Below are 144,179 nucleotides of genomic sequence, written 5' to 3' on the forward strand. Positions count from 1 at the left end.
AGGAGCGTTTTTCGTCCGCACCTATCCTTGCACTGCCAGATCCCTCTCTGCCCTTCGTTGTAGAGGTGGATGCATCCAATGTGGGGGTTGGTGCATTTCTTTCCCAGCGTATCTCCGATGGGAAGTTGCACCCTTGTGCATTTTACTCTCATCGCCTATCTCCCACTGAGGCCCGATATGATGTTGGGGACAGAGAGCTACTGGCTGTCAAGATGGCATTAGAGGAGTGGAGACATTGGCTGGAAGGGGCCCAAGATCCGTTTTTAGTCTGGACCGACCATAAGAATCTGGAGTATTTGAAGCAGGCTAAGAGATTAAATCCCCGCCAGGCCCGGTGGGCACTTTTTTTTTCCCGGTTTAACTTCACCATCTCATTTCGACCAGGCACCAAGAACCAGAAACCAGATGCCCTATCTAGACAGTTTGAGGCCCTCGGCGCTGAGGATGTCAAGTGTCCCGTTATCCCCAGCTCCAGGATTGTGGCCCCTATCCGCTGGGGCATTGAGACCGAGGTCAGGAGGGCTCTCCAGCAGGATCCAGGACCTGGAACGGGTCCATCGGATCGTCTTTTTGATCACCAGAAGGTGAGGTCCAAAGTATTACAGTGGGGGCACTCTTCATGCCGGGCAGTACATCCTGGCAATCAAAGGACTCTGGAGTCTTTGAAGAGACGTTTCTGGTGGCCGGAGATGGAGAAGGATGTCAAGGCATTTGTGGCAGCATGCACCGTCTGTGTTCGTAGTAAGACACAGCATCAACGTCCTCAAGGTCTCCTCTACCCCCTCCCTGTTCCTGGTCGTCCTTGGTCACACCTGTCAGTGGACTTCATTACTGGCCTCCCCTCCTCTGAAGGTAAGCTATTTTAGTAGTGGTAGACAGGTTTTCTAAGTCCTGTCGCTTTATTGCCTTGCCAAAGTTACCCTCTGCTCTTCAAACTGCTAAACTAATGTTTGAACATGTTTTCCGAGTCTATGGGCTTCCCCAGGACATTGTGTCTGACAGGGGTCCTCAGTTCTCCTCCCGGGTGTGGCGAGCCTTCTGTAAACTCATTGGAGCCACGGCCAGCCTCACATCTGGGTTCCTGGGTTGGACTTTTGCCTTTTCTGTTGGATTTTTTGCTCTTTTTGGATTTTGCCCTCGTTTTGGAATTTGTGATCTTCTGTGTTTTTTAGCCCAAAGACTTTGTTGTAATAAACAACCTTTCAGTTAAACTCTCTCTGCACTTGAGTCTATACCCTTCTCTTTTGTTAACTGGGTTCAGAGTAGAACTGTGGATTCGCAGATCCGGGCTCGATCCCCAATTCTGACATCATCTACGCCACGTTTTCTGGAACGCCGCCATTTGCACGACCGATCTCGCCAAGTTTATACTTGGCGAGATCGGTATATACTATAGTTTATTTACTATAGTAAACTATAGAATTTTCTGTAGTATACTATAGTTTACTGTAGTAAAACTACTATAGTAAGGTTAAAAAAAACTACAATATTTACTATAGTGTGGTGGTTAACATAATTCACCCACGGAACTATGGGTGGGGGGGCGTGTTTAGCACGGACCCTTTTGGCAGACGGAACGACCGTCCAGTTCAGTCCGGTTTGACTTTCCGAATGTACGTTTTATTGTGTTGTGTTCATTAAAACTTAGTGCTGGATACTCCGCCTCCGACTCCCAGCACTACACTGGTGACCCCGACGTAGGTCTCGCTGAAGCTTCAGGGACCAAAACGAACATGGCGAATAATGCTTTTATTAAGTTGCCGGAGTTCTGGGAGTTTTCACCGATGGCGTGGTTCGCGCAGACGGAGGCGCAGTTCGCCATCCGTGACATCACGGACGACACCACACGCTACCACGTCGTGTCGGCGCTGGGGAGATCCACTGCGACCCGGGCGGCGAATTTCATAGTGAATCCCCCGGACCACGGCAAGTACAGGGACCTCAAAGCCTTCCTCTTGAAGACTTTTGGGCTGTCGCAGTCAGAGCGGGCCCAACGGTTGTTGGCTATTCGGGGCCTCGGGGGCGAATTTCATAGCGAATCCCCCGGACCACGGCAAGTACAGGGACCTCAAAGCCTTCCTCTTGAAGACTTTTGGTCTGTCGCAGTCAGAGCGGGCCCAACGGTTGTTGGCTATTCGGGGCCTCGGGGACAGCAAACCCTCTGAGCATATGGAGATGATGCTCAACCTGCTGGGTGCGGAAGGACCTAACTTCCTCTTCATGGAGCTATTCCTCCAACACATGCCACTGAGGTCCGGACGGCGCTCGCGGGCACGAGGATTACTGAGCCATGCGCGTTGGCAGAGGAAGCCGACCGTTTTTTCCTGGCCGCTCAGACTTTTGCACCCGAAGTGCTAGCCCCAACACGCAGTGCCTACCCACCGGAGAGTGTCAGGCTAACCAACAGAGCCCCAGTGGCCGCCGATGGCCGTGCCAGCAATGGTATGTGCTATTTTAACGCGCGTTTCGGCGCTAAGGTAGGGGCCGGCCCCCGTGTAACTTCAAACCGACGGGAAACGCCAAGGCTTGCGCTCATTAGTGGCCGTGAGTGCAGGCACGTCAACCCGGCTATTGTTCATCAGGGACACTCTCTCCGGCCACGAGTTTCTTTGCGACACCGGCGCTCAGAATCATCATCATCATCACATTTCCCTCTTGGCGCATTTAATGGCCTTGGGGCGCTCATGCTAGCACTCTGTCTAGCACTCGCTGAAGTTCGCTTTTATTCATCATCGTCCTCCTAATCTGTTGGGCGTCTATCCCCAGAGTCCTTTCTGTCTTATTCCAAACTGTCTTGGACGCTCTGCGATCGAAGAGCACCTGTTTTTGCAATGCCGAGTTATCCATGCGGCAGACAAGGCCCATATCCTTCACTTGTTGGGTGAAACAGAAGTCACGTATTGGACGCGTCTTGGTAATTTGACGCAATCTTTCGTTCGATAACTTGAAGCTCCAGTCCAGAGATGTTTCATCGTGATTTTGGGGGTCTGTTTCTGCTGATCGTCGACTGTGACTAGGTGCATTCTTCCTCTCAAATCCCCCTATCACCATCTTCCTGAGGAAACCATGCCAGATGACTTCAACTTTTTTCAGTTCACCTTTCAAAAGATGCCATGCTTGTATACTATACAAAAGACGCGATCGTACGCACATTGTTAGAAATCGTATCCGAGTGTCCAGTTGTATTCGCTTGTCCATGAGGATGTGTTTGAGTTCATTCCATTTCTCGAAGGCGGAGCTCATTCTTGCGTGAAGGAAGGAACTGGTGTTATCTGAATTTGTGATAGTATATCCGAGGTATTTAAATTTCCTGACATTCTTGATCTTCTTATCTCCCACAGACACTATGCTTTCCTTTTCCATCAAAGCTACATCAGCATTAAACACCATTGTCTCGGTCTTGTCATAGGACATCTGTAGCCCAAAGCGCTTGAACGTTTTATCATAGATGGTCAATATCTGCTGGAGTTCATCAACAGAATTTTCGTTTTCGTTCCATCTATACACGGGTGTACGCCTGCAGCACGGGGCGCCAAAGTACCTATTCCCCACGCAATGTTATATCGTACTTCATTGATTACCGCTACGCAGCGCTTTTTTTTTTTATACTGCTCGTGGCGGAGCTGGCGGAGCGCACGTCGGAGCTTCCGGAGCGCGCGTCAGAGCTTCCGGAGCGCGCTCCCCCTTGCTCCCCCTCAAATTAAGCACTGAACATAACTAAATCAATTTTCAACCGTTTATCTTCATGCAAACCATTTAACAAATCTACACACTTGTATCTTCAATAATATCTAAACAGAATTTCGATATCATTTAAAATGTCTTCAGAATCACAGTTTTAGTGTCATACTGCTTCGTTTTCAGCTGTTTTCATTGAGGACGTCAGCCCATTCTGATACACCTACTTCTAGACATCGTAACTCATTCCTTTTTCAACCGTTTACCATCGTTCAAACCATTAAACAAATCTAAACACTTGTATCTTCAATACTATCTAAACAGAATTTTGATAGCATTTATACTTTTTTCAGAATCACAGTTTTAGTTTCAAACCGGCGTCGTTTTCAGTTGCTTATAATAATTTAGGTCACCATAGCAACGCCGGTAAACAAACCCCGCCGAATAGTCGAATCTCTGGACTGAAAAGGCAGATCTGAGGTGCGTTCAGAATCGCAAACATAGGCGAACGTTCGCGAACGATTTTAAACATTTTCCGTTAAACGAACATAAGCAAGCAAACGTTTACGAACATAGGCAAACTGTCTGAAGAGGTAGTTCTCCACAAACACTTCGGCTACGTGACATTCGTTGCCATGGCATTAAAATAAACTATATTGAAATCATTTACTCCTTTCCTACACAGAAAGCAATAGATAAAACGTTTCATATAGCCTATCTACACCCTTACTTCAACTGTTGTCTTTTGCATCCTAAAATGCGATTTGAACGTTATATCGCAGTAAGTGGGTACAACTTCGGTGACGTGGCCCTCTATTCTTGAATTGTCCGTACTAATTGTCGACCACTTGAAAACCCTCTTCTGTAAACTCTTCCATTAACATGTAGGCTGCCGCTAATACCATGGCCTTCGTATCCATTTTTTTCGTTTACAGTTTGTTTAGAACGGTGTTCAAAAATCGTTCAAATTTAATTGTTTAATGTCAACGCGTTCGTTGAGAACGTTCGCCTATGTTCGCTGAACTTGAACGCACCTCTGATTCGACTCAGAAAATTCAGAGTCGGGGACCCTGAATGAATCTGTAAACTGGCAGTTTACACAGATTAAAATGTTCAAATGTATTTAAAAAAGGTTAAGCTAAAACATGCTTAGATAAAGTTGTTAAATTGTGGTGTTTAAAAACGCAAAAAGATGTAATGTTTCAGAAATATGTTTAAAAAATATGTTAAAAAAATTGTTTCAAATGTTTCAAAAATAAGTTCCAAATGTTTTAAAATTATGATCGGAGATGTTTGAAATGTGTAAAATAATTAAAATAGCTTTCAAAACACAGGTATTTAGAAAAAAAAATTGGGGGGGGGGGGCTCAGCTGAATTTTTTCCTCTGAGGGGGGGCTCACTCTCTCACACTTTGAAAACCCCTGTTATACTCTATATGGAAGCCTGTTTCCGGGATAGTTGTTTGTACTTATTTCCGTGCAGCTCTTACCACAAAGTCCATAAAGATGTTAAATAATGGCGGGGACTCAAGGGCCCCTTGGCGACATCCAACGACAGTTTCAAAGAAATCCTTTCCACCTTTAATACATGCCTTTGTGCCTGTGTAGAGGGCTCGGAGTATAGCTGTTAGTTTAGGACATCTTAAACGGATGTCAAGCAGGGCTGGACTGGCCATCGGGCGTACCGGGCAATGCCCGGTGGGCCGGCAGGCATTTTGGGCCGGGCCGGGTCCATAAAAAAAATAAATAATAATAAATAAATAAATAAATTTAAAAAAAAAAATTATTCTATTTTTTTTTTTTAAATGGACCCGTCCCGGCCAAGTCACACAGCCGAGGCCGAGGGCCGAGGTCCCCCATGGCACATAGGTGCGTGCAGGCCAGGCAGGCTGCCAACTTCACCTGAAAGTTTAAAAAAAAAACTTTGTCCCTGGCGGTCTCAGGCAATTACTCATTATGATTAGTTCTATGCTGGGCCTGGCCCAATCACATACACAGCAGAGGGCCGAGGTCCCGCCCTTGGGTCTCGGCTGTCAATCAGTCACGTCGCGTCACTTATTGACACTGACAGAAAAATGGAGAAAAAACGGAAAGGAGGCGCGGAGAAAGTCCGAGATAAAAAGAGAAAAGCCCTAGAGGCAAACTCTGCAACATGTGCTAAAATATCGGACATGTTTGCCGCGACAGCTGGCCCGGCTTCATTAGCACCTGCTTCGGTGGAAATTGCGACGGCGGAGGCTGAGGAGGATGACGGTGATGATGTGGACGGAGAGGTGACTGAATGGAGGCCGAGGCCAAGTGCAGAGATGGGTGGCGCTGGAGCTCAGCCTCAGACGAAGTGGCGGCGGTAAGAAGTTGAAATTTAAGTTTGTGTTGATAAAGAAATATTTGTTAAGCTAGATTCCTAAACTTTAACACAGTATGTAGTTTCCTAACAGTTAGCTCCTGCGTTATAACATCATGTTTTACAGAGTAATCTAGACTGAGCCCGGTCAAAGTGGCTATTTTAGCTAACACAACAGTTAGCCCACTAAACATTTGCTAGCTTTTCTTTGGGGAGTGAAATAGCTCTGTTGACTGTGTATTGAAAGAGCATCACTTTGCTATTGCTATTTGAACAACATTAATGTGAGGAAGCTGTCAGTGTTTAATTGCTTTATTAATTTATTAGGCTTTAGGCTATATGGGTAAACAGCTTTTTTGGGACATGAAAACATAGATAAAACTTGTTTGTGAGCAAGCTTAATAAACTAAATTTAGATAAACATGGATTCCCTGGAGAAAACATGTGTTCTAATATTTATTTTGTGTGTGTGTGTGTGTGTGTGTGTGTGTGTGTGTGTGTGTGTGTGTGTGTGTGTGTGTGTGTGTGTGTGTGTGTGTGTGTGTGTGCTATGAGTAGACTTTGTGTCCTACTTAGTGTTATTTTAGCTTGCTTGCTATTATGTTATAGTTTGCAGGTGTTATAGCTTACAGTTATTATTTATTATCATGTAATAGTGAAATATTGCTATGCCTTAAAGGGGCAATGTGTAACATTTTAAGTAATTTATTAGCTAAAATCAATATCCTCATTCATAAATATGTCCTCATTGGTGTAAAATCACCTCTGCCAATAATCTGAATTATCCTCCTGAGCGGAGAATTACAAATATTAATGTTACATTTTGTCCATTGAGCGGGCAAGTCGTAGGGAGGAATCCATGTTTTTGGAATGTCATCAGGTGCATTGTTTAGAATTTAGAATTGTTCTTGTCCTTGAAGGCCACTGTAGCTTCTGTTATTAGTCAAAGGGGTGGGGTTACCCAGGGAGCGTTGCATTCTAGAACTTTCTAGATGATGTCATGTTACACAGTGTCCCTTTAATGAATGATTATTCATTAGTAGGTAACCAGAGAAATAACACTAGTGAAATTAATGCTCCTGTCTCTCTCTCTTTCTCTATGTTTAGTCAAGTCAGACTGTTGGAGTAGGAGCGGAGGAGTCACAGGAAGATCAGACAGTTGTAGACTATTTTAGCCGCCCTCATTCCACAAAAAGGCAGGAATTCTTTAAGTTTCACCCACAGCAGAATGCCACAAACCCTGTCATCCAGAGGCTCTTCACAAGAACGGACGACATGGCATGGAAATGGCTGACTTATAGTGATCAACATAATGCTTTATTTTGTTTTCTTTGCCTTGCTTTTAGCAAGCCCAATGACCCAAGTTCTTTCATTGGAGGCATGACAGACTGGAGGCATGTGCACCAAAGAATAGAGGAGCATGAGAGAGGCATGGCACATAGACAGTGTGCTGAGGCATATGTATTAAACTGCTCCAGAGCAAGTGTTGATCACCTCCTTGAGGAAAGACAGCTGAAAGGACACCGTGAGCAGGTTAAGAAGAGACGTCAGGTGTTGGAACGTGTGGTGGAGGTTGTGAAAGTCTTAGGGAAGAGAGGCTTAAGCTACAGGCAGGAGCACAATGAAGCTGCGTACACCTTGGACATCAACAGTCTCGACCATGGCAATTTCCTAGAACTCATTATATTGTTGGGGAAATATGATGTGTGTTTAAAGGAGCACCTCAGCAGTGTAATTGAGAAAAGCAAGCAGATCCATGCTTCAGGCACACAAGGCAGAGGCTCTCTCATTACCCTCCTGTCCAAAACAACTGTGGATGCAGTAATCGATGCTATCAAGCATTTAATTCAAGAGAGCATCTCAGCAGACATCAAAAAAGCCGGAATGTATTCTGTGCAGCTCGACACAACACAAGATGTTACAGGGAGAGAGCAGTGTTCTGTGATTTTGAGGTTTGTGACGGATGCAGTCCATGAAAGGCTGGTTGCAGTCGTACAATGCAGCACAACTACAGGACAGTCGTTCGTGACGCTGTTAACAGAAGTCCTTGAGAGTCTGCAATTGGACATAGGCCTGTGCATTGGAAACGCCACAGATGGAGCCTCTAATATGCAGGGTCAATACAGAGGTTTCTCTGCATTAATGGCATCCAAAAACCCCACCCATCAGCATGTGTGGTGCTATGCACATGTCTTGAACCTTGTATTGTCCGATACCACCCATAGCGTCATTGAAAGTGGATCACTATTTGGCCTGCTGAACGACATTGCCGTATTCATCAGGGACTCATACACAAGAGTGAGTGTGTGGGAGACCGAGAGCCAGGACAAGAGGCACAAACGCATCTCAACAATTGGAGAGACGAGATGGTGGGCTAAACATCATGCCCTGAGGAAAGTTTTTGGAAACTTTGGCAGACCTGATGGCGGCCTTTTTGTTGAAGTGGTGTCCACACTTTCTGCCATAATGAAGCTGAAGTCACTTGCATCAAATGCAAGAAACAAAGCCAGAGGATACAGAGACGGCTTACTTCGTTACGAAACTGTGCTCACAGCTCAGTTATTCCTCCGGGTATTTGAGTTCACCTCACCACTGTCAAAATACCTACAGACCGGAGGAATGGACATCCTCTCTGCACATAGGATGGTCACCACAACACACGATTCACTTACAAAGATAGCAAGAGATTTCCCGGCTGTCAAAGATGCAGCTGACTGTTTTGTCCATTGGGCAAATGAAAAGCTAGAGGAGCAGGATGATCTAGATTTGGAAGTGGAGGCAGCACTACCTCAGAAAAGGCTGAAGAAGAAGAAAGTCTTGCCAGGAGAGATGGCCCAGGATGAAAGCCTCAGTGATTCAGAAAAGGCCTATGAGGTCAATGTTCACCACCAGATCCTGGATACAGCTGTTGAGGCCATGCACAACAGATTCCTCACTCATGGCACTCTGTATTCAGATTTATCCCTCCTACATCCCAAAAACTTCCCCCTCATCCAGACCAGTGGCGGTGCTCTCCATGAATCTGCACTTCAAGAACACAGCAAGTGTCTAGTTGTGTATGACAGCAGGGCAACTGTTACAGATCTACAGATTGAACTCAGAAACTTGGCACAGCAATGGGACAGGCTGGTACAATCACAATTGGATAACTACGCAACTAAAGCAGTTGAAGAGGAATCAGATGGCCAAGAAGAGATGGAAATAATAAGCAAAACCTGTGTGTCTTGCAAAGAGTGCCCCCTGTGCTGCTACAAAATCCTTCTCAGGTTTAACATGCTGACTCACGCATATCCGCTACTTGGGTTGGCATACAAGTTTCTGCTAACCCTGTCAATAACTCAGGTAGCCTGTGAGCGGTCATTTTCAACCCTTCGCTACATCAAAAACCGACTGAGGAGTTGCCTGTCTGCCAGCAAACTGGAAGCCTTCATGTTGATGGCCATTGAAAAGGATGTCCTTGTGTCCCTTGAAACTGACACAGTGATTGACAGAGTTGCAGAGAAGAGCGAATCAATGAAGAAACTGCTTTTATAAGGTGAGATTTATGATAAATAAATACATTTGTGTTAAATTAGTGGATTTAATAAAAAATGTTGACAGAAAATAATGTTGTTATTGCTTTGCTCTCTCCTCTCTCAGGGTGCCCTTGCTGTTTTCAGTTGCTCAAGTTCCTGCTCATCCAATTTCATTGCCTTGCTACATATTTGTTCTTGTGGACTATTGGAGGACCATTCAACATTTTCTCAACCTGTATGTATATCAGACTGTTGTCTAGCTCTATTTATTTTTTTAGTCATCAGTCCTGTCCTGCTATAATGCAATTGGTTTGTATCACTCACTTTTTGTGTCTGTCAAACTCTTTTTTCTTAAGGCTGCCCTGTCCCCCAGGGATGTTCCAGGGATGTGCATTTCATTGGTGTGGACTTCACAGGCATTCTTCAAATTTGTAAGTTTACAATACTGTTGTTTTGTGTTCTTGCTGGCATCCACCTGGATGGTCATAAAGCCTACTACTTTTACAGAGTGACTGTAATGAATGCAACTATCCATTATTGTATTACTTTAAAGACACCAATACTATCAATGTAATTTTTTTTGAAACATTCAAATTTTCACTGTTCCCTTGACCCACGTGGCCTCTCTTTCTCTCCCCTTAGGTAATTTTTGGAGTGAAGGATTGCCTTCCCATGATGTGGAGTTCACGTGTGTTCTTTTTGTTTCATTGTGAGTTTACTAAATAGCTCTTATTTTAATTATAGAATAGACAGTATCAGATGAATCTATCATATCTGACTGCTCCTTTCTGTCTCCCTCAGAGCACCAAGGTCCATGCAGCCTTTTGTCTCAGCATATGTAAGTACAAAATTAGCTATTATCTCTCTGTTCACCTAAAGATTATTTAAACTATACCTTAACTGATCCCTGCTCTTTCTTTCCTTTGTCTGCCTCTCTCTCTCTCTCTCTCTCTCTCTCTCTCTCTCTCTCTCTCTCTCTCTCTCTCTCTCTCTCTCTCTCTCTCTCTCTCTCTCTCTCTCTCTCTCTCTCTCTCTCTCTCTCTCTCTCTCTCTCTCTCTCTCTCTCTCTCTCTCATACTTTAGGGTGCCACTTTTACTTACTGTGTTATAATTTGGTGTGTTCTAGTTAGTGTAAATAAGATAATACATATATTGTGTATACTTCCTGTTGTTGTTGTTGTTCTCTGTTCTAGCATTTTCTGCTGACTGTGAGACGGTTCAAACTGTACATATTATAAGCATTAGTCATTTCAGAGGAGATTTGACCTAGCTGCAAAACCTCCATTGTGCCCAAATACAAATGCAGAACCCTCTCTTCTTCAAAGTCCTGTAATCTGCCTTGTTTTTTTGAGTGTAAACGTTTTGTAAGCGTCTAATCACGAGGATCTAATAGTTTTTTTAATCTCCACTCCTGTTTTTACATGTGGCCATTGAAAGAACAAAAGGTTATTTTGGGCTATTATGTAAAAGATTAAAATTATGATCGTACCTAATTGTTTAATTTCTATTTTTATAAACAATGTACACGTTTGTATAAACAGTATTTTCATTAAACACTGAAAAGACATCTCTAGCAATGTTTCTTTGACAACCACTTTCACCTCAAGATGGGTATTGTGGCATTGTAGCCATCTCTCCAAAGATGAAAGTCTCTGTAAGTATAGTGAAAGAGTGTATGCATTTTTCAACATGGTTACTCTTATCCATGTAGGCTACTGCGCTTTATTTTAATTGTTGAAACAGCACAATATGCGCATATATCCTCTGGTATGTTGTGTGCCTCCGCATATCGTATAAATAATCATGGTGGGCTGCCATGGCCAAAAATGCCAGGGCCGATTTCTTGTCCCAGTCCAGCCCTGATGTCAAGGCAGCGAAATAAAGCATCTCGCGGAATCCAGTCGTACGCAGCTTTGAGGTCTATAAACGCCATAAACACGGGAGCTTTTGATTTCTTTGAGAGTTCAAGAATACGTCGTAGAATAAATATGGCGTCAGAGGTTGATCTGTTGGCCCGAAATCCATATTGCGTTGGTAGAAGGATTTTCTCGTATGTCTCCCTGATCCTATTAATGACGACACCAGATATCACCTTTGATAGAGTCGCAGTTATGCTTAATCCTCTGTAGTTTTCGGGTAACGATCTCAGCCCTCTCTTGTATAAACAAGTTATGTATGCTTCCAACCATTTCTTAGGGACCATTAAACACGACCAAATCTTACGCAGTAGAAGTGTGATGTACTTAAATAATGATTCTGATGTTGTGTATTTCAGTTGTTCAGAGTGTATATTGTCGGTCCCTTGGCACCAGCCATTCTTCAATTTTGCTATATTAGCCTTGATTTCTGAGCAGTCTGGCTGGCTGTCGTTGATGACAGGAAGGCCATCTGGTGGTAGCAGATGAGGATAACCATCAGGCTGTTCTAGTTCCGGCTGTGGGTTGTAAGAGCGGGCTCCAAAGTGTTCAGAGAAGTGTCCCTCCAATTTTTTGGTCGGTATCATCGGTCTTTTCACTCGTGATAGTGATGTATATCTTTTCATTAGCCTAAACTCCTCCTCTGTGTCACGCTGTTCACTAGCATAATTAAGTTGATTAGCCTTGGATGTAAAATAGTCATTTTTCAGCTTGGTGCGAGCTTTCCTGACATCGTAAGACAATGCCTTCTCCTTCACTGGATCTTTCTCTTTATGGTATTGCTTCAACAGATCCTGGTACTCTTTATTCGCCCATGGTTTTATCAGCTAATTTCTTGCCCTCATTGGAATGGTTTCTGTTGACGCCTGTTGTATTACACTTGTTAGCAGTTCTTCAGCTTCGTCAGCCGTCTGAGGACTTTGATTAGGCAGTAGCATAGAGTCAAGTGCGCCACTATACAAGTCCTGTATGGATGGATCATCTCTCAATCGACGCAGATCAGGATGTTTTTTATCCGGCTGTGTTTTGCGAGAGGTCTTGTTTAATGTTTTCCTCGTACGGAACAATGCGTCCATTACTACAATGCAATGATCTGACTCAAATGGCAGACTTTGCATGGGGTATGATCTGCAGTTAGTAGTTGCATGCTTCACATACCATTCATTAGCAATGATGTAGTCCAGCCCGCGTTTATAACCAAGATTTGAATGAAAGGACCATCTGTGCTCGTCAGTTCTTGTCGTGAACATGGTATTCAGGATAGATAGCGAGTTCTCTTCTGCTATTTCAATGAGCTTGGTTCCATTGAAGCTCGTTGGATTCTCATCATGATTAGGACCAATGCTTTTCCAGTTCTCGGGTTCACAGTCATAGCCAATAGTTGCATTAAAGTCTCCAGCAACAATAATCTTAAAGGAAGGATGGGTTTTCTTCATATCTTGTATTGCTTTGTTAAGCCTGCGATAGAAGTTTTCCTTTGTACTGGTGGCATGCTCTTCAGTGGGACAATAGCAACTATAGATTGCAAGTTTTATTCCATGGACTTTTACTCTTCAGGGCTCCAGACTAACATTTTGCATTGGTTGCACTGGTGCGCCTAACTTATTTTTTTTTAGGTGCACCAGCAGAAAATTTAGGTGCACCCAAATTTTTCATTGCGTCGCCTTTAACGCCAAAAGGATTTTTTAACAACAATAAGGTATACAGAAATACTTTATTTTAAGCCCAATTATATAGCTATATATACAAAAAAAACTCACATAGCCTATGCATATTTTCGCCTTTGCTAATTATGCATTATGTCAGCACTTTGAAGTGAGCTATAGACTGGATTTCACATAAGTTCAGGCACTGACTGATATGAACATACTAACTGTTGTACAGACTACTTGTGCACAAGGAACCATGTGATTTTACTGTATAGAATTTGAGAAAATGTATTTTGAAAAACTCACATATGCATATTTTGGCCTTTGCAAATTGCATTATGTCAGCACTTTGAAGTGAGCTATAGACCGAATTTTGAGAAAATGTCATTTAAAAAACTCACATATGCATATTCTGCTGGCCAATGGAGTCGAACGTCCGCACTGGCGGCCAACTTGCCACAGTCAGCTGCTGTTGGTAGTGGTACATGTACATGTACTTTTTAAATAACCATAACTTGCTACATTTTCAAACGGTTTGTTTTGTTATAAACGTCAGAGATGTAGTTACGGCACTGCATACTTGATACTGATGAACAATTATGTTAGATTCTAAAAAAATTGAATAATGTTCTAAAATAGGTACAATATTATAACCACGTTAATAACGTTTGTAAGAAACCAAACCGTTGGTAAACCGGTTGAAAATGTAGCAAGTTATTGTTATTTAAAAAGTACATGTACCACTACCAACACAATGTTATGGGTGAGCAGCTGACTGGCAGGATGGCCGTAAGTGCGGACGTTCTAGACGCTGCCGTAAGACATTTCTGTATATCTACACACGTAGGTGAAGGGTTTTATTTTGAAAACGTTGCGAGATACCACCCAAAGGCTGTTTAGAGTAAAGGCGCACGAAGATTCTGTGTGATAGACAGCTGGCTTAACCGCGGATTAACGAATGGCGGCTCACTTGACTGCAGTTTACCAACGTCCGCAGCTGTCTTCTTCTTTAATGTATCTCCTATTGCACCAATAAATTGGGCACATGCCGTATCATTGCTGTAGGTCGGGTTGACGTTTAATCCATTTTTCTTCATTCAAATAATCTCTGATTTAAATGTCGTGAACGGCATTTCCTCCTTTGCAATGTTGTATGCAACATTACATTTTATGATAATTTCGGATTCCTCCGAGGACCTGATTACTACTGCCTGCCTCTGAAATGCAGCTGGGAGAGGGGCCACTTTATCCACACATTTGTCCCGGCATATTGTGTGCTTTCTGGACATTTTTTAACGTTTCGATACGAAACGACTTTGCCTCGCCTACTATTACCTGCCATATTCTGACCGCACTCCCGACAGTAAATGCAGTGCATTGCATTCCGTCCTTTGTCGTATCTCAGCCAGGGAAATTGTGTCAACCAGTCATGTCTGAAAGAGTACATTTTGGGCTTTTTAATTTGAGTCTCGGGGCCGGGCTCAATCTCAGACTCGGTTGTCTCCTCTGGTTCCGAATCTATAATGCTATTGCCGAAGGACCGGGGCCAGTTGGCATCTTCCCAGGGACCGTCGCCGGTGTCTTGGCTGGATTTCTTAATAAAAAAGCTTTCAATGTTTCTACCTCTCCTCATTTTCACTCGTTTTGTCGTGTTTATTTTCTTTTCTGTTTCATTTAGGCAACTCTGGCGCTCAGCCTGCTCAGGTCGATCGCATTTCTTCAACTCCCACTTAGAGCAGTGAAAAAGAAGACAGCCAATCAGAGGCAAAGAAACGCCCCCAGCTCTGTCTCTTATTGGTGACAACCATGGGTGACAACAAATCAGGCGTCCATAGAGAGATGCTGCGCTTCCGCAAAAAAAAAAAAATTCACCCGAGCAGCGTCACGTGCACCAGTGCGACCTAGAATTTTTTTTAGTCGCACTATTAAATATTTTGGTCGCATGTGCGACCAAATTGGTCGCACTCTGGAGCCCTGCTCTTACTATCGTGAGTCTTCCTACGATGAAATGCTGGATGTCTAGCAACATGACATGTGGCGCTAGGACGACAGCAACACCAGCTTGTGCAGTCTTCATGCCATTATACACAAGGTTCCATCCTTTTAATATGTCGTCATCAAAACTTATTTCACCCTCTCCTCTCTGTCGTACTTCCTGCATACAAGTTATGTTATGACCTAACCGTTTGCAGTGTGTGACACAATCAGCCAATTTGCTTTCGCACCTGCACGTTCTAACATTGATCGTACCGAGACGAAATTTGTGATACTTCTGTTCCATATTGTAACTATAAATACGATATAAATATTAAATACTACAATGATAAAGCTATCTAAATTGTCATTCCAGAGTCAATCTATTCATATATACATATACATGTATCTAACGAGGTATGGAAGTTAGACTGGCAGTTAGAGTTGTCATAAAGCAAACTTTTATGCCTTTTATGAGATCTTCTATAACCACATAGAAAGAGGCTACTTCACTTCTGTGGCGCCATTGCTCCGTTGGCTCGCCTAACCGCAAGGTAGGCTACCCAGGGTGCACCTGTCCTAATGACGGAGGTGGAGCTGGCTTGAGTGTGAGAGGCGATTTAGACCAATAAGGGCTTACAAATGCCTTATGAGCCTAGCAGTTAGACTGAGAGTTGCGCATCAACTCTCAGTCTAGTTGCGCATCAACTCTCAGTCTAGTTGCGCATCAACACACCATACACCCCTACAGAGTAGCGTCCTGCCGGCTACGGTGGAGGACACCGCCCCTGGCGTCCACGGTCCAAAGTTGAGGTCCGCTTTTTCAGTCGCCAGTTGACCCCTAGGTAGCGCAAATACAGCGTGTTCGACAGGGAACTCCTTCGACTCTGGCTGGCGATCCGCCATTTCCGGTTCCTCCTGGAAGGACGAGAGTTCGCGGCTTTCGTGGACCACAAGCCTCTGACATTTTGCATGTCCAAGGTGGCGGAGCCGTGGTCTGCCCGCCAGCAGCGTCAGCTTGCGTACATCTTTGAGTACACCACGGACATCTGAGACATTGCTGGCAAGTCCAACGTGGTCGCAGACTGCCTCTCGAGAACAGTCATCGGGGCCGTCCAACTGGGCCTGGATTACGTCCGCATGAGCGTGGACTAGGCCTCCGACCATGGGGTCCAGGCCCTGAGGGATTCGGACACGGGATTTCGCCTGGAGGAGGTTGCAGTTGGCAGCTCGGACGTGAGGCTATGGTGCGACGTCTCCACAGGCCAGCCTCGACCGCCGGCCCGTTTTTGAGGCGTTGCATGGCCTTTCCCATCCCGGCAGGAAGCCGTCGGGAAATTAGTTTCCCAGAGGTTTGTGTGGCAGGGGCTTAGAAAGGACGTTAGTACTTGGGTCAGCTCATTCGTTGACTGTCAACGGTCCAAGGTGCACTGCCATATTAAGGCCCCCCTTGGAGAGTTTACAGTTCCCGAAAGGAGGCTCGACCACGTCAACGTTGACCTGGTGGGACCGCTTCCCTCCTCTCACGGGTTCACCTACCTCTTCACCATGGTCGACAGGACGACCCACTGGCCTGAAGCTGTTCCCCTCTCCTCGACGTCGGCTTCTGACGTGGCACGCGCGTTCATCGACACATGGGTCGCGCGCTTTGGGACTCCTTCAGACCTCTCCTCGGACCGGGGCTCGCAGTTCACCTCAGAGCTCTGGAAAGCGGTGGCTGAGGGGTTGGGGGTCAAGCTGCACCGCACTACCCCCTATCATCCCCAGGCAAACGGCTTGTGCGAACGTTTCCACCGTTCCATGAAGGCAGCCCTACGGGCCAGCTTGAAGGACGGCGACTGGGTAGATAGGCTGCCATGGGTAATGCTCGGCCTCAGGTGCGCCCCTAAGGAGGACCTGCAGTCCTCTTCGGCGGAGCTGGTCTACGGGCAGGCCCTACGAGTGCCAGGCGATTTTATTCCTGACGCCTCGGTTCCCTGGTCGGCGGTCAGACAACGTTCCTCCCTGCTGGAAACCGCTAAGGTTTTCGCGCCTGTTCCCACGTCGCAGCACGGCACTGCCACTTTCCGCATGCCCCCCGATCTGCACACGGTGGACTATGTTTTCATTCGCCACGACGCCCACCGTGGTCCCCTACGCCCTCCTTACGATGGCCCGTTCAGGGTTTTGAGCCACGGAGACAAGTGCCTGGTGGTTGACGTCGGGGGTAGGCCTGAGACCGTTTCCTGGGATAGGGTTAAGCCGGCTGACGTGGACATTTCCAGACCGGTGGAGGTAGCGCATCCCCCACGCTGGGGACGTCCGCCTGCGCCACGCCCCGCGCTGGCTGTTGAGACTCCAGCGACCTCGTTGACCCCGGGACCTCCGAGGTGCTGGACGGTGCCGACGTGCCTGCTGCTTCCCCTGCCTCGGCCCCTGTCATCCGCTCGAGACGGGGTCGGGTCGTCGCCCCTTCCCGTCACAAGGACTTTGACTATGGGTGAATTTTGGGGGGGCTTGTGTGGTGGTTAACATAATTCACCCACGGAACTATGGTTGGGGGGCGTGTTTAGCACAGACTCTTTTGGCAGACGGAACGACCGTTCAGTTCAGTCCGGTTTGACTTTCCGAATGTACGTTTTATTGTGTTGTGTTCATTCAAACTTAGTGCTGGATACTCCGCCTCCGACTCCCGTCTCACGGCACTACAATAATATATATAGGGTATACTATAGTTTATTTACTATAGTAAACTATAGAATTTTTTCATGTGGGATGGCCGCCCGCACCGCTCATCTGAATGTTAGAGAGAGACAGAGATATTATCGATTTTAGGCTCCGATCCTTATTTGTTATCCTTAGTTTTTTTTTTGTCCATTAGTATGCTTGCCTCAAATCAATCTTCATGACATATATATTTATTTAGTCCACAACCCCTCCCCATACAGTGGAGATATCTTGAAAGCGTTCAAGAGCACTGATGCCTACCAATATGCTGTGGCTGGATGGGTGAAGGACGCTAAAGTGAGGCACTTTGCCACCAATAATGTTTATCTGATAAGGGCAAAGTTAAGTACTATATATTTGTGACTTCTTGTGAACAGTTTGTGGTGGGTTAATATCATTGATCGTTCATTGTCTGACATCAGACATCATTGAAATCAGTCATCAAATCATAGACGATAATTTTGCCGGAGACGCTTAGGACGAGTTTTCTTCAAAATTCATTTTGTACCCACAACAAAACCCGATTTGAATTATTATGGATTATTTTGGACAATGAATGAGGTATTAATACCAATACCCTTTGGCTGGGACGATGTCAACATTGGGTATATGGAGCAGAACATAGTGAGTCATATGTCAATGTTTTTTGTATGCATTTTATTCATTAGTAAGCTACATGGATATGCCATCTTTCAGAACCTTTCATTACCTGCACTAAAGAGAATAAAAGAGTGCATCCTCATTGTTTGATTGTGGTCGTAGGTGTTGTTGTTGGTGCTGAGTTACCACTGAAATCAGTGGGTCAGTGGGTGGGATCGGTCGTCAAGGTGGCGGGGCAAAGCTACAGTGACGTCACGTGAACCTTATGAATACAACTTTGATAAGTCTAAACGTATAGGCAATCTGGTCTCACAGGAAACAGGAATTTCCAGGATGCCACGAATTTTGTGCCAATGCAAGTTAATGACACTCAGTTAATGACACACATATATACATATACATATATATATATATATATATACATATATACATACATATACATATATGTATACATATATATATAAATATATATATACATATATATATACATATATATATATATATATTAGAGCTGTCAAGCGATTAAAATATTTAATCGTGATTAATCGCGATTAATCGCATTAATGTCATAGTAAACTCTAATTAATCGCGATTAATCGCAAATTCTTTTTCTATGCTAAATATCCCTTGATTTTTTTGTCCCATAATTCTTCTCATTTTAATGCTCTTATCAACATGGTGAAGTGCATCGGCTTGCCTTGTGCAAATGATTTTTTATTGATAACAACATTGGCATATACACTGATCAAAACAGGACTAGGGATGTCCGATATTGGCTTTTTTGCCGATATCCGATATGCGATATTGTCCAACTCTAAATTTTCGATTCCGATATCAGCCGATACCGATGTCGATATTTGGGTTATTTATTTTTCCTCAAACCTAATTTAGGTAACATTACATATCTCCTCCTGTTGTGGAATTAACACAACATGCTTAATGTTATTGTGATGCCCCACTGGATGCATTCTTGAATGCAACAAGGCTTTCCAAATGTTAACATTGTCTGTGCAAAATAAGAAAAATACTTCAACTTAATTTAAGGGAAAAGTGCCATGTTTATTTTTATTTGTTTAATGGTCTCAGACAACAGTTTGGATTACACTCTCCCTGAGATAATCTTGACAATGCCCACAACAAATAGGGCAAACTTGACTTCACAAATGATAAAACATTGTAACTGAACAACTATGTGCAACATAGCAGTATGTTTCTTTCACTAAAACTCAATAACCTTAATTGAATAAATGCACAAATATGAGTCAATTACAATGTGCACTGTACTGCACAATTTTGAAAACATTTATTTGAGCTATAAATAAAAAAATAAAAAAAATAAAAAAATCGGTTTTAAGGCAAAAAAAATCCGATACCGATATTGACCGATATTGCATTTTTATGCTAATATCGGGCCGATAATATCGGTGGGCCGATAATATCGGACATCTCTAAACAGGACGATACAAAAATAGAGCCTATAGTGCAATTAAACGACTGCTTTGAACAAATGTCATTTGAACATAGCAGTCAGGCTACTGCTTCTTTGTTTTGAGCCAAAGAAAAAAAAAAAAAAATTTTTTTATTTTTTTTATTTATAAAGTAATTGCGTTAATCGCGCGATAAAAAATTAACGCCGTTAAATTTGGTTTGCGTTAACGCCGTTAATAACGCGTTTAACTGACAGCTCTAATATATATATATATATACATATACATACATATATATACATATACATATATATACATATACATATACATATACATATATATATATCTACACATATACATACATACATATATATACGGAGACCACCAGACCTCCTTGAAGCAACGAGATAAATAAATACATAAGATCTGCTGCAAAACTTGGAGTATCCATAATACAAAGCCCTTTTTTGCATTTGTGAACCATCACTATGGTAGTGCTAAGAAGGTTATACGAGCACTTCAGACCAATCTTACCAACGAACGACGTAGGCCTACCACGTAAGAGATTCGTAGCAAAGAACGTTTCGGGAAACATGCGAGATGTTAAGGTAGAACAGTGTGTGTGTGTGTGTGTGTGTGTGTGTGTGTGTGTGTGTGTGTGTGTGTGTGTGTGTGTGTGTGTGTGTGTGTGAACCCCATGTGCTTTCCTCCACTCGGCTTTTGGCCCTTCCAGATAATGAGATTGATGTCTGCTGCAGCTACCGGGGAGGAGCTAGAGAGGGACAGGTACAGAGAGAGACAGATATAAGGGGGGACACGTAGAGGGAGACAAAACAAAGGGGACACACAGCAGGAGCGCATAACAATAAGTTTGATTTATTTGTTAAGCTGTCAAAGGGAAAAGCCAAAACTCCCCCCATGATGGGAATAGTAGTTAAGTCAGTTAGTATAGTAGCAGTGTTCATGTGTTTTAGTAGCCTACTGCTTTATAAAGATTAAAAAACGCTTAACTTACTATCCACTGGGTGGCAGTATTGGCTTGTGCATTTAAAGACAACTCACCTTGCTGCTTTCGTGTTATTGGGAATTCCATCGCTCAACGTTACCTGTGAAAAAATAACTTTTCACTTAGTCTTTTTGAAGCCGCCTTAAAGTTAGGAGTCTAACTTATGGAGTCTTAACTTTATGTATTGATGGAAATACCTAGGTCTATAGACCTCAGTGTTTTGTAGGCTTTTCCAATGGCAGCATGTGTGATATGATCAATTATTGTTGGGATATCATTTGGATGTCATTTGAACAGATATAACGTCAATAAGTAAATTTGATCAATGGCAGCTGTTCCTAACATTGAGATTCAAAGCCACGAGAGCCATATATTGTATGGTTGTTAGCAGAAAAAGTTTGATCCCATTGAAAACAGTGAAGTATAATTATAGACGGGCTGATACCATCGATTGGTTTGATCACACACACTTAGTGAGCTGTCCTTGGGAACACAGGGCCAGCTGCATAAAGGAACCACAGAGTGAAAAACAAAAACGATTAGACACTAAATGCATCAGTGTGAGAACCATGTCTCTATCTGATGCTTTATCACTTGGCTGCATCTAAAACTGTTCGCTTCATACACTTCATTTTTTTTGTTCTAGACAGGTACAACAAATGAGTACAAGTATATGCACCCATTCTGAGCCGTTACCATTTGATATTTAACACAATACTTCACATCCCACTCCACAGCAGATATTCAGCTTTTTACTCCCAGTTCATTTAAGCATACCCCTGAAATCACTCAATAGGTTTGACTTTTGAGCAGGGGTCTCAAACTCAACCTACCTGGGGGCCGCTGGAGGTAGAGTCTGGGTCAGGCTGGGCTGCATCAATTATTCAACAGAAAAAAGGAGCACAACTGACCCAATCTAAGTTAATGATTGGGCTATCATTAGATCATGTTGGCTATGGTATCGCTGACAACACGGGACATTTCATAGCGGTTGGTGGAAACTGGGACATTTTAGCGTCCTTTGGCTTTTGGCGGGACTCAGGACACGCAACTCAAAATTGGGACTGTCCCGGCAAAACCGGGACATCTGGTCACCCTATCACAAGCGATAAAAAAGCGTGGCAAGCCACTCAGCAAAAAGGTGCATGCCGCACTAACACTAAACTTTGGTGCAATGTAGGGGGCCACAAAATATCATCCCGCGGGCCTCAATTGGCCCCCGGGCCGCGAGTTTGAGAGCCCTGCTTTAGAGGGTTTGTCGTGTTAGCTATCGGTTTTTCCAACTTTAGCCCCATCTTTCTATTACGACTACGATGAGCTCATGAGGGTTGAAAGGTCATGAGTATATACACCTGCTTTTGATACTTCAGGTTCTGTGTCAGGTACAGAACAAACGCTTCGACATTCACCACCACCACGGCTGTCCCTGCAGGGTTGCTGTTGGACTTTCAAAAGAAATAGCACACTTTTGCCTTCCCTGTGTGCGAGCAAGGTCATGTGCAGACACCAAACCGAAGGCCATGGACACCTCCTGGAGATTATAACACAGTAATGTTATTGTGTTCACATTTTCCCCAAACACTGATTACGGCTCATTCTAGCAGTAACAATCCCAGCCGAGGAGAGAGCGAGAGAGAGAGCGAGAGCGAGATTCACACAAATCTCAGAAGATACTGTTGCTTTCTCTGATGAAGGTAAAGCTTTTGGTAGGGCACTGAGAAGAGGCTGAGCTTAACTTGAGTCCCTTTGCTGCTATTCAAAAATTAGACAAACATCTTTGTTTAAAGGGTAAGTCAGGTACTTTGCTTGTTTAAACCTCCGGTCGAGCCTCGATATCCAGCGACAGAGGAAAGGAACCACCCCTGGATAGGGTCTTGGTCAACATTCTCCGTCCGTCCGTTGCCCCGGAGCTGTCGTTTTAAGGGTGGGGGTGGGAGGTAGCGTGGGGCTGCAGCCATGTTGCGTAGGCTGGTCTGGTTGATGATGGTCCTGGGGGCCGGCGGCATGGCTAGGGCCTGTCCGGACGCAGACATGCCCAGGGAGCTGGTCCTGGCTCTGTTCAAGGACTGGGTGCTGGGGCGGATGGGGCTGGAGGCCCCGCCAGTGGCCCCTGCGTTACCCCCGGGCTGGAAGGGACCCAGGCGGCGGCCCCGGAGGTCTAGCAGCGCGGCGGTGGCTGAGGAAGACCACAAGCAGGACCTGGATGTCTCCCAGGTCATTGTGTTCCCCAGCTCCGGTAAGACAACAGTAAAGTTTTTTCCACAAATCCAGCCTGAGTGGGTTGTTAGAAGGTCTCAATAGATAGCACGCATAGGCCTGTGATTTAACATTTATTTATTTCTCCTTGGAATCATGATGCTTTCAAGCCTCTTGTCTCAAAGGAAAACGTAATCTAGCTAATACTCCTACTTCTAAAGCATTTTCTGTTGTACGTGTGTTGTTCGTTGCAAATGTACAAATACCATAGAAAGAGTAAATGTTGATTTTGCTAAGGACATGGTTACCCGTGGCTACATTTGATTTCAAAACATTGGGACAAAAGGCAGCGCTTTAACACATCAATTGTTAATTAAGACGTTTGTTTGGTTGTCAATTAAATAGATCTTATTTAAAAGACGACTAAAACACCCTTCTCCATTGCATATGATTCATTTGGCAGACTCGCCGTGCGGCAGAACTGAGGTGAGGGATGCTGAAACGGCCACCTTCCACTCGTATCATTTTCAACCGTCCGTCAACCCCCAGGAGCTCTTGATCACTTCGGCTCACTTCTGGTTCTATGCCGGACCGGAGTCCAACTCCTCCAGCCCGCTCTACATCCTGAACTCAGGGCAACTTCCGGACCACTTGGCCGCCGTTGCTCTGGCATTGACCAGCTCGGACGGCTGGGCCACGTATGATCTGGACGATCACCACCGGCCAGCCAAGGTTTACTCTGGGCCGCTTACGCTGCAGGTGCGCAGTACCAACCGCCTACCCCTCATCGAAGACCCGGATAAAACTCCTTTCCTTCATCTCCGTGCTCGCCGGCGGGTTTCCGGTCGTTGGCCACGCCACGCGATCCCGTGGTCCCAGTCCGCCGCGGACCTGTTGCAGCGGCCCTCTCAGCAGCAGCCGGAGAGTCGAGACTGTTGGCGGGACGCAGTGGAAATCAGCTTTGATGAACTGGGCTGGGGAAACTGGATCGTCCACCCCAAGGTAGTGACTTTCAGCTATTGCCGCGGTAACTGCTCCGCCCCCGACCGTGGCACCGCCCTGCTGGGGATCAAGCAGTGCTGCGCCCCAGTCCCGGAGTCCATGAGGTCCTTGAGGATCACGACCACTTCGGACGGCGGGTACTCGTTCATGTACGAGACTCTGCCCAACATCATACCTGAAGAGTGCAGCTGTTTCTAAACAGACTAGGCAGAAAACTATAAAATGAAATAGGCCGTGCAAAAGTAGACTACTATTGGGAAATCAGTGTTGGCTAATGCTTCATCCCCTCCCAGCTGAAACTTTATAGCTCACTTATTACACACTTGAAAACTGTTCTTGTCGCTCGGCCTTCCCACATTTCTGCAATGATGCTTTGCTACAATGTGCTTGTATGTTTATGTATGCAAAATTAAAACACTGAAACTGAATATTTTGTCTAAGCAACCTTGGGGGCAGGGAAGGCTGACCTTCGGACCACATACCACTTCAGTCCTTTTACTTCGTCAAGCTGTCCATTTTAATCAAATACATGTCTGACAACTGCACTTCATGGCCTTCATCATGCCCATCTACCTATGCATATCTTGCCAAAAGGTATTGGTCTGTCATTTGGTTGTTCTGTTAACCTTGCCCTCTTAAAAGCAACACCAACAATAGATATTAGTCAATGCCACCCATGAGAAGGTCTGTCAAGTCAGACATTAAGGAAACCTCAACTTTGATTGCTCAAAGTGTTGCAAATAATGTTTGTGTTTGGGACAACACACTTTCAAACACAAATTAAATGCATTCAAATGCATTTATTAACTGGCTGTTAGAAAATTACAAAAAAAAAACATTACAAAGCCAAACCATATTAAAAGGGAATGTTGTACCATGTGTAAAGTATTCTTTAGTCAAAAAAATAAAAAAATAAACTGTTGACAACTTTACAATACACAAACCAGCTCAAGTTCATCACATTCCAGACAACTAAAAGTCTTATTCCCAGCAGGCCTCGACAGCAAGACTCCATCAGGTGGACAACCAGATAAGCTACAACGTTGGGGTTTTAAAATGCCCATCAACATGAAGTCAGATGGAATCTGCACATAGGCTGTTATGGGGGTAAAGACTGCAAGACAAACGGGTTAAACCATCAGGAACCATTTGTATAACACATATACACACACACACATTTGACTTAAACCTGCGAAAGCCAGCATTGAATCAGAAAACGTTAAAGTGCCACAATTTCTTCTCAGAAAAGTAGGTAATTACCAAAAGCAAAACGAAAAATAAGACTTAAAGCTCAACAGTCAAAGGCCAACATTTGCAATAGTATGGTCTTGTCAACTCGAACAAAACACCGTCCAGTCATTGTAGAAATAGTTTCAAGCTTTTCCCAGGTTAACATCTTAAATTTGAGTTTCTGCGTAATACAAGGAGTGGCTTCACGAATCCACACACGCATATTGGGTTGAAATGTAAAGTGGTGACAGAATATAACTCATCAACTGTCAACCACACAAAATCCCCACCCACCCACACATTTGAAAGGGAGGAGAACAAAAGAGCAGAACCTTGAACCCCTTTCAAAAAACAAAACTTAACGAACAAGGCAGGGGACCCCCATAGCGGTGCCAGCGGTACAGAAGACGACCCTGGCTTCAACATGCAAGCAGAGACCGTGCTCTCACCACAACACTCCTGAGACAACAACGGTTTCTTTGGATTGTATTTGTTGTTTGGGCCTTTAATACGGAAACACACATTTCCCTCTCCCTCTCACACATTTCCCTCTCACACACATAAACACCTCTCCCTCACTCACACTTTGGTTTTCCCGGCTTGTTCGACATTTCTCCCCTCTATGGATGAGTCCTTCCGTTCGGGGCCCGTGGGAAGCCGGCTCAGGCATGGACTCCTGGAAAAAAACAGATCATCCATTAGGACGGCAGGTATTGTGCGATTATGCGATTAATTTGATCCAGCAACATAATTATTGTAATAACCTGTGTTCACAGTGTGCAACCCTTTCAATAGGGAATGAGGTAGGTATATCCCCTTACCGGCCACCATAGCTTCTTTAAGGTAATTGGAGGGGGGGGGGGGGCCGTTGGTCGTGATTTGCAAACAGCCTTTAAATGCTACTCACTGCACCAATGATCATCAACAACTCAAGATGTAAATATCCCCAAGCGCTACCTTTCTCTCCACCCTCGGCGCGCCTCTCCTCGGCGCGCCTCTCCTCGGCGAGGTTGTGCCGGTTCTGCACAGCCGCTGTGGGGTCCGGTCCCCCGCTGCCCCCCTGGCCCACCAGGTCCAGCTGCTGCTGGGCCTGTCTTATGTGCCGCCGCAGCCGCTCCAGCTCCTGGCCACCACCGCCACCCTCCACCCCGGGACTCTCCCGCCCAGAGTCCGCCAGCGGCAGGAGCCCAGTCCCGGCCTCCTCCTTGGGCCGGTCATGCTTCACCGTGGCGTGGTAGCCTGGGGGCGCCGAGGCTCCTCCTCCTCCTCCTCCTCCTCCTCCTCCTCCTCCTCCTCCTCCTCCTCCTCCTCCTCCTCCGGCTGGCCTGGTTCGGGAGACCAGGGTGGCCCTGCGGCGGAAGGTGTCGCGGAGGCCGCCAACGCCGAGGTGCACCATCTCCAGGAGCGTGAGGAGCAGGCAGAGAAAGGACACCACGTACATAATCAGCAGGAAGATGGTCTTCTCGGTGGGCCGTGACACATAGCAGTCAACCGTGTGGGGGCAGGGCAGACGCGTGCACACGTAGTCCGGCGCAACGCGGAAGCCGTACAGGAGGAACTGGCCGTAGAGGAAGGCCATCTCGAAGGCGGCGCGGGTCAGCAGCTGGCAGGCATAGACCTTCATCAGGCCGTCCGCCTGGATCTGACGCCGGCCGTCGTGCTTCTTCTCCGGGCCTGCAGGAGGAGAGACAGGAGGAGGGGCCAGGAGGAGGAGCCCAGAGGAGAAAAAAACGGAGACATACTGGTTAACTAGGGCACGCTGCAGGCAAAAAATAACCACCACAGCAGCCTGTACATGTTGATTTCATTACACAGAAAGTCATATTTTAACCGTGAAAATGTGTTTTTATTAAAATTCTCAGACAAATGACTCCTGATTAACTCACAATGACGTCATGTCTACAGCCAGGCATTAACACGACTACCACTATTCAAGGTAGGTTCGAGTCCTACTTGGTAACCCCTGTTTAGAAATGAATGCGCTCAAGGTATTACAACACACAGAGGCTAAAACACACTGACAGGCGTCAAGTGCAGCCCCTAGTACCAATAGGAAGCGCCCCTAGCATCAACAGGAAGACCCAGGCCTGCGAACTAGTCAACTTTCAGTTTTCAGCTTTCAAAATGCGCATTTTCAGGGGCGGCGACACTGAGCAATAGGACAGTGGCGTTAAGGGTCGTGGGGCGGGGCGCCGCTGGTGTGGGGGTTGTAAATAGAAAATAATAGGGACGACTGTTTTGACGCGTGGCGGTCGCCGGCGGTGCACTTTAGGCTTAAGGCTCTTCCAATACAGGCGTCCAAACAGCGTGTTCACATTATATTGTGGTCCGTCATTGAAAATAAACGTTTTTAGCTTAGCAAGCTAGAGCACCAACCGCGCTGCCTCCCTTCTGCGTACCATTGTCCGCCTTCGCCTTCTCGGGCTCGATCTCCTCCTCCATCATGGGGTCCTCCTCCCCGTCCTCCATTGCCTCCTCATAGTTGCGCGCGGCCCCGGAGGTCACAATAGGCATGCGCTTGCGGGCGCGGCGGGTGGGCTGGTACTGGGGGTCACCCATGCGGGCCACCTTGTGCGTGGCGAAGCCCAGGTACATGATGGTGGGCGTGGTGATCATCAGCACCTGGCGGAGCAGGAAGAGAGGGAGGAGTCACATAAACGTACACTACTGTTCAAAAGTTGTGGCTAAATCAGACAATTTCAAGTTTTCCATGAAAACTCACTTTGCTTTAACAGTTTTCAGCTGCGCTAACATAATTGAACAAGGGTTTTCTAATCCATTGGCCTTTTAACACGATAGCTAAACAACGTACCATTACGGGAGTGATGCTGGCTGGAAATGGACCTCTGTACACCTATGTAGATATTCCATTAAAAATCTGCCGTTTCCAGCTAGAATAGTCATTTACCACATTAACAATGTCTGGACTGTATCTCTGATTAATTTAATGTTATCTTAATTCACTTCATTCTAAGTGTCCCCAAACTTTTGAACGGTAGTGTAGTGTTGGGGGGTGGGGGGGGGAGGGAACTGTTACGCAGAGCGGTTAGCCTCCCCGGGACTCACCTGGAAGACCCAGAAGCGGACGTGCGAGAGCGGCGCGAAGGCGTCGTAGCAGACGTTCTCACAGCCGGGCTGCTGCGTGTTGCACACAAAGTTGCTCTGCTCATCGTGGTAGATGGTCTCTCCACCCACCGCCGTCAGCACGATGCGGAAGATGATGAGCACCGACAGCCACACCTTGCCCACAAAGGTAGAGTGCTGGGAGATCTCGTCCAGCAGCCGCGTGAGGAAGCTCCAGCTCATGTTGCCTGAGCCGCAGCCCGGGGGCTAGCTTGGGGCGCTGAGAAAGCCAATCGGTTGACACAGGGAGTTAGCAGGGAGAGGGAAGGGTACACTGATGGACCAATAAAAAGAAAGACACAGACAGACCGAGAAGCGAGGGAGAGACAGACAGACCGAGAAGCGAGGGAGAGACAGACAGACCGAGAAGCGAGGGAGAGACAGACAGACCGAGAAGCGAGGGAGAGACAGACAGACCGAGAAGCGAGGGAGAGACAGACAGACCGAGAAGCGAGGGAGAGACAGACAGACCGAGAAGCGAGGGAGAGACAGACAGACCGAGAAGTGAGGGAGAGACAGACCGAGAAGTGAGGGAGAGAGGAGAGACAGACAGACCAAGAAGAGAGGGTGAGAGGAGAGACAGACAGAGAAGAGAGGGAGAGAGCGACAGACCGAGAGGAGTGGGACAGAGCACATAGGGCCTCTATAAATAGTCAAATCTCCTAACCTATATGCCTCCTTTCCTTAACCTTTGTGAAAAACATCATCGAGGAGAGATGAAAAGGTGCGTATTTTCCAACATGCCAACATCCGAAATGCCAGCACTGTTTAAAATGATTTCGACTCCACTTTTCCTAACCGTCATTGCGCGACACCCAGTATTGCTGACCTCTAGCATCTCTAGTGAGGAACTACAGTTTTCCGAAGTTGAACTACAACAAGCGCTCTATCGATCCATGCGTTTGTCGTATTGATTTAAATCAGGTTGTCGCCAACAGTGAGAATCACTTACGTCAGACTTGGCCAACGGGAATATTATGGGCCAGTTGAATCCCAATTCACATATGAAAAAAAATTAGGCTCAACTTATGTTGATGTTGATATTAACTGCCCCCAGTAGTCTCTTAAATCTGAAGTCGACAGTTTATTTTCTTACGTAGTATATTGTGTGCTTAATAACCAGCAATAAATGAATACATTTCAAATACTGTTTCTGGAATTGGTATCCATTATTATCAATTTTATTTTCTTCTCCTGCTTTAGTCGGTAAACTTCGGTGGCATGTTGCTTTAAATATTGCCATCGTAAAGGATTATGTGACACCACTATCTCCTTTCCTTTTGTAAAGGCTGCTCAGGAGTAACCAATGCTAAAGGAGGGTTAAAAGGATACATCGAGGCTCCTTTCCTAAGCATTTTTTGAATTTGAACCAACTTTCCTTCAAGTACTTCCAGGTGATCTCGTTAGGAAATGAAGTTTTCTATGCAAAAAAGAGAATTCGTAGAGGCCTATAGTCTACGATATAGGAATCTACATCAGCAACAATGTGTCCAACAGCATGTGATTACCAGAGGGGGCACCAATGTTTGTGTTTGGAAACAGATTAACGGGATGCAAAGGTGTCTTGGATGAACATTTATAATGCATGAAAACCTGATAATTTTTGATTAAAGTTGTCGTCTTTTCCAAGTGCTTCCTTAACCTCATGAGTTCAACAGAAGTTACTCAAACACTATTTGTCATCACAAGGGGAGTGGTGGATCTTTAGAAAAGGAGGGGGAAGAAAGTCAACACTTGCTCCGAGTTCTCGGAGCAGCGAGAGGCAGCAGTCCACCAGCGAAGGCTCTAATCCAACATTCCTTCATCTTGTTGCCATGCTGACCTCAAACTGCCAATGCCGGAATCAAAGAGGAGGCTAGAAGGTCGCAGCTAGTCGCAAATGGAAACTTGGTGTGGGTTTAGGGCAGGTGTCATGATGCCTTGTATAATACACAACAGGCCTTTATTCATATAGAGAGATTACGAAGAAAAGCTGTTGGACCTAGTGAGCTGTTGGGACAGGCCTTCACACTCAAGTTACTAACATGAATAACTGATTATAGAAATTAGGAGTGATGAGGTTCTTATTCAAAACAAACAAGGCCACCACACAAATGAACCGCAACTGCTCATCGAAGCATTTACCGAGTTTGCATTGCAAGTCGTCTGTAAAACCACAAAACACTACCGTCTTTATGACTACCAAACAAATGGTCTCCACAACTTCCAAGTGCCCACCATAATAGACCTGATCCCAGGTCCGACGGGCCGAGGTTTATAACCCATAACTAAATTATGTGATTCCTCAGCCAAGGAACTCCCAGCCAAACCACAACATTCTCCAGCTCTTCTCAACTTTACTCATCTTTTTAATCCTCTCCTCCTCCTGGCATTTAACCGAGAAGCACAAAACCACTGCGATTCCAGTAAAAAATAATAATGAAGCCTAGGTTGGCAGCATCAGTTAAACAAATCCTCAACGCTTCTAATGGGAGAAAAGTTCAAGTGATGTGGTTTTTCCTGATGTGGTCCGATAAACAGAACTGGGCTTCGCAGATGGCCTGATGGAGCCTCTCACGGTTTGTAGTTATGTGGATAACAAGATAGCCAATTCTATTTTGATGAAGGGAGCATGTCCATTTATAACGTCATCCTGTCCATACCAAACTCAAACAAATGGAACTTCCAATCAACTGAACCACTAAGGGTGGTTTTCCGTTACCAGTCCCAAAAACTGCATCTCAACATCAGGTACATTCCACAATGTTTTGGACAGGAAGCCTCGCCTCGTTTCCACATACGTATGTTTTTCGTGTCCGTGCTTCCGTAAATTTACGGAAGGATTCGCTAGTGTTTTACGTACGGGCATGAATTTATTTACGGACAAAAGATGTTAGGAGAAATCAGCGAATTTTTTACTCCGGGTAGGAAATGAGTGCCCAAATGAAGGAGTTCAAGTACCTCGGGGTCTTGTTCGCGAGTGAGGGTACTATGGAGCGTGAGATTGGCCGGAGAATCGGAGCAGCGGGGGCGGTATTGCGTTCGCTTTACCGCACCGTTGTGACGAAAAGAGAGCTGAGCCGCAAGGCAAAGCTCTCGATCTACCGGTCGATCTTCGTTCCTATCCTCACCTATGGTCATGAGGGCTGGGTGATGACCGAAAGGACGAGATCGCGGGTACAAGCGGCCGAGATGAGTTTTCTCAGAAGGGTGGCTGGCGTCACCCTAACTCGGATTAGAGCCGCTGCTCCTTTACTTAGAAAGGAGTCAGCTGAGGTGGTTCGGGTATCTGGTAAGGATGCCCACTGGGCGCCTTCCTTGGGAGGTGTTTCAGGCACGTCCAGTGGGGAGGAGACCTCGGGGAAGACCCAGGACTAGTTGGAGAGATTATATCTCAACACTGGCCTGGGAACGCCTCGGGATCCCCCCGTCAGAGTTGGTCAATGTGGCCCGGGAAAGGGAAGTCTGGGGCCCCCTGCTTGAGCTGCTCCCCCCGCGACCCGACCCCGGATAAGCGGATAGGAGACCGGTACTTTGGAACATGAGGATCATATACAGAGATAAAAACAAAACCAACAGGCTTGGAAAGAGATCGCTGAGGAGTTTGGCCTGCAAGGTACTTAGCCTACAAGTTTTGTGAAAAACATAAAAACTTTCATACGGTATCTCCGTAAAACGACGGCGAAAGTTACATTTTTTGAACGTATATTACGGACATACCGGACAGAAATTTTACGGAGGGGAGGAGTCTCGGAGGAAAAACGGACATTACGGAGAATCGCATAGGAATGAATGGACTTTCGGTCGGAGACGGTTGGATCGCATACGAGAATGTACGTATGTGGAAACGAGGAACCAGATTGTTGTTCAATGACACAATCATACAATAGAATAATCCAATAGACAAGTAATGACTTAAGTTAAGTGATGCTAACAATTATTGGTGTGAGCTTAATGTTTTGTAGGGACCTTAACTCAGCATCATAAGTTCAGACACATTATGTCTTCGTTCCATACACAAAAACCACACACACACACACACACACACACACACACACACACACACACACACACACACACACACACACACACACACACACACACACACACACACACACACACACACACACACACACTTTGATGGGTTTTAGATATATCTTACACAAAAGGGCAACCTGTTATGCACACCTTTGAATCAAATTACACATTTCAATGCAACAAAAATGCTTCTGCCCCAATGCCAAGGACTGATAATAAGCATGCCTTCAGGATTCTTTGTGCTTGATTAATTGTGGAATAAGTAATGATAATGCCAAACAACGCCTTTGTGTTTTTGGAGCTTAGACTTGATACCCTTTAAATCTGAAAAAAAAAATTAAGAAAAAAAAAAACATCACAAGTTTTAACAAGCCCACTTTGCTGTGAACCTACACAGCTGTGAAGTAAGCCAACACCTCTTTCCAACCGCATACCATATTCATGTCTAAGCCAATATTAAAGGTCATTACTCAGACATTGGATAGCAAACGTTTTTGTGGGGTACTTTTGACTGGGTCATCAATGCGCACGTGTCTTGAGTTCTGTTGATTTGAGAGAAAATCAAACTCGCAGGCCCATAAACTTTCAACAAACTCATCATCACACATCAAACCTCTTCCACACCACCTGAAGTCCTCAACAGTTTTTACATTTTGCTGCTGACTGGTACGATGAAGACGTGTCGAATGAACTGCACATAAAAAATTGACACAATTGCAAAAGCCCCACCACAAAGGCTTTCCAGGCGGGCCATTATTATAATATACTTCTGCAGTATAGAGTTTGGACAGGGCAAGGCTAATTAAAGTAATTTAATTAAAGGACTTTAATAAGCCATCAAATTGAAGATGAGTTATCTTTCAAAGGTTACCTAATACCTACACTTTTGCCAGACTTATCGGCGTCACACAGGCAAGACCTTTGCTCTTCCACGTGTGAGGGAAAATGTTTTTTTCCTTTAATGTGCATGTATTTTTAGAGTGTGTGAAGCCTTCTGGAAATGCAGTTCTTACGACACGTCTCGGCCACCGTAGACTGGAAATAAACCTATACCTACTACACCTATATAAAATTACAGAGAACCATTCCTGGATGCATGAATCGAACCCGTGTCTTTGCGATCAGGACCACCCGCCTGTGATCCTTTGCTGCACGTCCATCCCTCTCTCCCATACCCCCCCTGTATATTTCAATCGCTCATATAGCCTAAAAATGCAAAAAGTAAATCTGAAAAAAAAAAAAAAAAAGACATCCAGTCCCACGCAAAACAAACTACACTTCACTGGAGAAGTCCTGGTGGAAAATGATGGGGAAAGAAGGGGGGGAATATGTGAAAACACCACGGATCCACATTCCTCCCTAACCAGAAGCAGAGCACCGGGCTGCAGGACGAGAACATCAAGCCCAGCATGGAAAATAAACTGCACTCACGAGTTCAAAATAGTCCCCGATGTATCAAATGGTTGTTTACACAGGATGTTTTCTTAAAAATTCAGTAGGCTACACATTTAAATGGAAACACTTCAGTTAACTTCAGCAACAAGGTGAAGCGCTTCAACGTATGGGACAAGTATCAGACAGTCCGAATTTACCCAAGAAAAAACTGCAGGAGAGAGATGTTGGACGATGATGATAATAATAATAATAGTTGAGCTACTATACAATTGTTTTCAATGGGCTGAAATAGCAAGTTTGGAAGGACACGCCGTGTTAACAACCACAGAAATTAACGCAGCCTACTACCTGTGGCGAATCGAAGAACAAACGTGGAGAAGTTCCCGGTCGAAAGGCATACAAAGCTCCAGTAGTCCTCCAGAAGCGGGTCGAAACGTCCTCAACAAGTCCGCCGACTTACTCCCGGATCTAATTGATCCGCCGGCTTTTGCCAATTAGTCCCCGTCACCAGCACGAGCCACATTTAATATTAACCCATTGGACGCTTCGAGGCGGAACACCCACGTGAGGCCGACCACAGGGGTCGCTACTGAACCGAACAGTCCCGAATCGCGTCCCTCCCACATGACCACGTCATTTATCCTCTCCCCCCCTACCTTCCAAGGAGGCCTCCGCGGACACACACACACACACGCGCTGACACACACACACACACGCGCGGACACACACACACACACACACCCTTCCCTCCCACATGTTTACATAATTACTCCCCCCACCCCCTTCCAAGGAGGCCCAGCAGTGTGAAACCAGAGAGCAGCTAATGGGCTACTGTTCAGCATCACTAACATCTGGAATCTCAATTAGCGCCCAGAGAAGGCGGGGCTTTTACTTTGAAGTACCTCACAGTGTGAATATTGGGCGTGGCAATTTATCCGTAATATTAATCAAGATGTAGTTTGCCACTTTCTTATGAATATATAACGTGCTTATATTATATATATAATATATAATATGCATATTATATATTATATTATATTGACCTTGGGTGCCTTGAAAGGCGCCTCTAAATCAAATGTATTAATATTATTATTATTATATGCCTTGATGGTGTCTTCAATTTTGCGTTCAAAGGCCCCCTGCATACATTGCAATTTAGATGTTAAAATTTGCTTTACAGAGACCGTCGTCTGTAATAGGGATTAGATTATTACACAAAATGTAGCTAGACGTTTATAAGAAAAACCTTTTTAATACAGGAAGGCATTCAGTGGTGAGGGAGTCTACAAGGCATGGAGTGGGAGGTGGGGTTTGGGATTGACAGAAATATTATAAACTTGCCTTCCTCATCCCCATCTTCAAACCACTCATCCAAGGTCAGGTCGGCGGCAGCATCTCTAGCAGGGGGCCACATACTTGCCATTCCCATGCCACATAAATTTAACATGTTAATCTAAAACCCCCAACTTGTTGATTCAAAACACTTGACTTGTTTTGTCCCAATCAGTTAAGTAAATATTCAAGAGTTCACTATAGGCTGTTCTCATTGACTTTAGTCCCGTCCATAGCTTTATGTTTCTCTTTTGTCTATAAACAAACCACCCATATAAAGTATACAAAGTGAAACGCTGTTCACGACGATAACATTTCATTTTATTCATCACACATTGTTCTCGTATAGAAAAAAATACTTTTGTTAGAAATTTCAAAAACAATTTGATCCAAATAAATTACGGTTACTGAAGGCGACGGTCCTCATCATCCTCAACGGAATTACGCTGTTGCGACCGCCACGCCCGACACAACAACACACCCACTCGCTCGCACCAATAACCGCTCACTCGCTACAGAGCTGCTCTCACTTTGAGGAAACCTTTTTTTCACGTGACCCTGCATGGGTGCCGAGGTTACGCCCAAGGTCACCTTCATGGTCACCGTGACCGCGGGTGACCTTTTGACGAGGGAGACGGCATGGCTTAGGCATGCATGTGTGCCTAACTCTACTCGCACGCGCGCACACACATACGCATTGACACGCACGCCCTCCCCCCCACACTCAGACCCCCCCTCAGCCAGAGAAGGTTAACGTGTTTCAAAGGCACAGCTTTAAACCAAGCTTTAAAATGTTTTAATATGATTACGTCACATTGCGTAGCGAATACAACAACAGCAAAACACACACACACACACACACACACACACACACACTCAAAACTAACACACATCCACACACTAACACACACACACAGGCCAACTCAGGAGGTGGCGGGGTCGTGCAGGGTGGTTGCGAGTGCGACTCCGAACATGGTTTCCCATTGGTTGCGGACGCAGGTGAGCAGATGGGCGGTGAGCTGGGGGGTCTCGGAGCGCAGGCTCCAGGTCCTCTCCTCCTTCAGCGTCTGGGTGAGGGCCACACACACATATACAGGGACGCACACACAGGCACGCACACATACAGAGGCAAACACACACCCACACACACAGAGGCACACACCCACACACACACACACACACACACACACACACACACACACACACACACACACACACACACACACACACACACACACACACACACACACACACACACACACACAGTTAAACTAGCAGCCCACCCCAACCTGTCGCAGACTAGTTCTGAGGTACAGTCACTGTTCGTAGTAGGATGCAGTTCCCGGAGTGAGAAAAATATCCCAAACTAACTGAAACATACCCCTTTCCCGGAAGTCCCGCCTTGTCTCTCACCCCTAAACCCATGTCAATGAAAGTCCCACCCTCTCTCTCGCCTCTTGACCCATGTCAGGGATGGGCAACGGGCGGCCCGCAGGCCGCATACGGCCCGCATCCTCACTCAGTCAGGCCCACACATAATAATAAAAAAAAAAGCTAAAAAATCGATGTTACAGAAAACTCAGTCAAGAAAGATGAGAAGAATTCATAGAATTCAAAGGCAAACCCATGCGACTAGTTAGCTTAGAAACGATATCAGTCATTAAAGATATCCACTTAAGTCGCCACTACAACTACTACAACTGCAATGAGTATCATGCTTGTTGGGTTTGAGTTCATTGAGTTGTTGCACTTAATGTTGCGCACGTTTTTCAGTTTTGTGACATCATTGAATGATGATGTATGTGATCCCTTGGCAATGATAAAATACTGACCATTCATATGGCTGTTTGAGCATGGAAAACATGAAATGAATGTATGTTGGTTCAATTAACATACCGTAAATAGGTTATGATTCTGGAAGATTTTTTTGGTAGTGGCCTTCCCCAAAATGCACAAGAATACAGGAAATCATATCTACCAAATTCAAAATTGTGTAGCTTCTCTCAGCTCACGTTTAGTTGAAGTGTGCAGGCATTTGGCCCTCTGATGGTTATGATGAAAAATGTGTCCCTCTTTATCATGAAAGTTGCCCATCCCTGACCCATGTCACTTAAAGTCCCGCCCTCTTTCTCACCACTAGACACATGTCACTGAAAGTCCCGCCCCCTCTCTCTCGCCTCTAAACCCATGTCAATGAAAGTCCCTTCCTCTCTCTCACCACTAGTACCATGTCACTTGAAGTCCCTCTCTCTCTCACCGCTAGACTAATTGCTGAAATTCCTGCCCTCTCTATAATCGCTAAACCCATGTCAATGAAAGACCCGACCTCTCTCTAACCGCAAGACCCATGTCACTGCAAAGGTGCATCACACCAAACGTGAAGGGGCAACAAGACCCCATACAAAGTGAACGTAGAGACGCGAATCGGGCAAATTATTCGCTAGAGAAAACCGGCGACAAGTTTCAACTTTGCCGCGACATTCGCTTGATGACAGCCAATCTGCGTTCAAAAGCGTGGCCACCGAGAGACATGTGTAACGTAACAGCCAATCAGCGTTCAACCGGCCAACCGTTCCCTGCAGTGCAGTCCGAGGTGAACCGCAGCAAATTCGCCTGACAAAACTTGCACAGCGACAGTTTATGTGTCTTTTGGTGTGAACGCACCTTAAGACCCGCCTCCTCTAGGGCTGAACTAGTAACTGATCTAGGAGCTGTTGGACGGACCCACCTTCTCCAGGGCTGAACTAGTAACTGTTCCCACCTCGTCGTACAGCTGAATGTCCATCCTGCATGCGTCAGAGGGCCAGAGTTTTGCCGAGCTCACGCAGCTGATTGGCTGGCTCTCCAGGACGATCGCCGCCCCACTCGATGGTTCCACGCTTTCATTGGCTTCGAGGGTCGCCGGGCTCTTACACCATTGGTGGTCTTCGTCAAGCAAGTAAAGCGTCTCCTTGGTAACCAGTACAGTCAGTGGAGTCCAGCTGTTGTCTAAAAGAAGAGACAAGCATGATTATTACTCATTTACAGTTTGTTTTTATTGTTTAAATTTCACAAATCCTAAATCCTGCTGAGCACTGCAGCATTCAGACGTCCGTGTTCGCAGGATAGTGTGATCAGGGTGTTCGGCAGCAGGCCCAAAGGTTGTGGGCTGGGTTCAAACCTCAATGTGGCCGATGTTTAGCGAACCTTTGAAAAACCTTTGTGGTGTGCCAAATATTTTTTATAATTGTAATAATTTTTAATAACATCTTTGTGACAACTATGTCAAACCACTGGGGTGGGTGGGCGCGGGTTGGACACGTGTTCAGCGCTGGCCGGGCTCCACAACACGTGGCTGAACTCCATGCTGCGACATGCTGCGCTAGCTTCCCTCTACACGTCTACAGCTGTGTAGCCGACGGCCGTGTTTCTAACAGCACGCCCTGGAGGGGGGGAAAACAATGCTTGTCTCTGTGTGTGTGTGTGTGTGTGTGCACAAACATCTGTTGTCTTATCAGCTGCAGTGTCTGCGTGTGTATATCCATGCGCACACACCCACACACACACCTTGGAATAGGAACGCTAGCAGATAGAAGAAGTGAAGATGACCGTCTTCTGCTTCGGTTTCGTCTTCACACACCAGAGGCCTGGAACAAGTTATACCATCAATACATGATCAATTTACAACCAATTTACTACCTATACACACACCAGATGCCTGGCAGGAACAATTAATACACGACTTTGATTATTAAAATCATGACACCATTATTACACAAATATATTATTATTACACAAATACACTTCCAATACACTATTATTACACAAATACACTACCAATGCACTATTATTACAGAAATACACTACCAATACACTATTACAAAAATAAACTATTATTACACAAATATACGACCAATACACTATTAATACACAAATATACTAGCAATATACTATTATGGCATCATTAATACATTATTATTACACTACGCACGCACGCACGCACGCACGCACGCACGCACACACACACACACACACACACACACACACACACACACACACACACACACACACACACACACACACACACACACACACACACACACACACACACACACACACACACACTACCAGAGGTGGTGCTGGGGGTGGAGGCGGGAGTTGGAGATAGACTTCAGTTTGCTGCTGGACTTCGGAGCCAACTCACGTACTACACCTGTTAACACACAACACAACATTATAACGAAGGATGGGGATCATTATTTATTGATATCGATACCATTTTCGATACTCCTTAACGATCCTAGTCTTTATCGATACCACCATCTATACTTTTCTATTAATTGGTGGAAATACAAAGCGTTTTTGGTGATGAGGAAAATATTTAGGAAATAAATAATTGCATTTTAAATTAAATATGTAATTCTTAATAAATATTGACATCAGTAGTTTGAGTTACATAAACTACTAACATAAACTTAGAGCACTAAACAACTGTATTAGTAATACAGAAACATGAGTAATACAGTATTACTCATGTTTCTCACCAAAAACTAAATTTACCGTTTCTTTACATTGCATTTGAACACATCATGATGACCTAACAGTCGTTTTACTGAGCCAACCTCAACACATCATCAAGCAGCACATCTGAAACTTTATTTACTTTTTAAGATAACTAGCTTGTATGCTGCTGATTACAACACCGATTTCACAATTAGATTACTATTTTTAACTGACAGGACTAGCGAGAATGTCTGTGTGTACGATTACCACTCGTAGTTTGAGTGGATGATTAAGACGGGCCCGTCTGTGGTGCGACAGGAGAAGGGGGAGACAGTCTTTTCAACTCGGAGACAGTCGAAGGTACTGCATTTGATCTTTATTTGATGCACAATGCTAATGTGCTTGGCCATTGAGGTTGTGTTCCCCCCTTTACAATCTATGATTTTCGCCCTTTTCGCCCATTCAGCCATCCTCGCGAGCAAAGTTAACTGCCAGACTTCACTTGTTTTACTTGTTATACCTGTTTGCTTACAATTCCATTCAAAAACATTGGTGGACACGCTGCAGTGATTGGATCGATTTGAACGCCTTCATGCGACTTGAGGGACACAACATTACGTTACAGGACCTACGGGACAAAAAAATAAATAAATGAACGACGGGACTCGATAGTGGTATCGATAAGCCCAAACGTTAATGATTTTCGGGTTTTGAAAAAAGTGCAACCGGGTCCTTAATAGAACCGGGTTTCTAATTATAACACAGTACTACACCTGTTAACACGCAACACAACATTTCGCACGTACTACACTTTCAAAATAAAAGACACAAGCCGAAAAAGGGAGCGAGGACACTAACAGTAGCTGCTGTCTTTTAATTTGTAGGTACCACTGTGAGACCTTCAAAATAAGAGATCCTAGCAAACACATAACCCCTAAACACACCCAAATGATAGAAACACAACAAAAATGGCCCATGCTGCGGGCTAGGATTTCTACTGCCGAATAGGGGTGGGTGGGGACGCCTATGGAGCACAATACGGCAGGTACCTGTGGAAGCTTGAGATTGAGCGTGACAAGGACAAGCAGGGGGGCGTGTGAGGCATCACAGGAGTGGGAGAGAGAGAGAGGGGTGCCTCTGTTTGTGAATAGAGTCACTTCAGAGCGGGCCGCTACACTTTGGGGCTCCTGCGTCGTGTGCACACACCGGTCAGGCGGCCGAAGAAGCGTTTGCAGCGGGCGTCGTCCCGCACCAGCAGGGTGTAAGCACCGCCCCCTTCCTCAAACTCCATGTGGATGGTCTGGGAGCACAGGCCCACCTCCAGGTAGCTCAGCTCCGTGATTGGATGGCTGTCCCTCTTCTGCAGCCGATCGGACAGCTGGCCGTTGCTGGGCAGAAACACGAAGAAGGATGGGGATTGGAGAATGGTATTACCTCGTAGGAAGACAGAGCTGTCCTCTGATTGGCTCAAAATGGTGTCAGGTGTGCATCTGTGTTTAGTTATAGTGCACTTATAAACACACGGCTAGCCATCTTCATTACTTTTACTAATAAATAATACATTAAGTGAAAGTTGTAAGTTGACATGATATTCAATACTAAATCTAAACTTTCTAAGAGTCTCTACCACAAACTAAATCAAAGCACACCTACTTTTCTAATTGTGTGCGTATCTTAATCATCTATACATTTCATCACACACAACTACTGATACTCACTGGGTGGAAGATGACATCTCCAGGAAGTAGAGCCTCTGATTGGACACGACCAGAAGAGAGGGAGACTCCCCCAGTTGGCCAAATCTAACCGTGGACATCTGGAAACAAACAAACACAACAAAATCATAAACAAACACTTCCTGTTTCTGCCTTGGATCTGGTAGGTACATTCTAAGTAGGTACTTTTATTAGTCAAATTTGTTTTTTTAAGTTATGGTACCGGGAGTCCTGTATCACGACATGCATGGTATCAGGACTGAGTCTTGTATCATGACATACAACTCATGCCATCACTGGCAAGATCGTGTGAGTAATCTCACGTGATCGGCTTTTTTGATCGGTGCTTTTGGGGTTCTCCGATCAAGCTAATTTTAGCCAATATCTGCCGGCGTCCGATCAGTCGGCGCATCTCTAATCACGACATACATGGTACCAGGACTGAGTCTTGTATCAGGGCATACATGGTTTGGACTGAGCCTGGTATCCCAACATACATGTATCTGGACTGAGTCTTGTAGCTGGACACACATGGTATCAGACTGAGTCTTGTATCACAACATATTGTATCATATTGGGACAGTATTGTATCAGGACATATATGGTATCCTATTGGGACAGTCTTGTATCAGGTGTGACGACCCCGTTGGGTCTTTGACCCCGCCCCTGCTGTGTGTGCCTGTGTTTCTCTCCCTCCTGATTAGGAGATTGTCGGTAGGTGTGGGATGGACCGGTGGCGGTATAAAGAGCCTGCCCAGAGAGCAGACGTGGCTTCTCCCTCCTCCCAGCATTGGCTTTCCTTTGGCTTCCTTTGTATTCACATGGACTGATATTTACTTTACCTTTTAGGTTACTTACATTTATACTGACTTGCACCACACTTCTTATTGTTATGTTTATTATATAATAAATGTCTTATTATTGTGAAAATAGCGTGGTCTCCCCGGTTCATGTTGCATGCATGTCACATATGGGGGCTCGTCCGGGATCTGTTTCTGGAAGTGGGTAAGGTAAAGAAAATTTTCCTCCACTTGTTTTGGATTGGCAATTTTTGTCAAATTGGCATTTTGTTTGTACTGACGGGTAGGAATTGCCTGGGCAGTGGCATTAAATGGAATTGGGGGAGACCCGCGCTAAATTAGTTGAGTTGGTTAAATGATAAATTGAGATTTTGGATTAATTTGTTATTTGGTTGATATGGATTGCTTTGTTTGATTTGCTGGGGAGGAGTAGAGCCAATTAGGAGGCTAGGTGTAGCTTCAATTGGGTGCAGGTGTGGCGGTTACCATGGAAGGCTGGTAGATTAGATCTGCTGGAGCAACTGATAGTCCTCGCGTTAGGAGTAGAGCGCTTACCGCTGTTTATTGTTTTGCCTTTGTTGTTTTTGTTTGTTATTTTTGGTGTGTCGGACGCGCTGGGGTTGCTTGTAACCAAATTGCTATGGGCACACCGAAGACTAGCTTAGAAGTAGGTAGGGCTGTGTTCTACAGTTAGATGCGGGGCTGCTCCGGTCTGGTGGGAAATTTGTTACACCTGTGTTCAATTGGTTGGCTGTTCGGTGCGCTGTAGCTTTGTTCTTTCATCTGGTTTAGAGCAACATAAGCATTTGTTTGGTAAGCATTTGACAAGCATTGCTTAAAAGGGACATGGAAGCTTTTGTTGAGGCCCCATCGGAGGCTAAAGTTTATAAGTGTACCAAGCGACAATTGTGGGAGGTGGCTGAGCATTATGGATTCGAGGGTCTGCGGAAAGATTTAGGAAAAGAGGAACTACAGGAATTGATAAGATCGGGTTTGGTAGAGAAGTCTATTATAAGAACTCAGACTGAGCCCTCTACACCAAACGACTCGGAGGAAGATTCGCGTTCTGGGGACAAGGATTTGAGTTTCGAACAAAAAATGGCGCTCAGGCGTTTCGAGGTAGGGCAGAGGCATCTAGACCGTGAAGCTAATTTAGAGCGGAGGCGTCTTGCTTTGGAAATCGAGAGACTGAGAACCGAGTCTGAACTTCAGAGAGAGAAGTTTAGATTAATTGCAGAGGGGAAAATGCGGGGTACTGAAGCTGGGGAGTCAAGATCGGGCGCAGAGGGAAACCTCTCTAATAAGATTAGGTTTTTACCAAGATTTAACGACCGAGACCCAGACATTTTCTTCTCCCTCTTTGAGGGGATTGCCGATCAGCGGGAGTGGGATGATGCGGAGCGCACTTTGCTTCTACAAGCAGTTCTCGAGGGGCGCGCCCAAGACGCATATGTGGCGTTGTCAGTGGTTGAGCGTAGGTGTTACAAGTCGGTGAAGGCAGCAGTATTGCGGGCTTACGAACAAGTGCCAGACTTTTACAGACAGCATTTTAGAAATTGGAGAAAAGGTGACCGGCAAACATACTCTGAGGTGGCCAGAGACCTTGTTGGTTATTTTAACTGATGGTGTTCCGCAGTCAATGTAGTAACCTTGGAACAACTGAGTGATTTGGTGGTATTGGAGCAGTTTAAAAACATTGTACCAGAGCATCTGGCTGCCTTTATAAATGAGCACAAGGTTAAGACGGCCGCGGAGGCTGCCGTACTCTCGGACGAGTATGCTTTAACTCATAGACCTGTCATTCACGATCGGGATGAGCGTCGGACCACTCGGTACAATGGGAAAGATAGTGGTCAGGCTGTGTTTAGACAGGATTCCTCATATAGGAATAAGGCTGACAATGAAAGGTGCCATTATTGTGATGAAAGTGGTAATTGGAAGAGGTACTGTCCGTCACTACGGAATAGACATCCAACCAAGTCAAATTTCAGCGGGCCATCCTCCGCTAATGGGGTTGGATGCGTGGCGAATGTTCGGCAGTCAAACCCCACACCCAACGTTGAGCAGGTGAACAAAGACCCTACGGAGGGTACTGCCTCGAAAGGGGGTTCAGGCTGTGGGGTGTTGGATCTTCCTGGGGAAGGTCAGTGTTTTTCTGAATCCGCCATCGGGCACGTAGGTGAAGGCTACGGACCGTTTATTACGGACGGATTTGTTTCACTTGTAGGTAGTTCAGAGAAGAGGCCGGTAAAGATTTTGCGGGATACTGGTGCTACTGAAACTTTTGTTGTTGAGTCCGTTTTGCCATTCTCAGGGCAGTCGAGCACGGGGAATGTTGTGCTAATTCGAGGCATGGGAGTGCAGACTATGTCTCTTCCCCTCCACCATATCGAACTAAGTTCTGATCTGGTGAAGGGGAATGTTGTTGTCGGCGTGTGCCCTGCGTTGCCTGTACTGGGAGTGCATATCATTTTGGGCAACAAATTGGCAGGAGATCGTGTCTGGCCAAGTGGGCCAGCACTACCAATAGTGACCATCGAGCCGTCTCAAAGTTCACAAGGCCGCGGTATATCGTGCAGTTCAAAGTGAGAAACGACGCCACCAAAGTCGGATCAGAGCGAAGGAGAAGATGCTCTTGACGGCAGACATTCTACTGAGCAGAAACTAGGAAGCAGCGATGAAAGTAAATCTGACTCTGAGGAAGAGGAGCAGAAACTTTGGGAGGAGACTCCGATTTTCAAGGGACTCAAAAGACGTCCAGGTGAACAGAGTCCTTCAGGCAGTGAAGCCAGCAACTACATTAGCAGCAGCAGAAGCCGGAGGAGAAACCAACACAGGCAGAAGAAGGCCGGCTTCAACTACCCAGAGAGCCTGCCGCCTGTCGGAGGCCTGAAACGGAGGCTTGAGGGAAAGCTGGAGTCGCTGAAGGAGGTGCACCGAGCGCGGCAGGCGAAGCTGAGGAGGATGGAGGGGGACGTGGAGAACGCCAGGAGCTCCATGGAGAACCTGGAGGGCAGCGCCTCGGACAAGCGGCTCCGCTTCTACAGGGCCATGACCCAGTACACCAACAACCTGGTGGAGTGTCTCCAGGAGAAGGTGGTGGAGATCAACTTGTTGGAGCCGGAGCTGCACACTCTCCTGGCAGACCAGATGGAGTCACTGTTGGCAGACCGGAGGAAGAGTGTCTGAGAGCGGGCCGCTCACCTGCAGCAGCACTACAATATTCAGATTCGCCACATACGGGGCGTGGACAACGTTATGGCAGATGCTTTGTCCCGCGCTCCGGAGTTGATGGAGTAGGTGGTTGGTTTCATACATATAGGCATGGGGTTATTTCTCTCCTCCCCTGTCCCTCTTAAAGTGCTTTTCCGGGCCCGGTTTTGCTGTGGGACAGGAGTCTTGGGGGGAGATAACTGGTGGTAGTTGGGTTTTGATGTTTTGGATTGATTGGTTATTGTTTTTATTTTGATCGATTATTTTATGTGGTTGTTTCTTTGGAACAGAATCCCATTTAGGTGGGCTTCTGTTTTAAGGGGGGGGATGTGACAACCCAGTTGGGTCTTTGACCCCGCCCCTGCTGTGTGTGCCTGTGTTTCTCTCCCTCCTGATTAGGAGATTGTCGGCAGGTGTGGGATGGACCGGTGGCGGTATAAAGAGCCTGCCCAGAGAGCAGACGTGGCTTCTCCCTCCTCCCAGCATTGGCTTTCCTTTGGCTTCCTTTGTATTCACATGGACTGATATTTACTTTACCTTTTAGGTTACTTACATTTATACTGACTTGCACCACACTTCTTATTGTTATGCTTATTATATAATAAATTACTTATTATTGTGAAAATAGCGTGGTCTCCCCGGTTCATGTTGCATGCATGGAGCCAGCATGTCACACAGGACATACATGGTATCATATTGGCCAGTCTTGTATCAGGACATACATGGGCCCAATCCCAAAGTGAGCCCTGAGGACTAAGGACTAAGGACTCACAGACTTAATTGATCTCCGGTGCTAAGTGAGCGAGTATGTGAGGCCACATGGCCTCAGATAGGTATATATGGGATTGGGACAGCACTTCACGAGAGCACATGTTACCTTGACAATGTTTAATGACAAAGATGTTGCTGACACATGCCGGTTTGGGAATTCTCCTTTTGACTTTTTTTTTGTTTTGTTTTTAAATGCAATGAAAACAATCCGCTACAGCAATTTATTGATATTAGAAAATATAATTTTTACTTTTGAATACTTTAGTATAAAGGATGTGTTGAATAATGATGGTGATTATTGGCCTAAACATACTAATCATAAGTCAGAACGGGCTACATTTGGCTGAATTATATGTAGTAATATGAAGAGCATGCTCTTGTTGGTGAGCTGATCCAAATGATCAGGCTCACTAAAAAAAGGCAGAAATTCCTATATGGTCGCGCATAGAGTCGCGATGTCACTCCCCTTCCAGTAGACCCCATGGGACCTATGAGATCGAAAGATATGTATGGGTTTCAATGGAGAGAAAGTAATTATCTTCTGGTCCCAGTCTTTATATGCCCCGGATTACACGTATGTTGTTTGTGGATTTAAATGATAATTTTTCATGTCAAGAGTTTGAAAGTTTATTGTGCAATTGTTCAGTTAAAGGCTGTAGAGAAAACACAATGAGAAAGACTACATGTCTCGTATGTGCCATCAGGCTCCCTGCGACTGGCGTGTACAAGACCGACAATCTCCCCATCGGCATAACTAAAACTCTCCACATGCCCCAATTTATAATGGTTTTCACCTCTTTTGATGTGAACTGTAGAAAATTGGGCCCCGATATATTATTTTATTTCCATATTATATACTTATTTCTCAAAGTTTCCCCTTTCTGTACTTTGTCTGTACTATTCCCTTAATATTGTATTACCTGTTGGGTTATTAAGCTGTCCATCAGTGATTTTGCTCATACTGGAGTCTTATTGGTTGTATCTAAGAATACAAACCTCCTAATGGGTAGAGAGAAGTAAGCCCCACCTTTCACGTAGCTGTCGTCAATGCGCAGCCAAAACGCTAACACAAGCAGACAAGTAAAACGATCTGAGAAAACGAGTCAGATTGAAGAAAGTGTCAGTTATAAAACTGTATAAAAATGGAGTTGAAGTTGAAGGGAAACAAAACCGAAGTGAGAGAGAGGGAATTGATGACCAAGCGCCGGGAGTTTTATTATTTTTTTCGGCGGAGTCTTGGTTAGGTTTTTTGGATTCCTTGGAAACCCTTGAGAATTTGGATCAAATTCCCCTTGGCGAAGGGGTGGCGAGCTAGTGAAGATACCTCCTTATCCGAAGGAGTGGACCGATATCACCTGTGCCGAGGAGGATACCAATCTTCCTTTACATCCATCACTTGAGCATATCAGGTGAAAGAGCTCTGAAGCGCCACACATGACCAATTGACTTTTATTTGACATTCCCCTTTTTTGACTAAAGTACGCTGAACGAAGGAAACTAAAGGAACACTTGCAAGGAATTTATTTTTGTTTCTATTTTATTTTTTCCTTCATTTTTCAGCCATTTCATGGTGTTTAAAGATAATTGTGTCTGACCTAATGTTAGGGTATAAATTGTGGAATTCCTGAATATTCTTGATTGCATTGAAATCTATATTATTATTTTTCTACAAGGTTGAATATAGTTAATCTAAAACTTAACCTGTGGCTCCAGTTAGTCATTGTGTTGTCATTTATTCTTTCCCTCCTTACGAACTTAGTGACTAGTCCATATATCTGAATTCTCTACTGCCCACTAGGGTTACAGATGCTTTATCCTCCCCTTGGCAAAACCTAACATTATCAAACATCTTCACGAAAATGTTTAGTTTTCTTTGTATGAAAAATTATCATTTAAATCCACAAACAACATATGTGTAATCCGGGGCATATAAAGACTGGGACCAGAAAATAATAACTTTCTCTCTATTGAAACCCATTCATATTTTTCGATCTCATAGGTCCCATGGGCTCTACCGGAAGGGGCATGACTTCGCCACAGACAGTAGCGTTGTCTTGTTGTTTACCTTCCTAGTTTCCGGATTTCCCTATGGTCTCCTCTGTAAACGTCACAACGCTTTGAACTGTGGGTAATTCCCTTAGGTGAAGTCTGCACTGATGCAGACTCACGGAAAGGGCTCGGTAAGTGTGGACTCAAACCCTTTGGAATGCGACATTGGGATAGCCCTAAAGCCTTAATAATTTCACGAAAACGCGCAATAAAGTCTGTGAGTCCGTGAGTCCGGACATTCAGATTGGGCCATGTTATCATCTTGGGAAAGTCTTGTATCAGGACATACATGGTATCATATTGGGACAGTCTTGTCTCAGGACATGCATCGTTGACAATTTCACTGCCATTGGGACAGTCTTGCCTCAGGACATGGATCGTTGACAATGTCACTGCCATCTTCCTACCTTGATGAAGGAATGCAGCTCCTCCTCCTCCTCCTCAAACACCTCCATGTCGAGAAAGAGCTGCAGTCTGTGGTCCACGGCGTCGTAGTCCTCCGCCAGCACATCCAGGTCACCTACAACCAGCAACAACCATCAGCATGGGATGGTCGGAGATCATAAAGGGGCGCGGTCCCGGTCGGCTGTTTCCTCATATGAGAGAGTACTGCTTCATACCCGTGGTGGGAGAAAGTGAAGAAACGTTGGACCATTGAAGGCATCGGTGAGGGATCGCGTTCTTAACAAATTGGAATAATTAGTGGTCCAATTTTTCGAAAAAAATAAATAGGAAGTTGTAAAATCTTTGGACCAATCTTTGTATTTTCGTTTTTTCAGTTGTCTTATATTAGCAGTACATTGTAAACTTATATTAGAAAACAGCCGAACGTAACATTACAAGATTTCATCATCATGAATCATAAATCATGATAAAATGTATAAATTAGTTAGTTAGTATCGTACGCACCGTTGGGGCTCAACCTATCAGGCTGCTCTGCTCCACTCAGTTCATCGCCGCTAGCCGCCATGCTAATCCCAGTGCTAGCGTAGCAGTAGCTCCCTGCTAGCTCTTCTTTGCCGTGGGTCTCGGCCCAGGAATCCACCTGGTCCTGCCCGGCCTGGAGGGAGCTCTCCTGAGCCGTGACGAACAGGGATGAGGGGTCTTGAGAGGCGCTGAAGGAGGTGGAGACGGCGGTGGCGTTGAGGGTGTACTCTGGTATTGGACTGCTGCTGGGGTTTGTGTCGCGGGACAACAAATCGTCGGAGAAGGAATTCTATGGCGAAAAGCAGCGCATTTATTTTAGGAAGAACATTTGGAGGTGTTGTGTAGAATAATTCCTTAAAGATCTTTAGATGGTGTTGTGCATTGCGCTGTTCAGAATAAAAGTATGTCTTGACCTCAATCCAAGGAACAGCCTCAGAGGGCTCCACACACACACACACACACACACACACACACACACACACACACACACACACACACACACACACACACACACACACACTTTATTATACATAATGATATTCAGAAGCCCACTAAAGGACAAGGAAACTCCCCCCCCCCCCCCCCCCCCCAAGCGAAGGAACCCAGACGAGTGAAGGGAAAGCGTTTCCGTTACCTTTCTCTTTTAAATACTGTTAGAATGACGAAGAAGGTTAGAAGGTTTGTGACTTACTAGAGACGAGTTGACATGGGCAGGGCTCTCCCGGTCTCTGGCGTGTTTCATTGGTGTGCTGCTGGAGGGAGCTGATTGGACGGCCAGATCAACCACATGATCGCCGCCACACTCTGGACACACCGTGCTGTTTTCTGTTCAAAAACAAAAAACAAAGATCTATTTGATATCTTTCATCAAAAGATACCCTTCAATAACTTATAATAAATATCTCATGCATTACTTAACAATTTCTCATCTGAGTCTTTTGTTATCTGTAGTTATTCAATGGGAAATGTATGAATTGCTCAACAGTTCTTGTAAAGGACCCAATTTCTAAATTTGTTCTAAAGAATACACAATTTGTTCTAAAGAATATAATATTGAGTAGTCACAAGCTATAATTACTATTTAATTTTTTGGTGAATTTATATTGACTTATATTCTGCCTTGTTGGAAGGACTTTTATTTTGATATAACGTGCCGTATGGAGAGTGAGTTCCTAGCGCGAACGAGGGAAAAGAACAGAAGGCAACAGAAACGTAAACAGGGAAAGAAGGATGGCGATATAGTTAAGATTAAATATTGAATTGATTTAGCACCCGCCAAAGAGGCACAAGGTCAGTATTCATGTAATAATATACGGTTAACATGTGTTAATGTAATTTGAAATGATTTTGTACTATAATAAGACATTTCTCACTGCGTTTATCTACCACGTAATTGTACCAAATATAATGTTAAGTTAATACATTACACTGGCTAGGTAGTTAATGCATTGTATTTGTGCTCTGCCTATAGCTCTTACGGTGGTTAATTTATGGACTAAGGAAGGAATTCAATAAAACAAGAAAACCATCTGTTTAAGTCTGGACCATTCATCGGTGGGGATGCTACAGTTCTCAAGAATTGAACCACACAACAGCAATGAATTGATGTTGTGTAACACTGTGTTCTTTGTATTTTTAGCCAGAGGCCATCTTTCAACTTGGCAACACCCATGTAGGAACATGATAATCCAGAGACCAATTATTAGACCAATTATTTTGGAACAAAAACTTGATGATCCCTGACAGGGAAAAACTGTTTTAAGAAAATCCAGCTCAAAGGGTTACTAAGGCCCCGTCCACACGAAGCCGATTTCATGGCGAAACCGCAAAGGTCTTGTACGGTTCGGCCTTCCGTCCACACGAAGCCGGCGAATCCGCTGACCGAAACCGCAAACTTCTGAAACCACCCTCGGAGGTGGTTTCAAATCTATCCGGTTTCGTTTTGGTTTCGTGTGGACGCCTGAAACCGACTGAAACCGCAAACCATGACGTCATCGCCCCACCCCTCGACCTCCTAGCCAATGGCTCTTAAGCCCGCGGAGTCTCAGAAATCACAACAAAAAAGATGATGGCGGACTACAAGCTTGTAATCGTTCTGCAGCATATCATGTCCCTTGTTGGGTTGCTAAGCCATTATTTATTGAGAATCTAGTTCGCCATCGTAGAAGAGCTGTTTGTTTGTGTTGTTAGTGGTTCGGGGGCCAGCCTTTATGCGCATGCTCGCCTCTTCTTCTTCTGGATTTGTGTACCAGAAGCAGCGCCCCTTATGGGCCTGGAATGTTTACTACAGCGTTTCTACAGATCTATCCGGTTTCGCTTGGCTTCGTCTTTACGGAGATAGTTCGAAACCGGATAGATCGAAACCGTAACGGTTTCGCCCGTTTCGGCTTCGCGTGGACGGGGCCTAAGGTAGCCTAAGGTATCACTTGAAATGGGTTATTCTCATGTAATTCTCACAGGATAAATGAGGTGTGTGGGATTCCAGTCTTCAGGATTGGACTGGGGTCAGTAAGAACCTGCCCCCCCTTAAGAGACACAACCCCAACATCTCTTCAGAGGGAAGTGAATGTGGTTCTGACGATTTGATTGATTTTAATGAAACGAAACACCACATTTTTGCTTTCTATCTCAACACTCACTCCCTGACTCCTTGACATTTCAGACGACAATTGATTGAATCTTCTTGATAAATGAAGTGAAAACGGCACGTGCCAAATGTGTCCATGGGGTGGGATTTGAAGAGAGACGTATGAGTGTGTCCTGGGTATAATCTCTATCACGGCTAATCTAAAGCTCATGTTTCAACAACCTTTCACCGGCCTCACCTTCTCTCATACTGCTGGTAGCCTTCCAACACTAAAGAATGTTGCCGCGGGCTACGTTACTGACTCATCAGATGCGTGTACACGCTCAAATCGCGCTTGTATAATGATACCTTACCAGGAGCCTCATTCAGTACGTTGTTCCACAAAAGGCCTCGGAGTGACCTCGCACATCGCGGTCCAACAGAATAGGCGTGTGGTATGTGGTATGTTTCACTGAGAGGACGTGTCCACACAAGATGGAGCCACATCCTGATAGGCTGCTTTGTTCCCCGCACCAAGGTTCAGAATCTCTGCAGTCTTACCTGAAGGCATCCTGGGACAAGATGCCCCAAAACCCCTACCTCGGACTTAATGACAAAACATCAACTCTGAGTCTTATTAGAGAAAAGCGTCTGCTAAAATGAAATGGTCAATGCAAATATGCCAAATAGACACACCCTCTCAACCCGCCTACATATTGTATGTTGTACGTCGTGACACTTAATTTACGCACTCGTTGTATTTGGTCCTAGTTAGGGGTCCAAGCCAACAGGTTGGAACCCTATTGTTTTTGTAAGGATTTTTCTTTTTAGGGGTCCAAGCCAACAGGTTGGATCCCTATTGTTTTTGTAAGGATTCTTATTAGGGGTCCAAGCCAACAGGTTGGATCCCTATTGTTTTTGTAAGGATTTTTTAGGCCAACAGGCCAACAGGTTTTTAGGCCAACAGGTTGGATCCCTATTGTTTTTGTAAGGATTTTTAGGGGTCCAAGCCAACAGGTTGGATCCCTATTGTTTTTGTAAGGATTTTTAGGGGTCCAAGCCAACAGGTTGGATCCCTATTGTTTTTGTAAGGATTATTATTATTAGGGGTCCAAGCCAACAGGTTGGATCCCTATTGTTTTTGTAAGGATTATTAGGGGTCCAAGCCAACAGGTTGGATCCCTATTGTTTTTGTAAGGATTTTTATACTTACCTCCCTAAAAGTGGTACCACAGCCAAACCGTAAATGGTGCACACACGCCAATTGCATGACTAGATCCAGGTGAGTGTAGACTACGCAGACGACAAAATCCAGACATTTCGGTCACGAGGTGGCGCTATACCTAGGAAAACATGTTTCGGGCTATAACTCCCACACCGAACCTCCCAGAGTCCAAAATCGCAAAAACCGCAAAACAGTTTTTTCCCTACTCCTCCCACATTTCTTGACCAATCGACACCAAAGAATGCATGAAACACTTTTTTGATGCGACCTTTGACGACGAAACGGTAGCGTTTTGAATATTGGTTTATTAGCTAAATTAGACGTGGAATATCAAAAATCCAGAAAAATCCAAAAGTAGACATCGGAACGAGTCCAAATTTTACAGACATGTTGGTGCTAACCTTAATGTCGTTCGATAAAAAATTCGGAAAATTTCGCCATTAGGGGGCGCCATAAACGAGGAAATTGTATATCTTCTAAAAAAATTCGCCGCAAACTGACTTCTCGCTACTCCTACCACAGTCAAATCCTTTGTATCCACAGGTTCAGGGTAGCGTTTTGAACACATGCTTCGCGTTGTGCAGGCGAAACGCACATTTCTTGTCGCGTTGTGCCGGCGAAATGCACACTTCTTGGACCCCTGCATAACTGCTTGCAGTTCTAGTTAGGGGTCCAAGCCAACAGGTTGGATCACTATTGTTTTTGTATGGTTTATTAGGGGTCCAAGCCAACAGGTTGGATCCCTATTGTTTTTGTAAGGATTATTAGGGGTCCAAGCCAACAGGTTGGATCCCTATTGTTTTTGTAAGGATTTTTCTTATTATTAGGGGTCCAAGCCAACAGGTTGGATCCCTATTGTTTTTGAAAGGATTCTTATTATTCCCCCCTAGAAGTGGTACCACAGCCCAAACCGTAAATGGTGCACACACGCCAATTACATGACTAGATCCAGGTCCGTGAGGTGACGGCAGACGACAAAATCCAGACCTGCCGGCCCCTAGGTGGCGCTATACCAAGGAATACGCGTTTGGGACTATAACTCCCACACCGAACCTCCCACAGTCAAAAACTTGTACCCACATATTCACTAGAGTCTGCTGCATCTTTTGGCCTAGGCCACGCCCATTTGCGTCGATAATTTTTTTTCGCAAAATCGCGAAAAACCGCAAAACTGTTTTTTCCCTACTCCTCCCACATATCTTGACCAATTGACACCAAACTTTGCACACGACATCTTCAGACGCACACGCAAAGAATGCATGGAACACTTTTTTGATGCGACCTTCGACAACGAAACGGTAGCGTTTTGAATATTTGTTTATTAGCTAAATTAGACGTGAAAAATCAAAAATCCAAAGAAATCCAAAATTAGACATCGGATCGAGTCCAAATTTTACACACATGTTGGTGTTAACCTTAATGTCGTTCGATAAAAAATATCAGAAAATTTCGCCATTAGGGGGCGCAATAAACGAGGAAATTGTACATCTTCTACAAAATTTCGCCGCGAAAACGCTACACTGACATCTCGCTACTCCTACCACAGTCAAATCCTTTGTATCCACAGGTTCAGGGTAGCGTTTTGAACACATGCTTCGCGTTGTGCCGGCGAAATGCACATTTCTTGTCGTGTTGTGCCGGCGAAATGCACACTTCTTGGACCCCTGCATAACTGCTTGCAGTTCTAGTTAGGGGTCCAAGCCAATAGGTTGGATCCCTATTGTTTTTGTAAGGATTTTTCTTCCTATTATTATTATTATTAGGGGTCCAAGCCAACAGGTTGGATCCCTATTGTTTTTGTAAGGATTTTTATACTTCCTACCAAGAAAGTGGTACTACAGCCCAAACCGTAAATGGTGCACACACGCCAATTACATGACTAGATCCAGGTACGTGAAGACTAAGCAGACGACAAAATCCAGACATGCCGGCCACTAGGTGGCGCTATACCAAGGAATACGCGTTTGGGGCTATAACTCCCACACCGAACCTCCCAGAGTCCAAAAACTTGTACACACAGATGCACTGGAGTCTGCTGCATCTTTTGGCATAGGCCACGCCCATTTGCGTCTATGAATATTTTTCGCTAAATTGGTTTATGAGCTAAATTAGACGTGGAAAATCAAAAATCCAAAAAAATCAAAAATTACACATCGGATCGAGTCCAAATTTAACACACATGTTAGCGCCACCCTTAACGACGTTCGAATAAAAATTCGGAAAATTACGCCCTAAGGGGGCGCTATAAACGAGGAAATTGTATATCTTCTAATTGGCCAAAGGAATGTTCTTCAAACTCAAGGGAAACCATCAAGGGGCAAACCCGAGTCTATATAGAAAATATGGCCAAGAATTATTAATGTGGGCGGGAGTTATTTGGCAAAGGAAAAATTGTCTTTGGAAAATTTCGCCACAGGGCGGCGCCAAAAAACGACGACATTGTCTATCTCCTATTTGGCCAATGTTCTGAAAACGCGTTTTAGGCTATAACTCCCACACCGAAGCACCCACAGTCAAAACCTTTACATCCACATGTTGTTCACGGTAGCGTTTTCAATACTTGCTTCGCGTTGTGCCGGCGAAACGCACATTTCTTGTCGCGTTGTGCCGGCGAAATGCACACTTCTTGGACCCCTGCATAACTGCTTGCAGTTCTAGTTAGGGGTCCAAGCCAACAGGTTGGATCCCTATTGTTTTTGTAAGGATTTTTCCTATTATTAGGGGTCCAAGCCAACAGGTTGGATCCCTATTGTTTTTGTAAGGATTTTTCTTATTATACTTCCTACCAAGAAAGTGATACTACAGCCCAAACCGTAAATGGTGCACACACACCAATTACATGACTAGATCCAGGTACGTGAAGACTATGCAGACGACAAAATCCAGACCTGCCGGCCACTAGGTGGCGCTATACCAAGGAATACGCGTTAACCTCCCACATTCAAAAACTTGTACCCACATATTCACTGGAGTCTGCTGCATCTTTTGGCCTAGGCCACGCCCATTTGCGTCTAGAATTTTTTTTCGCAAAATCGCGAAAACCGCAAAACTGTTTTTTCGCTACTCCTCCCACATTTCTTGACCAATCGACACCAAACTTTGCACACGGCATCTTCAGACGCACACGCATAGAAATGATAGACACTTTTTTGATCGGACCTTCGACGACGAAACGGTAGCGTTTTGAATATTGGTTTATGAGCTAAATTAGACGTGGAAAATTAAAAATCCAAAAAAATCCAAAATTAGACATCGGATCGAGTCCAAATTCTACACACATGTTGGTGCTAACCTTAATGACGTTCGATAAAAATTTCGGAAAATTTCGCCATTAGGGGGCGCAATAAACGAGGAAATTGTATATCTTCTAATTGGCCAAAGGAATGTTCTTCAAACTCAAGGGAAACCATCAGGGGGCAAACTCGAGTCTATATAGAAAATATGGCCAAGAATTATTAATATGGGCGGGAGTTATTTGGCAAAGGAAAATTGTCTTTGGAAAATTTCGCCACAGGGCGGCGCCAAAAAACAACGACATTGTCTATCTCCTATTTGGCCAATGGAATGTTCTGAAAACGCGTTTTGGGCTATAACTCCCACACCGAAGCTCCCACAGTCAAAACCTTTATATCCACATGTTGTTCACGGTAGCGTTTTGAATACTTGCTTCGCGTTGTGCCGGCGAAACGCACAATTATTGTCGCGTTGTGCCGGCGAAAGGCACACTTCTTGGACCCCTGCATAACTGCTTGCAGTTCTAGTTAGGGGTCCAAGCCAACAGGTTGGATCCCTATTGTTTTTGTAGTGTTTATTATTATTATTAGGGGTCCAAGCCAACAGGTTGGATCCCTATTGTTTTTGTAAGGATTTTTATTATTAGGGGTCCAAGCCAACAGGTTGGATCCCTATTGTTTTTGTAAGGATTTTTATTATTAGGGGTCCAAGCCAACAGGTTGGATCCCTATTGTTTTTGTAAGGATTATTTTTAGGGGTCCAAGCCAACAGGTTGGATCCCTATTGTTTTTGTAAGGATTTTTATTAGGGGTCCAAGCCAACAGGTTGGATCCCTATTGTTTTTGTAAGGATTTTTCCTATTATTATTATACTTCCCCCCGTACTTGTGGGACTACAGCCCAAACCGTAAATGGTGCACACGCGCCAATTACATGACTAGAACCAGGTCCGGCACCGCTACTCAGATAACCAAATCCAGACACGCCGGCCACTAGGTGGCGCTATACCAAGGAAAGACGCGTTTGGGTCTATAACTCCCACACCGAACCTCCCACAGTCAAAAACTTGTACGCACATATTCACTGGAGTCTGCTGGATCTTTTGGCATAGGCCACGCCCATTTCCGTCTATAATTTTTTTTCGCAAAATCGCGAAAACCGCAAAACTGTTTTTTCCCTACTCCTTCCACATTTCTCGCCCGATCAACACCAAACTTTGCAAACGACATCTTCAGACGCACACGCAAAGAATGCACGAAACACTTTTTTGATGCGACCTTTGACGTCGAAACGGTAGCGTTTTGAATATTGGTTTATTAGCTAAATTAGACGTGGAAAATTAAAAATCCAAAAAAATCCAAAATTAGACATCGGATCGAGTCCAAATTCTACACACATGTTGGAGCTAACCTTATTGACGTTCGATAAAAATTTCGGAATATTTCGCCATTAGGGGGCGCAATAAACGAGGAAATTGTATATCTTCTACAAAATTTCGCCGCGAAAACGCTACACTGACTTCTCGCTACTCCTACCACAGTCAAATCCTTTGTATCCACAGGTTCAGGGTAGCGTTTTGAACACATGCTTCGCGTCGTGCCGGCGAAACGCACATTTCTTGTCGCGTTGTGCCGGCGAAATGCACACTTCTTGGACCCCTGCATAACTGCTTGCAGTTCTAGTTATTATTATTATTATACTTCCTACCAAGAAAGTGCTACTACAGCCCAAACCGTAAATGGTGCACACACGCCAATTACATGACTAGATCTAGGTACGTGAAGACTATGCCGACGACAAAATCCAGACACGCCGGCCACTAGGTGGCGCTATACCAAGGAAAGACGCGTTTGGGGCTATAACTCCCACACCAAACCTCCCACAGTCAAAAACTTGTACGCACATATTCACTGGAGTCTGCTGCATCTTTTGGCATAGGCCACGCCCATTTGCGTCTAGAATTTTTTTTCGCAAAATCGCGAAAACCGCAAAACTGTTTTTTCCCTACTCCTCCCACATTTCTTGACCAATCGACACCAAACTTTGCACACGACATCTTCAGACACACACGCAAAGAATGCACGAAAGACTTTTTTGATCCGACCTTCGACGACGAAACGGTAGCGTTTTGAATATTGGTTTATTAGCTAAATTAGACGTGGAATAGCAAAAATCCAAAGAAATCCAAAATGAGACATCGGATCGAGTCCACATTTTACACACATGTTGGTGCTAACCTTAATGTCGTTCGATAAAAATTTCGGAAAATTTCGCCATTAGGGGGCGCAATAAACGAGGAAATTGTATATCTTCTAATTGGCCAAAGGAATGTTCTTCAAACTATGAGGGAACCATCAAGGGGCAAACCCGAGTCTATATAAAAATTATGGTCAAGAATTATTAATGTGGGCGGGGGTTATTTGGAAAAGGAAAATTGTCTTTGCAAAATTTCGCCACAAGAGGGCGCAAAAAAACGACGAAATAATACATCTCCTAATCGCCAATGGAATGTTCTGAAAACGCGTTTTGGGCTATAACTCCCACACCGAACCTCCCACAGTCAAAACCTTTCTATCCACATGTTGTTCACGGTAGTGTTTTGAATACTTGCTTCGCATTCTGCCGGTGAAACGCACATTTCTTGTCGCGTTGTGCCGGCGAAATGCACACTTCTTGGACCCCTGCATAACTGCTTGCAGTTCTAGTTATTAGGGGTCCAAGCCAACAGGTTGGATCCCTATTGTTTTTGTAAGGATTTTTCTTATTATTATTCCTGCGCTAAATGTGGTACCACAGCCCAAACCGTAAATGGTGCCGACACGCCAATTGCATGACTTGATCCAGGTCCGGCACCGCTACTCAGATAACAAAATCCACACACGCCGGCCACTAGGTGGCGCTATACCAAGGAAAGACGCGTTTGGGGCTATAACTCCCACACCGAACCTCCCACAGTCCAAAAACTTGTACACACAGATGCACTGGAGTCTGCTGCATCTTTTGGCCTAGGCCACGCCCATTTGCGTCTGGGAATATTTTTCGCAAAATCGCGAAAACCGCAAAACTGTTTTTTCCCTACTCCTCCCACATTTCTTGACCAATCGACACCAAACTTTGCACACGACATCTTCAGACGCACACTCAAAGAATGCATGAAACACTTTTTTGATGCGACCTTTGACGACGAAACGGTAGCGTTTTGAATATTGGTTTATTAGCTAAATTAGACGTGGAATATCAAAAATCCAAAGATATCCAAAATTAGACATCGGATCGAGTCCAAATTTTACACACATGTTGGTGCTAACCTTAATGTCGTTCGATAAAAATGTCGGAAAATTTCGCCATTAGGGGGCGCAATAAATGAGGAAATTGTATATCTTCTACAAAATTTCGCCGCGAAAACGCTACACTGACTTCTCGCTACTCCTACCACAGTCAAATCCTTTGTATCCACAGGTTCAGGGTAGCGTTTTGAACACATGCTTCGCGTTGTGCCGGCGAAACGCACATTTCTTTTCGCGTTGTGCCGGCGAAATGCACACTTCTTGGACCCCTGCATAACTGCTTGCAGTTCTAGTTATTATTCCAGCAATAAAAGTGGGACTACAGCCCAAACCGTAAATGGTGCACACGCGCCAATTGCATGACTAGATCCAGGTACGTGAAGGCTATGCAGACGACGAAATCCAGACATGCCGGCCACTAGGTGGCGCTATACCAAGGAATACGCGTTTGGGGCTATAACTCCCACACCGAACCTCCCACAGTCCAAAAACTTGTACACACATATTCACTGGAGTCTGCTGCAACTTTTGGCATAGGCCACGCCCATTTGCGTCTAGAATTTTTTTTCGCAAAATCGCGAAAACCGCAAAACTGTTTTTTCGCTACTCCTCCCACATTTCTCGACCAATTGACACCAAACTTTGCACACGGCATCTTCAGACGCACACGCAAAGAAATGGCAGACAGTTTTTTGATCCAACCTTCGACGACGAAACGTTAGAGTTTTGAATATTTGTTTATTAGCTAAATTAGACGTGGAAAATTAAAAATCCAAAAAAATCCAAAATTAGACATCGGATCGAGTCCAAATTCTACACACATGTTGGTGCTAGCCTTAATGTCGTTCGATAAAAAATTCAGAAAATTTCGCCATTAGGGGGCGCAATAAACGAGGAAATTGTATATCTTCTACAAAATTTCGACGCGAAAACGCTACACTGACTTCTCGCCACTCCTACCACAGTCAAATCCTTTGTATCCACAGGTTCAGGGTAGCGTTTTGAACACATGCTTCGCGTTGTGCCGGCGAAATGCACATTTCTTGTTGCGTTGTGCCGGCGAAATGCACACTTCTTGGACCCCTGCATAACTGCTTGCAGTTCTAGTTATTATTATTAGGGGTCCAAGCCAACAGGTTGGATCCCTATTGTTTTTGTAAGGATTTTTAGGGGTCCAAGCCAACAGGTTGGATCCCTATTGTTTTTGTAAGGATTTTTATTCCAGCAGCTAAAAGTGGTACTACAGCCCAAACCGTAAATGGTGCACACACGCCAATTACATGCCTAGATCCAGGTCCGTGAGGTGACGGCAGACGACCAAATCCAGACATGCCGGCCACTAGGTGGCGCTATACCAAGGAATACGCGTTTGGGGCTATAACTCCCACACCGAACCTCCCAGAGTCCAAAAACTTGTACACACAGATGCACTGGAGTCTGCTGCATCTTTTGGCCTAGGCCACGCCCATTTGCGTCTAGGAATATTTTTCGCTAAATCGCGAAAACCGCAAAACTGTTTTTTCCCTACTCCTCCCACATTTCTTGACCAATCGACACCAAACTTTGCACACGGCATCTTCAGACGCACACGCATAGAAATGATAGACACTTTTTTGATCGGACCTTCGATGAAGAAACGGTAGCGTTTGGAATATTGGTTTATGAGCTAAATTAGACGTGGAAAATCAAAAATCCAAAGAAACCCAAAATTAGACATCGGAACGAGTCCAAATTTTACACACATGTTGGTGCTAACCTTAATGTCGTTCGACAAAAATTTCGGAAAATTTCGCCATTAGGGGGCGCCATAAACGAGGAAATTGTATATCTTCTACAAAATTTGGCCGCGAAAACGCTACACTGACGTCTCGCTACTCCTACCACAGTCAAATCCTTTGTATCCACAGGTTCAGGGTAGCGTTTTGAACACATGCTTCGCGTTGTGCCGGCGAAACGCACATTTCTTGTCGCGTTGTGCCGGCGAAATGCACACTTCTTGGACCCCTGCATAACTGCTTGCAGTTCTAGTTCTTATTATTATTCCAGCACCTAAAAGTGTGCCCACAGCCCAAACCGTAAATGGTGCCGACACGCCAATTGCATGACTAGATCCAGGTCCCTGAGTTCTAGGCAGACGACAAAATCCAGACACGCCGGCCACTAGGTGGCGCTATACCAAGGAAAGACGCGTTTGGGGCTATAACTCCCGCACCGAACCTCCCACATTCAAAACCTTGTACACACATATTCACTGGAGTCTGCTGCATCTTTTGGCATAGGCCACGCCCATTTGCGTCTAGAATTTTTTTTCGCTAAATCGCGAAAACCGCAAAACAGTTTTTTCCCTACTCCTCCCACATTTCTTGACCAATCGACACCAAACTTTGCACACGGCATCTTCAGACGCAAACGCAAAGAATTGATAGACACTTTTTTGATCGGACCTTCGACGACGAAACGGTAGCGTTTTGAATATTGGTTTATGAGCTAAATTAGACGTGGAAAATCAAAAATTCAAAGACATCCAAAATTAGACTTCGGAACGAGTCCAAATTTTACAGACATGTTGGTGCTAACCTTAATGACGTTCGATAAAAATGTTGGAAAATTTCGCCATTAGGGGGCGCAATAAACGAGGAAATTGTATATCTTCTAATTGGCCAAAGGAATGTTCTTCAAACTCAAGGGAAACCATCAAGGGGCAAACCCGAGTCTATATAGAAAATATAGCCAAGAATTATTAATATGGGCGGGAGTTATTTGGCAAAGGAAAATTGTCTTTGGAAAATTTCGCCACAGGGCGGCGCCAAAAAACGACGACATTGTCTATCTCCTATTTGGCCAATGGAATGTTCTGAAAACGCGTTTCAGGCTATAACTCCCACACCGAAGCTCCCACAGTCAAAACCCTTATATCCACATGTTGTTCACGGTAGCGTTTTGAATACTTGCTTCGCGTTGTGCCGGCGAAATGCACATTTCTTATAGCGTTGTGCCGGCGAAATGCACACTTCTTGGACCCCTGCATAACTGCTTGCAGTTCTAGTTAGGGGTCCAAGCCAACAGGTTGGATCCCTATTGTTTTTGTAAGGATTTTTCTTATTATTCCAGCAGCTAAAAGTGGTACTACAGCCCAAACCGTAAATGGTGCACACACGCCAATTACATGACTAGATCCAGGTCCGTGAGGTGACGGCAGACGACAAAAACCAGACACGCCGGCCACTAGGTGGCGCTATACCAAGGAATACGCGTTTGGGGCTATAACTCCCACACCGAACCTCCCACATTCAAAAACTTGTACACACAGATGCACTGGAGTCTGCTGCATCTTTTGGCCTAGGCCACGCCCATTTGCGTCTAGAATTTTTTTTCGCAAAATCGCGAAAACCGTAAAACTGTTTTTTCGCTACTCCTCCCACATTTCTCGCCCGATCAACACCAAACTTTGCACACAACATCGTCAGACGCACACGCAAAGAATGCATGAAACACTTTTTTGATCCGTCCTTCGACGACGAAACGGTAGCGTTTTGAATATTGGTTTATTAGCTAAATTAGACGTGGAATATCAAAAATCCAAAGAAATCCAAAATTAGACATCGGATCGAGTCCACATTTTACACACATGTTGGTGCTAACCTTAAGGTCGTTCGATAAAAATTTCGGAAAATGTCGCCATTAGGGGGCGCAATAAACGAGGAAATTGTATATCTTCTACAAAATTTCGCGGCGAAAACGCTACACTGACTTCTCGCTACTCCTACCACAGTCAAATCCTTTGTATCCACAGGTTCAGGGTAGCGCTTTGAACACATGCTTCGCGTTGTGCCGGCGAAATGCACATTTCTTGTCGCGTTGTGCCGGCGAAATGCACACTTCTTGGACCCCTGCATAACTGCTTGCAGTTCTAGTTATTATTATTTCCCTCTAGAAGTGGGCCCACAGCCCAAACCGTAAATGGTGCCGACACGCCAATTGCATGACTAGATCCAGGTCCGTGAACATTACGCAGACCACAAAAATACAGACACGCCGGCCACTAGGTGGCGCTATACCAAGGGAAAACGCGTTTGGGGCTATAACTCCCACACCGAACCTCCCACAGTCCAAAAACGTGTACACACATATTCACTGGAGTCTGCTGCAACTTTTGGCATAGGCCACGCCCATTTGCGTCTATAATATTTTTTCGCAAAATCGCGAAAACCGCAAAACTGTATTTTCCCTACTCCTCCCACATTTCTTGACCAATCGACACCAAACTTTGCACACGGCATCTTCAGACGCACACGCATAGAATTGATAGACACTTTTTTGATCGGACCTTCGACGACGAAACGGTAGCGTTTTGAATATTGGTTTATGAGCTAAATTAGACGTGGAAAATCAAAAATCCAAAGAAATCCAAAATTAGACATCGGAACGAGTCCAAATTTTACAGACATGTTGGTGCTAACCTTAATGACGTTCGATAAAAATTTCGGAAAAATTCGCCATTAGGGGGCGCAATAAACGAGGAAATTGTATATCTTCTAATTGGCCAAAGGAATGTTCTTCAAACTAAAGGGAAACCATCAAGGGGCAAACCCGAGTCTATATAGAAAATATGGCCAAGAATTATTAATATGGGCGGGAGTTATTTGGCAAAGGAAAATTGTCTTTGGAAAATTTCGCCACAGGGCGGCGCCAAAAAACGACGACATTGTCTATCTCCTATTTGGCCAATGGAATGTTCTGAAAACGCGTTCTAGGCTATAACTCCCACACCGAAGCTCCCACAATCAAAACCTTTATATCCACATGTTGTTCACGGTAGCGTTTTGAATACTTGCTTCGCGTTGTGCCGGCGAAATGCACATTTCTTGTCGCGTTGTGCCGGCGAAATGCACACTTCTTGGACCCCTGCATAACTGCTTGCAGTTCTAGTTATTATTATTTCCCTCTAGAAGTGGGCCCACAGCCCAAACCGTAAATGGTGCCGACACACCAATTGCATGACTAGATCCAGGTCCGTGAACATTACGCAGACCACAAAAATACAGACACGCCGGCCACTAGGTGGCGCTATACCAAGGGAAAACGCGTTTGGGGCTATAACTCCCACACCGAACCTCCCACAGTCAAAAACTTGTACCCACTTATTCACTGGAGTCTGCTGCATCTTTTGGCATAGGCCACGCCCATTTGCGTCTAGAATTTTTTTTCGCAAAATCGCGAAAACCGCAAAACTGTTTTTTCGCTACTCCTCCCACATTTCTTGACCAATCGACACCAAACTTTGCACACGGCATCTTCAGACGCACACGCAAAGAAATGATAGACAGTTTTTTGATCCGACCTTCGACGACGAAACGGTAGAGTTTTGAATATTTGTTTATTAGCTAAATTAGACGTGGAAAATTAAAAATCCAAAAAGATCCAAAATTAGACATCGGATCGAGTCCAAATTCTACACACATGTTGGTGCTAACGTTTATGACGTTCGCTTAAAATTTCGGAAAATTTCGCCATTAGGGGGCGCAATAAACGAGGAAATTGTATATCTTCTAATTGGCTGAAGGAATGTTCTTCAAACTCAAGGGAAAACATCAAGGGGCAAACCCGAGTCTATATAGAAAATATGGCCAAGAATTATTAATATGGGCGGGAGTTATTTGGCAAAGGAAAATTGTCTTTGGAAAATTTCGCCACAGGGCGGCGCCAAAAAACGACGACATTGTCTATCTCCTATTTGGCCAATGGAATGTTCTGAAAACGCGTTTTAGGCTATAACTCCCACACCGAAGCTCCCACAGTCAAAACCTTCATATCCACATGTTGTTCACAGTAGCGTTTTCAATTCTTGCTTCGCGTTGTGCCGGCGAAACGCACATTTCTTGTCGCGTTGTGCCGGCGAAATGCACACTTCTTGGACCCCTGCATAACTGCTTGCAGTTCTAGTTATACTTACCTCCCTAAAAGTGTGCCCACAGCCCAAACCGTAAATGGTGCCGACACGCCAATTGCATGACTAGATCCAGATCCGTGGGGACTACGCAGACGACAAAATCCAGACATGCCGGCCACTAGGTGGCGCTATACCAAGGAATACGCGTTTGGGGCTATAACTCCCACACCGAACCTCCCACAGTCAAAAACTTGTACGCGCATATGCACTGGAGTCTTCTGCATCTTTTGGCATAGGCCACGCCCATTTGCGTCTATAATTTTTTTTCGCAAAATCGCGAAAACCGCAAAATTGTTTTTTCCCTACTCCTCCCACATTTCTTGTCCAATCGACACCAAACTTTGCACACGGCATCTTCAGACGCACACGCAAAGAAAGCTCGAACACTTTTTTGATCCGACCCTCGACGACGAAACGGTAGCGTTTTGAACATTGGTTTATTAGCTACGTTTTACGCCGAAACGCGAAAATTCTAAAAATACCAAAATTAGACATCGGATCAAGCCCAAATTTTAGACACATGTCGGTGTTACCCTTAATGGCGTTCAATAAAAAAAACGGAATTTTTCGCCATTAGGGGGCGCAATAAACGAGGAAATTGTATATCTTCTAATTGGCCAGAGGAATGTTCTTCAAACTATAAGGGAACCATCAAGGGGCAAACCCGAGTCTATATAGAAAATATGGCCAAGAATTATTAATGTGGGCGGGAATTATTTGGCAAAGGAAAATTGTCTTTGGAAAATGTCGCCACAGGGCGGCGCCAAAAAACGACGACATTGTCTATCTCCTATTTGGCCAATGGAATGTTCTGAAAACGAGTTTTAGGCTATAACTCCCACACCGAAGCTCCCACAGTCAAAACCTTTATATCCACAGGTTCAGGGTAGCGTTTTGAATACTTGCTTCGCGTTGTGCCGGCGAAATGCACATTTCTTGTCGCGTTGTGCCGGCGAAATGCACACTTCTTGGACCCCTGCATAACTGCTTGCAGTTCTAGTTATTAGGGGTCCAAGCCAACAGGTTGGATCCCTATTGTTTTTGTAAGGATTTTTATTATTATTATACTACCTCCCCGTGAAAGTGGAACCACAGCCCAAACCGTAAATGGTGCCGACATGCCAATTGCATGACTAGATCCAGGTCCGGCACCGCTACTCAGATAACAAAATCCAGACACGCCGACCACTAGGTGGCGCTATACCAAGGAAAGACGCGTTTGGGGCTATAACTCCCACACCGAACCTCCCACAGTCAAAAACTTGTACCCACATATTCACTGGTGTCTGCTGCATCTTTTGGCATAGGCCACGCCCATTTGCGTCTATAATTCTTTTTCGCAAAATCGCGAAAACCGCAAAACTGTTTTTTCCCTACTCCTCCCACATTTCTTGACCTTTTTTTTCCCTACTCCTCCCACATTTCTTGACCAATCGACACCAAACTTTGCACACGACATCTTCAGACGCACACGCAAAGGAATCGTAAGACAGTTTTTTGATCCGACCTTCGACGACGAAACGGTAGCGTTTTGAATATTGGTTTATGAGCTAAATTAGACGTGGAAAATCAAAAATCCAAAGAAATCCAAAATTAGACATCGGAACGAGTCCAAATTTTACGCACATTTTGGTGCTAACCTAACTGTCGTTCGATAAAAATTCTGGAATTTCTCGCCATTAGGGGGCGCAATAAACGAGGAAATTGTATATCTTCTAATTGGCCCAAGGAATGTTCTTCAAACTATAAGGAAACCATCAAGGGGCAAACCCGAGTCTATATAAAAAATATGGCCAAGAATTATTAATGTGGGCGGGAGTTATTTGGCAAAGGAAAATTGTCTTTGGAAAATCTCGCCACAAGGGGGCGCAAATAAACGACGAAATAATATATCTCCTAACTGGCCAATGGAATGTTCTGAAAACGCGTTTTGGGCTGTAACTCCCACACCGAAGCTCCCACAGTCAAAAACGTTATATGCAGAGATTCACTGGAGTCAGTGGCATATTTTGGCATAGGCCACGCCAATTGGTTTTGAACACATGCTTCGCGTTGTGCCGGCGAAATGCACATTTCTTGGACCCCTGCATAACTGCTTGCAGTTCTAGTTATTCTTCCCCCCGTACTAGTGGGACTACAGACCAAACCGTAAATGCTGCACACGCGCCAATTGCATGACTAGATCCAGGTACGGCACCGCTACTCAGATAACCAAATCCAGACACGCCGGCCACTAGGTGGCGCTATACCAAGGAATACGCGTTTGGGGCTATAACTCCCACACCGAACCTCCCACATTCAAAAACTTGTACCCACATATGCACTGGAGTCTGCTGCATCTTTTGGCATAGGCCACGCCCATTTGCGTCTAGAATTTTTTTTCGCAAAATCGCGAAAACCGCAAAACTGTATTTTCGCTACTCCTCCCACATTTCTTGACCAATCGACACCAAACTTTGCACACGGCATCTTCAGACGCACACGCCAAGAAATGATAGACACTTTTTTGATCCGACCTTCGACGACGAAACGGTAGAGTTTTGAATATTGGTTTATTAGCTAAATTAGACGTGGAATAGCAAAAATCCAAAGAAATCCAAAATGAGACATCGGATCGAGTCCAAATTTTACACACATGTTGGTGCTAGCCTTCATGTCGTTCGATAAAAATTTCGGAAAATTTCGCCATTAGGGGGCGCAATAAACGAGGAAATTGTATATCTTCTAATTGGCCAAAGGAATGTTCTTCAAACTCAAGGGAAACCTTCAAGGGGCAAACCCGAGTCTATATAGAAAATATGGCCAAGAATTATTAATGTGGGCGGGAGTTATTTGGCAAAGGAAAATTGTCCTTGGAAAATTTCGCCACAGGGCGGCGCCAAAAAACGACGACATTGTCTATCACCTATTTGGCCAATGTTCTGAAAACGCGTTTTAGGCTGTAACTCCCACACCGAAGCTCCCACAGTCAAAACCTTTATATCCACAGGTTCAGGGTAGCGTTTTGAACACATGTTTCGCGTTGTGCCGGCGAAACGCACATTTCTTGTCGCGTTGTGCCGGCGAAATGCACACTTCTTGGACCCCTGCATAACTGCTTGCAGTTCTAGTTATACTTACCCCCCTAAAAGTGGTACCACAGCCCAAACCGTAAATGGTGCACACACGCCAATTACATGACTAGATCCGGATCTCTTCGGACTATGCAGACGACAAAATGCAGACACGCCGGTCACTAGGTGGCGCTATACCAAGGAATACGCGTTTGGGGCTATAACTCCCACACCGAACCTCCCACATTCAAAAACTTGTACCCACATATTCACTGGAGTCTGCTGCATCTTTTGGCATAGGCCACGCCCATTTGCGTCTATAATTTTTTTTCGCAAAATCGCGAAAACCGCAAAACTGTATTTTCGCTACTCCTCCCACATTTCTTGACCAATCGACACCAAACTTTGCACACGACATCTTCAGACACACACGCAAAGAATGCATAAAAACACTTTTTTGATCCGACCTTCGACGACGAAACGGTAGCGTTTTGAATATTGGTTTATTAGCTAAATTAGACGTGGACTCTCACAAATCCAAAGAAATCCAAAATGAGACATCGGATCGAGTCCAAATTTTACACACATGTTGGTGATAACCTTAATGTCGTTCGATAAAAATTTCGGAAAAATTTCGCCATTAGGGGGCGCAATAAACTACGAAATTGTATATCTTCTAATTGGCCAAAGGAATGTTCTTCAAACAATGAGGGAACCATCAAGGGGCAATCCCGAGTCTATATAAAAATTATGGTCAAGAAATATTAATGTGGGCGGGAGTAATTTGGAAAAGGAAAATTGTCTTTCGAAAATTTCGCCACAAGAGGGCGCAAAAAAACGACGAAATAATACATCTCCTAATTGGCCAATGGAATGTTCTGAAAACGCGTTTTGGGCTATAACTCCCACACCAAACCTCCCACAGTCAAAACCTTTATATCCACAGATTCACTGGAGTCAGCTGCATCTTTTGGCGTACGCCGTTTCTCAATTTCGAACACATGCTTCGCGTTGTGCCGGCGAAATGCACACTTCTTGGACCCCTGCATAACTGCTTGCAGTTCTAGTTATACTTCCTACCAAGAAAGTGGTACCACAGCCCAAACCGTAAATGGTGCACACACGCCAATTACATGACTAGATCCAGGTACGTGAAGACTATGCAGACGACAAAATCCAGACCTGCCGGCCACTAGGTGGCGCTATACCAAGGAATACGCGTTTGGGGCTATAACTCCCACACCGAACCTCCCACATTCAAAACCTTATACACACAGATTCACTGGAGTCTGCTGCATCTTTTGGCATAGGCCACGCCCATTTGCGTCACTAAAAATTTTCGGCAAAATCACGGAAAACCGCAAAACTGCTTTTTCCCTCCTCCCACATTTCTTGACCAATCGACACCAAACTTTGCACACCACATCTTCAGACGCACACAAAAAAATAAATTCGGACACTTTTTTGATCCGACCTTCGACAACGAAACGGTAGCGTTTTGAGTATTGGTTAATGAGCTAAATTAGACGTGAAAAATCAAAAAAAATCCAAAATTAGACGTCGGATCGAGTCCAAATTTTACACACATGTTGGTGCTAACCTTAATGTCGTTCGATAAAAATTTCGGAAAATTTCGCCATAAACAAGGAAATTGTATATCTTCTACAAAATTTCGCCGCGGAAACGCTACACTGACTTCTCGCTACTCCTGCCACAGTCAAATCCTTTGTATCCACAGGTTCAGGGTAGCGTTTTGAACACATGCTTCGCGTTGTGCCGGCGAAATGCACATTTCTTGTCGCCTTGTGCCGGCGAAATGCACATCGCTTGGACCCCTGCATAACTGCTTGCAGTTCTAGTTCTAGTTATAGTTGTGTAGGATCTTATCCTAGCTATCTTTGTTGTGTACGGGGAATGGGTTAACCTAGCGTAAGTGCTTATCACTTGGTTCTATGAACATTCTTACTCTACCGACAGCAATATATTATTGCTTCACCTTCTTCTGAAAAATGTACTTGTTGTAAGTCGCTTTGGATGAAAGTGTCTGCCAAATGCCCTAAATGTAAAATGTAAATGTAAATACAAAGTCGTATAATGAGACAATGAGATGTCGAGCAGTGAGCAGTCGTAAAGACCCACACACAAGCTTGCTGCTCAGACCCGGGTCTCTCGCCGCCCCCCTGGGGTCCCAGCAGGGGCTCCAGAGCGTGCCGCAGCAGGTCCGGCATTCAGGCCTGACTCCGAGGCACACCGCCCGGGAGAGCTGGGTATGGTCTGGAGAGGTGGGCTGATTAGAGAGCCGGAGACGCAGCCAGACAGAAGGTCTGCTCGGTCGTGTAAGAGCAGGCACATGACTTGACTCGAGTCAGACTCGAGTCGCAAATTTGAGGACTTGAGACTTGCTTGACTAACACTGATAAAAGACTCGACTAGACTTTGACTTGGTCTTCATGACTTGAGACTTGACTTAGACTTGAGACAGATGACTCTAAATGACTTTTTTAAAGTTAGATTAAAGGTTGGATATGGGATTTGCGATAAGCCAGCAGATTTTGAAAATACAAAACTCAAATGGTCCTACCCCCTCCTTCAACGCTGACTCCACCCATTCCAAGTACATGGACACGCAATCACGCACGAGCGCGAACACAGATGCGCGAAAGGGAGCCAGGCTAGCTAGGTTGGAGTTTAGGGTTGTCTTCTAGTGCTAGGTCCAAATGTGGATTAGCTAGTTTGCTAGCTCCAGTAGCTACTGCAGGATAACAACAAACAGAAACTTGCTCTGGGTCACGAGCTTTGAGTACGTGCACGTGCACGAAGGGGTCACTCGCGGGGAGCGGGAGTGCAGTACGACCGTTTGATTGACATACTTACTGTCCAATGCCACTCGGTGGTTCTGAAAATCATTGGCTGGAGTTTTTCGAGCCCTGCCCGTTCCACAGATGATTGACTTGTTTAATTTTTATGTCAGTAGGCTACTTCTAACTCAGTGGCTGTAAGTGGGTTATGATGGAGGATTTCAAGTAATTTTCAAGTAAAATTACACCGCCAGAGCCAGAGCATCAGACTGGGCTGTTCTCAGCATACCGCAAAAAAATTAAGAGGGTTCAAGTTCCAGTCCCCAAATTCAGTTGAACCACTACCTGGACATTTGTGATGGACAGAGCTGCCTTCAGTTTTGGGCCATGAACAGGCGCACCCTCCCCTCTTTGTTCAAGGTGGAGGTAAGAGTTATGGCAGTCCCTGCATCAAGTGCACCTGTTGAACGTGTGTTCAGCCATGGTGGGGTGATAATGTGACCCCATCATTCACGACTCAGTGACAAAGTACTGTCAATTTATTTTTTTTGCAAATGCAATGCATTGTAAGTCGATGTATGTTGCGAGGCAGCAAGATTGCTACCAGCTTTCAGGCTTGTGCATTACTATTTCCCCTTCCCACAGTATGTGTATGTGATATTACTTTTGAAATATTCATTTTTTTCATGTCTGATGCCATGTGTTGCAAATAATATTCTACAACATGTAGGGAGATTGAGTGACTGACTTGAACTGTTCTCGTATACAGCCACCTAGAGGTTCTATTTGATTCTGTTCATAGGTTGGAGGTAATGATCATAAAAACATTTTCTAACTATTCACATAATGGTTTTGGAATGTTTTGAATAGTTTAAGTTATTGTTAATGTTAAGACATTGTATTTGTTAACGTTGAAATAAAACTCAACTTATGAACCACTCTCTTTACCGATTTATAAATGTGGAAACTGGGTTAGATCATCAGATTTTTGTATGACTTGACTTGTGACTTGATTGATTCTCACCGCAGTGACTTGGGACTTGCTTGAGACTTGAAGGTTATGACTTGAGACTTGCTTGTGACTTGCGAGGGGAGCCTGGGCAAACACACACACACATACACACACACACACACACACACACACACACACACACACACACACACACACACACACACACACACACACACACACACACACACACACACACACACACACACAAGCCTGGACAAACACAGACCCACACAAAAGCCTGGACGCATACACACACACACACACACACAAACAAACACACCAGCCTGGACACACACACACACACTCACTCCAGCCTAGACACACACACACACACACACACACACACACACACACACACACAAGGGGATGTGTTAAAGTGCAGTAACCGGGTGTCTCACCACTGCCCTCCTCCTCATCTGGCCTCTCCCTCAGGGCCCCGGCCACAGCCCCCTGCAGGGTGAACTCTGAACAGCAGCGGAGACACTGCAGCCGCCGGGCGCCGCTCGGACGGCCCACCGCCATGACCACATCACGCTGACGGTTCAGCTCCGCCACGCCGCACAGCATGTCAGACAGCATCTGAGGATTGGGGACAGGAAGTGACAACGTTTGAGTGGGCCTGTCGCTGTACGATAGCCTGGCTCCGCCCACCCGCTCAATTTGAATTTCCCTTCAGTACTACGTCTGGGTCTGCAGTATGTTAGTGGGTTTTCTCCATCCAGATCCACAGTGGCACTGGGCAGATCCAATAGTTTTAAACTTCAACAGACACCCGCCTTCAAGTGCGTTAACGTTTGTCAATTGAGTAGGTCCAGACTCTCTGTGCAGATGAAATTAATTACGAGTCTTGTAGGAGCAGGCTAGCTGTACAATAGGCTGTTACCCAAAAAAGGTTGTGTTTTTAAGGAGCATTTGACGTGTGTGCGTGTGTGTACGTGTTTGATTGCACACTAGGGGTGGGAATCTCTTGGCAACTCACGATTCGATTCCGATTATGAGGTCAACGATTCGATTCTAAAACGATTATCGATGCATCTCGATGCAACCATTTTCTTTATGTACATTTCCATGCGTGATTTTTAAAAATATATACATACATCTGAGTTTGCTACTCAGAGTTTGCTAATCATTACCTACTTTTGTGATGATCATTAAAGACATCAACAGATTAATTTATCTAATATTTTATTGGAGAAGAAGCTTTTGTCACAAATATGACTTTCTATTAACAATGCAGCTTGCATTACAACACAATATGGAAGTATGTAAAAAATTGGTTTCAGTTTTCTTTTCTTCCTAATCTTACTTTTCTATGTCATTAAAGAAAAAGCTCCTCTTGAATTAGAAGGAGCTCTTGTGTCTGGCTGTGAGTTTGAGTGCATGCTATGCGTAGGCTGATTCGCAATCGTGTCAAGATAAATCAGATTGGCCAATACACACTGAAGATAAATTAAATAATTTTAAAATTACTAAAATTATCCCTCTATGGCGAACAGAATGTTGCAGCGGGCGAACAAATTATTGATTTATCTGCATCGAGACGGAATCGCTCTAGAGAGAATCGCGATGCATCGAAGAATCGATTATTTTTCCCACGCCTATTTTACACATCAATGTAGTGTGCATCTGCGTGTGTGCCAACCTGTAGAGCATGCTGTGGGTTGTCGTCCAATAGGACGTAGCTCCGCCTCCTCTCTCGGCCGATCACACTGAAGTGAAGAATCACACCAGGAAGAGACTCTACCTGACCCTGAGAGTGAGAGGGAGAGAGAGACAGATAGATTATACACCCACTTGAATCACCCCCCTCTCCTCCTCCTCCATGAGTTCTGTGTGATCTTTCACCCCCCTCTCCTCCTCCTCACCTCCCTCCTCCAGGAGTACTGTGTGACCTTTCACCCCCTCTCCTCCTCCTCACCTCCCTTCTCCAGGAGTACTGTGTGACATTTCACCTCCCTCTCCTCCTCCTCCTCCTCCTCCTCACCTCCCTCCTCCAGGAGTTCTGTGTGACCTCCACTCTGCTCAGGGAGTCCAGGTCGAGCCGACGGATTTCCATGCCCCGCTGCACCTCGACCTCCACCATGAGGGACTGCTTCACCCTCAGGAACACCTCCTTCCCCTGGCTCCTGCTCCTACTGCTCTCCTCCTCCTCCTCTTCCTCCTGCTGCTCGTCACCGCTGGACAGCACTCCCACCAGCAGCGGGGGACACAGGTCCACTGGGAGAGAGATAATGAGCACTAGAGTCAGTCAGTTCGTTTACATGACCCTCAAGAAAATCTAATTATTGGGTTAGTCCAACTATGATTGGATTATTAAGATGCATGCATACACCTTAGTCAAACTATAATCGAATCGAGTTACTCATGAACGAATTAAGACACTATTAGTCGAATTAAGTGTGCATGTATCGGGTCGGATCGCAGGGATTTGGATTTTGCGTTCTGCGCATGCTCGAGACATCTCCCGGGGGCCGTGATCCGGAAGTATAAAGCCCAGTTCATACCAAAGATTCACCTTGTAACGACTTGCAACGAGACGGTTTTAAAACGTCGCAGGGGCGGTGTGAACGGGTCGTTGCAAGGAGTCACAAGGAGTTGCAAGGAGTCGCCAGAGATTGAACATGTCAAATCGCAAGGTCCAGTTTTAGAACGCGGCGATTTGACTATTTCTCTTCAGCCAATCACAGCACAGAACAACTTGTACGGCATGGCCTTACTCCGTCCCGGTACCGTACTGTCCTATCCAGCATACAAATATCCGAAGATGGCAGACTTCTGGTCCGAGGAGAGGGAGGAGAATTTAATTCGCTTGCTGGAGGAGCAACCTGTCCTTTACGACGTTGGCAGTAAGGGGTATAGCAACAGGGACAGCAAGAAGAAAGCATGTTGCGACATTGCGGTGGCCCTTGGTGTGGTGTTTTAGTTCAACTCGTGACCGTGTTAACTGGTGACCATTAAGGCCGATTTAGGGTCGTTTTAGACGCAGAGACGTAAGCACGTAATTTACACAAGGGACTTGTTTTAGACAAGTTTTGATTTACGGTTCCTTTAAGGTTCCTTAAGGATTGCGCGTGTTGCAAGGGGATTCTCCGCCAGAACAGTAGGGGGAGCAACGAACGAATCTGTGGGCGTGGAAGTGGAAATCGCTGGCTTGTTTATATTTATAATTATCATAATTCGTTCTTGTGTTTTCTTCTTCTCCTTCTTCAAAATTCTTTATTCGCTTCTGTCACGGCCTTTTAAAAATGGCGCAATTATGCTGTAAAACCGGAAATGTGAGACTCCTGAAAGGATGTGGTTAGCTGGTCAATCACAGTCTTTGCGAGCTGCGTAGGGCCGTAGTGTTTTAGTCGCATAGTCAGGAATTCTGGGCGACGCACTTAAGCACGTAAAAGGGGGGGTATTTTACCGCGCAAGGGGGGGTTATGTATCTTACGTGCTTACGCGTTACGTCTAAAACAGAGCATATATCGGCCTTTAGCCGAGTGCGTCGCTTGTTGTCGTGGCTACGCCAGCTGTTGGAAATCGGGACCAGACCGTAGCTGTCCTTGCGAATGCCTCTTTGATTTGTTTTTCAATAAAATGTCAAAAACATTCCCATCTCATTCTTATGTGGAGTGTAGGCCTAATTGGAAGAAACTTGTCACGTAGAACCGTTTTAAGCCGAAATAAATGAAAAACGAACGCTTAAAATATGATACATTACGGGATTCGAACTCATACCATCGTGGGGAGAAATATTAATAAGGTCGGATTTCATTCCGTTGTACCGTAGACTCACAGAGAAATTCTCAGCCAAAAATCCTAAATTCTTCCTGAAAACACGAAAGGCAGCCAGATCAACTTGTGACCGTACTATCCATGTAGAGTTATGACGATAAATTGGTCGCCTTTCCAAAAAATAAGACGCCTTTACATCCAGTTATTCAAGACCTAATGTTGCGTTTCCCTCCACTGCTTGAAAACAGCGAAAAAAACTGTTTTGTGCTCATTCTATCATTTCGGTCGCCTGATGTGGTGTCCCCTTTTACTGGATCGTCTCTGTAAGCAAAGCAGCGACTTCGGAAATCAATATGACGCAAGTCACATTGACGCATTTAACTGGATGTAAAGGCGTCTTATTTTTGGAAACGCGACCAATTCATTGTCTTAACTTTACATGGATAGTAGGGTCACAAGTTGATCTGGCTGCCTTTCTTGTTTTCAGGAAGAATTTATGATTTTTCTAATACGGCGGAGAATTTCTCTGTGGGTCTACGGTACAACGGACTGGAATCTGACCTTATTATTTTGTATTGTTTTAAAACTGCGACCATTTCACTCTCACTAACATAATTAGGCCTGTTTATAATTAAGTTATCCATCTCCAAGTAGTAGTTGAGCCGATGGTAAACAAAGACCGATCAAACTTAAATTCAACTAACGGAAAGTGCAATGTATCCAACAACGGGTAATCTAACTAACTGTAAGCTCCAGCTATTAACTCCAATGCAGATGTAGTGGAGAATGACCAAACACAGTAACTCTAGCCTACTCTCAAGCAAAATAAAACTAATCGCAAACCTAACTAATCGCAAATCTAACCTACGCAAATGATGCTGTTGCGGCTCTCAGCCGTGCCATAGCGTTCACAGTTGCTAGGGAAACCACCTACCATTGCAGCCCGTTGCAGCGCGTTGCAGCCAGTAGCCGCGTTTACATGGCACATCTGATCCGCATAGATTTCTATGCGGCATAGATCTGTTCCTAAAATGTGTTCCGAATGTACTGTATATATGGCAGTAACAAAAGTGTCCGTTCTGTCTCTCGCGCACACCTGACACATCTCTGGACCGGCGGCGACATAATGGATGTCTTATCACTATCGGGGATTTTAAATTTGATTTTAATGAAAGCACAGCAGGAGAGAGCTTTTCTCTGCCTGTTCCTTCAATTAAGAAGGACGACAACAGCGCAGCAACGTAAATTTCTCGTCAGATCTTTATATTTACCCTAAGCTCCGCCGCAAACAAGAGGAATTTGGATGCGAGTCCGCAGCCAAGACTGGTGGGAGAGAGTGGTCTTACGGGAATTTAGTGACCAGGGCCCGGATTCACAAAAGTGTTCTTAAGATAAAACTTAAGAAGATTCTTCAGAAAAAATATAAGAAGTTCCTAAGAATCTTCTTAAACGCTATTCACCATTTTTTTCTTAAGAATTGTCGATTGTCTTACGAACTTCTTAGTTTTCTCACTTAGGATGTTCTTAGATTTTTATCTTAAGAACGCTCGCAAGGTTTTTGAACCAACAGTTGACCGACAGTTGAGAGAAATTGATTTGTGAAAAATGGAGGACATCGCCTGTAAACGAAGCTTTAACTTCTCCAAACAGGAGTTGGAGGGGATGGTCGAGGAGATCATCATCCGAAAAAGATTATTGTTTGGCAAGCTAGACAGTATGATAACGTCGGAAAACAAAAAGAGGGCGTGGGCCAAAGTTGCCCAGACTGTATCTGCAGTGGCGGATATAGGAATCGTTTGCGATGTCAACGCTGTAAAAAAAAAAGTGGGCTGACATCGAATCTATTGTAAAAAAGAATGGAACGGAGAGGGCGAGAGAGTTGAAAAAAAACCAGAGGAGGGAAGACGACAATCCAGCTGGACCCACTGGAGGAGAAATTGTTGGGGGCGATTGCCGAAACGTTAGTTGAAGGAGTAGATGGAGGAGTGGACACTGGAGAACCGGGAGAAGACGATAGCCTGCAAGCAGGAGGTAAGCCAATCAAGACTGTCAACTGTTGTCTAGCGCTTGCTAGTTATTATGATGACCATGAAACCATAGAGAAGAGAGACCACTATTGATTGAGTTACGTCTCCGATGACCGCAGTTTACCTAGGCTTGGTTACTTTGACCGTGACAATTTGTTTCCAGCCTACCAAAACGTAGAACTAGCTGCTATCACAACACTAGCTGCCACTAGACTGGCGTTGGCTGTGTTGTTGTCAAAGAAACGAGCTGTTAGACTGGCGGTGGCTGAGTTGTTGTCAGTGTTTAGTGTAGATGTATCTATTTATTGGTTACAAGTAGTTCAGCTATTGGCCCCATGGGTTGTAAGCTGTCAACAACATTGTGTCCTGTGAAAAGTGTTTGATAAACTGAATAAACCTTATGCCATTTAATAAACCCAGGCAAGGTAACTCATTGTTTAAATATTAGAACTTGATCAAGTAGGCTACTCTGTGTAGCTTACAGAGCAAGCACTCACCCTGCTAATGTAAGTTGTTTTAGCCAGCTGCATCTAACATCACATTTCTTTGTTTCTGTTGCTTTTCTTTAGGTACTTTGGTCGTAATAGCAGTCAACCAAGATGCAGAACAATCCCACACAATCAATGCAGCTGAACCAACCCAAGCCCTTACAAACCATCAAAACGTAAGTTAATAAGTGTATCTGACACTAACTGTTTTACCTAACCATACATTTTGATACTGTTACATTTACAATCGTTCCACTCACAGCTGTTACAGAGTCCCGGGGATGACCTGACATTATCCCAGCTATTCTCGGAAACCTTTCATACATCTGCCACATCCAGAAGCAACACGGAGGACATGGTCTCCCTTCAGCGTCAGCTTTTGGAGGAAGTTAAAAGGCTGAGGCATACTCCGGAGCAACTCCTGCAGGTGGAGAGGGAAAAGCTGCTCGTCGAGAGGGAGAAGCTTCACCTTGCCCAAGCCAAGTTTGATTTAAAAAAAAATGAATGTTGAACCTAGAATAAAATAGCAATCACTCAGAGGTTTTCATGTGTTGTTTATTGTGGTTTTTCTTCACATGAATCTCCTCCTTATGAGGTCTTGTCTCACTTGCATGCCAGTGATACATGGGGCAGGGACTGGGACATCTCCCTCAGGGGGCATCATCTTCTGGGATGTCAGGGATTGGCAAGCGGTACATAATGCAGATGTTGTGGAGGATAAAAGCACAGGTAATCATTTTACATGCCCTCTCAGGAGTGTACTGGAGCACTCCACCAGAACGGTCGATACACCTAAACCTTGACTTCACCTTGACCCCAACGCACCTCTCCACAACACTACGCGTTTTTCGTTGTGCCCGGCTGTAGCGCTCATCTGGCTCTGTTGCAGGGTGAAGGATGGGTGTCATCAACCATGGTCTTAAGGCCTAGCCACCGTCTCCTGTCATAGAGGACATTAGTTAGGGCAATACAGTATGTTTTTGTTTTAACCTAAAGTAGAATTCATGTGTAGTTCTCACCTAACAACCAACCACCGGGCATTTCTCCCTCATTAAATTTAATGCCTGTTCCTGAATTCATAAGAACAAAGGAGTCGTGGGTGCTACCCGGCCACTTCGCAACAAGTTCTGTCACTCGGAGCGTTGCATCACATATGACCTATGTGTTTATCGAGTGGAATTTTTTCCTGTTCACAAAGGCCTCCTCCTCATCATTTGGTGCCTATGGAATTAAAATGTATGGAATAATTCATACTTAAGGTAACGCTTCAAGCACCACGTGAAATGTTTTTTGATTCAAGCTGATACGTTCATAAACAGCATAAACAGATTTGCAAAAAAATTCAAACAAATAACATTATCTTACTTTGATTGCAATATGTGTCCCATCAACTGCCCCCAGCACATTTGGAAATCCGGCTATTTCAAAAAATTGCTGTTTGGTTCGAATAAATTCTGCGTCTGTTGCTGGAAACTTGATGAACTGCCGTGCTCTTCTACAGAGTGCATTTGTAACATCTCTGAACACTCGGCTAACGGATGATTGGCTCACACCCAGGGTGCCCCCCACCACCATTTGAAAAGACCCAGAGGCAAAAAATCTCAGGGCAGCCATAATTTGCGTTACAACTGGAAGGGGTGACGATCGCCTTGTTTTCCTTTTCAGGTCATTTGATAGCATATCTGCTAAATAAATAATTGCAGGCCTAGGGAGCCTATATTGTCTAATCAACATGTGATCAGGGAGTATAAGCGGATCCATTCTGCCTTGGTGGATTTTCCTCCCTAACTGCCACCCAAAGAACTGCCACCCAAAGAACTAATAATCTAAATAAATACAACTGCCTTCTTGATATACTTAAGAGAAAATTGAAGTATAATCAAACATCCTTGATAACTATTACTTCTCAACACTGTCTGGTATTATCAATAGTAAATGACAGAGTTTAGGCCCATTTCATTTAATATTATGTTATATGATATATATATAATAGTATGACAAGCTTAAATTCACAACATTGTTTAACATATAGTCTTGGGTTAAGCAATATATTAATTAATTAATATAAATGTAATATATGTTTAAAGAAAGACTTACCTTTTAACTGCAGCTGGTTTAAGACTGGTGAAGGGTTATCTTAAAGTTGTGAAGAAATTTGAGAAGAAATTCAAGAACTTTGTCTTCAAGAATCTCATTTGTTCTTAAATACTTTCTTAGGAAAAAACGTATGAACTTATGAAAAAAGTTAAGAAGAAAGTTGAGAAAAAAGTTAAGAAGAAACTAAGAAATCTTCAAGAATATCAAATCTTCTTAAATGTTGTCTTAAGAACATAGTTAAGAAAAAAGTGCTACTTAAGAACTTTTTTCTTCTTAAGAATGCTTTGTGAATCCGGCCCCAGGAATCCTCGAAGGTCCAATTGCGAACTACTGCAGCTGCCATCTCTCTGAGTTAAGAAGTATTTTAACGTTCAGCCTGCAAAAGTACTAGTAGGAGCCTACTCATTTACAGTTATCTCGGACGAGAGCGGACACTATGATACGCGAACACGTCATTAATAAACACCCATGTGTACCGTCGCTTAGCAACCGGACACGCTTACCGGACTACTTTTACGGAGTGATAACAAAGACGTGAATCAGGCAATAAATCCACTTTCCTTGACAGCGGTGAAGTTCGGTGTGCTTAAAAGTACCGACGGAGCTCAGTGGACCAATTGCGAACTACTGCGGCTGCACTAAGTTAAACCCCAATCTATGCGGAATAAGTGTATACATGGCGATTTAAAACGGACTACAACACCTCTTCTATTCGGCATAGAATCTATGCCGAACAGATAATTGTATTCCGAATGAGGCGTATACATGACCATTTTCTATGCCGCATAGAAATCCAGTAGGGCCGAGATCGTTTATTGGCCTGTGGCATGTGCCACCGCGACCACTGACCTACCATGGCATATGCCGTTCTGGAACGGTAACTGCCGTTCTGAAACGGTAACTACCGTTCTGAAACGGTAACTACCGTTCTGAAACGGTAACTGCCGTCGCGACCACTGACATACCATGGCATATGCCGTTCTGGAACGGTAACTACCATTCTGAAACGGTAACTACCGTTCTGAAACGGTAACTGCCGTCGCGACCACAGACATACCATGGCATATGCCGTTCTGGAACGGTAACTGCCATTCTGAAACGGTAACTACCGTTCTGAAACGGTAACTGCCGTCGGGACCACTGACATACCATGGCATATGCCGTTCTGGAACGGTAACTGCCGTTCTGGAACGGTAACTGCCGTTCTGAAACGGTAACTGCCGTTCTGAAACGGTAACTACCGTTCTGAAACGGTAACTACCGTTCTGAAACGGTAATGCCATGGCATATCCTTTTCTGGAACGGTAACTACCGTTCTGAAACGGTAACTGCCGTTCAGGTGGAACGGTAACTGCAGTTCCCAACAATGGCATGTGACACCAGCATAACTCCTCCGTATAATTTCAAGACAGGTATTGCCATAAATGTAAAGGTATATATATTTGGTATTGACACAATATCACAACATAACGCCGTAAATAAAGGGATTTACACGTTTCTCTCGTCCGTGCTGTTGTAAGGATATTTCCGATCTGTTTGTTGTTGCTTTTGTAATGACAGATGCTTTTGAAAACAGCCGGACTTGCTCCGGTGACGGTAGTTATAGCCTAGCCTTCTAGGTGGCCATAGAGCTATAGTCTATTGCTTTGTTCCAATATCCATACTATCCGCAGTCATTATACTTTATTTTAGTATGACTTCTTTTTTATATAGTTTGAGTACGTAGTGCGTTGCAATTAAGATCAGGGCGAAAGGAAGTGTAGTGAAAGGACCCGGATGGTATACTCAAAACGGTCAAACCGATGAGTGTGGATTGATGTACACCTTTCGTGCTCCACGGCAGCGATCTTAGCTACGTAGTTGAAGAGGCGGAGCCAGGCTGAGCAAACGTCGGCGCATTTTCTTTAATAGGTCCATGCATTTTCCACGTATCCTGCATTAATGGAGTCATTTTGTAGTTTTAATAGCTTTATAACTACTATGTGTAAAGAGTTCACCGTTCAAAGCGAGATGTTTATTGCGGTTGCGATCGTAGTTTCCGGTTAGTGCACCAGAGCCAGGTCCCTATAGGGGTGGCACTGTAGGCTATGGCTAGACAGTCATCCATTTTTCCACTCGTGTTTTATCAAGATGTTCTAGTAGCGTAGCCTATAATAAAGCCTACTGTATTGACTGCTTCAGCTCATAACTATTCAATAGGCCAAATATTAAGTTTTGCATTTGTTCTTATTGGTGTTTAACCAAATAATTTAAGTAGGCCTATAGGTTCCTATCATTTAACCCTGATCCAGTGTCATAAACCTTTCTATATCGACATGATCCAGTGGTATCATGGCATACAGGCCAAAAGTTTTTCCGCTGGCAAGCCAATTATGTTAATCGGAAGTTCCATTTCCTACTGGAACCACCGTTTTTCCGCTGGCATGCCACTCATGTAAAATGGTATTACCAGTTTCTACAGGCACCTACCGTTTTTCCGCTGGCATGCCACTCATGGAAAATGGTAATTACCAGTTTCTACTGGCACCTACCGTTTTTCCGCTGGCATGCCACTCATGTAAAATGGTATTACCAGTTTCTACTGGCACCTACCGTTTTTCCGCTGGCATGCCACTCATGTAAAATGGTATTACCAGTTTCTACTGGCACCTACCGTTTTTCCGCTGGCATGCCACTCATGGAAAATGGTAATTACCAGTTTCTACTGGCACCTACCGTTTTTCCGCTGGCATGCCACTCATGGAAAATGGTAATTACCAGTTTCTACTGGCACCTACCGTTTGCCAGTAGATATTCCTTTCCTGTGGTATTTGCCCGTTCATACACACATACCACTCATGATTCACAGCTACACAATCATTCTTATAAAAACGGTAGGTGCCAGTAGAAACTGGTAATTACCATTTTCCATGAGTGGCATGCCAGTGGAAAAACGGTAGGTGCCAGTAGAAACTGGTAATTACCATTTTCCATGAGTGGCATTCCAGCGGAAAAATGGTAGGTGCCAGTAGAAACTGGTAATACCATTTTATATGAGTGGCATGCCAGCGGAAAAACGGTGGTTCCAGTAGGAAATGGAACTTCCGATTAACATAATTGGCTTGCCAGCGGAAAAACTTTTGGCCTGTATGCCATGATACCACTGGATCATGTCGATATAGAAAGGTTTATGACACTGGATCAGGGTTAAATGATAGGAACCTATAGGCCTACTTAAATTATTTGGTTAAACACCAATAAGAACAAATGCAAAACTTAATATTTGGCCTATTGAATAGTTATGAGCTGAAGCAGTCATACAGTAGGCTTTATTATAGGCTACGCTATTAGGTCATCTTGATAAAACACGAGTGGAAAAATGGATGACTGTCTAGCCATAGCCTACAGTGCCACCCATGGGTGCCACCCCTATAGGACCCTGGCTCTGGTGCACTAACCGGAAACTACGATCGCAACCGCAATAAACATCTCGCTTTGAACGGTGAACTCTTTACACATAATAGTTATAAAGCTATTAAAACTACAAAATGACTCCATTAATGCAGGATACGTGGAAAATGCATGGACCTATTAAAGAAAATGCGCCGACGTTGGCTCAGCCTGGCTCCGCCTCTTCAGCTACGTAGCTAAGATCGCTGCCGTGGAGCACGAAAGGTGTACATCAATCTACACTCATCGGTTTGACCGTTTTGAGTACACCATCCGGGTCCTTTCACTACACTTCCTTTCGCCCTGATCTTAATTGCAACGCACTACGTACTCAAACTATATAAAAAAGAAGTCATACTAAAATAAAGTATAATGACTGCGGATAGTATGGATATTGGAACAAAGCAATAGACTATAGCTCTATGGCCACCTAGAAGGCTAGGCTATAACTACCGTCACCGGAGCAAGTCCGGCTGTTTTCAAAAGCATCCGTCATTACAAAAGCAACAACAAACAGATCGGAAATATCCTTACAACAGCACGGACGAGAGAAACGTGTAAATCCCTTTATTTACGGCGTTATGTTGTGATATTGTGTCAATAAATACAAAATATATATACCTTTACATTTATGGCAATACCTGTCTTGAAATTATACGGAGGAGTTATGCTGGTGTCACATGCCATTGTTGGGAACTGCAGTTACCGTTCCACCTGAACGGCAGTTACCGTTTCAGAACGGTAGTTACCGTTCCAGAAAGGCATATGCCATGGCATTACCGTTTCAGAACGGTAGTTACCGTTTCAGAACGGCAGTTACCGTTCCAGAACGGCATATGCCATGGTATGTCAGTGGTCGCGACGGCAGTTACCGTTTCAGAACGGTAGTTACCGTTTCAGAACGGCAGTTACCGTTCCAGAACGGCATATGCCATGGTATGTCAGTGGTCGCGACGGCAGTTACCGTTTCAGAACGGTAGTTACCGTTTCAGAACGGTAGTTACCGTTTCAGAACGGTAGTTACCGTTTCAGAACGGTAGTTACCGTTTCAGAATGGCAGTTACCGTTCCAGAACGGCATATGCCATGGTATGTCAGTGGTCGCGACGGCAGTTACCGTTTCAGAACGGCAGTTACCGTTCCAGAACGGCATATGCCATGGTATGTCAGTGGTCGCGGTGGCACATGCCACAGGCCATTAAACGATCTCGGCGTCTCTCTAGAAATCTATGCGGCATAGATGTGTCCATGTAAACGCGGCTAGTGTGAGCTAACCAGTTTTAGAACGTCGCAGCCCGTCTCGTCGCAAGGAGTTGCGAGTTGCAAGTCGTTGCAAGGTGAATCTTTGGTCTGAACTGGGCTTAAGGAGACGATAGTCATGTTGTTGTCGCCGTCGGAAAACGAGAGACGGCCATTTATTTAAAAAGTAGGCGAATACGATGGAGGAAGCCGGTCTCGTGCAAATGTAGTTACCCCCTATAAGAAGTGTATCATCATCAACATGCATTCAGTACAAAGTATGCTACTGTTACGAGATTAGCGTGTGTGTGCGCGAAAATGGCAGGGTGTGTGTGTGTGTGAGTGACTTCAGCGAGTGAGTGGACGAGCGAGTAGAGCGAGCGGTTGCGTGTCAGTTTAGTGAATGAACGAGTCCGGTTGTGTCTTTGCAAAAGACGTGTACTGTTAAGTTAGTGGAACTACGAATAAAGTATCCAGTCTGTCAATAATCGGTGGCCGCTTCATTCCGACCTATAAGCAGACCCACTGCCGGTCAAAGTTAAGGGTGTTACCCCCCGAGAGAACATCAGCCCTTGAGGGAACGTCTCTCCTGTGCTCCTCGACTACGGTCTGGGAGCCGACAGCAGGAAACGTGTAACACTTCGATTTCACCCAAGGTTGAATTAAAAGTAGGCCTACATGTCTTTCTAAATGTTGGTCATCAACGAGGTTGTAAAGTAGTTAGGGATGGGCAACGATCAACGAATAGTCGGAGTCACGTAGAATATCGAATAATGATTGTGACTATCGTTATTTATTACACGGCTCTTCTCAATGCTTTTGAACGCTCCGTTGACTTGCATGGGCCTTTACTATGGAGCCAGTTTCCTGCCATAATTCAAACCTGAAAAAAAAAGTTTCAAAGGCTTGTAAGTCTGGGTTAGAAAACTCAACACCTTGTAAAAAAGGTTTTGCAACACTGAAAAAATTGATTATAACCTGAAAATAATTCCAACAAAAATTCAAACATCTGTAAACATGATTTTGTGTTCTATTTTATCTTCTTCATCATTTTCACCAACACATTTTCAAAGTTCAAACAATTTCACCAGCGCTTTTGCAGAGTTTCAAATCTGGCACTGTTCTAACGGTGTATTTCATCGTTTCCCGGTTTTGAAACCTTGTAAATGGGATTCTGCAAACAGGTGTTCATAAATTGAGAAATAAGTTTTGAAAGGTTGTATATTTAGTTTTAAAAACTTGTTACGGCGTACGTTTACGCCATTGCAACGTATATTTTCAGAACTGACTTTTCAGCATTGACTTTTCAGAGATTTGACCACACAGGCGCAAGCTTTGAGTCACGTGAATATTGGCAGTGTTCTGTCGGGCATATGTTTTGAAACTCCTGACAGTCAAGTCTGAAGAAAAAAAAAACGTTCCTGGGGGCGGGACCATTTAGCTTTAAACCTATTGGTTGCTCTCGGCTGACGTACATTCCAATCTCGGCTGACGTACATTCCAATCACTCGGCTGACGTACATTCCATTCTTCAGATTTGACTGTCAGGAGTTTCAAAACGAGTGCGCGACAGAACACTGCCAATATTCACGTGACTCAAAGCTTGCGCCTGTGTGGTGAAATCTCTGAAAAGTCAGTTCTGAAAAAATACGTTGCAATGGCGTAAACGTACACCTTTACAAGTTGTTAAAACTAAATATTCAACCTTTCAAAACTTATTTCTCAATGTATGAACACCTGTTTGCAGAATCCCATTTACAAGGTTTCAAAACCGGGAAACAATGAAATACACTGTTAGAACAGTGCCAGATTTGAAACTCTGCAAATGCGCTGGTAAAATTGTTTGAACTTTGAAAATGTGTTGGTGAAAATGATGAAGAAGATAAAATAGAACACAAAATCATGTTTACAGATGTTTGAATTTTTGTTTGAATTTTTTTCAGGTTATAATCAATTTTTTCAGTGTTGCAAAACCTTTTTTACAAGGTGTTGAGTTTTCAAACCCAGACTTACAAGCCTTTGAAACTTTTTTTTTCAGGTTTGAATTATGGCAGGAAACTGGCTCCATACTCAAGAGCATTACCTCGTTGCAAGCGAGAGCAGGAAATAACTTTGGTCGCACAAAACAGCCTCAGCCTCTCGCGAATGATGTTCTGCTCTCGCGCGCAAATTTAGTTTTGGCACTATGTGGAGGGAACCAAGGCAGGGTGGGCTTTCCTATGATTGGCCGTTTCTGAAGCGCGATATTTGATTGACAGCCCTCCTCACATTCAATTCTGAATTGTACAGTAAATGGCTGAAACGATAGTTACGTATTGTAACTCTAGATTCTATGAGTATAGGCGCAGCCTTTTAAGGCTATCGCTATTGGGTTATCCCTAGGCGTGAGCACTGAAAACCCACCAACAGCGTGGGCCTCAATTACGTCCGCGTGTGGCGTGCCTCAACGACGTCCGCATTTCGCAGATATAGTCGGGCGCCGGCGGACGTTCTGCTCCCAATAAACAGCTTTTCTTCAGCTATTTAAAGGACAATGAGGCCGACACTTAAAAGGCTGCGCCTATACTCATATAATCTAGAGTTACAATACATAACTATCGTTTCAGCCATTTACTGTACAATTCAGAATTGAATGTGAGGAGGGCTGTCAATCAAATATCGCGCTTCAGAAACGGCCAATCATAGGAAAGCCCGCCCTGCCCTGGTTCCCTCCCCATAGTGCCAAAACTAAATTTGCGTGCGAGAGCAGAACATCATTCGCGAGAGGCTGAGGCTGTTTTGTGCAACCAAAGTTATTTCCGGCTCTCGCTTGCAACGAGGTAATGCTCTCGAGGAGCTGTTTTCCTCGCTCGGGGAGCAGCGCTCTGAGTGCGCACGCGCGAAGAGATAATTTGCGCGCTCGCAATTAATATCTACGCGTGTGATACAATATAATACGCCCGAATGCATGTTTTATCACACGAGTGCTTTATGGCACTAATGTGTCGCCATACTATAGTGCCATACCGTCAATATGAATTTCATTAATTTCCGAGAGGATGGTCAATGGTCAGATACAGATCTAGTTATAACAATAATTTATATCGATGTAACGAGAAAGGATGTAATGATAACGCCAAGAAAATAAAGGCTACATGGTTATAATAATTTAAATATAATTAACTTATAAAACGTATAACGAGACAACGTTATACGCTTTAGTACGCGTTAGTTGTGGGCCAGCAGAGGCAGCATTTTAACAGAATTCGGCCTATAACCTTATACATATAATAGTCTAACTCTATATGTCAAATGTATGATATTCTGTAGGCCTACGTATAGGCTAGTTTTTTACATTATAAATATTTAAATATTGTCATACCTGAACCACATTCCCCATAGAAAAAATACACTGTGTTACTTGGTGTTACAACCCTCTTCATTGATTGGATTGGTGTAAGTGGATTTTCAATGGTCAGATACAGATCTTGTTATAACGATAATAGCTACATGGTCTACTACTAATTAATTCAATATTAAACCAATGCATTTCAATCTGGAGATTATTTTCAATTTCAGAAGGGGGGGCAGGCTGCGCAGGATTCATCAAAACAACAATCCTATGGTGGTTGCCATCGACCGCACCCTTCCACCCCCCCCCCCCCCCCCCTTTCCCACAGTTATCGTATACATCCATGTGCACTTCTTTACGACCTATGGCCATTATTTCATTTTCTGTAACATCCACGCATAGATCCTGCAATTAATACATGTTCATCTTATATACAGAATATTCTGAACAAAGCCCCGAACATATTGATTCTAGATTCCTGTGATAGAAGCGGGATGCTTTGATGAGGAACATTAATGTACACAATGTATGCACCGTTCACTTTGCAAACGACTTCATGAGTTCAAACATCTCTGCTCCAAACCACGTTAACGACGTTAAGGGTGGCAACTGAGTTGCCGTCAATTGTGTTGTTTTTGTCGTAAACTAGGGTCTGCTGGCTAGGAAATAGAAGAACACCTTGGAATATCTTTCCATTTTACGCAGTTTAGACTAGTACGTTTAAACAGAGTAAAATAAGTTATTTTTGTATTGTTTTTTTTATTCGCTGTCTGGTGTCTAGTTACGTCACTCCGAGAGATGCGCATGGACAGATTTGTGTAGAGACACAGCCTAGGCCTATAACCTATTAGTGAAAGCAAAACACCAAGCTCATTCATTTAACGAGGCAGGGTTATTTGAAAGAATTAATTAAGTTATCATGTGTGAGAGGTCATTCCTGAGTGTGCTTACTATTTATGTCTAGTGTACCCCTACTGTCCACAAGCATCCCCCCTCCCCCATATGGATATGGAGAATTGTTGCGACGTCTCAGTAGTTGTGGTGTCATGAAAGAGGGCATTCAAATATACTACAATGATCAATTAGGAGGCCAAAGCCCTAAAGGAAGTGATGCAATAGGTGACTGAGGCGAGGACATTAACAAGTAAGCTATAGACCTGGGATCTCTTTAGAGTAGGGATGGGCACGAGTAGTAAATTCCAAACTCGAGTGATCGAAGGAATTCCTCGAGGATCAATCGAGTACTCGTTAAATCAAATCTATTTTTAGAATGCAACGCATCTGCAGCAGGAATAGGCCTGATGATGAACGGCAATATTACCAACCAAACATGTAATGCTTATTCTCCATCAAAACAGTCAGAGTTATCAGAGTATTCATTATTTATTTTTGCAAACGTTCAAAACACATTTTCCTTACAAAAATAAATATGCGTCTCACAATTTAAATCACGTCGAACCAAGGCCTGTAACAGTTTAAAAAAAACGAAACAAGTAGCCTAACCATTGCAAATAAATGCTTAAAGCTGCAAATAAAACGGCAGCAAATGGACTATGGAAATACTCAGCGTTGTGATCTTCTCTACACGCCCGGGATTACAGCTGCGTCTTGCGGCGGTGAAAATAGCCGACACACTTTCACTTTCACCGTTGCTGCGGGTCTGCTTTCCCGAACTCACTGTTGTGTTTCAGGAGCATATGTTGCCGCATAGTACTTTCTGGTAGCTCGATTTCGCTTGGCATATTTTACATTTCACCTTATGATCCCCTATTTCTTTAAAGTATTTCAATTCTTCGCTGCGGTTTGCTTTAACCGCCATCTCTTAACTTTTTGAATTCTGGCGTGCCTGCACACGGCACGGAACGCGCCATGGAAATGGATGCATTTAATTTTCTTTGTGCCCACGTCATGCGTTAGTGGCGCCGACAGAAAATTGATACATTTGCTTCAGAAAACTTTGTTTGTGTGTGTATATGCAAACTCGAGTTTGCCTGTCCACCAACCAAGTTCATTTGTAACGAGGAGTACTCGAGTAATCGATTCCTCACGCCCATCCCTACTTTAGAGGGTCTCAAAGAACACACACGATTATCAACTGGGGGCTCCATATCATCATCAAATGCTCAATTTTTTCGCATTGGCACCAAGTCATTGCTAGAAATTAATCTAAATGAGTTGACAAGAGATAGAATCTTGTCCATTAGACCTTCAACCAGGGTGTATCTTGGGATTACTCTGTGAAAATTGTGGGTCTCAGGAAAAGAAAAGCCCTAACCCTAACCAACCCTAACCCAAAACCTCAGACCCCCCCCCCCCCCTCCCCCCTCCCTGCCCTCGGGGTCGGAGAGGGACAAGTTTTGGTGTGGGGGTCCCAGTAACGCCGTAGTATAAGGTAGTAAAGTTTCAGGGCGGTAGGACCTTCCTATCTCAAAAACTGTCTTTCAACCACATTCTGATCCACTAGGTCTTGCAGGCGACACTTCTAAGAGGCTTTGTCCAAAAAACAGTCAATTTTGTAAAACTTTTTTTCTCTAAGGGCTAGAAATCCAAATCTCGGATATGTCGTTCTCGGGACCCCGGGAAATGTGTGTAGTTGTTGGCATCTCTTGCTATCTTGAAAAGGCAGGAAAAGGGGCGTGACCTCCAACAGTAAGGTAAATGTGCTGGTGATGGAGGTGTAAATTTGTGCCTTAAGGCAGGGGTCCCCAACCTTTTCAGCATCAAGGACCGGTATGATTCTCCGAAAAGTTTCACGGACCGGGGGGGGGGGGGGGGGGGGGGGGGGGGGGGTGGTTGGGTTATGTTGCGCAGAGGTTGCCAAAAATGCAAAAATGTTATATGCAATCTAACAACTGCATATAGACTTATGGCATGTAAAAGAGTGACAGTATTGCGAAGTGAATAAAATAATTAAAAAAAAAAAAAAAAAAAAGATTAAATAAATAAATAATCTTTCTCTGCGGACCGGTACCAAATGACCCACGGACCGGTACCGGTCCGCGGACCGGGGGTTGGGGACCGCTGCCTTAAGGTGTGTAGATATAGCTGGCTTGTGGACAATTCTGCAGTCTGGGGTCAACAGGTCAAAGGGGCCGGCACCACGCCCCTTATGAGATGATTGATGTTTTGCTTTCACAAATAGGTTATAGGCTGTGTCACTACCAAATGTCCGTGCGCAACTCTCACAGTGACGTAACTAGCCACCAGACATTGATTTCAAAAGTAACTTATTAATTACAAGTCTAAACTGTGGAAATTTGAAAGATATGGGGGGGGGGGGTCGATGGCAACCACCATAGCAACCATGACAGTCACGTGACGTGGACGCATGCTCATTGAAAAGAATAGGCCAAAAAACATAGGCGTGTCACATGTTTAGAGCCGTTATTGTAATGTGTTTTCCGCTGTGGGCAGATTTACTACAATCTGGTGTGAGACTGGGTTTAAGGAACGTGGTTAAATCGGATTGTTGTTTTGACGAATCCTGCGCAGCCCCCCCCCCCCCCCTTCTGAAGTCGAAAATAATCTCCCAATTTAAATGCATTGGTTTAATATTGAATAAATTAAATATTAAAATATATATTATATATAAATAAATATACAATTATTTAGCTATAATATTATAAGTTGACCATGTAGTTATTATCGTTATAACAAGATCTGTATCTGATCATTGACAATCCACTTCCACCAATCCAATCAACGAAGAGGGTTGTAACACCAAGTAACACGCTGTGCTTTTTCTATGGGGAATGTGGTTAAGGTATGACAATATTTAAGTATTTATAATATAAAAAACTAGCCTACGTAGACCTAGAGCATATCATACATTTGACATATAGAGTTAGACTATTATATACATATATTATATTATATGTATAAGGTTATAGGCGAATTCGGTTAAAATGCAGCCTCTGCTGGCCCACAACTAGATTGTCTCGTTGTCTGTATACGCTTTATAGGTACATTCTTTTTCAATTATTATAACCATGTAGCTTTTATTTTCTTGGCATTATCATTACATCCTTTCTCGTTACATCGATATAAATTATTGTTATAACGAGATCTGTATCTGACCATTGAGCATCCTCTCGGAAATGAATGAAATTCATATTGAAGGTATGGCACTATATCCCTATTCACGCCGGCCCTTCTTGAATTTAATAGACCACTTTCATGCATAGGTATATACATACCTATTTATTTATATTTATTTATTTATTATGTACGGAGACCACCAGACCTCCTCGAAGCAACAAAATAAATAAATATGTAGGCCTATGGATAAATAGGTACGTATATATATATATATATATATATATATATATATACACACATACATATTTATAGACATTTAATATAGATGTTTATTTATTGATTTGTTATATACACAGACCACTAGACCTCCTCGAAGCAACGAAAATGGTCTATTAAATTCAAGATGGGTGCATGGGCGAGAACAGGGATATAGTGCCATACCGTCAATATTAATTTCATTCTATATGGTCATTTCAAGGATCCCTGTGAGACTCGGTTGACTCGGTCGTTGAGACGGGGATCTGTGTGTGTGTGCCACGGAATACGAGTGTCATTAACTTGCATTGGTGCAAATTCCGTTGGTATATCACGGACAATTTAAGTGATTCCGTGAGGCCACCACGTATTTTGAGTTAAGCGCCCGTGGTCGACTCAGTCGTTGATACGGGGATCTGTGTGTGTGCCACGGAATACGAGTGTCATTAGGTTGCATTTGAGCAAATTCCTTTGGCATATCACAGACAATTTAAGTGATTCCGTGATGCCACCACGGATTTTGAGTTAAGCACCCGTGGTCGACTCGTTCATTGAAACGGGGATCTGTGTGTGTGCCACGGAATATGAGTGTAATCAACTTGCATTGGAGCAAAATCCATGGCCATATCATGGAAATTGGCGTGTTTCCGTGGTCATTTCACAGATTCCTGTGAGACCAGGTTGTTTCATACGCATACTGTGAGAAAACCTACAACCTCAACGACATTTCTGTTCTTTCTCAAGAACCAAAACTTGCTTTATGTGCCAACTTTTATTTTCACAGATTGTATCATGGGAAATGGTTTATTCCTGGCCCTTCCACTTTTTCCACGTGTTCACCGTAACTAGAATAGAGGAACAAATCAGAGATCTGAGAGTCAAACTTTTTCTTTGCAGTCTCCTCTGAAGTTTCTTTACGAACCGGTTTGATAGAACAGGCCGTTTTGAAAATCCCTGGCCTTGACATCGAGATATTAACATAATCCAACCCCTTTCAGGTGAATAACCATGCCCATTCCAAACACAGATGTGATGAAGAATGAGAGGAGCTCTGTCGGGTAGAGCTTTTATGACGCAACGAGTGTGTGGATGGTGGGTTTCCCGGATACATGTCGTATAACGCCACAGTGTGTGTGGATTGTAGGCTTCCCAATTATACGCTATAAGTTACGTGAAGGAAAATATATGTAAAGAAAGGATAGGATTAAAGATGATTAGATACATTTAGATGAACATTAAAATACACACTAAGAAGAATGTACTCCAATGAAACGCCACTTTACCTCCCAGGTCCTCCTCCTCCTCTTCTTCTCTGGTGTCCCCGCTCTTCTTCATGGGCGCGGACCCGTCCTCTCCCTCCAGGGTGGACTGGGTCTCTCCTGGGCTCTGACAGCTCCACCGCAGGGTGGACTCCTCAGTCTCCTGCTCCACTCCCCCAGCCCAGGCCCCATCCCTGGGCTGGGAGCAGGGGGCTGGCGGGGGTGGGACCTCCAGGACCTCCGGGAGCTCTGGTGCCCGGTCTGGGGGGAGGTCTAAGCCATTGCTGCTGGCGGTGAGGGGAGTGGAGTTGGTAGGTGGTGCCACCTCGAGGTGATGCTGGTACCGCAGCCAGTCCTCCCCCAGCTGCTCCCGGAAGCTGTCCATCCGCTCTATGTCCTTCTGGTGGGGGAGCACGATGTCTACCGGGAGGAAAGAGGGCTTTTACTTTGAAATGTACTGTTTGTATATATGTCTACCGGAAGGAGATTGGACATTTACTTTGAAATCAATGCATATATCTCTACCGGAAGGAGAGGTGAATTTTACTTTGAAAGGTTTTTATTAGTGCTGTCAGTTAAACGCGCTATTAACGGCGTTAATGCAAACCAATTTTAACGGCGTTAATATTTTTATCGCGTGATTAACGCAATTTTTATTCTTTTTTTTTTCTTTGGCTCAAAACAAAGAAGCAGTAGCCTGACAGCTATGTTCAAGGCAGTATGTTTGTATGTTCATCGTTTAATTGCACTATAGGCTTTTTTTTTTGTATCGTCCTGTTTTGATCAGTATATGCCAATGTTGTTATCAATAAAAAAACATTTGCACAAGGCAAGCCGATGCATTTCTCCATGTTGATAAGAGCATTAAAATGAGAAAAATTAATGGGCCAAAGAAATCAAGGGATATTTAGCATAGAAAAAACTTTTGCGATTAATCGTGATTAAATATTTTAATCGCTTGACAGCACTAGTTTTTATACATCCTTCTGGTGAGGTAGCACGATGTTTACTGCGAATAGAGGACTTTTACTTTGAAAGGTATGGGTTTTCTGGTGACGCGCACACACCCCTACCTTGAGAGGAGGTCCGTGGTCTGGGCTGGTGATCTGTGTCACTGAGTTCAGAGATGCTGGCCCTCCTCACCTTCACCTTGGCCTGCAGGAGGAGGGGAAACAGTGAAGGAGAGGGACACTAGCCTGCACGGAGCCTGGGCCCTTATTACAGAAACTTCCTATCTTAAGTCCTAAGTTGCATTCAGCTTTACCTAGCAACAGATGAAGCTTACGTGCGCATCAAATATTTTTTAACTATCCGTCGACGCAACAGAGACGGCAAGCGCTGTGATTGGTCCTCTAACAAAGTCATTTCCGGAATCACTTCTCCGGTTTGACTTTGCACCTTATTTACTTTGTGCATTGTTTACTTTGCACATTAAAGACCAAACACCAAATAAGTTTTGAAAAGCTTTGGATGTTAAAAATTCTCCACCAAAGACTTTTCTGACATTGGAATATAATTTTTTACCCCTACTTCAAACCGGAATCAACCGGAGTGAAGAGAGCAAGAGCGTCACTCTCATTGGCTGGAGGTTATTTTAACATTGAAAGGCCGTGCCCATATTTGGAAATCTATTGCTGCCAAGCCAAGGCCACTACAATAACTCTCCGTTGTTCAGGCAGGAAGCGTACCCTGGCCTTCTTCCTGCGGACCCGCGTCACCGCCACCTCGCCCACGGACATACTGTCGCTCAGCTCCCCCGCGCCGCTGGACCCTTCCTCTGCACCACGCTCCGTTTCCCTGGCAACCGGGGGCGGGGCCTGGGAATGGCCAATGAGCTGCCCCGGTTTGGGCAGGACCTTAGGGGAAGTGTCAGACAGTGAAACGTGATTGGCTGTTGACTGACTCATCAGAATGAACTGTATTAAAAAAATTGTTGGACAACTTGTTTCACGAATACATTGTTTTTGTTATTGTTGTAGCAGTATCTCTACAAAACAATGTCTAATGCTAAGTACTTAAGATTGACTTACGGACAGCTCTGATGAGGTCAACGTGCAGCCGTCCAGCTTGAGCTGAAACCAAAACACAGCGTATTTGAGGGTGTAGGGTAGATGCGAGGGTGTAGGGTGGATGTGAGGCTGTAGGGTGGATGTGAGGCTGTAGTGGTGGATGTGAGGGTGTAGGGGTGGATGTGAGGGTGTAGGGGTGGGTGTGAGGGTGTAGGGATGGATGTGAGGGTGTAGGGTAGATGTGAGGGTGTAAGGGTGGATGTGAGGGAGTAGGGGTGGGTGTAGGGATGGATGTGAGGGTGTAGGGGTGGATGTGAGGGTGTATGGGTGGGTGTAGGGGTGGGTGTGAGGGTGTAGGGATGGATGTGAGGGTGTAGGGTAGATGTGAGGGTGTAGGGGTGGATGTGAGGGAGCAGGGGTGGGTGTGAGGGAGTAGGGTGGGTGTCAGGGTGTAGGAGGTCTACTGACCCTGAGGTGGGCCGCCCGGGGTGAGAGGTGACGGACGGTTGCAATGCGGTGGTTCCTCTGGAAGAACAGAGGGTTCCCATCCAGGATGAGCTGGGGGAGGAGGAGGAGGAGCACGTTAGGGTCACAGGGTCACACACACATAAATACACACACCTGGACAGTAATTGGACAAGGTTCTACCAAAAAGTGTGTGTGTGTGCGTGCATGCGTGCGTGCGTGCGTGCGTGCGTGCGTGCGTAGGTGCGTGCGTGCGTGTGTGTGTAACGCAGAAGCTAACATGTGGGTGTGTTACCGTGGAGAGAACATGCAGCAGTGCCAGAGGAGCGAGCTGAGAATGTTCTAGCAGCAGGTTGTAGGCAAGGTCCACGTGTTGCAGCGACGACAACTGTTCTACACCTGGAACACACACACACAGTAAATGTTGGATTACAAGTCTGCAGCTCTCATTGTATTTATGTAAATATCAATCAAAACAGTAGTGAATATTTTTCTTGACTCCACATTAAGAACAATGGTGTGTGGATATTTTCATTCTGCAACATGTTTACCTTCATAGTGTGTGTGTTTGTGTGCGCACATATAAATGAGCATGTGATTATAAACGTATGCGTGTGTTTAAGTGTGTATGTGTACATGTGTGTGTGTTACCGTTGATGGTCTCCAGCTCGTTGTTGCGGAGGATGAGTGTGTGCAGCTTGGCCTGGGCGCTAGGGGCAAGCGATGGCGCCCTCTGCAGGTTGTTGTAGCCCAGGTTCAAATACTTCAACTCACTGAGAGGCTGAGAGACATAGAGACATGCAGAACGACAGACAGACAGACAGGCCGACAGAGAGAGAGAGAGAGAGAGAGAGAGAGAGAGAGAGAGAGAGAGAGAGAGAGAGAGAGAGAGAGAGAGAGAGAGAGAGAGAGAGAGAGAGAGAGAGAGAGAGAGAGAGAGAGAGAGAGAGAGAGAGAGAGAGAGAGAGAGAGAGAGAGAGAGAGAGAGAGAGAGAGAGAGAGAGAGAGAGAGAAGGTAAGCCAGGTTAAAGGGCTGATTATGTTCCCGGAAGGTAAACATTTTTGGGAAGCGCTTCGTCAGGCCCTTGCGGTGGATGCAAGGAGGGTCCGCAAGGACGTAAGGGGTCCGTAACCCCATTGCATTGCGTGAATGTGGGACCATGATCAACCCTTAAGAGTCCATCAACCAGCCAATACAGAAGCTCTGCCCAGCACTGTCGGTGCTTCAGGACAACCCTCAGACAGTTCAGCCCCGCCAAGTTACCAATTAATAAAAATGAAATACCACAAAGAAACACTGGAAAGAAACTACAAAACCACAAAGTCAGTTACACTTATATCTTACCAAAAATAGAGGATATCTGATCTTGATGAATCTCTCACACACACACACAGAGACAGAGACATAGAAATAGAAGATAAATAGTAGGAGCCACAGAGAGAAAAAGAGAAAAAGAGGGAGAACCAAATTGAGAGAAAGAGAAAGAGGGGTAAGACAAAGAAAGAGAAAGAAAAGTCCCCTTCAAACGTTAATTATATTATCGTGAGGGCTGCATGTGTGAAAGGGGGTGGGAGAGAGAGAGAGAGAGAGAGAGAGTGAGCGAGAGATATTTTAAGTTATCTTATTTAAATATAAGTGTAAGACAATTTGACAATGTTTTGTGCTTTGACAATATAAATGTATGTTTCCCATGCCAATGAAGCACTTTAAATTGACCTTGAGAAAGAGAGCGTGAGAGAAAGAGGAAGAGACAGAGACAGAGAGACAGAGAGACAGAGAGAGAGAGAGAGAGAGAGAGAGAGAGAGAGAGAGAGGAAAATGTTGTGCTTTGACAATGTAAATGTATTCTTTTCCTATCAACGAAGACCTTTGCATCTGTAAACGGACAGATATAAAGAGAAAAAAATACAAAGCAGGACTTGTGAGAGCGAGAGAGAAGATGCTGTGAGTGAGAGCAAGAGAAACAGGTGGCGAAGGACCCCAGATAAGGAGAGTGCACAGAGAGAGAATATGGAGAGAGAGAGTGAGAATATGGTGAGAGCGAATATTGTGAGAGCCAATATGGAGAGAGCGAGAGAGAGAGAGAGAGAGAGATACCTTGAGGAACTCAGCACAGTCCTGGATCTTGTTGTGACTCAGATCCATAGACGTCAGCACATTCAGCAGACTCTGAGGAAATCACACATTACACTTATCACCACTATGTGAGCATCCGCCTGTGTGTATTAATGCGTGCATGTGTGTGCATTAATGCCTGCGTGTGTGTGTGTTAATGCGTGCGTGTGTTTTAATGCGTGCCTGCGTGTGTGTGTGTATTAATGCTTGTGTGTGTGTTTGTGTATTAATGTGTGTATTAATGTGTGTGTGTGTGTGTGCATGTGTGTGTGTGTGTGTGTGTGTATTAATGTTTGTGTGTGTATGAATGTGTGTATTAATGTTTGTTTGTGTATTAATGTGCGTGGGCTATTCATTTGTATGTGTGTGTGTGTGTGTGTGTGTTTTTTGTGTATATTAAGGTGTGTGTACGTGTGTTTGTATTAATGTGTGTGTTTTGTGTCTGTGACTGACTGACTGACTGACTGACTGACTGACTGACTGACTGTGTGTGTGTGTGTGTCTGACCAGCGAGGCATCCAGGCAGGTGATAGAGTTGTAGCTGAAGTTTAGAGTGTGGAGGTCTAGCCAGGGGAGTGCCGAACTCAGGTCACCTCCACACAGTGACAGCAGCTCCTACACAAAGACACATAGATAATACACACACTTATTATTTTACACACACACAAACACACTTATTATTACACACACACACACACACACACACACACACACACACACACACACACACACACACACACACACACACACACACACACACACACACACACACACACACACACACACACACACACACACACACACGGTACCTCCAGGGAGGTGAGGCTTCTGGAGCACTTGAAGACCTCCAGCTGGGAGTACACTCCTCTCAGTCCCTCCAGACGGTGAGGAGGGATACGCTTCAACTGGAGGAGAGAGAGAGAAAGAAGAAGAAGAAAAAAAGAAGTAGAAGAAGAAGAAGAAGGAGAAGAAATAGAAGTAGAAATAGAAGAAGATGAAAAGAAAGTAGAATTGATTCAAGTCAAGTCAAGTTTATTTATGCAGCACATTTTAAAACAACAGTAGTTGACCTAAGTGCTGTACACAAATACAATATAAAAAACGATTCCATTGCTCTGAACATATTCCTTGATCAAGTGGAGGTGCTGATTCTTAAAGCGAGGTAGATATTTACCTCCAGGATCTTGAGGGACTTGAAAGGGAAGATCTTCACTGCAGACTGAGTCCTCGACCCGGGCACCTCTATCAGCTGGGAAATCAGAATACAACATTACAACACCATGAACCCTGTTTAAATACACCGTTATATTATGCACTAAACAACGCCACTGCTAGAAATGCTTAAAGAAATGTGTGTTTAAAATTGTAAAACTAACAATACTCTGAATGAAATGGCTCTATATGGCTCTTTCCTTCTCTCCCCATCCTCCTTTTCTCAGTATTTTTTCCTATCCCTCCCTTCACCCTTCTCTCCCCCCATCGTTCCCTATCCTTCTCCCTCCCCTCCCTTCATCCTTTCCTCTCCCTCTTCTTCTCCCTTTTCCTCCCCTCATCACTGTCTCCTTCTCCCTCCCTTTATCCTTCCCACTCTCTTTTTCTCCCTCTCCCCCATCCATCATTCTCTCTCTCTCCCCCCCTCCATCATTCTCCCTCCCTTCCTACTTCCCCCTCTCTCCACCCCCCAACCCCCCACCTTCAGTGAGATAGTCTTCTGCAGCACGTCAAACAGGAACTGCAGCTCCAGCAGGGAGTGTGTGTCGGCGGGGTGGGAGGCCAGCGCCAGGAAGCCGTGTTGGGCGCCGGGCCGGGAGAGCAGGTACTGCTCGAACAGCAGCGTCAGCTGGGCCAGCGTGGACGCCTGAAGGGTCAGGGTGCTGCTGCCGCTCAACACCTCGCCCCCTGGGGGAGGAGAGGGTGGGGAGGGGGAGAGGGGATGGGAGATGGTGGGGGGGAGGGGGAGAGGGGATGGGTGGTGGTGGGGAGGGGATGGCGGAGGAGTGGAGGAAAGGTGGAGGGGAGAGGGGGCCGGTAAGAATGTATAACGGAACTCAGACTTAATAAAAGGACAGGGCACTAACCCGCCCTGTCTACTTCGGCAGTCCAATGGTTAAAAACATTGTTTAGATATGCAAAATAAGGGTAAGTGTGAGTGTTACCATCGTTTCGGAGCAGCGCGGCCAGGCTGTGGACAAGGGAGGACTTGCCCGTGTGTGCGACAGCCATCCTGAAAACCCAACGACACACAACAGGAGATCACAACACTAGAATGTGGTGTGTGTGTGTGTGTGTGTGTGTGTGTGTGTGTGTGTGTGTGTGTGTGTGTGTGTGTGTGTGTGTGTGGGGTAGGGGGCACATTTCAATTTGCTTTGTTATGCCTACAAAACATAGGTGCATTCACTATTGGGCGTCCTGTGGCTCAGGAGCGGGTGGAGGGTAACCGGAAGGTTGCTAGTTCGATCCCCCGGCTCCTCCTAGCTGTGAGCTGTGAGCTCTGTGTCGATGTGTCCCAGAGCAAGCCACCTCACCCGGACTGCTCTGGCTGTCACCTGGCGTGGTTGACACCGCCGTTGGTCTGTGAATGTGTGTATGTGAGGCAATATTGTAAAGCGCTTTGAGTGGCCATTGAGTCGCCATTTGAGTAGCGCTGCATAATTGCAGTCCATTAACCATGTACCATTAATCTGCCTCTTCCCTTTTAAACTCCCCCTCAGCACCCCTACTTAAATAAAACAAAAGTTTAATGATATAAGAGTCGGAAGTCGGTCGTCACCTTGGTATTGAACATTTAAGTCCCCTTAACTAACCCCTAGGATCCGTGCCGCGATCCCCTCAACCCCACCATGTTTCCGTACACAACCATACACAACAGTACACGTACCTTCATCACAGTGGGAAAATAGACAGTGTAGTGCACATTTATTTGATCACTTTTAACACCCCCAACCTTCGACATACGTACCTTTAACAGGACAATCTAACAGCACTGTTTATTAGCGGAACATTCCCAAAATAAACCTAAATGTCTGAGATCTGAAAGGCAAGCAGCGAGAGATGATGTTGACATTTTATGTCACGTGACGCTGTCAACAACGGCAGAGAGAATGGCAGCCGACACGGGACAAAGATATTGAAGCATATATGTTGCAAAATTCAAATGGCAATGCAATTTGCAATTCAATAAGTCATTACATTATGCAATTGACAATTCATAATGCAATTTAATAATGTAATTTTTAAATACGTTTTTCAAAGTGTATTTTGATATGCAAAGACAATGAAATCTTCAATAAAATTTGCAAAAGTTATAACAATAAAAATAGAAAAACATTTTGTCAATTCTTTTGAGTTCCATTATTCAAATTGAAAAGCTATAGCGTCCCCGTGATTGCAATGCACTTCAGCACGCTCCCTGTGTTGCGAAATTCAAATTAGATTTCAATCCGCAAAACACTTGGCAAAATATTTTGCAAAACGTTTTGCAAAAGATAATGCAAAACGCTTTGCAAAGATTTTGCAAAACGTTTTGCAAAACGTATCAGCCAATCGCGTCTGGGCGGGAACTACGTCACTTCCTCGTCAGACCAGCTGATCATCCACGACGCTGCGTTTTATTATCCATCCGTCTCGGAGGTCCGAGGACGTTGCCTAGCGACACGCACGAACACGCCCCTTTTCCTCGGAAGGCGAACTCCCCATCTCGGTTGAACTCAGGTGCGTTCGAGTATTCTCTGCGAAGCGAACCGACTCGGATCTCGGATCTAGGTGCGTTCGAGTATTCTCTGCGAACCGACTCGGATCTCGGATCTGATGCCACGCCCACACTTCAAGCGTTTTATTATTTCGCTCGGTCGTTGGAGGAAAACATGGACGCCACCCGGAAAGCTGTTGTCGCGGTAGCATTGGCAGAGGACCAGGCGATCCAATATAAGTAGGCTATAGGCCATAGTCAAGTCAAGTCAAGTTTATTTATATAGCACATTTAAAACAACAGTAGTTGACCAAAGTGCTGTACAAATGTGTACACAAATACAATATATTTGTGTACATAGGCAGAGATACGGACGCAGTAAGGTATTGCAGCAATACGAGTGATTGAAATTACCATTTAAACCACCAAAGTGGTCCAAGCACAATGAAAACAGTTCATACTTCAAGTCACAATGGGCGCAGCCATCTTGAATTCTGTCTCGGAATTTCGCTCGGTCACCATGAGTTCAACCGAGATGGCGAGATCGCCGTCCGAGGAAAAGGGGCGTGTTTGTGCGTGTCGCTAGGCAACGTCCTCGGAACTCCGAGACGGATGGATATTAAAACGCACCATGACACCACGCCCACACTTCAAGCGTTTTATTATTTCACTCGGTCGTTGGAGGAAAACATGGACGCCCTCCGGAAAGCTGTTGTCGCGGTAGCATTGGCAGAGGACCAGGCGATCCAATATAAGTAGGCTATAGGCCAAAGTCAAGTCAAGTCAGGTTTATTTATATAGCACATTTAAAACAACAGTAGTTGACCAAAGTGCTGTACACAAATACAATATATTTGTGTACATAGGCAGAGATACGGACGCAGTAAGGTATTGCAGTAATACGAGTGATTGAAATTACCATTTAAACCACCAAAGTGGTCCAAGCACAATGAAAACAGTTCATACTTCAAGTCACAATGGGCGCAGCCATCTTGAATTCTGTCTCGGAATTTCGCTCGGTCACCACTGACACCGGGATTCCACCGGACGCGTACGCGCCGCGGGACGGCTGCGCAGCGGAACGGCTGTGCAGCGGAACGGCTGCGTCCTCTGCCCTGCGTCCATTCCTACCGGGCGCGTAACGGCAGCGTAGCGCTGCCTTGCGAGCCAGCCGTATTCAAACGAGATCACGCGATAATCCTAAACCTAATGTACTCACCTTCCACTCCCAAAACTATTGCAATTAAATGCCACGCTTTGTCCTTTCTGACATTTTCCTTATAAAAAGGATGATTTGGTACATAAATGACTTCATGTTGCTGAACTTCGACAATGAGTCTCTCGTCGTCCATGTTGCCGACCCTCTGAGACCCACCGGTCATGACGTAATAATGTTGATGTGAAGTTACATGAGCTGAGTATTGTGTTTTAAATTGAAAATTGACCAGATGCTCTATGGCTTTTACTTTTCACTTCCTGCCCGGCTCGACCTGCTCTGTCGAAATTGACGAGGTTTAGCAGCGGCTCGCGGCAAAAATAGAATTGGACGGAAAGATAGCGCCGCAGCGCGGCACGCCGCTCCTGGGACGCTGCTGAAACGTTCCGCGGCGCGCCCGGTGGAAATGGTCTCATTGATTAGAGTGGAAGCGATCAGCAGCGGTGACCGCGGCGCAGCCGTCCCGCGGCGCGTACGCCTCCGTTGGAATCTAGCCTTGAGTTCAACCGAGATGGCGAGATCGCCGTCCGAGGAAAAGGGGCGTGTTTGTGCATGTCGCTAGGCAACGTCCTCGGACCTCCGAGACGGATGGATATTAAAACGCACAGTGGTGACCTAGCCGAATTCAAGATGGCTGCGCCCAGTGTGACTTGAAGCATGAACTGTTTTCATTGTGCTTGGACCGCTTTGGTGGTTTAAATGGCAATTTCAATCCCTCGTATTACTGCAATACCTTACTGCGTCCGTATCTCTGCCTATGGCCTACTTATTTTGGAGCGCCTGGTCCTCTGCCAATGCTACCGCGACAACAGCTTTCCGGGTGGGGTCGATGTTTTCCTCCAACAACCGAGCGAAATAATAAAACCGCGTGTGCCACTTTTCTGCTCGTATAGGCTACTTTACTGAAATAACTAGTCAGGGGCATTATCTCCTTTGGAAGATCTGTAGGTATGCTTTGTTGATCTGAATAAACGTGATTCTCGAGCTCGCTGCTTTGCTTAGAGACGATCCAGAGCAAGAGACTACACCACATCAGGCGACGAAATGATAGCCAAAGAGCGAATAACATAATTTTTGGCTGGGTTGTAGGCAGTGGAAGGAAACACAACTTTAGGTTTTGAATAACTGGTGTAATGGCCTCTTCTTTTTGGAAACTAGACAAATACACGCTACCGGCTAGGAGCTACAACGAGCAGCGGTGCTTACATCCTGCAACACGCTACCGGCTAGGAGCTACAACGAGCGGCAGTGCTTTCATCCTGCAATAAGCTACCGGCTAGGAGCGAAAACGTCTATGTGGATACTCCGTGGAGCAGCTTCAGGCTACAACGTGGTCCACAGGTCATTGATATACCTCAGGAAGTTGATGGATAGAATGTTACGGTTTTAATCATCAAATAAGACATTAAAGGGGATTCTGAACATTAAAAAAAAAAAGGTATTATATATACATGTATATTGAATGCTCTGATAACTGCAATTGTTTGTTGAGAAAGTTAATCTCAAATGCTAATTAGGTATTAAGGGTGTCATTATGTATTAGGTGTTATTTGGTTAATCAATGCTAATTACAGTCATCATAACTTACCTTACTTACCTTGCTTTCTCCATATGCTAATTCTAGAAGGTTCAAAATATCTAAAAATAGTGATAATCATTCTGATGTCATGTCACAAGGGCAAGATACAGGGGAGCTAGTTGAGGGAAAATTTGAAAATCCTCTTGTGAAAGACGATTAACACCTAAAATGCAAGAACTGAAAGAACAAGAGATAATTCAAAAGGAGAAGAAATTTAAAGCAACATATGAGAATTGGAGAAACAATGTAAGAGACATTCGTACAAGGTTGAAGCAAGACTGCTCTGAAAGCGACATGTATGACATGATGGATGAAGCTGAGAAGCTGGACTCAGAGTTAAAGGAGCTGTATGATGGCATCCGACTCCAAGTCGCACCAAGTCAAGAAATTCGGAGAAAAGTTGATGCATGCGCAGCTGTGACAGCAGACTTGCTGCAATTGATGAGAGTGCGCCTCACTGAAGAAGGAGGTGAGTTTGATGCTGAGGTAGAGAGATCAAGGTTACGCATGCTACTTGATAATGAATATGCTAGGTCCATATGTGGGTCCGAAGCCTCCAGAGTTACTGCACGCAGCTGCCACCATTCAGAGCATCTCTCAGAATCACCTAGCATTTCGGCTAAGAGGGCTGAAACAGCAGCTCAGCTGGCTGCAAAGAGAGCAGAAATTGAAATGGAAGCTGCTATTGAAGTTCAACGTCAGCAGTTGAAAAAAACTTGAAAATCAGAGAGACATTGATGTTATTCAAGCAAAGCTGAATGTTTACACTGAAGAAGAAACAAAAGGAAAGGATGGATCATGCAGTCCTGTATGCAGCAAAGTTGATGATGCAAACTCATGGGGTTGACACTAAGGTTTCAAAAGCACTTGCCCATCGGGCAAGTACAGGTCAGGTTCAACTTGCCCGAATGTAATGTTCACTTGCCCAAATTATAATCAGAATCGTGAACGGGCCTCTTTTTGCCAGGCACCCGGCCTGGTTTTGGGGGGGCTCAGAAAAATCATCCTAGCTCAGACTGAAGCTGAATGTTAGCTTCCACACATGTGTTTAAAAAATAACAAACTTCTCTTTGTTTACTTATTTATCGAGCGGTCACATCGTGCCATGAAGTGATTTCAGTCCACAGTTGCAACCTATTAAAGCTATCGCCAAGTTATATGTAGACCTGCATGATTTGATGCAAATGTACATAATTAAATGTCAGAGGTAGTAGCAAAGATATGTTTCTTGTAGCTCTAACTGAATAATCACAATCGCGTTTCTAGTAGGGTTGTCAGTCACGATACTGGATTTTCTAACTTCAACACTATTCCTGGAAAAAGATCGATATTCTATACCATTTTCGATATCAGGGGAAACGTCTTTTTCAGGAAAGAACATACCCAAAGTAAAGAGATTATATCTCCACAACTGCAAGGGCGATAATGTCATCTTTGGGCCAAAAGAAAGAATGTTGTGCAAGTGAAATATTCAATGGGGATAGTACTTGGTTAAAGTGAATAAAGCCATGGAACACAGCATAAGTGGAAGATAACATTTCCACCTGAAATAATTATCAGTTGGTCGTTATCAGGGAGCGCTGTCTTACTATGAGACACAAATAAGGTAGATATCTTACAATTTTGACACTTGACACCTCTATTTAAAGTTCAGGGCAATCGAATGCACCAAGCCAAACACTCGCAAATAAATATATGGCCACTAGATTGCGCTGAAGAATATGTTTTCTGATTGAAGGCAATTTACCTATTTCCTAAGAAACCTTCTCTTATTCATTGATTAAAAACACCATGTTAAGTTGCAAAATTTGGCCCAGATACTGGATAATCTGTTTATGGTGGTTTTATTCGATCAGAATCAACTTTGTGGACAAAAATCACAAAGGTAATACTTCATTTTTGGTTGTTAAAAGAAAAGGGGACGTTTCTTCTTAAGTTGTTATTTGCGAGTTTTAGTCACAGAATGATATGGTTTGGACTGTTGGAATAAGTGGAGGCTCAGCTTTCATGTAATATATACAGTAGTTTGTGAGGGTCCAATTTCGTGAAAAAGATCGCTATTGCTGTGCGCATGTGCACAGTTATGAAACACAAAACCGTGTTCTTGACTTTCCTTGATAATTTGCCTCAAGCCAAAGTACTTCCAAACTGCACTCCTCCATCACTACTCCATTTAACTTCTACCTAAACCGTTCGCGGAGGTGCTGCACTTGAGATGCTAGCTGTGTTGGCTAACCTTTAGCGAATCACTGCCAGAGACCGCACTGCGAGTGAGTGACAGAAGGCGGGGCTATATTCGCACTGAAGCGATGCGTGTCTGTTAACTCGCTTTCCGAGAGAAGAGAAGACAGCGCGCTGATCAATTGCAAATACTTCTATTTTGTGTGGTTTTGCGGAACAAAAGGTTGTTCTGCTGTTTCTAAAAACATTTGAATAAATAGCTTTTATATTAACATCCACCCAAAATCCACTTGCCCGTTCGGGCAACCAGAAAAAATCTCAACTTGCCCAAACATTTTTTTTACTTGCCCCGGGCAAGCGGGCAACCGTTAGTGTCAACCCCTGACTCACTGCATCTCAAGTCAAGAACGGCAAGCTGTAAAAAATGAGTCATCCTTAGTCCAGGCATTACAGGAATCATTAGCTCTCACTCGCCTTCCAACCCCAGAACCTACCGTATTCTCAGGTGATCCTCTGAAGTTCATAGAATGGAGCACAAGCTTTGAGGCTCTTATAGAGAGACGATGCTCCAACCCTGCAGACAGGATGTTCTACCTGCAAAGGTACATAGCAGGGGAGGCTAAATCCTTTCTAGAAAGCAGCTTCTACAGGAAAGATGAGGAAGCCTATCAACAAGCATGGGATAGGTTGAACGCAACACGCTTTCAGAGAGAAACTAAATACGTGGCTAAGGATTGGTGGAAAACATACAAACAAATTTAGTACATTGAGTCAAACAGCAGTGTGCTCTGTGGTTCACAAAATAACAAGTGCAGCTGCAAACCTCTAACAAAAAAAACGAATGGACCTACTGCACACACACACACACACACACACACACGTGGTGAGCCTCAGTTCTGTGGCCTTAATCCCCAGTTCTGCCTCTATGCTTTTCAGCTCAATTAATCTTTCCTTGCATCTCTTCCTGAGGATGTTTGATATTGTAATGAGCTGAGCCATCAAGGTGCCGGACTTGCCCTCAGCTTGCTCGGCTACCAGGTCAGCATCTTTCTCCAGGGAGCCACATACCTCCAGGAGAGTTTTCTTTTTCTTTTTAAGCTCAGCGATGTGTTCTTCTGCAGCTTTCCTCTTCTGCCCTTGTGCAGCGCCTTGGCTCTTCCTCTTTTCCAGGTCAGGTGTTCTCTATATTTTGACCTTGCTGATCCCACCGAGGTCAGCAGTTCCTTGGTGAGAGGGACATTGGCAACCCCCCCACAACCGGAAACGTAGTCACATACCAGTCTCTGGGCAATGACAGTGTCCTCCTTAAGGTTTACAGTCTCCACCTCCTTATTAATCGAGAAGCCTCTCTCGACCGTTGCCTGCCCATGGGATAACAGTAGGGTCTTCTGACAGAAACCCAAAGCTCAGGGTAGGGTTGGCTGAGAAAGCCATGCAGAAACACATCAAGCCTGGTTTCTATGGGCCGGAAAGACAAAAACTGCTCATTTTTAGCCTCGACAGACATGAAGTTCCCAAACTGTTGGATAATCACATCACCTGTTATAAAACAGATGAAAGGAAATATGTGAAATCTTATTTAGATGATAAATGATGATATAAGCAGATGGTCTTATGTCCAATTGTTCCTTATAATCAGGAACAACATTAAAACTATTCTATGAAATATTCATACCAGCAGAGACACCTCTGGACAGCTGCTTGTCTTGCAGTAATTTCTGCACTACACTTCTCATTCTTCCCTGGCACCAGTCCGGGTCATGGCTGTGTGGTCCAGGCATGCCACCTGTCTCACAATAGGGTACTTCAGGGGGCTCTTGTCCTGGACTTTCTTTAGGATATTTGACATACCCTTCACGCAGTCCTTCCTAAACTCTAGGGCAGTGAGCTCTCCTATGCTGTTCTTTCTCTGGAAGTCCTGACAGATTGGTAATGTGTTGTAAATACAGCCGAATGGCCTAACACAGCATTCTCTCCTGCCTGGTGGATATGGAGCATCATTTGATAGAAAGTAAGTAATAAGTAATACATCTAAATAACCTTCAGGGCTGCCTCTGCACCCAAGCCTATATCAGCTTCCTTCAAGTTGACCCAGATCTTTTGGTCAGCGACATCCAGCCTCACCAGCTGCAGTGGAGTGATGTTTTGGAGATGCTCCCTCTTGACAAAACGCCTAAGCATACTCTGAAAGGGTAAAAGGAATTGTTATATAGAGGGGTAGGTACCTTGATAACCACATTAACCATGATAAACATTTCTATATTAGTTATTTAAAATAATCTCTTAACATCACCATAAGCAAGTATAAATAATGATGAGTGACCTTTACTTAGCAAAAACATAATCTTTCAGTCATTTTATGTTTTGATCAGGGATGAGTTTGATGAATCAAGCTACCAAACAGCGTCTCCCATTTTTGCATGCTCATACACACATGCCCGCACACATACAGTATGCCCACACACGCTCACCTTGTTTTTCTTTTCTTGTTGATGCTTCATTATTAATTTGAATACCTTGAACAACTCCACCAAGTCCTTGCAAAGGAATGGCATGACTGGTGCGTCAGTCTGATACTTAGTCAGAAAGGGAGTGAAGGTCCTTGAGATGGCCATGAAGAATTGTAGCTTAGGCAAGATGAGTGGATCTTGCTTGGCTATGGTACCAACTGAGGCTGTTCCAGGGTTTGGAACCTTCTTTGTCCTCACTGCATCCACGTATGTCACCAGTGAAGGCCATACCTTTAATATTTCATCATTTATGTGTGTATTATTTCATCATGCACGTCTATTTTATCATATTGTGCAGCACTTTGTAATTATGTTTTGATAAGTACCAGACATGGGGGACTCGAGTCGCAAATTTGAGGACTTCAGACTTGCTTGACTAACACTGATAAATAACTTGCTTGACTAACACTGTCTTCATGACTTGAGACTTGACTTAGACTTGAGACAGATGACTCAAAATGACTTTTTTAAAGTTAGATTAAAGGTTGGATATGTGATTTGCGATACGCCAGCAGATTTTGAAAATACACAACTCAAATGGTCCTACCCCCTCTCCTTCAACGCTGACTCTGACTCCACCCATTCCAAGTACATGGACGCGCAATTACACACGAGCGCGAACACAGATGCGCGAGATTGAGCCAGGCTAGCTAGGTTGGAGTTGTAAATAATTGTTATGAAGGTCTGTTAAAATAACCACTTTCTCCATGCTTTTATTTTGATAGTGTTTTTTGCCGTCATGGGTCTTTTATTTTGACGCAGGAAGTTTGAATCGACAGTAGGTAACTTGACTTGAAGGAGATCGCACGGAAAGGTTAGCGTACATGTAATTACGGAAGGAATTCAGGCTACACAAGGTTGCTCTGCAAAACAATTTGTAGTAATTAATAAGCGCCTAGCTGGAATGGGAACAAAGTATTGTGTTTAATTTGTTTAAGACTTTATATTACTTAAAATGGGTTTAAATGTGTTGTTGCTGTACAGCCGTGCAAATGTTATCTTCATGGCGATAGTTGTATATGTGTAAGAGCTAATTAATGTTATTTATCTGTCCTGTAGCTCTTAAGTGAGAAAAGTGTCTTGTAGTGTTTATGAAGAAAGATGTGAAGAAAGGAATATTTATTCTCAAAATAAGGCTGACGGCTGAACGTAAATAAAGGCTGTACCACAGAAACATCTGTAAGCTTCACCATTGTCCGGCTGGGGTTCGCTACAGTAAGAGCTTGACCCAGATCGATTCGACGATTTGTTGCCGCCATGACGGGTCACGACGGAGGGTCTTCACTGCATGCCTGCTGCTGTTGCTAATACATCGCCCCATGCTGTTCACATGGAGTCATCGAGCAGCACATGTTCCTGCATGTCAACGCATGATCCACTACGGCAATCCGGGCAGCGGTCTTGTGGATTCGGTGCATTGGTCAAGTACAGTCAGTGGCGTCTTTGCATTAGGGGCCAGTGGGGCACGGCCCCACCAGAGAACGCTGCCGTGCAGGGCACGATTATACTTTTCTTTTTTTTTTCAAAAATGTCATTGAGCATAAGTTAATAATACATTAATTGTTAATAATTAATTACATGTCCGCAGTTTTAATTTGATGAACGCAATTGTTGTAGTGTAGTAGTTGTGTGAGAAATAGTTCGTTGCTCCGTCTCGTCTGTTCCGCTCGGTGGGGCCCAGCCGAGATGGCCCTGTCTGCTGCAGTGTAGAAAACTGGTGCTGTTGCGCGAGCAAGCGCGTGCGCAGCGCCCGCTTCTGTTTCAGCGGTGGGGCCAGAAGTTTAGTGCCCCAAAGCTCTTCTCATTGGCTGATTTGTAGAAAGGGCGGGGTTTACGGCGGGAGCCGATCAGATCTTGCTAGCTAGCTAACGTAGTTACTGTTACAGTTACAGTAAATAACAACAAATGGACGTTTCATTCATTAAATGATGAATCGTGTTGAGTATCTGTCTCATGTGAGATTTAGCACTTGAACAGAAGTTGGAGATAAAACATTTGGGACCACATCGCCCGACGGATTTAATCATTATTCAAGAGGGAAAGGACAAGAATAGATCGTTCAACCAGGAGTGGTTCAAGCGGAAAAAAATGCTTGTGTTTCACCTCAGCCACACAAAGGAGACCAGACAGCACTGTCCTTAAAGCACAGGTAATTACCATCTTAGCCCAAACTTACTTAAATTTTCACCCAGGATTATCCAGGTCTGAATAGGCAACCACTCTATCAGGCTAGATTCATTGTTAATTGTACTGTAGGCTATGGTGGCCTGCAAATTTAATACAACTTAAACCATACTTCTTCTTTTTTTGGTCGGCTATATTGTGAGTGGTGGCTTTGTGTATTGATTGCTGTGTAAAGGGTGTGCGTCGTTGTGTTTTTATTGTTGCCACGTTGTTGTTTTCTTGAGTTTTGATATTGTGAGATCTTGAACGCTGCCATTTGGTGGTGCTATTGCTATAATAGCCTAATATATGTCGTCAGATTCGCGTTTGAGTGATGGCATTATTCAGCTGCAATTTTGGTCCCCTCTGTCACTTGCTACTGTTTTTGTTGTGATGGTAGTAATATGTGGTATTTCTGGATTGCGTTATAATATTTTCCTGCATGGGCCCCACCAGAGTTTCCAAACCAAAATCGCCACTGAGTACAGTCGCATTCATTGACACAGAACTGAGCATTACCCAATATTATATGGTCTACGGTACTTCCAATGAGGTGAGCAACACATTAACAGCTTCTTGAACTGAACCAGAGAACATTTAATACTCACCTGCTCATCTGCAACGAAGGAACTGTTGATACGTTTATACAGACGGACACATTCATGTGGACTCTTTATAATTAACCTCTTAAACCCGAGCGCCCCCGTGGGCGGGGGCAGCTGCGCCAATGTGTGCTGTAAACAGCTGTAAACAGCACCACCATGATCCAACATGTCCATGGTGCATACCCACGTTACGGGAAGAAGCTCGGCTAAAAGCCCATGATAACCATTTTTACCTAAACAAAACACAATTCTAACGCCAAGCAACTAAATGAGCCCATAGCAAAACACGCAAAACGTGCATGCGCTCATACTGGCCGCCGCCAATTTCGCTACTACATGCCACCCACACATCAATATATGTCATATGAAAGCTGAGGCTTCACAGATTCCAATGATATCACTGTCATCACTCTACGAAATCACTGAACTAGCAGCCAAAGAAGAGCAAAATAAATAAACAAATAGAAAACGTTATACAATGTGATACTTCTGATTGGTGAATTGTGTTTTACATGGATTTGGGTCCCTCGATTTGACGGTCCCTCGACTCTATTGGCTCTGACGGTTCGATAGACGGGTTAATCATCCAAATTGACCAATGGATACCCAAGATATCTTCCCGTGTTTGACTGGAAGGTCAGCATAATTCGCGCCAGAAGCGCCGAGAACTTTCTGAACACTCTTCAGACACTCCGGCTAGATAGAGACATACGCTCCTACTACACGCTTATTACAATGTTTGCATTTCTAGTTAGCTAGTATTTGGTTTTTTCTTGCCTTTTTCTTCTATTTGTTATTATTTTAAAATAAATAATGGCAGGCAGGAGAAAGACCTATACTTTTGCGGAGGCATTCGCTATCATTACTAGCGACAGTGGGCCTACTGTAGTCCCTCTCGAGTCGTCGTCTGACGACAGTGACTAGCTGTTGCCAGAACTGGACACGGACAACAGTGATTCCGAATATCGAATTCCATTACCGGAAAGGTATGTAATCTCTGTTATCGATTACTTATTGATTTGGTGTCAAATTGACGATCTATCTACCTTATTAGATATTATCTATCTATCGATCACCCTACTCACTCTACTCATTCCACACACTCACTACCGGTACTCTTTGCCTTATATTTATAACAAGTCAAAACTGTTGAATTTGGATGCAATTAATACCTAGTATTAATTGCATAATTTTTTTACCATTTTGGACACATTTGAACTGTCTCAACATGTGAAAGAGACTACTCATTGTAAGGGGCACACTCTAGACCTGGTTATCACAAAGGGCCTTGATGTTTCTGATCTCTCTGTGACTGATCCTTCCTTGTCTGACCACTTTTGTGTTTTCTTTAATATATCTTTTATTCCCGACATACAGACAAAATCAAATACTGTCAAAAAACTGTATATCAATGAAGAATCTTATGTACTTTTTTAAAAAGGCCATCTCCTTACTACCAGCTCTCAACCCATGTTCTGCTGATGATCTTGTAGAAAACTTTAATTTTAAAATGTTGAAAGTCATGGATGTCATTGCACCTTATAAGGTTAAAACGATTTCTGGAAAGCAAAAGGCTCCCTGGAGAAAAGCTGCTTCTGTAACAGCACAGAAAAAAGAATGCAGGAAGGTTGAACGCATCTGGCGTAAAACAAAACTTCATATTCACCATGATATCTACAAAGAGAGCCTCCGTGCCTACAATTTAGACTTAAAAAGTGCTAGAGAAACATTTTTCTCCAATATCATTAAAACCAATACTAATAAGCCAAAACCCTATTTGCAACTGTTGACAGACTGACCAACCCCCCAACACAAATTCCACCTGAGCTCCATTCCACGCAGAATTGCAATGAGTTTGCAGCTTTTTATACTGATAAAATTGAAGGCATCAGACGCGCCATCAATATCTCCACTTCAAACAAAAATGTTGGACTACCACCCTGTTCAGGCAAAGGTAACTTGGCAGGGATGGCATGCTTTAATGTTATAGACTCTAAAACTGGAAACTGTTACATAACTAAAGCCATCCACCTGTTGCCTTGATTCTTTACCTACCAACCTCTTTAAGAATGTTTTTGACGGCCTAGCAATAGACATATTGCAGATAGTTAACAACTCTCTCCAGTCAGGCAACTTCCCAAAAGCCCTGAAAACTGCAGTTATTAAACCCCTTTTAAAAAAGCGGAGCCTAGATACCTCTATTATTAACAACTACAGACCAATATCAAATCTACCCTTCATAAGTATAATCACTGAGAAAGTTGTCCTCCAGCAACTTAATCACTTCCTGGCATCAACTGGTTGTTATGACACCTTCCAATCAGGATTACGACCCCTGCACAGCACTGAGACCGCCCTCATTAAAGTTGTAAACGACATCCGTCTTAACACAGACTCTGGCAAAACCTCAATACTAATGCTACTAGACCTCAGTGCTGCATTCGACACTGTAGACCATACAATACTTTTGGACAGGTAAGAAAACTGGGTGGGGCTTTCAGGCACAGTCTTAAATTGGTTCAGATCCTACCTACAAAATAGGAACTACTTTGTTTCTATTGTCGACTTTGTATCAGAATCAACCAACGTGATGTGTGGAGTCCCACAAGGTTCGATCTTAGGACCCTCTTTATTCAACATCTACATGCTCCCACTAGGGCAAATCATAACAATATTGACCATCATTGCTATGCTGATGACACGCAAATCTATGTATCGCTATCACCAAATGACTATCGGCCCATAGATCTGCTGTGCCAGTGCATTGAGCAAGTGAAAGACTGGATGTGCCGAAATTTCCTTCAGCTAAATGAGGATAAAATAGAGATAATTGTATTTGGTGCTAAAACGGAAAGTAACCCAACACCTTCACTCGCTGTCCCTGAAAACCTCAATCAAAGCCAGAAATCTAGGGGTCATCATGGATTCTGATTTACATTTCGAAAGTCACATCACATCAGTTACAAAATCTGCATATTATCACCTTAAAAATGTAGCAAGACTTAGAGGGCTCATGTCCACCGAAGACTTACAAAAACTTGTACATGCCTTTATCACTAGTAAGCTTGATTACTGCAATGGTCTCCTTACAGGTCTCCCAAAACAAACTCTAACGAAGCTTCAGCTTGTTCAGAATGCTGTTGCTAGAGTTTTAACAAAGACCAAAAAATTTGAACATATTACACCAATTCTTAAATCGTTACATTGGCTTCCTGTAGGTCAGAGAATTGATTTTATAATCATGTTGCTAACCTATAAATCCCTACATGGTTTAGGCCCAAAATATTTAACTGATATGCTTCCACTACATAAGCCTTCTAGAACACTAAGATCTTCTGAGATCAATCTGTTAATTATCCCCAGAGTAAACACGAAACATGGGAAAGCAGGATTTAGCTACTATGCAACAAATAGCTGGAATAAACTCCCTGAGGATTTAAGACTTGCCCCAACTCTGAGCACCTTTAAAACAAGATTGAAGACTTTTATGTTTGCTTTAGCTTTCTGCTAAATCTTAAATACTTTGCCTTTATTTTACTAAAATGCCTTTTTAACTTTCCCTTTATTTTCTATTTTTTAACTTTTTTGAGAAGAGGTGTATAAGGGTTAGAGTCCTGAGTTTGTATTTGTATAAGGGTTAGAGTCCTGAGTTTGTATTTGTATAAGGGTTAGAGTCCTGAGTTTGTGTGTGGGTGGAATTCCAGAATAAGGCCTTTGGTCTGGGTTAGAGTCCTAGAATCTGGGTTAGAGTCCTTGAATATGAATTGCATGTCATCCAGAGAGACTGTTGATCTGATCTTAAGTACATTGCACTTTTACTAAAAGCCTTTTTAACTTTCAATACATTTTTCTATTTTTACCAGGAAGATACATGATCTGATACCAGAGAGAAAGGATAAGGGTTACTAGAATCCGGGTTGGAGTCCCAGAGAAAGTACCAAGTTCCTTTAGGTCGGGTTGGAGTCCCGACGCGGTTACCAGAGAGACTGTTGATCTGATCTTAAATACATTGCACTTTCTATTTTACTAATTTCTTTGCATATGTTTTCTTTTACTTATCTATTATTTTATTTTATTGTATGACAATGTTTATATGTGAAGCACTTTGAGTCTGCCTTGTGTATGAAAAGTGCTATATAAATAAAGTTGCCTTGCCTTGCCTTGCCTATAGTGATATGTCAGTGAAATAAAATTAGTTTTACAGTCTGGTACCTTAGAAAGGTCAAATGGCACTGATGGTTCCCAAAAGTGCCCAAATGGCACCATTTAGTCAGTCTGGACCTACCTGTACTAAAACCTCTCTAAAATCACTTTATTCACCTTATTAGCATTTATCCTGGAACAGGGTACTCATCAGATGTTGTTATGTTTCCCTAAAGGTTCTGGGCTACTATCTCATAGTTTCAAGGTGGTATTCACTCTAAATAATGTGTTTTCTCTAGGCGAAAATTGAAAATTGACATTTCTTACTATGTTCTAGCTGAATTTACTCTGACACAGTAACATCTATATTGATTCTGACACTTCTGCAGCCACCTCACAGGTGTTACCCTCTTTTTGAAACCAACTTTATTCATATAGGCCTTGTATTTGTGGAGGCATACTCTATTCATTATGGCATGTCATTTCGGGCAGGAGGCCTGTGAAATAGGCCTAGGGCTTAACAGGTTAAGGACATTTATAAAAAAAAAAGAAAAAAAAAGGGAAATTTAACTGCATTTCATGCTATCTGAAAATTGTGCTTATCATGGTATTTACCTGAACATTTACAGTTATTTGAATGTCTGCACATTAATGTAACTGCTAGTTATTTTTGTACTGGGGTTCTGATATTCTATGTTTAAACTGCTTAAGAGTTCGATCGTATCTGCTTAGGGGTTTTCATCTGGTTTAATAATTCTAGAGAGTTTGGAGTTGATAATGTCAAAGTCAGGTTATGTTAGTGACACAGAGGAGCAAATGGCTGGTTCTCAGCATGAAGTTCAAGATTTGCAGAGGGAGCTCCACTCGGTGGCAGACTCACCATGCCTGAAGGAAACGACTGAAGTGGTGCAAGAAGGTCAGAGTCATCTCCAAGGTAAACTGGATGACCCACCTGAAGGTCCCAAACGCTCCGAACGTGCACAGAACCCTACAGAGAAGATGCATGCACTACAAGCGGAGGAGGCCAAGAAAAGGGAGAAAGGGCTGCTCTCCATGTACGAGCAATGGAAACTCAAAATACGCAAAGCAAGAGATCAACTGAAGCCCTACATGCCAGATGGTGACCTCTGGCCTCTCGTGGAAGAACTTAGGAAAAGTAAGGAAGACATAATGAACATATATTCTGAAATGCGAGATCTTGCCACACCTTCCACTGATGTCAGACGACGAGTCGATACTTGTGAATCAGTCACCACAGAAATCATTATCATTGCCCACAACAGAGCAATAGATGATGAAGTTGAGTTTAACGAGAAGCAAGAAAGACATCGCCTTCATGAACTCCTCCACCGTGACTATGCAAAGTCTGTCTATAGATCCGCCGCGTCCTTGACAAGTCACAGCAAGTCTGACCATCACTCCATGACTTCGTCTATGGCGGCCAAGCGTGCGGATGCAGCAGCAGAACTAGCAGTGAAGGAAACCAATTATGAGATGATGGTAGCCGAAGAGAGACAAAGGGAATTGATTCGAGAGTTGGAGGAACAACAGAGGATAGCTCTAGAGGCACAAAGGTATGAGTTGGAGCGATTGCAGGCAGAGAAGGAAGTGCGAGCAGCTAAGGCCAAGCTGAATGTGTATAATAAGGAGACAGAACATAAAGCTGCTGACTGCATCAACATTGAAAAGGATAAGGACGCAAAGAACGTGCCTGTAACTGCCGTCTCGCCATCCCATGTTGCAACACCCTCTCATAAAGACATTTCCTCACTGGCACAGGTCTTTCAAGACAGCATAGCCTTGAATAGGCTCCCTGTTCCAGAGCCATTCATCTTCAATGGTGATCCAATACGATTCACTGAATGGAAAGCATCGTTTTCCTCGCTCATTGACCAAAGAGCTATCACTCCAGCTGAAAAACTCTATTATCTGAAGAAGTATTTTTTTGCCGGCCCAGCACGCCAGGTGCTAGATGGCACCTTTTTCCGAAACGATGATGAAGCCTACCAGGATGCCTGGAACAAGCTCACTCGTCGCTTCGGCCAGCCCTTTGCCATTCAGAGAGAATTCAGAGAGAAGCTTACCAATTGGCCTAGGATACAACCTAAAGATGCCGAGGGACTCAGAAACGTCTATGATTTTCTAAATGCCTGTCAAGATGCCATGCCTCATGTCAAGGGTCTCGACATATTAAACGGCCGAGGAAAACCAGAAGCTTGTCTATAAACTAGCAGACTGGGCAACTTCACGCTGGAACCGACAAGCCACACGAAGCCTGAACGATAGGCAAGAATTCCCAAGTTTCAAGGACTTTGCAATATTTGTGTCAACTGAAGCTCAGATTGCCTGCAATCCAATTACGTCGCTTTATGCTCTTCGCTCATCAGACTCTAACGCTGAAAAGTGAAATCTCAGAGACAAAAAGACAAACAAGGCCAGTGTTTACACCACTCAAGCAGCTACGGACATCATGAACAAAGGGTCAAAACATAAAAAAACTCCATGTATTCTCTGTCAAGATAATAGACACCAGCTTCATGCGTGTCCCAAGTTTACAGAGATGTTGTTGGTAGAGCGACGGAACTATGTAAAGGAGAAGAAACTCTGCTATGGATGCCTAAAATTCGGCCACAGCGCAAAAAGATGTCGTCATCGCCACTGCTGCAACAACTGTAAAGGAAAACATCAGACGGTCCTCCACGATTACAACTATGGGAAGGAGAAGTCTTCATCAGAAGCAGCGACAAATCAAAGGGCTGCTGCAACGTCACTCAGTGTTGCAGGCGAAGGCTCATCCTACACATCGATGGTGATGCCAGTGTGGGTGTCATCCAAAAACAACCCAACTGCTGAAAGACTTGTCTACGCTCTACTTGACACTCAAAGCGATACAACATTCATCGACCAAGAAGTGAGTGACAGTCTAAATGCTGACAAGTATCCAGTGAAGTTGAAGCTGAAGACCATGAGTGGAATGAACACGGTTCTCTCAAGTGAGAGTGTTTTCGGCCTCTGTGTAAGGGGATACAGTTCTGCAATTCAGTTTGATCTCCCAGTTGCCTACTCAAAGGACTGCATACCTGTAAACCGTGCTCATATTCCCACTTGTGAGACGGCTAAGCAATGGAGTCACCTCAGAGTAATAGCAGAAGAAATCCAACCTCTGAAGGACTGTGAAATAGGGCTCCTGGCTATAACTGCTCTAGAGCCATGGCACCAAGGCAGGTTATTCTAGGAGGAGATGAGGAACCTTATGCTGTACGGACAGACTTAGGATGGAGTATTGTGGGGCGCTCATCGCAAAGCTATGATTCGCCAAGCTCAAGTCGCCTGTGCCACAAAATCTCCATTAAAGTACTGCCTCCGGTAACTCCGGCCGACGCTATTCGCATTCTGGAATCTGACTTCAAGGATGATAGTGAAGACAGCAAAACAGTATCATAAGATGACATCACCTTCCTCAACAAGCTAAATTAGGGCATGCCTCTACCCTTCAAAAACAAACCCAGTATGCCTGACAACAAAAACTCAGTCGTGATACGCCTCAACCACCTCAAAAGAAAACTGCAGCGGGAAGAAAAGTATAAGGAGCAGTATGTCAAGTTCATGGAGGAGATCATCGAAATGGGAGATGCAGAGCAGATCGAAGACGGTGGGAGTGAAGGTGAGAGATGGTACATTCCCCATCGTGGTGTTCGGCACGCAAAGAAGCCAGATAAGCTTTGTGTAGTGTTCGATTGCTCTGCCAGACACAAAGGAACAAGCTTGAACGACCATCTCCTCTCAGGGCCTGACTTGCTGAACAACTTGAGCGGTGTTCTCATCCGCTTCCGACGTTACCCTGTTGCTTTGATGTGTGACAGTGAAAAAATGTTCCATCAATTCCATGTGGATGAGGCTGATCGCAACTACCTGCGCTTTCTTTGGTGGAAGCAAGGAGACTTGGGGCCCTATTTTAACGGTCTGAAACGCAAGTGGGAAGCGCAAAGCGCAAGTAGCTTTGTGGGCGGTTCTACGGCGCTATCGCTATTTTACAGGCGGATAAATGACACTTGCGTCGCGGCGCAAGTGTCAAAAGGGTTGGTCTGAAGCAGCCTAGTTACCCGTAGGTGTGGTTTGGGCGTAACGTCCAACAAACCAATGAGAGTGCCAGCTCCCATCCCCTTTAACCTCTTAAGACCCATTCGCCCACCGGTGGGCGATTTGTGTTCGTTGACGACATGTTTCCACTACGCAGCGACATAACCCGCTTCAACTTTCATCATTACAGACATTCTATACATCGTTAGAAAGGGTAGAATCTCCACAATTTATTCATCCGGTTGTTTTTTTTTATAAATCATGAGCACAAAACCATACATATTGATATTAACCAGCATGGTAAACCGGAAATGCCAGAAAACAGAGTGACTCCCTACCTTTGAAGCAATCTGAGAACCGTAATATGTGTCCATTCCTCAATTATTTATATTCCAATTGTCCGTGAGAATCCACTGATCAAAAGCATCCAAATGGTTTTTCATAAAATTCTTCCAGCTTGTGAATATCGTCATGTAAAGTTCATTTGTTTACCATCTCCAAACTTTGTTCGTCAACTAACATACAGACGTTCGCAGCCGTATCGATATTTTCTCTAGCTCCAGCATGCAGTTGTTGGATATGCTTGTTTTCATCACTTTGCTGGCTACAAAATAAAAGTGTCCCCGTCTTTTTCTGTTCAGTTTTCACTCCGGTACAGCCCGTGAAGTAGATGGAGCGCTCCCAGTTCGAAGGGCCAATGGGCTTTGTTTACTTTGTTACGCGGCTTTAGTATAGGGACAGCGTATTGGCTATTGATATGTCAATCGCTTGGGCTTCTAGCCAATGAGTTTACCTTTCCAACGCTGCTAGGCGTGTCCAGCTGTGATGCGTATGAGCCGAGATATAAAGCTGCGTCAACACGGCAGACAACTCACTTTGCGCATATTTTGCGCATATATTGTTCATATTTAGTTCTTGTCATATTTTCATGATATGGCCAATATCTCAATATGAATGTGTGAAAAAATTATGTTTTGAATCACGGAGAAAGGTTTTATAGTCACCAAAATGCTTCAGTAATGTTTCCAGTGTCACAGACGTAGAGTAAATGCATTTGGCACAATTTGGCCATTTGGAGACATTTTGGAGAGGTTTGTGCCGCCAGTGACAACACACCATAAAAACTCCATTAATTCCCCAAGGTTTAGGCCTAGAACTCCAAAATTTCTTCCAGGTGTAGTTGGCATGATGTAGAAGGTATTTGGCATATTGCCATATGCCTTACATATAAAGCACATCCTAGTTATTGTAGTTCAATTATGACCTATTATTTTCGAAGACAAAAAAAATTGCTTTAGAGCCATGTCTGAACTGATGTCCTTTAGGTTGTGTGTATGATACATGCCAAATACATATCTACAGAAACTAGAGCTTGTCAGCTTTCAAATGAAGTATCATACATCCATCTAGGACTTAGGGTTACTGTGTTATAAGCTTTTCCATTTGGGTATGTGTATAGGCGAAAAAAACCAAAATACTGCCGGGTCTTAACAGAGCCATGAGCGCATTTCAATCGGACGAGTTGATATTTTGACAGCGCGTCTGCAGTCTCCGATGAGACAGATGCACATGAATTTCAAACTGCAAATGGCTCACTTTATTGCCAAATAATATGGCCTAATTCACACATGGAATAAGGGGTTTTCTTCCACAACTTCAGAAATACTGTGTCCTCAAATAAATTTCGGCAAAGAAAACGTATATAATATAACATATGATATGCGGTAACTGTGGTTCTATTTAATGATATACGCAATACATTATAAACATTGTTTCTTATCAGTATTGTATGCTATCCTAATATGCATGTGTCCCCGCGGTAATATACATTGCCATTGATTGTATTATGCGTTACGTGTTTAGTTTGCGTGTGTTTAAACAGAGCACACACGCGCGCCTGCATTCATTCATTCTTTTTAACACTCACTCGCGGTAAAACAATGTTTTTCACGATCAAATACTCATCAATCCTAAAAGTTATGGGCATGTAGGCCTACACGATGTCTCTGTCAAGAAAATATATGTTTGCTGTACGGTGTTTGCAGATGCATTGATTTAAAAGTACAACTTATTACCGCTGCATCAGCTGTTCTTATAATTTACCAAGAATGTGTGGCTAGGTAGATGGGAGAAGTAAAGTGTATGCGCGAGGTGCACAAGCAATCCGTATGCATCGCATGCGCATGTATGCATGCGCCCTTAAAATAGCATCTGAACAACGCGCCACTGACTTTAAACCAGGTATTTCCTGGTCAGTAGCGCAATGGTATTCAGAAACGGCAAAATACCGTTTGCGCCAGAACACGCCTCCTCCTTCCGCCGAACCGCCCCTTGGGGCGCCTGATCAATCCCTAATTTACCGGCGAGTGGCGGTGGTGGGAAAAGAACGCTCTGCGCCAGTTGTAAACTAGCAACGACACATGCGCCAGTGACTAAGTCACTTGCGCCGGATGCAAGATAGGGCCCTTGAACTCACCGCCCAGTGAGTTCCGTATGAAGGTGCATCTGTTCGGTGCAGCCTCCTCCCCTGGATGTGCAAACTTCGGGATGAAGCATCTAGCTAAGGAGAATGGCGACCTCTACCCTAAAGGCTCACAATTAATCATGAGGGATTTCTATGTTGATGATGGCCTCACCAGTGCTGGCAGCACCGAAGAAGCTGTTCAGCTTGCCAGAGAAGCTTGTGAACTCTGTGCCATGGGTGGACTCCGACTACACAAATTTGTGTCAAATGAGAGAAATGTCCTAGAAAGAGCAATCAATGTGACGAATATGGACCTCTCGTTCGATGAACTGCCGCTTGAGAGAGCCCTGGGGATTCAATGGGATGTGGAGTCCGACCATTTTCATCTCAGTGTCAGCTTCAAGGATCAGCCGGCAACACGTCGCGGCATTCTTTCTACAGTTGCCTCCTTGTATGATCCTCTTGGGTTCGTGGCGCCAGTTCTGCTCAAAGCGAAGATCATTCTTCAGGAGATGTGTAGGCGAGGCACAGGCTGGGACGATCCTCTCCCTGACAAGCTCCGTCCAAAATGGGAAAAATGGAGAGACGATCTAGCTCAGTTGGATAATGTCACTATACCCCGCACTTACTCACCAGCTGGATTTGGGAAGGTTTTGAAGACACAGCTGCATCATTTCTCAGATGCTAGCTTGAAGGGTTATGGTCAGTGTTCATACTTGAGACTTCAAAATGAGGAGGGAGACGTTCACTGTGCCTTAGTTGTAGGAAAATCACGCGTCTCGCCATCAAAAGTTACAACTGTTCCAAGATTGGAACTGACGGCTGCAGTTGTCTCTGTGAAGATGAGCAACATGCTCAAGGAGGAATTTGGATCAGCTGACACTGAGGAGGTCTTCTGGACCGACTCTAAGGTGGTCTTGGGATACATAAAAAACTAAGCACGACGATTCCACACCTTTGTGGCTAACCGTGTTCAGAAGATTCACCTCAGCTCAGCCCCTCAACAGTGGAGATATGTTCCAACCAATGAGAATCCTGCTGACCATGCTTCCAGGAGCTTGACTCCCAGCGAGCTTTTGTCATCCACCTGGTTCACTGGACCCAAGTTCTTGTGGCACAAGGAAATGAAGCCGCCAGCAGATGAAATTCCAGAGTTAATAATTGGAGACCCAGAGGTCAGAAGTGCTTTGGTACTTAACACAAGAACTACAGAGCAAGCGAGCCTTGTTGATCGTTTATCTAAGTTCTCATCTTGGTCACTGGCTATTCGAGCTGTTGCACACCTTTTAAGGTGCATCAGAAAGAACAGATCAAACAACCTCAACACTGTAACAGAACGAGAAGATGCAGAACATTGCATAATCAAAGACCTGCAGAAAAACGTGCACCAAGAAGAGTTGAAACTGCTGAGCAAAGGGGTCCCCCTACCCTCTCACAATTCACTACACTCTCTTGATGCCTTCCTTGATAAAGATGGTGTCTTCAGGGTGGGAGGAAGGCTGTGCAACTCCTCTCTTCCCAACTCCATCAAGCACTCTGCAATCATTCCCAAAGATCATCACATTACAAAAATGATCATTACTCATCACCATGAAAGAATCGAACATCAAGGTAAAGGCCTCACCCTCAATGAGATCAGGTCCCACGGCTACTGGATTCCAGGAATCAACAGGGCAGTAGCATCCCACTTTCATCAATGCGTCACCTGTAGACGGCACCGGAAACCAACGGAAGAGCAAAGGATGGCTGATCTACCCCCCAAACGCGTGGAACCATCACCCCCCTTCATCTTCTGTGGAATGGACTGCTTTGGTCCATTCCTCACGAAGCAAGGAAGAAAGGAGAACAAGAGGTATGGTCTACTCTTCACTTGCTTTAGCTCCCGTGCCATTCATATTGAGATGCTTGATGGCATGTCCACAGACGCCCTCATCAATGGCCTCCGATGCTTCATTGCTATGCGTGGTGCTTTTCGTCAGATCAAGTCCGATCAAGGAAGCAACTTCGTTGGAGCCAAAAACGAACTTAAGGAAGCTCTAAAGGAAGTTGATGCAGACCGGCTGGCTGTATTCCTTGCTGAAAAACAATGCGACTTTTGCATGAATGCACCTTATTCAAGCCATGTCGGAGGTGTTTGGGAGAGACAGATTAGGACGGTGAGAGCCGTTCTAAGGTCCACGCTTGCTCTTTCCTCTGGAAGGCTAAATGATGCTTCACTGCGGGCTTTTCTCTATGAAGCTATGGCAATCGTCAACAGTCAACCACTGACTGTTGACAACCTCAGTGATCCTCATAGTCTTGAGCCACTCACACCTAATCATCTTCTGACTATGAAAACTGTAAGGGCCTTACCACCTCCAGGCGAGTTCGTCAGAGAGGACATGTATGGCAAGAGAAGGTGGCGACATGTTCAATACCTGGCAGAACAGTTTTGGAGTCGATGGCGAAAGGAATACCTGGCCAACATCTCTCTCAGACAACGTTGGCATGCACCGAAGAGAAATCTTCAAGTTGGAGATATCGTAATGATGAAAGGAGAGGATGCACACAGGAACGAGTGGAGATTAGGTAGAGTTTTAGAAACTACTATTGACAAAGACGGACTAGTAAGGAGAGTTAAGATCTGCCTCGGTGACAGGAATCTTGGCAAGAAAGGAGAGCGTCTCCATAAGATGTCCGAAGTCGAGCGCCCCGTCCAAAGGCTAGTCCTGCTATTGGAGACTAATTAAACTTGTTCTCTCTTTGCATAATTTGTTTTTTGCACTTTCATAAGGAAGGTCATTTTTTTGTTAGAAATCATTCGTGTTTGATGTTAACTGTATACTGTTCCATTATGTACTCATGATTGGTGGGAGTGTAAAGAATTCTTATGAAGGTCTGTTAAAATAACCACTTTCTCCATGCTTTTATTTTGATAGTGTTTTTTGCCGTCATGGGTCTTTTATTTTGACGCAGGAAGTTTGAATCGACAGTAGGTAACTTGACTTGAAGGAGATCGCACGGAAAGGTTAGCGCACATGTAATTACGGAAGGAATTCAGGCTACACACGGTTGCTCTGCAAAACAATTTGTAGTAATTAATAAGCGCCTAGCTGGAATGGGAACAAGGTATTGTGTGTTTAATTTGTTTAAGACTTTATATTACTTAAAATGTGTTTAAATGTGTTGTTGCTTGTGATGACGCAGCTATTGGCGTGTCCTCACGCGTCCGTATTGAGGCCGCACCGGGGCATTTATCTGACATGCAAGAGTAATCACCAGTAATCAAGTTTCTGCATATTGTTTGGGGTTTGTTGAATTATGCGATTGTGGGGCGGGTTCGCTTATTGAGTGGTAAAAAGGAGAACTGCTCACGCCGTTGTCAGCTGTGCGATCCATGCGGCTTCTAGGAAGCGCGCGCCCGACTGGGGACAGCTATATGGTGCGGGGCGTGCGCGAGTGACGCCGTAGTTTTTGCTTCACCACTTCCTTTTTGTGCTGATCCTAAGCAGTGGTGGGATCCAGTGGTCCGCTAGAGTCGGCACTCAAGCGCAGAATGTCCCAACGGACGCAGAAAGGCTCTGCTACGGCGCAGAGAGCAACCAACACCGTTGCAACATCAGCCGCCCCGTCGGCGCCCTCTTCAGCTCCGGTTGGGGACACCCAGCCCAGGCCACATTCAGCCCCCCCAGAGGAACGAATATGCCGGATCGAGTCTGCAATAAGATCCTTCTTCCAGGTCCAGCAAACCAGGGAGGAGCGACAGGAGCGGGAGGCGGAGCTACAGAATCAAAGATGGCGATCACTATAGCACCAGTTCCAACAACTGCAAACACTGGTGGGCACCGGAAGCCGGGATCGTCAGTCCCGAGAAGAAGAGGAAGACGCACACCGCGCGCCTGACTTTGCTCCGTTGCAAAATCCTCATCCGGGCTCATCGCCGAGGACGTCACGTCCCGCCAGCAGCATACCCCGGCCGGACGTAAGGTCACATTCATCCAGCCCTCTCTCGGATACTCCAAGGCCCTATCTCCCTCCGGCGGCGTTCAGATGGAGTCCACCGAAGATGACCCCATACGCGGAAGATGAGGACATTGAACATTATTTAACCACGTATGCTCTTGCAAACCAGTGGAAAGTTGGGCACTGTATCTGGTACCCCTGTTGTCAGGGAAGGCCCGTGCTGCTTATGTGGCAATGGACATACTGGACACCAGAGACTATGCCAAGGTGAAACAAGCCATCTTGACAAAGTATGAAATTGACCCAGAGGCCTATCGTCACAGATTCAATCAAGACTCACCGACCTCTACCAAAAGTGGATTTGCCCCGCGGAGAAGACTAAAGAGCAGATCGGAGATATAATCATTCTGGAGCAGTTTCTCCGTATACTGAGCCCGGAACTGAGGGTGTGGGTTAAAGAACATAACCCACAGTCCTCCAAGCAAGCCGCTGAACTGGCGGAGGCTTTCATCGCTGCCCGCCGACACAGGAAAGGTTACCAAGGCAGGAACCAAGAGACAATGAACCAACGCAGCCAAGACGCCCAGCAGGACTTTGACCGGAAGCCGTCTGGTAAGTGTGGGGGTGGTGGTCGTGAGTTCAGGGGACTTAGTAGCCCCAATAGTGGATAACTGTCCTTACCCGGTGGTGCTAGGACAGGACGTGCCTGTGTTGGCAGAGTTATTGCAGCGTCACTTACCCCAAGCGAGCAGTTGTGTGGTAACTAGAGCTCAAGCTAAGGCTAACCCCACGGATGTAGCTTCGTGGCAGGAGTTACCCTTTCCTGTAGGTTGCTCAGGGGGGAAGGATAGGAAACCCAAGTCAGTTAAGAGGAGGGAAAAAGTTTTAGGAACTCCAGTACAGGAGCAGCTAACCCTACCACCACTAGATGTGAGTGTGGTGGAGGTTACGGACTTTGGACAGGTGCAGAGAGATGACGGCACATTGAGTGCCCACTTCAAGAGAGTGAGGAACGAAGAGGATGTTTCTAGGGCGGCAGTGTGTGGAAAAGAGTGCTTTGTGTTGAGAGAGGGAAGGCTGATGCTTATAAGTGCTGAGGGATAGCAACTGGTAGTTCCTAAGCTACTGCGTGCTAAGTAGGGATGGGCACGAGTGGTAAATTCCAAACTCGAGTGATCGAAGGAATTCCTCGAGGATCAATCGAGTACTCGTTAAATCAAATCTATTTTTAGAATGCAACGCATCTGCAGCAGGAATAGGCCTGATGATGAACGTCAATATTACCAACCAAACATGTAATGCTTATTCTCCATCAAAACAGTCAGAGTTATCAGAGTATTCATTATTTATTTTTGTTATTTACCGTTCAAAACACATTTTCCTTACAAAAATAAATATGCGTCTCACAATTTAAATCACGTCGAACAAGGCCTGTAACAGTTTAAAAAAAACGAAACAAGTAGCCTAACCATTGCAAATAATTTAAAGCTGCAAATAAAACGGCAGCAAATGGACTATGGAAATACTCAGCGTTGTGATCTTCTCTACACGCCCGGGATTACAGCTGCATCTTGCGGCGGTGAAAATAGCCGACACACTTTCACTTTCACCGTTGCTGCGGGTCTGCTTTCCCGAACTCACCGTTGTGTTTCAGGAGCATATGTTGCCGCATAGTACTTTCTGGTAGCTCGATTTCGCTTGGCATATTTTACATTTCACCTTATGATCTCCTATTTCTTTAAAGTTTTTCAATTCTTCGCTGCGGTTTGCTTTAACCGCCATCTCTTAACTTTTTGAATTCTGGCGTGCCTGCGCACGGAACGCGCCATGGAAATGGATGCATTTCATTTTCTTTGTGCCCACGTCATGCGTTAGTGGCGCCGACAGAAAATTGATACATTTGCTTCAGAAAACTTTGTTTATGTGTGTATATGCAAACTCGAGTTTGCCTGTCCACCAACCGAGTTCATTTGTAACGAGGAGTACTCGAGTAATCGATTCCTCACGCCCATCCCTAGTGCTAAGGTACTGAACCTAGCTCACAGTATTCCCTGGTCAGGCCACTTAGGGCAACAGAAAACCCTGGACAGGATTGCTACCCGGTTTTATTGGCCTGGTGTATACCAGGAGGTTGTAGCTTTTTGTAAATCCTGCCCAACCTGCCAGCTCACTTCCCATTCAAATAGAGGCATGAAGGCACCCCTAGTTAACCTCCCAATCATCGATGTCCCCTTCACTAGGATTGCTATGGATGTTGTAGGCCCCCTTGACAGGAGTAGGGCTGGCCACAGGTACATCTTGGTAATATGCGACTATGCTACTCGCTATCCTGAGGCTTTCCCCTTGAGAAATAACAAGTCTAGACAGGTAGCGAATAGTCTAATGCAGCTATTTTCACGGGTGGGGATCCCTAGAGAGATCATAACAAATCAGGGCACCAACTTCAACTCTGGGTTCATGAAGCAAGTGTACTCACTGTTAGGGATCAGGGGCATTAAAACTACGCCCTACCACCCTCAGACTGACGGAATGGTTGAGCGCTTCAACCAAACGCTCAAGGCAATGTTGCGGAAGTATGTGAGCGACACGGGAGATAATTGGGACCAGTGGCTGCCCTATCTTCTCTTTGCTTACATAGAAGTCCCGCAAGCGTCCACCGGCTACTCTCCCTTCGAGCTGCTCTACGGACGTCAGGTGAGGGGACCCCTGGATATCCTGAGAGAGGCCTGGATGGGAGAGAGTCCTCAGCCACCGACCAACATCGTGGACTACGTACTCAAAATGAGAGACAAGTTGGAGGAGCTGAGCAGTCTGGCCCACGACAACCTGGCGCAGGCCCAGGCGAGCCAAAAGACCTGGTACGACAGGACCGCCCGCAGTTGTACCTTCAACCCAGGCCAAAAGGTGCTCCTACTGCTCCCTTCTTCAGAGTGCAGCCTGCTCGCTAAGTGGCAGGGTCCCTTTGAAGTGCTGCGCAAGATGGGCCCGGTGACCTATGAGGTCACCATGCCGGATCGACGGAAGCCAAAGCAGGTGTTCCACATTAACCTGCTCAAGGAGTGGATATCCAGACCGGGAGCCACGAGCCACCTGATGTGGGCCCGCAGAGTGGACGAGGAGGAGGAACTGAAGGAACAGTACTTCCCCACCGCCTGAGGCGAGGCCTCACGTCCCTCTGTGGAGCACCTTTCCAACCGGCGGCAGAGGGAGCTCCTGCAGGTTGTCCCTGGGGGTCTGTTCCGGGAGGAGCCCGGACGGACGACATTGATACACCACAGCATTAAGCTGACGTCTCCAGGGCCAATCCGCCAGACTTCACTGAGGGCCCCTGCAAGGCTGATTCCTGCTTTGAAGCAGGAGGTCCAGTCAATGTTGGAGATGGGCGTTATTTTGCCATCACGAAGCGAATGGTGCAGCCCCGTGGTGCTCGTCCCAAAGAAGGACGGGGGGCTGCGCTTCTGTGTGGATTTCAGAAAGCTCAACGCCATCTCTGCCATCGACCCTTACCCTATGCCGAGGGTGGATGAGTTGGTGGAACGGCTCGGCAAAGCACAGTATCTTAGCACACTGGACATGTGCAAAAGATACTGGCAGGTGCCGCTAACGCCTGAGGCCCAGGAGCTGAGGGGGGCTGAAAGCTACGCCGCTGCCTACATCGATGATGTGATCATCCACAGCTCATCATGGGATGAACATTTGACCCACCTGGCTGATGTGTTCCAGAGGATCAAGGCTGCTGGGCTGGTGGTCAATGCCAGCAAGTGCCAGCTGGCCAGACCTGAGGTTTGCTACCTGGGGTATGTTCTGGGAGGCGGTAACATTAAACCTCAGGTGAACAAGGTGGAGGCCGTCCAAGGCTGCCCGCCACCCACAACCAAGAAGGGAGTGCGTTCCTTCCTGGGCTTGGTGGGGTGGTACCGGCGGTTCATACCCAACTTTTCTACTAGGGCTGCGGTGCTGACCAACCTCACTCGCAAATCAAGCGCCAACAAGCTGGTTTGGACAGAGGAGTGTGAACAGGCTTTTCAGGACCTGAAAGGCAGCCTGTGTCACAGTCCAGTTTTGCAGAGCCCCAACTCTGACCTACCCTTCATTGTCCAGACGGATGCCTCAGGACTGGGGCTGGGGGCCGTCTTGTTGCAGGGGGGGGAGACCAGTGGAGGCCGATCCTATACATCAGTCGCAAACTCTTCCCCAGAGAGACCAGGTATTCCACGGTAGAGAAGGAGTGTCTGGCCATCAAGTGGGCACTGGACACTCTGAAGTACTACTTGATGGGGAAAGAGTTTGTGCTAGAGACTGACCACCGGCCACTGCAATGGATGCATCGCATGAGGGACAGTAACGCCCGGATTACGCGGTGGTATCTGTCATTGCAGCCGTATAAGTTCACTGTCCAGTACAAAGCTGGAAAAGACAATGTGACTGCCGACTTCTTGTCCCGCCTCTACGAGGAGGGTCAAGCTTAAGTAGGGGGGTGTGTGATGACGCGGCTTTTGGCGCGTCCTCATGTGTCCGTATTGAGGCCGCACCGGGGCATTTATCTGACATGCAAGAGTAATCACCAGCAGTGGCGATTTTGGTTTGGAAACTCTGGTGGGGCCCATGCAGGAAAATATTATAACGCAATCCAGAAATACCACATATTACTACCATCACAACAAAAACAGTAGCAAGTGACAGAGGGGACCAAAATTGCAGCTGAATAATGCCATCACTCAAACGCGAATCTGACGACATATATTAGGCTATTATAGCAATAGCACCACCAAATGGCAGCTTTCAAGATCTCACAATATCAAAACTCAAGAAAACAACAACGTGGCAACAATAAAAACACAACGGCGCACACCTTTTACACAGCAATCAATATACAAAGCCACCACTCACAATATAGCCGACCAAAAGTAAAGTATGGTTTAAGTTGTATTAAGTTTGCAGGCCACCATAGCCTACTGTACAATTAACAATGAATCTAGCCTGATAGAGTGGTTGCCTATTCAGACCTGGATAATCCTGGGTGAAAATTTAAGTAAGTTTGGGCTAAGATGGTAATTACCTGTGCTTTAAGGACAGTGCTGTCTGGTCTCCTTTGTGTGGCTGAGGTGAAACACAAGCATTTTTTTCCGCTTGAACCACTCCTGTTTGAACGATCTATTCTTGTCCTTTCCCTCTTGAATAATGATTAAATCCGTCGGGCGATGTGGTCCCAAACGTTTTATCTCCAACTTCTGTTCAAGTGCTAAATCTCACATGAGACAGATACTCAACACGATTCATCATTTAATGAATGAAACGTCCATTTGTTGTTATTTACTGTAACTGTAACAGTAACTACGTTAGCTAGCTAGCAAGATCTGATCGGCTCCCGCCGTAAACCCCGCCCTTTCTACAAATCAGCCAATGAGAAGAGCTTTGGGGCACTAAACTTCTGGCCCCAGCGCTGAAACAGAAGCGGGTGCTGCGCACGCGCTTGCTCGCGCAACAGCACCAGTTTTCTACACTGCAGCAGACAGGGCCATCTCGGCTGGGCCCCACCGAGCGGAACAGACGAGACGGAGCAACGAACTATTTCACACACAACTACTACACTACAACAATTGCGTTCATCAAATTAAAACTGCGGACATGTAATTAATTATTAACAATTAATGTATCATTAACTTATGCTCAATGACATTTTTGAAGAAAAAAAGAAAAGTATAATCGTGCCCTGCACGGCAGCGTTCTCTGGTGGGGCCGTGCCCCACTGGCCCCTAATGCAAAGACGCCATTGATCACCAGTAATCAAGTTTCTGCATATTGTCTGCATATTGTTTGGGGTTTGTTGAATTATGCGATTGTGGGGCGGGTTCGCTTATTGAGTGGTAAAAAGGAGAACTGCTCACGCCGTTGTCAGCTGTGCGATCCATGCGGCTTCTAGGAAGCGCGCGCCCGACTGGGGACAGCTATATGGTGCGGGGCGTGCGCGAGTGACGCCGTTGCGTCTCCGCAAAATCAATGATCCTTGTTTGAACATATACTTTGTAAGTATGCACGCACGAATAATAACTAAGGTGATGTAGTTTAATTCATTGAAGATACGTTTGTTTTGACCAGTTTTGATGCATATTTAGTTGATTGATATGTAAACACCCCCGCCGATATTTGAGGGATTGGTATGTACCAATCTCGGGTCAGCTGATATAAGGGAGGCGTGTCAGTCCCGACGGGGGGGAGCTAGAAGGCGGAAGCTAGGCCATGTGCTCTCTGCATATACTCTGTTAAAAAAAAAGAAGTAGTTTTTGCTTCACCACTGCCTTTTTGTGCTGATCCTAAGCAGTGGTGGGATCCAGTGGTCCGCTAGAGTCGGCACTCAAGCGCAGAATATCCCAACGGACGCGGAAAGGCTCTGCTACGGCGCAGAGAGCAACCAACACCGTTGCAACGTCAGCCGCCCTGTCGGCGCCCTCTTCAGCTCCTGTTGGGGACACCCAGCCCAGGCCACATTCAGCCCCCCCAAGCTAGGCCATGTGCTCTCTGTATATGCTCTGTTATGTGAGAAGAAAATGGAAATAAAAGTAGTTTTTGCTACACCACTGCCTTTTTGTGCTGATCCTAAGACCGCTCGACATTCTACCCCTTGACATTGCTGTACAGCCGTGCAAATGTTATCTTCATGGCGATAGTTGTATATGTGTAAGAGCTAATTAATGTTATTTATCTGTCCTTTAGCTCTTACGGTGTTTATGAAGAAAGGAATATTTATGCTCAAAATAAGGCTGACGGCTGAACGTAAATAAAGGATTTCAAGTCATTTTCAAGTAAAATTACACCGTCAGAGCCAGAGCGTCAGACTGGGCTGTTCTCAGCATACCGCAAAAAAATTAAGAGGGTTCAAGTTCCAGTCCCCAAATTCAGTTGAACCACTACCTGGTCATTTGTGATGGACAGAGCTGCCTTCAGTTTTGGGCCATGAACAGGCGCACCCTCCCCTCTTTGTTCAAGGTGGAGGTAAGAGTTATGGCAGTCCCTGCATTAAGTGCACCTGTTGAACGTGTGTTCAGCCATGGTGGGGTGATAATGTGACCCCATCATTCAGAACTCGGTGACAAAGTACTGTCAAATAATTTATTTTTGCAAATGCAATGCATTGTACGTTGATGTACGTTGCGAGGAGGCAGCAAGATTGCTACCAGCTTTCAGGCTTGTGTATTACTATTTCCCCTTCCGTGATATTACTTTTGAAATATTCTTTTTTTTCATGTCTGATGCCATGTGTTGCAAATAATATTCTACAACATGTAGGGAGAATGAGTGATTGACTTGAACTCTTCTCGTATACAGCCACCTAGAGGTTCTATTTGATTCTGTTCATAGGTTGGAGGTAATGATCATAAAAACATTTTCAAACTATTCACATAATGGTTTTGGAATGTTTTGAATAGTTTGAGTTATTGTTATTGTTAAGACATTGTCATTGTTGATGTTGAAATAAAACTAAACTTATGAACCACTCTCTTTACCGATTTTTAAATGTGGAAACTGGGTTAGATCAGATTTTTGAATGACTTGACTTGTGACTTGCTTGACCTGAGCAATGACTTGACTTGTGACTTGCCTGATTCTCACCACAGTGACTTGGGACTTGCTTGAGACTTGAAGGTTATGACTTCAGACTTGCTTGTGACTTGCACATGAGTGACTTACCCCCACCTCTGATAAGTACTATAACATAAATAACGTTTCATTACTATTACCTCTATGGCCCTTTCCACAACTGGCAGGTTTTCAATCCACCGATGCCCACAGAATGGTAGCGGGAAGACTGAGGATTTGGTGAGGGCAATGAAGTCATCCCTTCTTGCTGGTGTGTTATGAAAAAGGTAGTGCATCCCCCTCAACACCTTGGTGGAAGAGAGAGGAATGATGAGTTAACCGTCATCTCTGATGGAGAATGACCTTTACCCATCCATGCACACACTGATAGCACTGGCGGGACTTCTTCACTAAAATTGTTTAAAGGAGCAATATATTGCAGGCCCATTCCCCCTGTCATATCAGACTGTAAAACCAGCACCGTCCATTAGACCACACACAGTGACAGTGATATCTTTTTCTCACAGGGGCAACTTGAGTCAAGGAAGGCAAATGGGCTGTTGCCCGGGTAACCAAAGCAACATCCCTAGACTGAACGTTAATGTACATTATGTGTAAATAGTATTAAACATCTGTAATAATCTTAAATCAAATTCATGCTCTTTTTATATTCTGTCTATTGTCCATGTGTGTAATTATTCTAATTTCCCTAGTGAGAGCAATGAAAGATTTCTCTTAGTTATAATTATCTTACCTCCTCCAGTTACCACATAGAGAATCCACATTTTAATGCGTTATGTAGGGTGTGGAGGCCAAAGCTACCCACATTCACCAGCTGGACAACACCATACTGCTCAGCGTGCTCTTGCTGTAGAGGCTCAAAGAATTTCCAATTTACATTGGGTCCATCCATGGAGATATAGACACCATGTTCCTCAGATCCAGCTCCTCCACACACTCCTGAGAAAGAAGATTGATTATGATTATAATGACATGATTGCCAATGGTTCAGTTTAATTTAACATTCTGTCTGCACCCATCCTCAGTTAACATTAACTCTCTCCCTCTTCCATCCATCCACTCCCTCTCCCTTCCCTTATTTACCCATCTCTGTGCGTCTAAATAATGGGGTAGAAATGACTAGCCTACACAGCATCAATACACACACATGTTTGAACTTAACTCCTTTACTCACACACACATGTATAAACACAAAAACATAACACTCAAAGCTGCAAGCAGTCTATATTCATCATAAAGCCACATTATACCTTTTAATATGTATTTGCATTAAACATATGCAAGCACACACATGCTGACACACACACACACACACACACACACACACACACACACACACACACACACGTCATCATTCCCTATTTTGGGCCTACCATTATACTGAATAGGCCTGCATAATGAAATTGCCCAAATGCATATAAAGTTAACAATTAATCATTGAAAAAAATGTATATTACTTTCTTTGAAGTGGTGCAGTAAATCTCGGGCTGTTGCGTTGCGTGTCCCATGAATTGCGAGCCCAAGTACCGGGAAGAGCAAGGTACGTTTTATTACTCTGTTTTCTGGGAACAATTGACGCAAGCAGAAACCAGAAAACAAGCCGTTTTTTCGTTTTTTCGTTTTGACAAGAAAACGAAAATCAAGATTTCAGTTCGTTTATTCGTTTCTACGTTTTGTCAAAAAAAAACGAAAATCAATATTTCAGTTCGTTTATTCGTTTTTTGGTTCTTACTGAGCGAAACGAATTTACCACTCAATATCTGGTTTCTCTTATTGGCTAGCGTGCTTCATTGCCCTATGCTCTTCATAATAAAAGTTCTTCCGTTTGATAATGTCGACAAAAATATTACTTTATTATAGACACTAGCAGACACAGAGGACCACACCACCCACAGTCAAGACTGACACGGCTTCAAATAACAATAATAGTGTTCATAATCATTTGACAATGAGAACTTATGAAGTTATGATGACTTCAGTGCAGTTTATGTTTAGCCACAGTTAATACATGCAGAATAGACCTGAGGGCTTTACTACGACATCATTGTCCGGCTCTGAACTATGCGCTCTGTACGCGTTCACATCAAAGGAGCTGCGATCGCGGGCTGCTGATTTCCTCACAGCCTGAGAGCTATGAGGAATACAAGTGATTACAACACATTTCTTACAGCTGCACATTGCGCAGGGCTCTCCGTGAGACGCACGCAATTCAACCCATGGACACGCTCACACATCCACACAACTTGCGCCGCTATTTGACAGTGGAAGGGTAGGAATCAAATGCGTCCGGGTGAAATTTCAAAATCGTCCGGGATTTTAATAAAGCCTCAATACATGTTCACATTTAATTTGCGTTGCGTTCCTCTGGGTCTGTCACAAACTAGTTGGGCTACGCCCTCCCCTACTCAGTTCTGTTCGCTTTGCATTGGTGGAAGTGAGTAGGGGGAGTGGTTAAGTAAAGCCTTCAGATTGGACGGTTTGACTTTAGAGTTACCGTCATGTTTTGTATTATATTTTTTTACCATTATTGTTTTATAGGGACAAACATTAACACATTTCTCCTGCAGGGGATTGATAAAGTTCTATCTATGTAACAGAAGGGAACACTTACTCATACTGCATCAAATATTCATACTCATACTTTGCACACTTTACCACAGCATTGGCCTACTGAATGCCACAGATATATTTTTAAGCATTGGACTGAATGCCGCGTAAATATAATATATGTTTTGCACGTTTGCAACGTTTAAAAGTTCAGGGAAAGTATGCCTCTACTGGTGTTGCTTAGGCCAATATCCTTTTGAGGCAGTGTTGTTTCTGAATATTAGTGTTAAGGGCCAATAATGCCTACTATCATACATTAGTCACCATGTTTGTGAACAAATTTGTATGCAGTTACATATTAATATATCCCCCCCCCCCCCCCCCCCCCCCCCCCGGACAAAATCTCACTCTGAACTCAGTTCAAAAATGGAGAGCCCTGCATTGCGCATCTGTTGACCTTTATCCATTTACAGTAAACAGATATTTTTTTCTTGCTGGAAGATATTTTATATTGTTTTCATATTATTATTTACTGACAGTGATTACAGAATGCGAGTTTGTGTTATATTGAAAGCGAGGCTGGGTGTGCCTATGAATATAGGCTACAGTGAGTTTTTTAAGGTGCTGAACAAGCAAATCATATTGACTACTATGTACAGTGACAAAGAGTGTACAGTAACCTACTTCATTTAATATTGAATAGGCTACTGTAGCCTACACTATGTACAGATGGTTTTGCTCTTTGCTCATGGCAGTTGTGGCAGTCATTTTAACATGTCAGCAGGCAAGCTTCACTCATTCAAGGATGTATAATGCTTTGTCCTATAGCCTATGGAACGTGTTTTGAAATGGATCTATAGTAGCCTATAGATATTTGCCAGCTGGAATACAAAGCAAACTCCTTCAAATGCACATTCATGGAAGTCTTGTATTGTCATCCCCAAATAATGCTGCAATGTAATAATATACATCTTTAAATGCACAATAATGAATCATTACCTTTATTATGACTTATCCAAGATTTTTATTGGCTCCCAGAATGCAGGTCTGTTAGTGACTCCCATTATCTCTAAAAACAGACTGGGAAGTAGAGCATTCAGTTACTGGGCTCCTTTACTGTGGAGCCAGCTCTCCCCATGGGTCAGAGAGGCAGACCCCCCCCCTCACCTTTCGCACCTTGTAGTTTGGCCTTGGCGTCTCGCGGTCTCTCTGTGTTTCCATATATTCTCCACAGCTCCACCCCCAGTCTGAACCAACTGCAATTTTTCCCCTTGATTTTCCTGGGAGTTTTTACTCAGTCGATGTGAGGGCTTAAGGGAAGAGGATGTTGTTATGATGCTCATGCTATGTAAAGCCCTTTGAGACAAACTGTTTGTAAAAACGGGCTATAAAAATAAAATTGCCTTGCCTTGCCTAACCCGCTTGGACTGTAATTCATATTCATGCTACTAGTTTGATCATTGACTGACTACATGAATAGAGATTCTTATAGAGGTCTTATAGTCAAACGGTATAGGGTATATACAAATTTCTATGTGTTTAGGCCAGTTATGAGATCTAGTTAACATCATTAAAAGTCATTTCCAAACACATTAAAGAAAAGAAAAAAACAAAAGCAAAGAGATTTTGCAGCAGTAGCACACTTTTACTTAAACAGAGTGGGATAGGAATCAGGTTAACAAAACATAACATCTAAGCTGTCTAACACATTACCAACGCAACATTGAAACATCATAAAACATCACAAAAAAAACAGCTGGAATACAAAGAGTTTGCTTTGTATTCCAGCTGGCCTGTTATGAGCAAATTTCTATACGCTACTATAGATCCATTCCAAAACATGTTCCAAGTAGGCTATAGGACAACGCATAGGCTAATGCATCCTGGAATGATTGAAGATTGCCTGCTGACACGTTAAAATGACTGTCACAACTGCCATGAGCAAAACCATTTGTACATAGTGTAGGCTACAGTAGCCTATTCAATATTGAATGAAGTAGGTTACTTTACACTCCCTGTCACTGTACAGAGTAGACAATATGATTTGCTTGTACAGCACCGTAAAAAACTCACTGTAGCCTATATTCATAGGCACACTCAGCCTCGCTTTCAATATAACACGCACTCGCATTCTGTAAACACCATAAGTAAATAATAATATGAAAACAATATAAAATATCTTTCAACAAGAAAAAAATATTTGTTTACTTTAAATGGATAAAGGTCAACAAATGCGCAATTTTCAGTCAGTAATGTGTTGTGATCACTTGTATTCCTCATAGCTCTCAGGCTGTGAGGAAATCAGCAGCCAGCGATCGCAGGTCTGCTCTGCATGTATTAACTGTGGCTAAACATCAACTGCACTGAAGTCATCATAACTTCATAAGTTCTCATTTTCAAATGATTATGAATACTATTATTGTTATTTGAAGCCGTGTCAGTCTTGACTGTGGGTGGTGTGGTCCTCTGTGTCTGCTAGTGTCTATAATACAGTAATATTTTTGTCGACATTATCAAACGGAAGAACTTTTATTATGAAGAGCACAGGGCAATGAAGCACGCTAGCCAACAAGAGGACCCGCCCACCGGCGGAAACCAGATATTGGGCCCTATTTTAACGGTCTGAAACGCAAGTGGGAAAGCGCAAAGCGCAAGTAGCTTTGTGGGCGGTTCCACGGCGCTATCGCTATTTTACAGGCGGATAAATGACGCTTGCGCCGCGGCGCAAGCGTCAAAAGGGATGGTCTGAAGCAGCCTAATTACCCGTAGGTGTGGTCAAGTACCCCTGACTGCAGCCCGCAGACGGAGCCCACATGGAGGGGGCGGGCACTCAGTCCACATTGAGGGGGCCGGCACTCCGCCCACATGGAGGGGCGGGCACTCAGTCCACATGGAGGGGGCGGGCACTCAGTCCACATCGAGACGATTGAGCAGATTTCCGCTGCTCTTGTTAATGCAAGAGTAAACGGTAATACTATGTTAAGCTAGCGGGAGCCCATGCTGTTAATTAAACTATACAAACATATGGTACGGGAGTATTGTGACTGGGTATCTTTCTTGCTGCGTACCATGGAACTATTATAAAGTTAAGAATAGCCTAAACGACTTGCAAATACATTTTCTCTTGTTTATTTTTTTTTCGCTTAGCTGTTCCACTCATGGACCTATTTAGGTTCCACTTAAGAGTTCACGTTACAACCGTTCGCCGTTGCTCCATGTTTAAACCACAGTGCCTTGTTCGTGACCAGTCTCAAATTCACTAACTGAAATAGTGCCCCCTAGTGATCTTTTTTTTTTTTTACTCAGTATTAATAGGTCTACTATTGCTGTTTTCGCTTGAATTTTTGTATTTGTCTACTGATTGCTTCGACAATGCAACATTAAAAGTTACTAACAGAGACTTCACACAGAAGCTCTGGCTTAGGGCCCCTGGGCATGTGCCCGGTGTGCCCGTGCGGTAATCCACCCTTGCCTGTAAACAATGCAACGTGTGCGAACTCCTGTACCCGTCTGTCTGTGAGAGTTACAGGCCCAGTAAGAGCCAAAATAAGATTTGGGGAACTATGAAGACTGGGACCCAAAGGTATGACCTTAACAGATGTAATGTGAGGAATAACGAAGTGACCACATCTAAGGGCAAAACATGTACCTCAATAGACATAATGAAAAGCTACATGTGTGAAGCACATTAAGTTACACAAATCACAGGAGCACTAACAACAGTCTTTTTATTATACAAAACAATTAAAAAATAAACAACTACAAAAAATAGATTGTAAACTATTAACATAAAAGATAAATCAATAAAGAGTAGAACAAACAAAGTCTCAACGGGGGGGGGGGGGGGAACACACTGATGCCTTCCTCAGTGAGGTGGACGCCACTCTCGCTTCACGCTCTGTCGCCCGACATCGCCGTCATCGCCGCCATAGCTGCCAAGCGCCGCCATTATGCTGCATCATCAGACTACATTGGAGTCGTGTGGCGCAGGCGTCACGGGGAGGGGGATGGGGAGGGGGAGAGGTGTTTGACTCAAAAGAGGCAAACACCTTCAGGTTTCTCCTGTCCATCATCTCCACACAGAACAGTTCATAGTCAGTATGTAATCTGAATGAGAATTGGAATGGTTTCCACGGTTCTTCCTCATCCCCGCCGTCATGGGATTTGCTCTGTGTTGATCCCAACCTTCCATCCCAATGACCTCTGGGAGAGAAACGCTGTCCTTGAAAGACTGTAACTGGCACCATGCTGCTGCCTGAATTGTGTCCTTCAGGACAACATCATCTTCCTTGAAGAAGAAAGAAAAATTATTTGTGTCTGTACTTGACACCCTACTCTCCCAAAACCACAAAATGGTATGCAAACAAAGGCTACTACTACTGATGAGTTTTCAGTGATAAAAAACACTATTCAACTAGTCATCAGACTATTTCATCTGGCTATACATACAACCTCCAGCATTACACACATATTACATACCAGGTTCCCAGGTTCCAGTTCCTGGTCTTCAGTTTTGTCTGGAAATAAAACAGATTGTTGTCTGTAATGTTGAGTAGGCTAATACAATGGAATAATAAAAGTAGGCCCTAGTAGTGCAATACATCAGCCATGGAGTAGGCTATAACTTGTATATTGATGGTGTCTCTAAAAGTCAAAGAAAACCAGTATAAACATAAAAGCAGTTTTCTACAAAAAAACATTGCAGCGTTTCGGTTTCCTATTTTTCGGCTGCTTTGTATAAGATGGCTTGTGCATATACACAATGTAATTAGAATAAAAATAATATTGATATTCGATTTCTGTGGACTCTTATGAACATTTCAAGACCCAACATGAAGTATCAACTCATTGCTAAGGATATCCACAACGACGATAAAGTAAGAATGCACCAAGGGTGGGGGAGGGTGAGGGGGGCTATTTTGACCAAAGACACTAGGATATATCTGATCTATATTCATTAAACATATTTATTCCACCGAATGGTTGACATTGGTTGACATTCCTGAGATTCTAAGCTTTCAAACGGTGTATGACATGACTATATCACTCAACCTTTTGATGCTGAAAATTGACCTAGCATGTTGGGGGGAACATGCTTGGTGTAACGAAAACTTTCTCGCCGGCGGGATTTGACGATTAAGTAGTTAACAAGACATAATACACAATTGCATGAATATTACTAAATATATTAAGCATTTTGACAGTCTCACTTACTTGCATGTTTTAGGCATCACTCGCTCGGGCGGGCACACTCTAATTTCAGGTAATTTCAGGTACATTTCAGGTACATTTCAGCTAATTTCAGGTCAGAAACGGGATCAGAAATGCTGTTTGACCAGTCCTCAATGTGAACTGAGTGGCCGCCCCCTCCATGTGGACTGAGTGCTCGCCCCCTCCATGTGGGCGGAGTGCCAGCCCCCTCCATGTGGACTGAGGGCCCGCCCCCTCCATGTGGGCGTAGTGCCAGCCCCCTCCATGTGGACTGAGTGCCCGCCCCCTCCATGTGGGCTCCGTCTGCGGGCTGCAGTCAGGGGCTTCTCGGTGTGGTTTGGGCGTAACGTGCAACAAACCAATGAGAGTGCCAGCTCCCATCCCCTTTAAGAGCCATGAGCGCATTTGAATCGGACGAGTTGATATTTTGACAGCGCGTCTGCAGTCTCCGATGAGACAGATGCACATGAATTTGCAAATGGCTTAGTTTATTGCCAAATAATGTGGCCTAATTCACACATGGAATAAGGGGTTTTCTTCCACAACTTCAGAAATACTGAGTCCTCAAATAAATTTCGGCAAAGAAAACGTATGATAGGCTATAACATATGATATGCGGTAACTGTGGTTCTATTTAATGATATACGCACTACATTATAAACATTGTTTCTTATCAGTATTGTATGCTATCCTAATATGCATGTGTCCCCGCGGTAATAGACATTGCCATTGATTGTATTATGCGTTACGTGTTTAGTTTGCCCAAGTGAAGGAGTTCAAGTACCTCGGGTTCTTGTTCGCAAGTGAGGGAACTATGGAGCGTGAGATTGGCCGGAGAATCGGAGCAGCGGGGGCGGTATTGCGTTCGCTTTACCGCACCGTTGTTACGAAAAGAGAGCTGAGCCGCAAGGCAAAGCTCTCGATCCACCGGTCTATCTTCGTTCCTATCCTCACCTATGGTCATGAGGGTTGGGTGATGACCGAAAGGACGAGAACGCGGGTACAAGCGGCCGAGATGAGTTTTCTCAGAAGGGTGGCTGGCGTCTCCCTTAGGGATAGGGTGAGAAGCTCAGCCATCCGTGAGGAACTCGGATTAGAGCCGCTGCTCCTTTACTTAGAAAGGAGTCAGCTGAGGTGGTTCGGGCATCTGGTAACGATGCCCACTGGGCGCCTTCCTTGGGAGGTGTTTCAGGCACGTCCAGTGGGGAGGAGACCTCGGGGAAGACCCAGGACTAGGTGGAGAGATTATATCTCAACACTGGCTTGGGAACGCCTCGGGATCCCCCCGTCAGAGCTGGTCAATGTGGCCCGGGAAAGGGAAGTCTGGGGCCCCCTGCTTGAGCTGCTCCCCCCGCGACCCGACCCCCGATAAGCGGACGAAGATGAGATGATGATGAGAGTGTTTAGTTTGCGTGTGTTTAAACAGAGCACACACGCGCGCCCGCATTCATTAATTCTTTTTAACACTCACTCGCGGTAAAACAATGTTTTTCACGATCAAATAGGCCTACTCATCAATCCTAAAAGTTAGGGGCATGTAGGCCTACACGATGTCTGTGTCAAGAAAATATGTGTTTGCTGTACGGTGT

The 144,179-nt window shown here is 44.6% G+C and overlaps 3 protein-coding genes and 2 long non-coding RNA genes across 7 annotated transcripts; 2 read left to right on the forward strand and 3 right to left on the reverse strand.

The window, feature by feature from the left end:
* The first annotated feature begins 9,968 nt into the window (after window positions 1-9,968).
* Window positions 9,969-10,987, forward strand: LOC115542793 (uncharacterized). Its single transcript, XR_003976615.1, has 3 exons — window positions 9,969-10,245; window positions 10,338-10,374; window positions 10,620-10,987. It is a non-coding gene; the product is annotated as an uncharacterized LOC115542793 (long non-coding RNA).
* An 11,810-nt stretch (window positions 10,988-22,797) lies between these two features.
* inha (inhibin subunit alpha) lies at window positions 22,798-24,395 on the forward strand. The gene is made up of 2 exons (XM_030353567.1): window positions 22,798-23,050; window positions 23,474-24,395. Exons 1-2 carry the CDS (start codon window positions 22,798-22,800, stop codon window positions 24,208-24,210), a joined length of 990 nt encoding a protein of 329 aa, XP_030209427.1. The 3' UTR covers window positions 24,211-24,395.
* A 402-nt stretch (window positions 24,396-24,797) lies between these two features.
* Window positions 24,798-34,486, reverse strand: LOC115541667 (gap junction gamma-1 protein). The gene is made up of 6 exons (XM_030353496.1): window positions 34,126-34,486; window positions 28,309-28,585; window positions 27,642-27,864; window positions 26,560-26,916; window positions 26,200-26,517; window positions 24,798-25,918 (listed from the first exon to the last, which is right to left on the reverse strand). Exons 2-6 carry the CDS (start codon window positions 28,546-28,548, stop codon window positions 25,905-25,907), a joined length of 1,152 nt encoding a protein of 383 aa, XP_030209356.1. The 5' UTR covers window positions 28,549-28,585; window positions 34,126-34,486; the 3' UTR covers window positions 24,798-25,904.
* An 841-nt stretch (window positions 34,487-35,327) lies between these two features.
* Window positions 35,328-101,766, reverse strand: stk11ip (serine/threonine kinase 11 interacting protein). 3 transcript variants are annotated; one of them, XM_030353494.1, is made up of 26 exons: window positions 101,622-101,766; window positions 100,819-100,886; window positions 100,356-100,561; window positions 99,837-99,911; window positions 99,472-99,567; window positions 99,170-99,277; window positions 98,645-98,716; window positions 97,198-97,327; window positions 96,842-96,945; window positions 96,550-96,639; window positions 96,103-96,144; window positions 95,761-95,928; window positions 95,146-95,227; window positions 94,097-94,492; window positions 74,175-74,407; window positions 73,833-73,940; window positions 72,589-72,769; window positions 49,758-49,891; window positions 49,049-49,355; window positions 48,547-48,659; window positions 41,310-41,407; window positions 40,798-40,979; window positions 39,217-39,301; window positions 38,656-38,735; window positions 37,871-38,097; window positions 35,328-36,176 (listed from the first exon to the last, which is right to left on the reverse strand). In XM_030353494.1, the coding sequence occupies exons 2-26, from the start codon at window positions 100,883-100,885 to the stop codon at window positions 36,033-36,035; spliced, it is 3,528 nt and encodes a 1,175-aa protein (XP_030209354.1). In that variant the 5' UTR covers window position 100,886; window positions 101,622-101,766; the 3' UTR covers window positions 35,328-36,032. The 3 variants fall into 3 exon arrangements, 2 of the variants coding, with proteins under 2 accessions (XP_030209354.1, XP_030209353.1); XM_030353493.1 differs by having other exon boundaries at window positions 37,838-38,097; XR_003976412.1 differs by lacking the exons at window positions 35,328-36,176; window positions 37,871-38,097; window positions 38,656-38,735 and adding an exon at window positions 40,124-40,219.
* Window positions 101,767-141,090: 39,324 nt separating this feature from the next.
* Window positions 141,091-142,097, reverse strand: LOC115542209 (uncharacterized). Its single transcript, XR_003976489.1, has 2 exons — window positions 141,859-142,097; window positions 141,091-141,667 (listed from the first exon to the last, which is right to left on the reverse strand). It is a non-coding gene; the product is annotated as an uncharacterized LOC115542209 (long non-coding RNA).
* Between the last annotated feature and the right edge of the window lie 2,082 nt (window positions 142,098-144,179).

The sequence above is a fragment of the Gadus morhua genome, chromosome 4 (genome assembly GCF_902167405.1).
Source record: "Gadus morhua chromosome 4, gadMor3.0, whole genome shotgun sequence".
Taxonomy (NCBI): Eukaryota; Metazoa; Chordata; class Actinopteri; order Gadiformes; family Gadidae; genus Gadus; species Gadus morhua.

Bases quoted from the DNA above. Each gene is read 5' to 3' on its own strand.
- inha (XM_030353567.1), top strand. From the start codon at position 22,798: ATGGTCCTGGGGGCCGGCGGCATGGCTAGGGCCTGTCCGGACGCAGAC. The intron at 23,051-23,473 runs GTAAGACAACAG...TTCATTTGGCAG, and splicing joins CATTGTGTTCCCCAGCTCCG to ACTCGCCGTGCGGCAGAACT.
- LOC115541667 (XM_030353496.1), bottom strand. From the start codon at position 28,548: ATGAGCTGGAGCTTCCTCACGCGGCTGCTGGACGAGATCTCCCAGCAC. The intron at 26,917-27,641 runs GTACGCAGAAGG...CTCCTCCTGCAG, and splicing joins GAAGGCGAAGGCGGACAATG to GCCCGGAGAAGAAGCACGAC. The intron at 26,518-26,559 runs GAGGAGGAGGAG...GAGGAGGAGGAG, and splicing joins CTCCCGAACCAGGCCAGCCG to GAGGAGGAGGAGGAGGAGGA.
- stk11ip (XM_030353493.1), bottom strand. From the start codon at position 100,885: ATGGCTGTCGCACACACGGGCAAGTCCTCCCTTGTCCACAGCCTGGCC. The intron at 96,640-96,841 runs GTAACACACCCA...CTCCTCCCCCAG, and splicing joins TGCTGCATGTTCTCTCCACG to CTCATCCTGGATGGGAACCC. The intron at 94,493-95,145 runs GTAGGGGTGTGT...TCCTCCCGGTAG, and splicing joins ACCACGGACCTCCTCTCAAG to ACATCGTGCTCCCCCACCAG.